Raw genomic sequence first — 117,794 nt, 5'->3', positions numbered from 1 at the left:
AATAATAAGCTGAGAGGATATTTTTTCCATTTACAAATCTACTTTCATTTAAGTTGCAGTTATTTCCATTGTGTAGATTTCTTTAAAATATTGAATGCTTGGATCTCATCTTTTCTAAAGTTTCTTATTTGTTTTTCCACATGTCACCTTCATGACTGAAAAACTCATATAGAGCTGCTTAATGGAAAACACACTTCTGAGCAGCAACTAGACCAGCCCATTTGAAGAGGCTGCCTCAGGACCAGTATTATGGTATGGTCAGGGCCCCAGGACAGGTAACTGAGACCCTTTTTCTTGATCCCATTGTATGTCTCAGCCCACAGCACTCAGGCAGAGGATGTCAGGGCTTATTCAAAGATAGTCTCTGTCTCTTCTTTAGGTGCCTGTACACAAAACATCTCACTGCTGTGACTTTGGCACTTACAGCCCCCTCGGGGCTCTGAAGATATGTGTGGAGAGACCAGGCATGAGGGAAAGGGGCCAAAATCCAGTTGAAGGCCAAAAGCAGATTCCTTTTAGGCTGCTCACAGAGGAGATGAGAACACTCCACCCCTGCAGACGTGAGCCCCAGCTTTCCTTGTTCCTGTAGTGTGGAGTTGCCCAGGTGTTTCTGTGTTCCCAACATATTTCATTTTGCAGGCTGGTGGGCAGCAGCAGAGGATTTCATGGCTGCAGAGGCTCCCACACCATTCCATATCCGAGTTTGTTGTGATGAGTCTCCAGGAAAGGGGCAGATGATACCAAATGGAGACTGATAAAGACACCTCCTGTGTTTAATGTAATTATATCATAAACCTAAGAACTGAAATTTAAGTTTCTCCAGAGATGATCATTCCTGATCTGAAAAACATCCCTCTGATTTCTTAAAGGCTTCAGTAACACACACCTGCTAGATAACTGTGCCAGGCAGTGGGTGAGCAGTAGGTGACTGCAGCTGGGAATTCCTCAAGAAGGGGACTGCAGTACCAGTGTTAGCTCACCAGTTGCCAGGGAGGTATCTTGCCTACATTTCACTGTCTTAAGAAGCAGCTACTGAATCCTTCAGTTAAAGGCAGCAGTTGACACTCTTAAGGATTTCTCTGTTTGCTGCTGCCGTTTTTGTGGGGAATGATGCCCCTTGGCCTATTTAGACGTTTACTTGAAAACGTATGTTTCATCATCATTCCAGCTCCGTTTGTTTCCTGTAGCCAGATTTCTCTCTTTGGATATTCATCCAGCTCACTTGGCTTTTCTTCCTGTTAACCTTATGTTTGCAGTATGTCACAGAATGAAAACGTTCCCCAGGATGTGTGCATCTTCTGTTTCTGAACACATTTCTCAAAATGTCACAATATTTGTCTTTGCTCCCACTGGAATTCTTCTTTTCTAGAACTAGCCCTGTTTATTCTTCTGAATGAAAACGAAACCATGCTAGTATCACATTTACTAATCCTGTTACTACTCAGGTTTTCATGGAGTTAAGAGGACCTGAGAGAAGCAGTTCTTATTTTGAAGGATGGAGTAAAAATAAGGGCAGCAGTCTTTATACAGTGCAGATATAAGTAACTCATAAGTGTGAAGTGACTGAAGATGGGTATTAAAGTAATACGTATAACCTACTGGGAAAACTCCAGCCAAGTCTACAGACTCCTTTCACACAGGCCATAGAACAACAGTCACTTTGAACTGCTGCTGCCCCTACACTGAGTCTGACTTAGTCACAGATCTGGATCCTGTTATTAATCCACTGTCACGTCTATATCCCTAGTTTCACATCAAAACATAGATGGAAAACTTCTCAAAGACTATAATAGATGGATTCCTGGCATAAAAGGCCAAAAAAAGCCAGTATATCAAATACACACATAGATACATATACATATTATAACATATAAAACATTTTTTAAGCAAAAGGCTGGAGAGGTAATTAAAATAGAAACACAAGCTTAAAAATAGAAGATTAAATGGAGTTCAGCATTCATACTGATGGTGACTTTCCCTTTAGGAAAAAACACCCTGTAGAATAGCCAGCTGAGGAACATGCAGGGCTAGGGGATACCAGTATACAGTGGTCCACCCTGGTGGCTGTGCCTCATTAATATGTATATACTGCAGGACTGTGTAACAAAGCAATCTTCTACAGATTCTTGTTATTGTTTCAAAACCAGTAAAGAGTCATTGAGCCATTGTATACCACAGCAAGATGAAATCTTTAACATCTTCATCAATTAAAGTGGAGCTTATCTAATTTTATCAGTTTACTCACTGACAAATTTGGCAACAGCCTTACAATGTAAGCTGCAAAAAGCCCAAAGGACAATACAGTCTGTGAGTTACAGAACACAAGTTAAGGTTACGATGATATAAAACTGCAGAATAAGCCTGTATACACACAGTCCTTATACACACAGATACACAACTTAATTTCAAGAACTCCGCTTGTAAAAACAACACATGGGGCTCACTTATTTGGGTTCTAGGTAGCAATTTTAAGACTGATCCTATACCAGGGTGAAAGAAAATTGACTCACACTGAGGCAGGGATTGCACACAGGCTGTGGGCAGCACTACCGGTGATTTTCTTCCCACACAGCTGGCATATGACAGCTGCAGTCTGGCCCCCTTATTATGGCTCTGTTTATTCTCCTTAATTTCCCATCACACAACTGGGAAGTTGAATATGAAATAAATGCAAACACATTTACTTCAAGTTTTTTTTTTGCACAGGATTATAATTAGAAGCTGAAGACAACTCTCCCTGTTTGTCCTTCAATACCAAGGCATTGTTCTTCCTCTTGGCTTTTCTTTTCCGAAGTGCTGTCTCTTCATAGCCATTCTTCTGCAGACCGAAAGTTTTGGGTTTCTTTTTCATGTTTGGCACATTTAATGGGCAGGTATGTTAAGCTCATACATATATTGTGCTGTTCTAGATAACTGGTTTAGTTTGCCTCGAGAGCAGGAACAGCTGCAGGCTGTCTGCAGATGCTGGATGGATGGACGGCTGCTCATGAGTGATTGTTATGCTCCTCAGATCCCTCTTCAAGTCATGTTGAGCAACTGCTCCTAACCTCTAATGGCTTCCTTATGTTCTCTCACCATCTTGTGTTCAAACTGTGCAGCCCACTGCTACAGAGGACAGCACAGTGACAATGGCTGGTGCAACACAGGTTGCAGGCAGATGATGCGTGACAGTGTATAGACAATACTGTGGTTCTGTTTCCTCTGTAATTAGTGTCTGCTGAGTGCTGGGTAATTCATCTCATCCCATCTCCAGGCCTAAAGTACATGTAGAAAAGGCAATGCCAGCTGCTTTGGCTTGAGCAGTGGGTTAAAGCAAGTTAGAATTCTTTCTAGATCTTTGTAACTGTAGTTCCCCTGTTGGTATTGAGAAAGCCCCTTTTCTTGTGTTTTGGAGGTGTTTGATCACTTTCCTCTGGCCTTCCTCCAGTGGCATTACACATGATTCTACAATAATTCAGTGTAGCATTTGTAGCACGTTTTGCTCGAGGCTCTGCCCAGACATTTTGGTTGGTAGCTCCTAGTTCAGATGGAGTATGGGAGAAGTGGAGAAAGACTAGAAAATTTATGAAAGCTTTCTTACTAAAGCCTCATGCTGACCTTACATCCAAGTGTGAAGAAATTGATTCTGACATCATAGCTCTTTCTGAGCTCAAAATGTGCCTTTGTGCACAGCTTGTGATGCTGTCACGCGCTCACCCTTCTCTAGGAGGTACAGCTTAACAAAGCCACTCCTTATATGTTGCACATAGTAGCTGCTAAGTTTGTCTTCAGAATTAAACAACAGCAAAAGATGTCATTAAAAAATAACTAAAAAAAAAAAAATTGAAATAATCTGACCAGATCTTTGAGGTAGGCCTGTCCAGACCTTTTCCCTCAAAGAGCTTTTAAACTCAAACCTCAGTTTTTGTTTGAACAAAGCCTACATCAGACAAACATCTTACAACACAGATGAGAGAGAAAAGACAGACTAGACATGGGGAAGGGTTTATAAACAAATCTCCTGCTGCTTACTTTGTCCCTGCTTCCAGTCTTGGTTTCAGAAAGCTCTGTGGCTTTCAGGGTTGAAGCAGACTGTGAGTTCACTATAGTCCCTAGTGAGTTTTTTCCATTGTCATTGGAGCTTGTTTCTAGCTTCTCCTGTTGCTTTTGGCTATCTCCTGAGCCCCAACTGCATGCTCATATCTCCTTGCTGTTTGCTTCTCCCAGCCTTAAGCATACCCAGTAGCTCTCAAATGAAGCTACTGCATCCTTTTCCCTGCAGAGAGGCCCACTTGACTCCTCACTCTCTTGGAAGAGAGATAATATACTAAGAGAAACAAATAAATGGATCCTAGCCCCTAACAGAGATATTTTTCTGGGAAGAGTATGTTGTGATAAATGTGAAATGTACAGTGTGAATATTTAGCTGTTGTTAACTTGGCTGTTCATGTTTTTTTTACTATCACTTCAAAGTTGTTTGTGTGCTGCTTTGTATGACTTTTCTAATACTCTTCTCCATCTCAAAATACAAAACCATTTTTTGAGTTCTCACATAATGGAGAAAATGTACAATTATCTTACAGTTATGTAATGGTGAACTGGGAGATCTGTGATTGCCTTGTACCTCAGCTGGAATTTGTGCTTTTGAGTCCTTAATAGTCTTTCTGTCTTTTTCTGTCTTTTTTTTTCTTTTAATGTTCTCTAGGCTGCTTATTTCTGTTTGTTCAGCTGATGTGCCCTCAATGAAGAGTGGAGGTTCAGTATTTGTTGTATTTTCTCCATGGGATGAATAACTTTGCTCAGTTCTGGTACTGCTGTAGTAGACCTTTAGAGTGAATGCAAGTGTAGGTCTGCTCAGTGTAGGTGATTAGATCAGATGAAGAAGAAATATCTGATGGGTAGCTATCTGAGGAGTTCCTGAGAGGCATAACAAGTCTTTGTCTGCTCAAGTAATGCAGCTCCCACATGGCTCTGCAAAATGAGTATGGTAGCTTTTATCCTACTCCAGTCTAAAACTTCCTAATGAGCTCAGAGAAGTTATGATGGGAACATACCCATCTGTAAATAAACCACTAGTGTAATGAAAACTTGCGCAAGTCTATAACTGGCAACTAGAAGAACAGCAAGATACTTCACAATAGGATGACAAACAATGATATTGAGGAGGAGGAATGTACATGAAAGAAACAGTCAAACAACTACAATAATAGAGGCACATTTTCATTAAATGAAAACGTCTTAAACAATGACCTTTATGACAAACCACAGAAATAGCAAACATGCAGCCTTTTTACTAACTGCTTCATACTGCAATTTGGCACAAATATGCCCTGGAACTTTAATACAGTCCAAATGCCTATTGCTTGGGCAAGACCTGTGGGTTTATGCTCTTTGATGGCTGAAAGAGCAAGTGAAAGCTTGGAGTTTACTCAAACCTGCAGAAAATCCATGTTCCTGATGATCCTTCTCTCCATTAGAATGTGAATTTTTCTCATTTAATGTTTTCTGAATCCTTGCCATTGTTTTTATGGGATGGATGTGAGGGGGAGAGGGAAAATAAAAATGTTAGTAAGTGATCTGTCATAAAAGGTATGCGTAGTCTCTACTAAAACTTAGTTGTCTTTGAATTTAGTCCAAACCAGCGCTAATTCCTACTGGTGTTGGGCTACTGTAGCACTTGTCAGTGTCATACTGTATTTAAAATGGAAAAATGTCTTAATTTATATGACAACAGAATTTTGGGTTGCTTTGTGCTCTTAGGCAGATACCGTAAGCCAGAAAGGCAGACCCAGTACCATGTAGGATGACATTAAAGTCACTAGCTGTTCCTTCCTAGATTTCTCAAACCAGTAGATTTTTTTTAATAAAATATTTCAGATTTATTTCTTAGTTGATTAAAACCTTTTCAATTCTTACCTCTTGCTAACAGCTTTCATTGATGGGATCTGTCAGGTCAAATAATCACCTGGTTCTTAAATCAGGGACTTATTTGGTGGCTTGAATCTGTTGTAACAATATCAATTTTCAAAAGCCACCTCAAGAGCATTAGATGAGTTGTGTTCAACTAAGTGTAGACTATTAACAGTTAAGATAGAATCATAGAAGAGTTAGGGTTGGAAAGGAGCTTAAGATCATCAAGCTCCAACCCCCCTGCCTCACACTAAACCATGTCACCCAAGGCTCTGTCCAACCTGGCCTTGAACATTGCCAGAGGGGAAGCATTCACAACTTCCTTGGCCAACCCATTCCAGTGCTTTACCACCCTCACAGTAGAGAATTTCCTCCTTATATCTAACCTGAACTTCTCCTGTTTAAGTTTGAACCCATTACCCCTTGTCCTATCACTACAGTCCCTAAAGACGAGTGCCTCCCCAGCATCCTTACAGGCCCTCTTCAGATACTGGAAGGTTGCTATGAGGTCTCCATGCAGCCTTCTCCAGGCTGAACAGCCCCAGCTTTCTCAGTCTGTCTTCATACAAGAGATGATCCAGTCGTGGTCCTCCTCTGGACTTGTTCCAACACTTCCATGTCCTTTTTATGTTGAGGGCACCAGAACTGTACACAATACTCCAAGTGAAGTCTCACAAGAGCAGAGTAGAGGGGCAGGATCACCTCCTGGTCATGCTCCTCTTGATGCAGCCCAGGATACGGTTGGCTTTCTGGGCTGCGAGTGCACACTGGAGCTGGCTCATGTTTGTTTTCTCATCAACCAACACCCTCAAGTCCTTTTCTGCAGGGCTGCTCTGAATCTCTTCTCTGCTCAACCTGTAGCTGTGCCTGGGATTGCTCCAACCCAGGTGTAGAACCTTGCACTTGGCATGGTTAAACTTCATAAGGTTGACATCAGCCCACCTCACAAGCATGTCAAGGTCCCTCTGGATGGCATTCCTTCCCTCCAGCATACCAACCAAACCACACAGCTTGGTGCCATCAGCAAACTTGCTGAGGGTGTGCTCAATCCCACTGTTCATGTCACCGACAAAGATGTTGAACAAGACCGGTCCCAATACCAATCCCTGAGGGACACCACTCATTACTTACTGATCTCCAACTGGACATAGAGGCATTGACCATAACTCTTTGCCTGCAGCCATCCAGCCAGTTCTTTATCCTCCGAGTGTCCATCTATCAAATTGATGTCTCTCCAATTTAGAGACAAGGATGTTGGGCGGGACAGTGTTGAATGCTTTGCACAAGCCCAGGTAGATGACATCAACTGCTCTGCCCCTGTCCATCAGTTCCATAGCCCCATCATAGAAGGCCGCCAAATTGATCAAACAGGATTTACCCTTAGATTGCTGCAATGGACAAAATGCTTCACCTATCCCTATGTAATGTTTTACTCCCAACTTTTTGGATTGTTCTAGGGTTTTCCCCATGTCTTTTATCAGAGTTCAACGCAAGTAATTATAAACATTTTCCAGTCTTCAAAGCTTCATTGGAAATAATGCTAATGCCTACTGCCTGCATTCTGTAAAGATGCAAAACACATAAGATGAAAATAAGCTACTGTTGTTCTTGCTTGATGGTGTTGTATCAGGATTAAAATGTATGGTCTATAACGCAGTAACTTAATGCAGTTTGTAACCTAAACAGAATTAATGTAGTGTCAAGGGCTATTGCAGAAATGACAAAATTCATCAACTCCAAATACACGTTTTCTTTCTAAGAAAGTGTGAGAAGGAAAATGGAGACTCTGCTTCTGTTGTTCTTTGCTGGGGGGCTTTGTATGCACATCTGTGTGCCTGTGTCAGGAAGAGGTTGGGTGAGTTAAAAAATCCACTGGTCATACAGGCAGGACTGTAGCAGCAGCTGCATATTGAGTGCTCTGCATCCCCTGTGCTTCCTTCTTTCTCACTTCTCTCTTAGGCTCACTTGTTGCTGTAAGAATAACCTTGCTTGGGCACAGATCAGGCAAAAATATGTTAGTTGTGTGGCTTCCTGTGACTTTGCACACGTTAATGACTTTCATCCACATCAACACAACAATGAGGTGTGCTCAGCATGCAGGCCACAGCCATGTTGTACAACCAGAGCTATCTATGGCTACTTCTTGAGAGTAGACAGGGCATTATTCAACCTTTATGTGATGAATTATAGCTTGGGCAGACTTTCATATCGTTTCAGAAAGGTTATGTTAACGTCTTGTACCTCTTGAAAGGCACACTATTAAAGAAGCTGCAGCTGTATTGTATTTTCAATGTATATTCCATTCACTTGCTGCTTAAAAAAAAATAACCAACTCATTCATGGCAATAGTGAGCAGTAATAACTTTAAATTTATGGGGCACCCAGGGTCTACATGCCTTAGGGGGCTGATAGGCTATAATTTAAAATGTAATTTTAAGAAAAGCAGTGGGATTTACACAATGGAACTGATGGAGAAATGGAAACCCTATTGTGTGATAAATAGAACAGTGTCCCACAAACAATATCAAATCCAAACTCTCCACAGCCTGTCCCAGAGGGGTGCCATTGTTTTCTCTGAAATGTCAGAAAGGAAGATGCATTAGAGCAAAGAAAAAGCATTTGTATAGGCAGGCTTTGCACATGGTAAAATGGACCAGCTACAGCTTTAGGCTGAGTGGTAGGGTTTGTTAGTCTTGTTAACCAAGGATGAATACTTCAGAAAGGAAGCAACACTGTGGCAGACATCTTTAAAATACTTTTCTATAGCTGTTACTTTTCTCTGAAAAGCATGCTTTTCACAGTACATTTGTCCTTTATTCTGTACATGTATACACATTTTTTTCCATCGGTTCTTCTCTACTAACTTCAGGTAGTTACAAAACTTCTTGCTGACTTAATCTGCTCTCAAAATCAACTTTTGCCCAAAGTGTATATGTAACAGGCTTGCATAAAGCTTTTTTTATCAGCTTCTGTTCTTGGTAAACAGTGAAGTAGCTCCTGGGAGGATGCCATGCAAGTTCCGGTTTCCTCCAGTTAGTTATTTCTCCCAGTGTCTCCAGACATCTGCTTTGTGAGGCTAACTAAACCTCTAAAGTTTAAATAGAAGGCTTTGTCTGAAAGAGTGAACTTGTTTGAATTATTTTACCACAGCTTGTAAGGAAGAATGTGTTTCTTATTTCTGTCTCAATTTTGAAAACAAAAATAATGAAGCAAATAAAAAGGAAAAAAGTTTCGTTTTCAGTCCTTCGGGTGCTTTCAAAACTAAGTGACTTCATCAAGCAATGTCAAGCTGTGCAAAATACCTGTAGTAACACAACTTCATCTTTGAAACAGCTACTGATTTTCTTATTTTTCTTTTATCGTTTGCTCATTTTTCTAATGTACACAAGTCATCTTACAGCTGATCCTTATACGCATTGGCATCAATATTTGGAAATCATTTGAGCCCTAGTTGTATACTTGATGTTTGATTCTTCCTATATTGTTTTAGAGTCTAGTCTGACATTTTGCATAATACAGACCTGGAAAGAAGACTCCCACAGTTAAATACACCATCCTATGAAGTACTGTGAAAGACTATCCTGTGTAACCTTTCTAATAACAGAAATACTATGTTTGTAGTTTTCTTATTGTGACTGTATCTAGGGGGTGGGTGAGTAGCATCAGGCAGTGTCTACAGCCTAGCACACAATTTCCAAAACAGTGCATTTCACAATCTTGTCTCTACCTCACGGCACCTCAGTTGAATAATATTAACAAGAAATAGTGCACCATGAAATTCAGTAGCCATAATCTTGTCCATTGTGGCATCAAAAATATTTCTGTCTGTATGATGGATAGCAGAATTTTAGATAGCCACATGCTAAAAATAAGTGTTACTTACAAAAATTAACAGAGGCTTTAAGAAGACAAAATTTTACAGAAATTGATGCTATTCAGTGGGTGGTCATAAACTGGAACACTTGTTATTGAAATCAGTTCAGAATCTGTTTTTAAAATAACTCCAATCCACAATCTCAATATTTAAGATTACTCTCCTCTGTTTATTTGGTGTTCCACAAAATTATAGCCTATAGGGCTGGATATGTTTCTTGAGGAACAAAACAAATCCTGCAAGCATATACAGCACATACCAACAGACAGCTTGCAGCTCTCTTTGTCTATGATCCTATATTTCCAGCTGACTTGTCTTTGAATTCTGAATGTTTGGGACAGAGTTGCTCAGTACCTGTGGTGTCAGACGGAATATAATGAGAATTAGAATTTTTAAATAGAAGCATTCAATAGAAATGCTATTTTCAAATATTAATCCTGCATGGTTTAATGAAAAGCTAATTCCTAATAAATGGTGGTCATTTGGTTGGTTTTTCTTAGGCTCATTTATTCTAAACATAGATATACATCGTACCCCTGATGATGCAGGACCTTAAAGCTATATAAAGCAGCTTATGACCATGAGTGTTGGTGGAGCTGGGTCTGTTGAGGCTCTGGTAGGAACTCTCAGATTTATTCTAAATTTTTAAATCCAGAACTGCCTTCTGGCTTCTCTTTCAGAATACAACATGATTTAGATGGAGTGAAGCAAAGATCCACAAAAGAATTCAAGTCTCTGTACCTCTAGGCCTATGTAAAAGCAGTAAAAATTTCCCATTCTTCCAGAGGAATTTGTTACAGCAATGAGAAGTAAGTATTTCCTGAGGGAATATGTTGTTAACTGAGAAAGTGACTTTAGTAGAGGTCAGGCAGGTAGAAGACTGAAAAACAAGGAAAGCACTAAGGTGTGTTTAGGATAGTTCTTCCCCATTCATAAGCTTTCATTGTGGTGTGTGTTCTAAGGGAATGTTCTTTGAAGAGTTCACATAATAGAATCATAGAATCATAGAACAGTTAGGATTGGAAAGGACCTTAAGATCATCTAGTTCCAACCCCCCTGCCATGGCAGGGACACCTCACACTAAACCATATCACCCAAGGCTTCATCTAACCTGGCCTTGAACACTGCCAGGGATGGATCATTCACTACCTCCCTGGGCAACCCATTCCAGTACCTCACTACCCTAACAGGAAAGCATTTCTTCCTTAGATCCAGTCTAAACCTCTGCTGTTTAAGTTTCAACCCGTTACCCCTTGTCCTGTCACTACAGTCCCTAATGAATAGTCCCTCCCCAGCATCACTGTAGGCCCCCTTCAGATACTGGAAGGCTGCTATGAGGTCTCCACGCAGCCTTCTCTTCTCCAGGCTGAACAGCCCCAACTTTTTCAGCCTGTCTTCATACGGGAGGTGCTCCAGTCCCCTGATCATCCTCGTGGCCCTCCCCTGGACTTGTTCTAACAGTTCCATGTCCTTTTTATGTTGAGGGCACCAGAACTGCACACAATACTCCAAGTGAGGTCGCACAAGAGCAGAGTAGAGGGGCAGGATCACCTCCTTCGACCTGCTGGTCACGCTCCTTTCTGGGCTGTAAGCACACACTGAAGCCGGCTCATGTTCATTTTCTCATCGACCAAATAATAGTGCTAAAATGGTTTAGAATAATATTTTTTATATTTGAATTTCAAATAACCCCACAGTTTCTGTTTGTCAAGAAAAAAATCTGTGTTCTTAAAACTGACTAGAAGATTCTTTGCCATGTTAATGCAACTTTCCCAAATATTATAACCTTGTAATTTATAGATGGTACACAATTACCAGGAATCTAACATAATTTAAAATAAAAATTACAGGATAACTTAAGGAACAGTATTCCAAGGTGTTTCAGCTTAGAATAAAAGCAGAGCTCAATACTAATCAATTCCTTTTCACAGAAGTAGTCTCAGGACCCAGTCCTCCTTTTAACATTGTATTGTGCTCAAAATTGTTTCAAACCCCAAAAGAAACAACGTTCTATTTATGGAGCTGGATGTCATGTTGCCTCTCATCAGACACCTCAACTTATGTGGTATGCTGATTTCAATAATATTCCCACATATTTGACTCCTGAAGTCAAAGAGAATTCTCCCTGCATTTCACATCTACTGCCTCCATCCCTAATGGTGTGGCCACCTTGTTTTTTGTCTAATATCTTAGGTCAAATACCATTGATAGATGTAAATTCAACACTTCATAAAACAGGAAAAAAAATCAGTGTCCGTAAATACTGGAGGCATGTCATGGTCATTGAAACAAAGGGAAGTATTTGGTGGCTAAAAGTTGAGGGCCTTTTCCAGCAGAAAGTACTACTAGAATGAAACAGGAATCAAAACATGATTCCTGTCCTTGAAGCAGGAATCAAGACACATGAGTAAAGAGGATGGCAAGGGGTCAGAAGGGAAAGTAGGAGGCATGCAGGCTGCAATGCAAGAAGGTAATAATTGCTCATGGGATCTGGTACATGATGATTAAAGCTATAGAAGTATTGCTTTTAAGGGACCTGGGAATAAGGCTTAGCTCCCCAACAAAGTGATGTAGATGTATACATGTTAGGCCTTAGAGCAAACTGTTCTCTTCTGTGACTAGGGGAATTGAATTGCTCCAGCTCACAGTTCAGGAAGAAACTAACAAGTATGTACTGTGGATAATCAGGGAGTTCAAGCCCTTCACTGGTGGTTCAGACACAGCTAAACAGGGTACCAAAAGGTGAAAAGTAGTGGACATTCATGAAGTTGAAAAGAGGGTAACTCAAATTTTCTGAGAATTGGAAGAAAACAGTGAGGCCAAAAAGTATAATGAATTGCGAAAGACCTGAAACAAGTCTCTGAGCAAAGGATAGGACAGATTTTGAAAAGGTACTTAGAGTTGTCCTCTGTCTGCTATAATAATATTAAATCACTGTAAGTTCATAGTACAATAGTTAGCTGTCTTCCTGCCACAAGAAAACTCAATGTGGTGTGTCAGCTTCTGTGTTCTGCTCAGGAATGGTGGGGAAACATTTCACAGCATTAAAGCTCTTTCACAGTTTTGTGAGAATTTATCATGTGTTTAGACTAACAAATATGGTGAGTTAAATGATAGGCAAAGAGCAGGTATTGAAAGGAAGCTTAATTTCTATGTTTCTTTCAACAAATAAAATAGTTGCAGAGAATAGTAATCAGCTTGGTGACAAAGCTCATGTTACATGAATATCCCTCTCAAGATTAGGTTGCAAGTAGAGGAGTAAGTAGGTAAATTTGAGACTTACTGCTCCCAGAAGGAGCTTATGATCAACTCAATGCAAGGCCTAATGGGAAATGGGGCCTGAGAAGGTATGACATTTAGGCAGTGGGACATGTGTGTTTGAATGGTTAGGATTGGAAACAACTAGCTCACCAGGGAGAAGCTGATCTGGAAAGTCCCTTTCCATTAATGAAGGGGGGGACTCGTTGCGGGGGGGGGGGGGGGGAAGGGTGAGGGGAGTGACTTGATCCTGAAAGGCCTGATAGGAAAAGCAGGGTGAATGAGATTAGTTGAGGAAGGCACTCCTGAGCTGAAATTTATCACTGAGCTAAGGAAGACACTTTTACAATGTGTAAGGATGTGGCCTGGGAGTTCATTTGCCACTGCACAAAGTTATTCTGTCAGTTCTGTCACTGAAGAAAATGGAGATGGCTTACAATAGATGTTTTAAAACAAGCAAATATTTTTGTGTGCTGAGGCTGAACCAATACTGAAAATTATTATTATCTTGCAGTCTTTCATGCTGGGGTGTATAAGTAAGAGTAAATATACATATATAATATCTATATAATATATATGTAAATACATAAAACGATTTCATATATCTTATATATAATATATATAAAAATACATAAAATATATATCTGTTTTTCACACCAGTGTAACAACTTTGGCTCAAATTCAGCTCAAGACTCACTGTTGCTAGAGTTGCTATTTTTCTAAAGAGGTGCTACCTGAGCAATTGTATGCTCTATGCCTTTTGCTTACGTTTTGTAGCCATGAGATCTCTCCACTACTGAACAGCAACCTGGTTTGTCAGATCACACCTTGAATTTGTCAAGATAAAAATGTAAACACTACAGGGGCTCTGGGTAGAGCCTGCAATTCTAACAGCAAGTTATTGGTACTCCGTATTTTTAACCATTTTCTACTAGCTCTTTAGACATATATTGCTTATGTGAAGTTGTCATGTGAGATAGCAGCAAAAATCTACTACAGTCAAGTTGTATTGGGCTCCTTTTAGGTCCATATAGCATGATGTGGATCAAGTGGTTATTCCTTAATATATTACTATGAAACCTGCATTACTAGCTTAATATACTATTCACTTAACATTTTGTCTTAAGATTTTAATTTATAAACTCTAGTTTTAAAAACTCAAGAGTAAACATTTGATTTGCAGTCAGCTTGGGAATGGAAAAAAGACGTATATGTATTTTTTATATTTTCAAAGGGGAAGGAGAAAAATCTTAATTCTGAAATCTGGGAGCTAATTTCCAGGACTTCAAATATTTGAGAAAGAAACTTTGACAGTAAGAACTCTGTACATGTAAGCAAGGAAAGAGACAAGTTAAAAACGAATCTTACCTTTTACTGCTTTGTGTGACCTTGAGTATCACAACACAAGAAGTCTGTATTGGTTTACAGAGAAAAACAAAAGGCCAACTGTGCATTGATTAGAAGAGGGATTTGGTGAGGAAATAATTCTTTAGGTTCAAATGTTTACTGAATTCAAAATGCTCTGAAAGAATCAGTGTAGAAAAAACAGGCAGCCACAAAACAAGAAAGCAGTCCTTAAAAATAACTCTGAAAGGAATTTTCCTCAGAAAATCAAAGTGTGTTAAGGCTAGAATAACAGAAGTTTTTCACATGACCAGAAAATACAGACAAAACAAACATGGTTAGAAGTGGCAATAAAAAAAACAACCCAACCCTAAGACATAGAGTAGATGGGGCTTAGTGTCATATTTACAAAAGCTAGACTTAGACTTACTTGGTTTGGAAAGTAGATCGTCTTACATATAAGAGATCGAGTTTTTAGTTAGTAGTATAGCACATGGTTTAAGTTGGCTCCATGTCAACACAATTTGTTCCAGGTACTTAGAGTCACAGTGCTGGTAATTATGAGTAGCAAGGGTTCAATTTGTCACAAAGCAGGGTAGATTCTAAAGGCATACACAGCTGTTACTAAGCTATGTTACTTCATTTCCTGCTTGTTTCTAAATATTTAATTTAAGAGTATTACACTTGGATTTATCTTCAGAAACAATGAAAGACTCCTGTCTGTATGCACTGGCATGTTGTGGGGATTAAAGCAATACGGTTTTGTATTCAGCTTGTCAGCATTGTATACCATAGTTGCTTTAAAGAAGGAGAGATTTTTTTTCCCCATGTATATCAGTTGGTTTCTTTTGGGAATGGAGTAGAAAAAAAAAAAGATAATTTTAGACTGATTTCTGTATAGCAAAAAAAAAAAAAAACAAAAAACTCTGAGAGATCTCTATGGTATTCCTCTTCCTATCTTCTCCTCAGATTCTATCATTAGTCAAGCTGAAACCTTTGCTTCCTGAAAACTTCAGTGCAAAATGAAAGTGCAAAGCGCTTTTTCCATCCTGGTCCAGATGCAGGTCTCCTGGTCTCCTACTGCAGTGTAGGAGATCTGGGAAGCACAACAATCCTATATGTACCTAGTAAGAAAAATGGGTTTGGCAAATTTCAGGGAAATATCTGACTGAAACCATATCTGGTCAAAGCTAAATGTTATTTGCACACTGGAAATGTGCAGATACACAAGAACAAAGAGAAAATAGTTTGACGTGATACGGTATATGTCCTGCAAATGAGGTACAATCCAGATAAACCAAAGATTGTTTTTCAAGTACTGCTCCTGATCTTACCAGGTTAAGAGGAAGTAGATATGGTTGTGAATGAGATACATAGATCCAGGAGGGAAGTTCTCAAAACAGCAGCAGCAAACTTTATTAATTTGCATTGCAGAAATGTTCTGTGGACAAGTGAATGTACAAACTAGGAGAGCCATTACCGTCAACACCCTTTCTGAGATCAGTCAGGTGCCAGAATCAAATTCTGATGTTACTATGGATGCTGCAAAAGCTAATATTCTAATACTTAGGAAGAAAGGAACTCTCAGAAGGTTAAAAAAACCCACATTTGCCTCTCTAATTTCAGTCCAGCTGCCTGAGTGGCAGGAGGAGTGCGGAAAGAAATGTTAAGTCCCTGAAAACTTTTAAGGATTATATTACACCATAGAATCATAGAATAGTTAGGATTGGAAAGGACCTCAAGATCATCTAGTTCCAAACCCCCTGCCATGGGCAGGGACACCTCACACTAAACCATATCACCCAAGGCTTCATCCAAGCTGGTCTTGAACACTGCCAGGGATGGAGCATTCACTACCTCCCTGGGCAACCCATTCCAGTACCTCACCACCCTAACAGTAAAGCATTTCTTCCTAAGATCCAGTCTAAACCCCTGCTGTTTAAGTTTCAACCCGTTACCCCTTGTCCTGTCACTACAGTCCCTAATGAAGAGTCCCTCCCCAGCATCACTGTAGGCCCCCTACAGATACTGGAAGTCTGCTATGAGGTCTCCACGCAGCCTTCTCTTCTCCAGGTTGAACAGCCCCAACTTTCTCAGCCTGTCTTCATACGGGAGGTGCTCCAGTCCCCTGATCATCCTCGTGGCCCTCCCCTGGACTTGTTCTAACAGTTCCATGTCCTTTTTATGTTGAGGGCACCAGAACTGCACACAATACTCCAAGTGAGGTCTCACGAGAGCAGAGTAGAGGGGCAGGATCACCTCCTTTGACCTGCTGGTCACGCTCCTCTTGATGCAGCCCAGGATATGGTTGGCTTTCTGGGCTGTGAGTGCACACTAGAGCCAGCTCATGTTCATTTTCTCATTGACTAACACCCCCAAGTCCTTCTCCACAGGGCTGCTCTTAATCTCTTCTCTGCTCAACCTGTAGCTGTGCCTGGGATTGCTCCAACCCAGATGTAGGGCCTTGCACTTGGCATGGTTAAACTTCATGAGGTTGGCATCAGCCCACCTCACAAGTGTGTCAAGGTCCCTCTGAATGGCATTCCTTCCCTCTAGCGTATCAACCGAACCACACAGCTTGGTGTCATCGGCAAACTTGCTGAGGGCACACTCAATTCCATTGCCCATGTCAGCGACAAAGATATTAAACAAGACCGATCCCAACACCGATCCCTGAGGGACACCAGTCGTTACTGGTCTCCAGCCAGACATTGAACCATTGACCACAACTCTTTGAGTGCGACCATCCAGCCAGTTCTTTATCCACCGAGTGGTCCACCTATCAAATTGATGACACTCCAATTTAGAGACAAGGATATCATGTGGGACAGTGTCGAACGCTTTGCACAAGTCCAGGTAGATGACGTCAACTGCTCCACCCCTGTCCGTCAGTTCCGTAGCCCCGTCATAGAAGGCCACCAAATTGGTCAGGCAGGATTTTCCCCTAGTAAAGCCATGCTGGCTGTCACCAAGCACATTTCTCTTTTTCATGTGCCCTAGCATGCCTTCCAGGAGAATCTGTTCCCAGATTTTGCCAGGCACAGAGGTAAGACTGACTGGTCTGTAATTCCCCGGGTCATCCATTTTCCCCTTCTTGAAAATGGGGGTTATATTTCCCTTTTTCCAGTCATCAGGAACTTCACCTATCTGCCATGATTTTTCAAATATGATGGCCAGTGGATTTGCAACTTCATTTGCCAGCTCCTTCAGGACCCGTGGATGGATTTCATCAGGTCCCATGGACTTGTGTACATTCAGGTTCTTAAGATGGTCTCGAACCAGATCCTCATGTACAGTGGGCCCTAGGTTTTCACAGTCCCTGCGTCTGCCTTCCAAGTCTCAGGTGCTGCGGTCAGAGCCTTTGCCAGTGAAGACCGTGGCAAAGAAGCCATTCAGAACCTCAGCCTTCTCCAAGTCCTGTGTAGCCCGTTCTCCTGAAAGTTTCCAGAGGGGGCCTACATTGTCCTTAGTCTGTTTTTTAGCTACTACATACCTATAAAATCCCTTCCTATTATCATTAACATCCCTTGCCAAGTTTAGCTCCAATTGGGCCTTAGCTTTCCTAACTTGGTCCCTAACTACCCGGACAACATCCCTGTATTCATCCCAGGCCACCTGTCCTCGTTTCCACCTTTTATAAGCCTCTTTTTTCTTGTGAATTTTTCTCAGCAGCTCCTTATCCATCCAAGGAGGTCTCCTGGCCCTCCTGCTGTACTTCCTTCTAGTCGGGATGCAACACTCCTGAGCTTGTAGCAGGTGATCCTTGAATGTTAACCAAGAGTCTTGGGCCCCCTTGCCCTCTAGGGCTATATCCCATGGAACCTTGCTAAGCAGGTTCCTGAAGAGGCCAAAGTCTGCTCTCCTGAAGTCCAGGGCAGTGAGCTTACTGCACGCTCTTCTCACTGTCTTGAGGACCTCAAATTCCACCATCTCGTGATCACTGCATCCAAGACTTCCCTGGAGAGTCACATTTCCAACCAGCCCTTCCCTGTTGGTGAGCACGAGGTCAAGCAGGGCACCTCTCCTCGTCGGCTCCTTTATTGCTTGCAGAAGGAAGTTGTCTTCTACACAATCGAGAAACCGCCTGGATTGCTTGTGCCGGGCTGTACTGTCGCCCCAACAGATGTCAGGGTGGTTGAAGTCCCCCATGAGAACAAGGGCCTGCGAGCGTGAGGCTTTTCCTATTTGTCTGTAGAGTTCTTCATCCACAGGTTCCTCTTGATCAGGCGGTCTGTAACATATCCCCACAGTAATGTGTCCCATAACCGATTTCCCCTTAACCCTGACCCACAAACTTTCTGTTAACTGATCACCTGTCCCCAGAGAGAGTTTCATACTCTCCAGCCTATCCCTAACATAAAGGGCAACTCCCCCTCCCCTCCTACCGGGCCTGTCTTTTCTAAAAAGTCTATAACCTTCCATTAAACAAGGGATTAGCTATGAAAGGGCAGCCTTTCTTCTGGAGAACATATTTTCCTTCTAAGCTGCTGGATACTTCAGTGGCTGGTATGATTACTTTCAGAATCTTCAAGACCATTTTTGTCTCAAATCTTTCTGTTCCTTAGAATGTGACATGTAACTCAATTATAACCCTCAGTTAACTGGTTCTCTGGTGGAGGGAGTATTGCACCCTGCTTCTGGTATAGTGTTGCAACTAGTATTGTAACTTCAGACAAGTAAGTCTTGTAATTATTTTGTTTGTCACCACACAGGGATTCCTGCCATGAATTTCATTTTGGGCACAGCAGCTTCCATAACTACGTAAGAGCCTTCTTCTGAAAATACCTCTTCCTGTCTCCAAGGAAGTTATGTAAATAGTTCGACACCATTAGGCTTCAAACCTGAAGGCTGCTGGATGCCTTTGTATTTCTCCTTAGCATTCCATGTAGTTCTAAACAAGCAACTATGGAGCAAAACAGAAACAGTGCTGAGCGTGTTCAGTTTCTCTGTGCTAGACTGCACATGAGTTACAGCTCAATGTTTGCTCTTTGAGGAGGGAAGAGATTTCTCAGCTGCTATGCCAGCAAACCGTGGTGCATCTGCAGCAACTGCAACAAAAGTTTGTATGCAGTGGTTCAATTGGACACTTTAGAGCTATGCCAGCAAGAACATTCCTTTCACTTGTGTATGCTGTGTCCTCAGCTGAAGGCAATGCTGGCATAGGTAGGTTCTGCAATCAGTTCTGTTCATGACAGAGAACTAAGGAAGGCTATACGCACCTAAGCTGTGCATGTACCAAACACAAAAGAGTTATTTTGAAACTTACCAGGCTCTGGTCTTACCACTGGCTAACGATCAGTGTACATTCAGCACCCCGTGATGTCTTTCATCTCTGTTCTGCCTGATTTGCTTCATTTGGACTTCACCCTCCTTCCCACTGCAGCTAGGACAAAACAAGACAGAACTGTAACATACATGTCTACCTGAGTAGCAGTTCTCAGCTCAACAAGGCTGACTTTATACCCCCACTGACCTTTGTATAAACCAGAAAGGACAAATGCTGACACCAACAGCATATGAAACCAGTTATAAGGCATTATGGTCAATGGCTGATTAATTTAAATTAAAAAAAGAAAATGCTGGTACAAGTGGTGAGACAGTTGTAAATATGTTTAATGTCATAACATCCATTATGCTACGAAAGGAGAGTGATCTAAATTTCCCCTCTCTCAGCTTAAAGCTATTTCCCCTTGTCCTATCACTACATGTTCTTGTCAAAAGCACCTCTCCATGTTTCTTGTAGAACTGTTTTAGGCACTGAAAGCTGCTCTAAGGTCTTTTGGAGCCTCTTCTTATCTAGGCTGAACAACTCGAGCTCTCTCAGTCTTCTAGAAAATGTTCAATGTTGGATATTGCAATTTTATGAAAAAGAGTGGTGGTGTGTTGTCATCAATCTGCTAAAATGTAACTTCTTTCTCCCTGTTCAAACTAGATTGTGCGCAGTATTAGTTGGAATACAATGCCCCTGCTAGGTATACAGTGAAAACATGTTAATCTTTAGACAGAGATAAACACAATTAGACAGAATGTTGGGGTTCCTTTAGAAGTGCTAGATTTCTGTCATCCCTCCTTTTTCCACCAGAAAATGTCTCCAAAAGTTAAGGATTATGTGGTTTCAAAAGTAAATCTAAGTCTGGATTTGCCCATTCCTGCAATACAAAAATAATGATAAATGGGTGCTGTTTTGAGACAATACAGTGTTTGTGGAAAGTGTTACTATGTAACTGTGGATTGAAGTGTGGGTATTGTTTCTGGTGAGAATACCCCTTCTCTCTAGCACTCATATCTGTTAAGTGCCAGCAGCTATTATTTAAGCATGTATGTGAGAGGTCCCAGTTCTTAAATATACACAAACCTCTGGGATTTTGTGACAGGGCACAGATTGCCTGCCTCTGCTGGCCTTCACAATGAACTCCACCTCTTGGACCCGAGACCCCGTGCTGCGTGCCCACCTTTCTGCTCTCCCAGCTGCCTCTGGGCACGACTACAGCAACCCGAGGGATGAGCTTGCCGATACTGGACCATAAGGCCACGACTGTATGATGAACAGCCATTTGCTCTGGACATGAAAACCAGCCCGCGGGTGAGGAGCAGGCCTTCATGCCTCTGAAGAGCACACTGCTTATGCATGAGCACACATGAGGAGGCCGCTGGTGCCGTGACCCTCGCTGGGGCCAGGCCTCAGCTGTGGGAGCGCTGGAAGCCCGAAGGCCTACTATTCCTAGTATTTCTTGTCCCGACATTGACGCGCCACTATCCGATGGGCCCGCGCGCGGTCTCTGCCCCGCCGTGCGCGCGCGCCCCCTGCCGCCGCCCCGCCCAGTTCCCCCTCGCTGGCGGCTTCGCTCCTCCCCTCGGCCTGAGCAGCCGGGGAAGCCCCGCAGCCAGACCCTCTTCCTATTTCCTCCCCCGGCCTGGCGGCCCCGCTCGCTGTGCTGGTGGGTTGGAAGTCCCCGGTGATCCTTCTTCCCGGTAGCAGGCGGCGGCCCGAGTCAGTGCAAAATGCTGGGCATGTATGTGCCGGATAGGTTTACCCTGAAATCGTCAAAAGTGCAGGACGGGATGGGGCTCTACGCGGCCCGCGGAGTTAAGAAGGTGGGTGATTGGCCGGGCAAGCGGGGTAGCGGCCTGGGTTGTCCCGAGCGGGCGGGGAGCGGCTGCCATGTATCACAGGAGAGTGGGGCGAGTCTTCCCTTCCTTGTCGCCGTCGGCCGGGCTGTCGCGATCTAACTTTACTTTAAGAGCCACTTTGTGGGCGCTGCTTCCACTTACCGTTGTCCTGAGCGCTCTCCCCTCGGGGGAGGCACGGCCCGCTCTCCCCATTTCCCCCAAAGGTTCGTCCCGGGGAGCTGCCGCCCGGCGGGCAGAGGCGCGGGGCCCTACCCTGTGCGGTCGGCGGAAGTTTTTTTTTGTGGATGGCTGTGCCACCTATTTTGTTTAAACTACGTTGGTGTTTCTGGCGCTTGGGTGAGGGCAGGGCTGGATCCCCAGTCACCGCTCGCCTTCGGGCCGCGGCGCCCCTCTGCGGCCCCCTGCGGCTGCAGGCTCCCACCGCCTTCCTCACCTGAGCGCTCGGCGGGAGCAGTGTTTAAGTACGTCGTTTCGAGATAATAAAGCCGGGCCTGTGAAAAATACCGTTCAGTTGGGGTGCAGTACTCTCATACCCTAATCAGCTATTGTCTCTAACATAATTGAATTGAAAGTCGCTTGATGACCTGAAATTCCAATTATAACTGCCCAGGTGGCTTGTTAGCACAGATAAAGGCATACCTACAGTTACAAACCCTCATTAGTGTGCACTTACATGTATTTCCTGTGTTTTCATCTTAGTCCTGGTTTTGGTTCTGAGTGGGTTGGGAGGGCTGCCTAATTTTCCGGTGGTTTCATCAGCAAAGCTTAGACACTATCGGTAGGAGGTCTCTCATTTTTAAGGTGCCCCTCAGTAATAATAGGGGGTGGAAGTGAAAAATTTTATATCACTGGGCATATTTTTATTTGTTTATTTGTTTGTTTTTTTTTTTTTTCCACAGAGGTTCTGATCTTTCCTTTGAAAACTGGGACTTCACATAGCAGGGAAGTCTCTATGCTACTAGCACTTATTAATCCTTGGACTCAGAAATAGAGTGAGCTTTAGACTGAAGCTCAAGGAAATTGTCATCTACGTATGGTTCTGAATTTCAGTTTAGGGCCTGAGCCCTCTTCCTTTACACTGTTGACAATTGGACCATTTCCTTACCTGAATTGCTCCACGTGGCTTTTGAACTCTTACACTGGCCACGTGTATGCTATCAGAGCTCTACCAGTGTGAGCACATCATACAGGGCATCCTGCAAACCTGAAGTGATGCCCGTGTGACACGTATAGCATGTGGAATGCAGAAAGTAAAGGCAGAGGCAGTTGTAGTAAGATCTGTTTGTATTAGGGGTGTCTGTTACAGGTTTGTCCTTTATTTGACAATGAATCCCCTGCTGATAGCACAGAGGATTGTGGTATGCAAATCCCTGAGAAGACGTCTGTGTCTTGACAGGTGGACTTTGGTCTTTGATAGGCTGAGGAACCAGCTCTTGAGTTGCTGTGTGGGCAGTGGTTGAAACGGGTATTCCTAAAATGACTGGAGACTGAAGTGCTGTGTGTCACCACAGCTGCTGAGAGAAGAGTGGATATGTAAGTGACATAGATGACATGTTGGATATAACCAGCCTGTTACTCTTTTCCACAAAAAGAAAATCACATCTGAAGTGCTCTCAATATGTTTTATTCTCTGGTAATGAGGCAGCAATACTACACTTCATGGCTATGATAAAGTAGCTAATAGCAGGTAAATCAGTTCTTTCAAGCTTTGGGATTGGGAGGAGGTGTTGAATATGACTTGACTGAAGTAAAACACTTTTCAAATTATTTTATAATCAGAAATTGCAGTGGTAATTCTCCAAGTGCTGAATAATCATGAATTAGGCCTCTGAAAATTCTCCTATTAGCAAAATGTTGGTGATAATACATTTTGAATAGCTGTTGTCTGCCACCTACTTTTGTGCCTTTAGGTATTACGCTGTGCTTTGAAGTTTTCATCTGTAATCATAAAATGTGGAAACTTTCTGTTTCGTAACTTTTACCCAAGCTGTGATTCTCTTGTAACTTTTTTCTTCAGCAGCTCTCCTTTGGTTACAGCATCAATATTATAAGGACCTTGGTATAATCATCAGAGAACCACTACATTTCTCAGTGTTTATTCAACAGGGAGGAATTTGAAGTCTTACTATGGTTTTGATTAATATATGACGTAAGACTATATGTTTATTAACTAGGACTAATGCATATATATATATACATATGAAGAAAATGCTCTGAAAGGCTAAATTAATAATTACACTTATCCCCATGGACCTTCATGATCCAAGACATGAAATTTTGCTGTCTCTAAATTCTTTCCAAATTTGAGAAGCTAGAAAGCTTCTGAATCACCTATTATTTATGTTACACTTATTTTACATCTAGAGCTGGACATCTTGCCTTTTGCTTTTCCTATTATTTTGAGCTTCTAGAAGGTCTTAAACATACTACAGTAGAGGTTTCTGTGTCTAGAGTAGCTGAGATAGGAATGCTGTATGGTATTCCTTGTTTTGAGTCAGTATGCAGTATTAAGCTATTGCTGTGCTTCATCCCAGAGGTGATGCGTGCTTTGGTGATGGGTAAAATTAACACTGCAGATGCTTTACAAAGTACCTAGGGATCCTTTGGATTGCAAGTATGAAAGTATTTCTGAGATGAGGGTTGTGGAAACCTCCAAACTACTTAAGGAAGTAATTAATCTCTTCAGGTTGTCTTAAAAGGTGTTATTCTACCACTGAAGTGCATGTGGGAGACTAGCTTTTTAGGTTCCTCATTTATTATGTCTTTAAATAATTTCCAGAGTAAACTTATGTTACTGTTTTTCTTTTTTTTTCTTTCTATAGAACTAATCTAGATTGTAGTCCAATAGGATTCTTTCCATCTTGATAATTGCTATGAGTAATGAAAGATTCTGCAGATAAAATTATGCCCTTTTAGACCTCAGCAGTTGTCGTGAACTGCTTTCCCTGTTGCACCAAGCCTGTTACTTTCTGAGTGAATGGGGAAAGCCAGCTCAGCTTGGCAGGAGGCGTCTGCTCCAGAAAGCGCCTACCTTATCTTTCCTGAGCTAGACATGACCTTACTGTTTCTAGAGAAGCTTTCCTCTGCCATCACCTTGACTATTTTCCCTCCTTAATCTGAGAAAAATGCAATTTAAGCAAATTGCCTTTCATGTAACACTTGCATGGCACATATTAGTATGTTTACTGGGGTGTCACTCAGCTTCAGCTGAGAATGTTTGTAGATGTACACATGCAAGTGTATTGACATATTTTACCTTCACTACTGATAAGATTGAGGGGGTCTTCATCAGGGACTGTAGTGATAGGACAGGGGGTAATGGGTTTAAATGTAAACAGGGGAAGTTCAGGTTATACAAGCAAGAAGTTCTTTACTGTGAGGGTGGTGAGGCACTGGAACAGGTTGCCCAAAGAAGTGGTAAGTACTCCATCCTTGGCAATGTTCAAGGCCAGGTTGGACAGAGCCTTGGGCAACATGATTGAGTGTGAGGCATCCCTGCCCAAGGTAGAGGGGTTGGTACTAGGTGATCTTAAGATCCTTTCCAACCCAAACCATTCTATGATTAAGAAGAAAATTTCAGTTTGAATATTAGATCCCAGGCCAGCAGAAATGGAACTGAGAAATGCCTGGCAGGCCAGGAGCTCTTACCTCATTTGATTAGCAAAACAGTGAAAGGCGATATGGGGATCTGTGAGAGGGGAAGGACGTGAAGACCCATAGTGCCAGTTTTTGCTGTCACTGCCCCTTTCTGTGTCTTCAGAAGGGCTCCAGTTGTTGTCTTTTTACATTCTGCTTTGTTGTTCTTTCCAATGAAATCTTCTTTATGCACATTTATAAATATTGGCCCTCAATTCTGTTACCTTGTCCTGCAATGCTAATTTATTTTTCCTGTGGTTATTGGCTTTCAGGTTCGATTTTAAATACAAGGTTGTTTTTTTTGTGGTTTTTTTTTTAGGGTTTTTTGGTTGGTTTTTTTCTCTGAGCAATAATGCATTATTCTTCCCCTCCACTCTACCTGTAGGCAGTCTATAAAAACTAAGCATGAGACAAAACATGTAGCAGGCTGTTACTGGGATCATGGAATGTGCCCGGGGGAAGGGACAAGTAGGCAAGATCAATACTTTTATTAGCCATAATAGCATTACTTCTAAAGAAACACCTAAGTTGATTTCATTATATATTTATAATCTGTAATGCTTAAAAGTATATAGAGCTTTTAGACTTGAGTACTGCTTAAAGGAACATTGTGCATTCCAGTTTGTAGGGCTTGTCACTGTAAATAAGGACAAAGTTGGGGGAATAGGGAGGAGCTAGGCCTGTATTAGAAGAAAATCCTATTTAAATAATTTACCCTTCTGGTAGTGTGACATCTGAGAAGGAAGAACATATCAATAGATGCTTCCACAGCATGTGTTATGACTAGTAGGTGATATAACATTTTAATTTTATTTATGAAAGCTTGAATTAATTCATAGACATGTGCATACTCCTTTTGTTTTTAAATGAATCTCTCTGTATGATCAAACTCTCAGTTATTCAGTGTTTTCAGTTTTGGCACTTGAAAAAGTAGTACTGCAAATAATCTTTCAAATAAATCTAATGTAAACTTTGTGCTTGCCAAATACTTCATGCCTTAGTTGGCTGTCTATTGCAAGGTACTTCTTGAAAATTTTGTGAGAAATGTCAGAAGTTTCACCCGTAAATTTCAGCCTTGTTTAAAATTAAGAGAATGCGGTTTCCCGAAGGGGAAATACGCTTGTGGAGAAAAAGTACCGTTTTAAAAGATTCTCCAAGCTACCAAAAGAATGGGAATGAGCTTGAAGTTGAAGCCTGAAGGGTGCGCACCCTTGTGGCATGTAGTTGGATGACAAAGGAAAACTGTCCTTTTGCCATTTGAAGCTGAAAGTGATTCCTCTGCTGGAGTTTGGTAATTCACTTGCCTTTATTAATTTTTTTTTTCCCACTAATGCTTTCTCTTTTATAATTGTTCCTTTAGGGTGAAAAATTTGGCCCTTTTGCAGGGGAGAAGCGAATGCCTGAAGAGCTGGATGAGAGCACAGACTGCAGGCTCATGTGGGAAGTGAGTAGTCTAAAATGACATTAGCACACCTAGCCAAAAGTGGTTTTGGAATTAAGATTTACCATATGTCGTGGTTTAAAACCCAACCACAGTCTCTCTCTTAGCCCCCCCCCCCCATGTTTTTCCTTCCCCCCCACCCCCCATCCTTGCTCCCAGAGGGATGGGGAGGAGAATCGAAAGAATGTAACTCCCACAGGTTGAGATAAGAGCAGTCCAGTAACTAAGGTAAAACACAAATCACTGCTGCTACCCCAAATAATAATAATGATAGAGGAAATAAACAAGGGAAGAGAATATGATACCCCCTGCCAAAACGAGCCCAGCCTGGAAGAGAGAGAGCCCTTCTGGGGAACTCCCAGTTACCTCCCCACATGACATGCTGTGGTATGGAATACCTCTTTGGCTAGTTTGGATGAGGTGTCCTGTCTCTGCTTCCTCCCAGCCTCCTCTCCTCCCTGGCAGAGCATGAGACTCACGAAGTCCTTGGTCAGAGTAAACATTACTTAGCAAAAACTAAAAATATTTGTGTTACCAGCTCTGTTCCCAGGCCGAAAGTCAAAACACAGCACTGCACTAGCTACTAAGAAGGAGAAAAAATGACTGCCACTGCTGAACCTAGGACACTATAACAAGTCCTTTTTTTTTTCCTAGGTTAAAGATACTGTAATGAGATTTTGTACTTACTGATGCTTTTAAAATACACTTTTTGGGTGGAGGAGGATTGACTTACGTAAAACTATAAAGAAACAACAAATTATAGTTTCTCATAATAGAAACAGAATTATTTGGATTGCAAAGGACCTTAAAGATTATCTTGTTCCAGCTTCCTGTCGTGGACAGGGACACCTTCCACTAGACCAAGTTGCTCAAAGCCTATCAATGAAGTGTGAAAAATACCAAGTCAGGCAAACCAGAAAAATGCAACAACATTGAGAAAATTATTGAGAAATGTTAAAAAAAAGGCTAAAATAGTTTAAATATGGGAAGATGGTCATAAGTTACTGAAATACTGATATATGCTGATTAACATGTGTCAGTTCATGGCTTACTCCAGGTGTAATGTAAAACGTCTTCTGCTGTGACACTTCTTCTAGGGTTTGGCAATTGTGTAAAGGAAGTTTTCAAATGTTAGCAACTTTGTAATGCAATGTGTAGTTGTGAGATCTTGAGCAAAACAAAAACCTGTTGTTGTGGGCAGTGGAAGGCATAGTGAGTTTTGGAACTCTTTGTAAGTATTTTGTACATGTTAGGCAGCAACAGTAGTTTATATACTAGATCTTGTAATTAGGTCCCTAACCCACCCTATTTCCTGTCACAGCTGTGTTTGCCTGTAGTAAAAATCTGTCCAGTTGAGCAATTGAAAAAATTTCAACAAGGGCAAGTGTAGAGTCTTGCATCTGGGGAAGAACAACCCCATGTACCAGTACAGGTTGGGGGTTGACCTGCTGGAAAGTAGTGAAGGGGAAAGGGACCTGGGGGTCCTGGTGGATAGGAGGATGACCATGAGCCAGCAATGTGCCCTTGTGGCCAAGAAGGCCAATGGCATCCTAGGGTGCATTAGAAAGGGTGTGGTTAGTAGGGGAAGAGAGGTTCTCCTCCCCCTCTACTCTCCTTGGTGAGGTCGCATCTGGAATATTGCGTCCAGTGCTGGGCCCCTCAGTTCAAGAAGGACAGGGAATTGCTTGAAAGAGTCCAGCACAGAGCCAGAAAGATGATGAAGGGAGTGGAACATCTCCGTTATGAGGAGAGGCTGAGGGAACTGGGTCTCTTTAGCTTGGAGGAGACTGAGGGGTGACCTCATCAGTGTTTACAAATATATAAAGGGTGGGTGTCAGGATGATGGAGCTAGTTTTTTTTCCAGTGATATCCAGTGACAGGTCAAGGGGCAATGGGTGTAAATTGGAGCATAGGAGGTTCCATGTTAACATCAGAAGAACTTTACTGTAAGAGTGACAGAGCACTGGAACAGGTTGCCCAGGGGTGTTGTGGAGTCTCCTACGTTGGAGATATTCAAGGCCCGCCTGGAGAAGTTCCTGTGTGATGTACTCTAGGTTTCCCTGCTCTTGCAGGGGGGTTGGACTAGATGATCTTTTGAGGTCCCTTCCAACCCTTGGGATTTTGTGATTCTGTAACTGAAAAATACTTGTAATAACATTTCCAACTTGTTAGAAGCACCTGTTCTTCAGTGCTTCTGTCTTTATTATCTTTCTTTTATGTTGTAGTTCTTTGAGCAGAATTCCTTTTCCTCCCCTCATCCCCCAGCAGTTTCTATTGAATGATATTTAGTCCTGGTGTACGCCGAGAAGGGGACTTGCTTCCTGTTTTTGAATCTTTCTATGGTTAGAGGTGTAAGGATGACTTATTTTTCTGTTGTGTGGCACTGTACAAAAGTTGCTTATGTTTGACATGTGGCTTGAAGCACTGTTTATGTGTTTATTACACAATAAATGTTTATTTGGAAAAAAAATCCCTTCTAGCATTAACATCGCTGAGCAGCTTACAAAGAGCATAGTATTGATACAGTCTTAATAGATGCTATGCTCTGGAAGAATGAATGAGAGAATGCTAAAAGCCTGTCACATTAAACCCAAACTCAATAGAAATATAATGAGTGGCAAAATATTCCTAGATGGATGTTAGGTCTTTGAATCCCTGTGCTTTTTTTCCCCCTCCTTTTCTCATCTTGTCTCCTTCCTTTCCTTTCCAAAAAAATAAAAAATCTTAGGGTGTGTCCAAAATACCCTTTCCCAGAGAGGAGGTGTGGACAGTTTGTTCCCCTCTGGTTATGTACATAGAGGAACTTGCTTCATCTCATTTTTTCTCAGTTGATAACAAAACAATGTAGTGTGCTTTTATTAGATATATTTGCTGTACATGTTAATGTGCCCTGACTCACTTGCCTTTTCATGGTTTCTGCAGGTTATTTGAAATCAATAAAATACTTGTGCTAGAACAAGGTTTTCAGAAGGGATGGTGGGTGGGTTATAGAAACGACAAGGTCTTTAAGTTTGTTTGAAACCCATATGACTTTCCAGATTCCTCATTGCTAATGATTAAATGAGATTTACGTGTTCATGTAAGACAGAAAATAAAAAGCAAATACATGGATTTACTGATGACACTAATATGACCCCATCAACAGCAAACCAGGGAATGAGTTTTTTATGAGCTGTTTGAAAACAATTTCATAATATCTTACTGTAACGTAGTTTTGAGAGCCTTGAAAAGATTCCTGCATACCAAATTTTATGACTTCCTGAATGTTTGAACCCAAGTTGTTCATGTTTACTGAAGTTGATCTGAGCATGAGCTTTATAGTACAATGTAAATCATGCTGAGAGTAGTCTTAACTTGAAAATCAAGCCCAGGAATGCAGAAGGTAGAAAGCTGAACATTGCAAGCAGATGATTATTGCAGAGACTGTGGGAGGCAGTCACAGCAACTGGCCAAGTTTCTGGGTAGTCAGCTGTACTGAAGATACAAAAAATAATTAATTTGGACACTGTTGGGTGAAGGCATCTAAAGCCTGGCTTGTAGTCTGATGGCAGTCAAAAGAATGCATTTTCAGAGAGGACACCTTTAGGAAGAAAGCTGAGTGGTAGTCTTTTTCTAAGTCAAGTAAAAGTGAACATTAGTGGAACATTTAATTTTTTGGCATGTGATGCCTGGGATCTGAGATTCAATTTTGTGGAATAGTTTTCTGTGAGGAAGTTTACCACATGCATTTCTCATTGTGTAGAGTAATGGTCTGTGATGTGGTCTGTTTTGATCAAGCTATTCCTTTTTCTCCGAGACCAGCATTTTGTGTTGGCATCTTTAAGATGTCATGTTGAGACAAAATTGTACACATTATGTTTTCTTTTGGTCTTCAGGAAAACATGGAACCCAACAAATTTATTGTGTCCAATGATTTTGTTACATAAAGTTCTGAGGATATTAGAGATTCTGTTTGAATTAAACCTAGCAGAATGTCATTAGCTTGGCTGTAACTTGCAGTGTTGAAGAAATCAAAGGCTTACACTTGCTCGTTTAACAGATGCCAGAGGACTGATGGTGTGTATGGGTGTGTATCTTTGAACTTGATGTTATCTTTGTAAAGAGCTACATGCTGAAATGTTTTACTTACAAGTGATGTGAAAGGGGAAAACCCCCACAAACCTGTGGTACACGTAAAGTTAGGAGTAGTAATAAAAAGCCAAGAAAATGCCCAAATGTCTTCATGCCTTTTCTATCTCCCTCTGTCCTCCCTCTGTCCTCCCTCTGTCCTCCCTCTGTCCTCCCTCTGTCCTCCCTCTGTCCTCCCTCTGTCCTCCCTCTCTCTCCCCTCTCTCCCCTCTCTCCCCTCTCTCCCCTCTCTCCCCTCTCTCCCCTCTCTCCCTTCTCTCCCCTCTCTCCCCTCTCTCCCCTCTCTCCCCTCTCTCCCCTCTCTCCCCTCTCTCCCCTCTCTCCCCTCTCTTCTTTCTCCCTCTCTTTTCTTTCTGTCAGAATCCCACTTTCTCATTATCCTCCAACCCCCATGTCATTATCTCAGCCTGAATTGCATGTTAATGCTACTTAATCAGGCAGCTAGTTGCTAGTGATGAGTTTTGTTCTTATTCTTAGTATCCCACTAGCACTTTGATTAAATACTGCTTTGTTGGTCTGTGTTAGTATACTTGATATAGAAACTTTAAATTAATGCATTTGCTGGAAGAGCAAGTGCTTGAAGGCAAAACCAAAATAATCTGTAGGTGTTGAAGTTCACGGAAGTTTTTGCCTCTGAATGCTCAGATGTTTCTTTGCAAGGTAAGATATCTGTTCAGTTTATTTTCTTTATAGTTGCTCACCAAGAAAGTGGCATTCATTGGACTGTGGCAAGCATATCCTTTTGGGGATGACTTTGGCAACTGTTAAAACAGGGAGGGCTGGAAAGACTTAGTCCTTCTTCAAATACTCCGATATACCATGAAGAAAAGTTGGTCAGGATTGGATGGCATATAATATACTGTGTAATGCTGAATGCTACATATTTCAGGTTTGGTTTCTATCTCTCTGCCAACATGATGTTTTCTTCATTGTTACATTAAAACCAAGAAGAACATGCTGAAAATGTATGCGTTACTGAGACCAGTAACGAGTGGTGTTCCTCAGGGATAGGTGTTGGGACCGGTCTTGTTCAACATCTTTGTTGGTGACATGGACAGTGGGATTGAGTATGCCCTCAGCAAGTTTGCTGATGACACTAAGCTGTGTGGTTCGGTTGGTATGTTGGAGGGAAGGAATGCCATCCAGAGGGACCTTGACACAATTGTGAGGTGGGCTGATGTTTAACCATGCCAAGTTGCAAGATCCGGCACCTGGGTTGGAGCAATCCCAGGCACAGCTACAGGCTGGGCAGGGAAGAGATTCAGAGCAGCCCTGAAGAAAAGGACCTGGGGGTGCTGGTCGATGAGAAACTTAACATGAGCTGGCTCCAGTGTATGCTTGCAGCCCAGAAAGCCAACAGTATCCTGGGCAGCATCAAAAAGAGTGTGACCAGCAGGTCAAAGGAGGTGATCCTGCCCCTCTATTCTGCTCTTGTGAGACTTCACTTGGAGTTTTGTGTACAGTTCTGGTGCCCTCAACATAAAAAGGACATGGAACTGTTAGAACAAGTCCAGAGGAGGGCCACGAGGATGATCAGGGGCTGGATCACCTCTTGTATGAAGACAAACTGAAAAAGTTGGGGCTGTTCAGCTTGGAGAAGAGAATCTGCATGGAGACCTCATAGCAACCTTCCTGGTATGTGAAGAGGGCCTGTAAGGATGCTGGGGAGGCACTCTTCATTAGGGAGTGTAGTGATAGGACAAGGGGTAACGGGTTAAAACTTAAAGAGGGGAAGTTTAGATTGGATATAAAGAAGAAATTATTTACTGTAAGGGTGCTGAGGCACTGGGATGGGTTGGCCAAGGAAGTGAATGCTCTGCCTCTGGCAGTGTTCAAGGCCAGGTTGGACAGAGCCTTGATGTGGTTTAGTGTGAGGTGTCCCTGCCTGTGGCAGGGGGTTGGAACTGGATGGTCTTAAAGTCCTTTCCAACCCTAACTATTCTATGATTCTAAATAAGTCTTTTAGTGGAAGCTAATGTTCATCTTTGTTTATATCAGAAAATGAGATGCACGTATGTTTCTACTACTTAACTCTCATTGCTTTGGCAGTGACAGTTCTTCAGTTGTTTTCAGTTAAATCAGCCTGCCTGAAAACTAGTGAAGGCAAAATAAAATCTGCTGTTGGGTACAATTGACTTTAGATCAGACCTTTAATGTTTAAGATTGAGGTATGAGAAGTCAAATGGTTTTAGCTAATGGTGATTTGTTCTTATTGTTTTTGTTTGTTTTGGGTTTTTTTGTTGGTTTTTTAATTTTTCTTTGATATCTTACCTGTAAAATATGGTTCTTGCATAGGAAGGCATTTTTATATGATGTGTAAAGTTAAATTGTGTCCTTAGTTTCATGATAAAATATATGTTAGTCTGAATAATTCTGTGTTTGCTCTCAAGATGAATATAATGCTAGAAATCTAGTTCTTAGCAATGTAATCTCTTACCTTTTCTGTATGAAGACAACCTTCCCAGTTATTACTCCTCAGATGGTATTTACATTTACATAATGTTTTTGTGGGAATATTTGTTTACTTTTCAATAATTTTTTCTTCTCGTTTCTCAGATAAATGCATCTGGATGCATTTTTATGCAAGTTGCATTTAAAATAACTTGCCACACATAAGTCAGACATTGGTGCCCTGTCTCATTTGCCAGTTTGCATCCTAGTTGTCCATTTTTGTTAAATTAATAGATAGATAGGTATCAAAAGTAGTTGTTAATATTTCTACCAGTTTGTTTATTTAGCTAAGTTTCATTAATGAACTCCTTCAAAGTTTGATTTAGTAATTTTTGTTAAGTGTATAACTTCGTATTCATTTTAGTGACTTTTGGAACAAGCACCTTAATGATCTTCTGGTTTTGGTGATGAAAACAATCTACTCCTGAAAGTGGCTTGAGATTGTTAGCTTCACATCTTCAATTATGTGATTTATTTAAGGTGTTAGTATGTGATTTACTTGAGTTAGAAAGCATGTGTTGATAGGTTAAGGTGCTGAATTATAGAAGATCACACACAGTTTGCTTAAGTAGAGTTGGGTATCCTTCCAGTAAACATGAAGTTCAACCCTTCTTATGAAAGCTTTGGATAATGTTTGCAGAAGTCTAGGAGTGAACCTTCTGTGCAGGTCTGTCTCTGTCAAGGTCAGATAACCTCATGCACCAGAAGGAGTTTCATTAGCATAAGAAGCTGTTGCTGTGTGTTTTGTCTGAAAAAAATCATCACACACTGCTGTGTCTCAACATTTCCTAATGAGTAAGCAAAGCAACAGTAGCAGCCTCAGGTTTCCTTTCCAAGTGTTTAATACTTTCTACAGCAGTGCTAAAATGTGAGTTTCTACTCTGCAGTGAGCTCTGTGATGGAAGTCTGAAACTGAGGATGCAGAAGCATTGCAGCTAGCTGTTTTGTGCCATTAACAATAAAATTTGTGTTTTCAGCTAATAAAAAAAGGTTGCAATAAACAGTACTTTTCTTTATGTGATTGTTTGAATGAGCATAGATTTTTAGATTTGGAAATGTTTAGAAAATGGTTTCTAGAAAGCAGGCAGTGTGTTTATTGCCTTCAGCAAAGATAACCTTCAGCAAAGATAACCGTCTGCTTGTTTTCTGTGAAGTTTTTTCTCTTTTGCCAGGTGTCTGCCGCAGAGCATTTGCAATTGCACTCGTGAGCATTTTGAAGTAGCATACATGACAACTTTGCATGTATTTTGAAAATATGGAGATAATTTCATTACAATATAAAAGGCTAGCAGATGGAATAGCGCATGTTGTTGGTGGACATTACAAGCAGCTTAGACATTATTTAGGCCTTTCTAGGGTTTCATATGGTAGCTTATGCAATGACTAAGGACACGTCTTTTTTTCTGAATATTTGCATAGTCACATTGTGCTTGTTAATGTGGCGTAGTTCAGTGGTGTCCTGACTGATCTTAGAAGTAAAACCCCCTGTGTGGTAACAGTGTCAGGTATTTCATCTTACTCTGAAGACATTTGACTAAATTAGTTAAATGCCACCTTTTTTGCTGATTCTGCAGAAGATAATTATTAGGCACTTCAGTTCAGGTGCTCTTGTGACTGGTGTGTGCTTTGGATATGTGCATGCATTCTAGGCATTTGATTATGGTGAATGACCAAATATTGAAGGCATTGTAGAAAAACTGAAAGATATCTTCCAGGGGTTATCAGGTGTGAATTTGAATCTTTGTGTTCTAGGTTCATGGCAAAGTCTGCTTATACTTAAGCATAGAACTAATTGCTACTAATTACTTAGCCTGGGAAGTCAAAGGTGACTGCATGTCTGGTCACATCAATCACTAGCTGTAGAAACACCAAGTTACCTCTATTGCTTACAGAAACTACAGAAATAACTTGGTCTGAGTGATCAAAGGGTCTCAGCAGTAAATGGGTCCTAGACCCAGATAATCGACTGAACTACAGCGGGCAGTAGTCTCGACTTTTTGGTTTTACTCACTTATTCGGAGGAAATTTGGATAAGATCTTGTTGTTTTTAAACAAAACTTTACAGAATGACATCACCTGCTAGTGGCTAGGCTTTTGAAGTCTCTTTCTAGCTCTTTCACTGATTCTTCATTTTGACCATAGGCATATCATACAGTTTTTCTAGTCTCTGTTGACTTATATAAAGGCGACTGAATCCTTTATTATTCAGCAGTGCTCTCATGACTTACAGCATTTTTAGTTTGTTGGTCTTAGAACATCAATCAGAAATACTTTTGTACTTGTGTTCAGGTCCTGTTAAAACAATTTTTAAATTCCTTTCTGGATTAGCCGCTGTAGCTTGAGGATCTTAAGGACCACACCTCAAGCTAACTGAATGGTTTTGTTTAGTTCAGGTAATACCGACTGTATAGAAACTGGGGAAAATAACATTCAATCATGGTCTTATTCATGTAGGTGTCAGGTTAAATTACGTGACAGGTTCAAATGTCACAATTTTTAAATATGTTCACTAACATTGTGAAATTCATACTCCTTCATAAAATTACCAAGGAACCTTAGTGCTGTAAAAATCTTTTGCCTCTACTGACAGCCATAAAAGATGTGGTTTAGTTCAGGTGTGTGTGGGAAATGCAGCAATTTGCTTTGCAGAAACATTAAGAAAAATTTCCTTAAAGAATTTTCTACTTTAGTTTGTCATACGCAAAAGCATTTTTCTTTTCCTCTTCCTGAAATACATGCTCAGTTTTCCAGCAATTTCCAGACAGCAGTAGTTGAGGTAGGTAGGTTGTCCCGAAGATTCCTGGAGAGGCTGGGTGACTGGAAAAGAATCCCCTGGGTGCAGACTGGAAGCTTTGTTGCAGAATAAATCCTGTTCAGTTCTCCAGGTCTCGTATGGAGTAACTGGTAAAGTTTTGTGGAAATATTTATGAAAGAGTGTTCTCAGAGATAAAGAAAGCCCAGAATTCTTATCCAATATGGGGAGTTGTTTTGTTGTGCTCCAGAAATGTACATGCTGAGTTCTAGTTCTGTATGTGCACAGATACCTTGGTCTTTTAAGAAACTCGCCTATCCATGCAATTGGTGAGGAAAGGACTGGTGAATATCACCTGTCTAGTCTATATTAAGTAGAGTGTTTTGACTGTTTTTCTTGACTTCTCTTCCTCACATGTGTGTATTTGATGCAACATTATTTATGAGATGAAAAAATCTGTAGAAAATATAGGATGACTTTAAGGGATTTATTGTATTCTTTTAGCAATCGTTTCCTTAGGTGTTAAGTCTTTGCTTTGTGTTTGATATCTCTTTATGGACTGACAGAGACTGAGAAAGCACAACTGAGATAATCATGTATCACTGAAGTAAATATAAGTTTTTCTTGTAGAACTTAAGAATCAAGCAAATGAAGAAGAAGGGATGAAAAAGTAGGTAGCGTATGGTTTTGTAATAGGATCTTGATTGCTTCTCTTTCCAGTTCAAGTCAAGATCTGATGGAAAACTTCACAGGACCTACCTGGTGGGCTTCTAAAACCCAAATTTGGGAGCTGAATTGTAAAGCCATTAGCTTGACTTTATTTACCCAATATACTAATCTGTTAACCATTTTCATAATGCTCAAAGTGAGGTTCTGCTGTGTGGATTACCTATTTGGAACTGGATGATTGTTACAGTATAATTAGTGCAGCATTTTTGCTTTCTATGTGGTTTTCCAGGAGGTGCATACACTGTTAGCATGTGTTTTTTGTGTAAATTTAGAGCTTGCTTTTATGATTTGATTGCACTCATTCTGCCAATGTTCCTAATGAAAACAGTGGTTCCAAAATTGAGCAAGCATTACTTCCAAGGTGACAGTCACAGAATGACAGAATGGCTGAGGTTAGAAGGGGTCTCTGGAGATCACCTTATCCAATGCTACTCCTCAAGTGAGGCTGCCTAGAGCCAGCTGCCCAGAACAGCTTGTAGGTTTCCACATCTTCGAGGACGGAGACTACACACCCTGTCTGGGAAACCCCAGGGAGGGTGTTAGTATGTTAGTAGCAGATAATACTGTCTTCAGGTGTATGTAAATATGTAGGTTTGACGCTTTTCACTGTGGTTAATCTGTGTGAGACAACGTTCCAAGTTAGAAATATTGGCACTTTTTCCATGGTGTGGCCTTAAGAGGTGATGTTTTCCTTTAGAAGAACAGTAACAAATTTTAAAGATTTTTTTTACTGTAGTTTGCAGAATTACAGTGGGTTTTTTTTGTTTAATCTGAGAACAACATGCTGTCAACAGCTATTATTATAGTGGCATACAGTTTTTTATTTCTGATATCTTAAATGTTTAGGTAATTTAAGCACTCCTACTGAAGAAATATGATATTGCATCTATTAGAAACAAATACAGCAAGAATGTGAGCAATTTAGATACAAACCCATGAATACAATCTCATTTTGATCTTACATAGCTGAAATCCCTAGCTCTTAGGGAATACCTGCTCTGGATGCTTCTTGTTGACAGATGAAAAAGAAAATATGTTCATTATCTAAATAAATCACATGGAATAATAGTGTGGCTGTATGACTTTTATGCATGACTTTTTATCTTCTGCATCAGTGAAGATTCAACTGATCTATTATTTAAAATAAGCAATTTTTTTATATGCCAGTGACAGCTGTATTTTTTCCAGCAGTATGTCTGTTTGTTTTGAGGAGGAAGAATGACTTGGTAAATACTAAGTTTCTATCACTGTAATTTTTTTTCAGTGTAAGATAATAATTTTTGCCATAGAAATTCTGTGGCTCTGTAATGACGGCTAAAATTGTGTGCGCAATTCTTTTTTTTTAAAGTGGCTTCTTTGCTTTGTGGACAAAACCTAAACATATTTGTTCCCTCTACTATGTAATTTATGTCCCTTTACTTACATAGTATGCTAATTTGTTTACTGAAATAATCTGTTCTGGTAGAATTTCAGCCAGGTAGAGTTAAGGCTGCTTGCTATTCACTGCTACATATTTAAATTTCTTTTAGAAAGGCATATATGAAAGATGTTCAAGTGAACTGTAAAATGGGATCTGTGGGATGAATAAATGTGGTTATATTGGTCCTTGGTCTGAAGATTGTTCTCCATCCACGAGAAGATATATTTTGTCCTTCCAAAAGGGAAAAAAGCCCAACCCAAAACCAAAACAACCAACCAAAAGCAAGAAACCCACATGAGAGAAATGAGGACTATGATTTTCAATAGTAAACTTTCAGTTTTACAAGTTTCTGGGATATTTAGGGTTGGTGTGGGCCAGTAAGAATTGATAGTAATGAAAGCATATCTGCTGGATTTGGAATTTGAAGAAGAAAAGTTATATTTGGTGATAAAGAAGCAAAAAGAGAACTTAGTGATGGAGTGGGAACAGAACTGATAATTCATATTGGGAGTTTGTTGAGTAACTGGTAAGATTACAGAAGAGGGAAGCAGTAAAGATAGTGGAGAAGTTGAATTCATATATGGACATACTCTGTTTGCAATGAGTGTCAATTAAGTTGAGATGCTTCTAGAAATACAAGTGTAGACAGAAATAGATGGATTTAGGAATTGCTGCAGGGGATTAACAAGATCTGTTAGAACATAATGAGCAAAGGACAAGTGAGTCTAGAAGAATATCAAGTATGAAAAAAGTGAATGGTGAAGAACTATTATTGAACAGATGTGGGTGATTGTAGGAATACAGAAGCTCTTGAAAAAAAAAATTAACTCCTTGATATTGGAACTAAAATGGCAGTTGGAACAATTGCAGGATTAGAGAATGTCCTGTCTCTTTTGTCCAAAAGAAAGTTACTGATGACCTTGTCTATAGTGTCAGCAAAAGAGAAATGCTGCAAAGTGAGGTGAGGAGTGAGTTACAGGACATGTGTAAGTTACAGAAGAAAATGATCCACTCTTGGGCAGTGTGTGGGAGAAGGAAAGTAAGATAATAATACTAAGTTGTGAGGGACTGGAGACAGGAGAACTTAAAACTGTAATTTGGAGGAAGTGAAGACAGACTGAATGATAAAAGACAGGAAAGTATAAGAAGAATTAGGTAGACTAAGATTAAAATGCTGGCATCAGAACACATGAAGGAGTAGAACTTAGGAGAAATAGAAAAGAGATCATAGGGATGGAATGGAAAGGACCTCTCCAGTTGTATTTGTTTCTGGCAAGATCATAGAGAAAAAGGAGTCGAAAGAACAAGAAGAGAGGAAAGAACATGAACACCAGTGACCATATGACCAGATTAGGGAGACCCAGAAGTCAGTTATAATACTTGTTCACTAAAAGAATAGCTAAGTAAAAGAGAGTGGAGCTCAACAAAGGAAGCTGATGTGAGTTGCCAGATTTGAGTTGTCCCCCTGATTCTGAGGTGAAGGAATATGCTTAGAGGAGAATGTGACTGCACCACAGTTGTGAGTGCACCTGTTGAGTGCAAGATTCACTTACTGAACACAAGCATGCCTTTAGCATTTTGGATGTTTGTGTTTGGTTAAACAATTTAAATTTTGCTTGGTTTTAATTTTGTTTGATTTTATGTTTCAGGTTCGTGGGAGTAAAGGTGAGGTCCTTTATATCCTGGATGCAAGCAATCCACGCCATTCTAATTGGCTGCGGTTTGTCCATGAGGCTCCATCACAGGAACAGAAGAACCTGGCAGCCATCCAGGTAGGTTTGGTGAATTCCTACTATTTGCTTTGTGTAATTGATTTACTAATTTGATGTCCTCTTTGGTCTTCATCTCCTGCAGTAAAATTGCAAGATTTAAGAAAAGTAGCAAACTGCTTTCCTTTTGCTACCTTTCTTTTAAGAAGTGAACTCTTGTGCTTAAACATAATACCATAAATAAGATTGATGGAATAAAGCACCAAAGAGGTCCTTAGATAAAGTGCTAGTGAAGCCCTAACATGTAGTTCTGTAAAAGTTGCATTACTGCTGTTCTTTGCCCTGCCCCTTTCCTCTCTATTTGTACTCAGTGGGACTTACCACTGGTAATTTCAGTTTCTGTGTTGATGCCTGTCCAACTCCTTAAACCTGCTGCTCACCAGAGGGACTGGTTTGCTTATTTGAATTTTAAGCAAGCACTGCCCAGTGAGGTGGGTGCTGCTAATTACCCTGCAGACCTAGTATCAGCTTCTGTTCCTGTCCCAGCTATGAGCTTCCTGTGATTTCCATTCCACTGTTGTATTTCCTGCTATGCCTCTTCTGCCTGACTTTTCTTCCATTATCACAGTTGAATGTTACTGTTAGCAGCATACTGCATTGGGAAACCTATGTGCTTATCTGCAAACTGTTGCTTGATTTGTGCCTCCTACTTTCCAGAGCTCTAGTATTACTGAATGTCAATCTGTGACATTCCAGCACAGATTGACGGCTGAGCATGACCACAGTTTTGCTGCCTACACTGTTTTCTTGGACCTTGTTGCTGTTCCTTTTTTAGATTACTGTTGAACAGCTTTGTCATCTGCTTTTTCTCTGAGCCTGTACTTTGTGTTGATTTTGGGTCGGGCCTCATTAGGTCTTAACATCTAGGCTACAGTTGAATTTTGAGTAACAGATAAGAAAAAGTGTTCCCCATTCATTCAGCAAAAACTCATCAGCAATGACTGACTGCTTTATTATGCTTTTTCTGATGTCTGTGACAAATCAGTGGTTAATAACTGAAGTACAACCACTGCTTATGCAGTTATTTCTGTATGTTTTCCTTCTGTTTTGGTCACTCAGGTATACCATGATCTATCAAAATATTTGTTGTCCTGCTTATAGTACCAGATAATGAGAGGTCCTCAGACATGAGAAGTCCCAGGCATTAGCCAGTGATTAGCATGGCATCAGCACACAGGCAGTATGATAGCAAATTACAGTCAATGTTTGCAAATGCAAAGTAAGGTTCACAAGATGTTGCCTAAATTTTTAAACAGTGTGAACAATTAATGTTCATTATTATATTTTAAATAAATCAGTCAGTAAAATCATAGAATCATAGAATAGTTAGGGTTGGAAAGTACCTTAAGATCATCCGGTTCCACGCCCCCTGCCATGGGCAGGGACACCTCACAGCAAACAGTGTCACCCAAGGCTTCATCCAACCTGGCCTTGAACACTGCCAGGGATGGAGCATTCACAACCTCCCTGGGCAATCCATTCCAGTGCCTCACCACTCTAACAGGAAAGAATTTCTGAATAGAAGCCATAATGGAATATCCAGTGCAAACCAGTGGTATTTTTGTTAATAAAAACAGTTATTTAAATAAAGAAATGGAAAGAGACTGTTAATGCTGTATCACGTAACATTGTACCTTGCTAAGAGTGTGCTTAGTGCTTTTTGCATGCCTTGTAAAAGGATGATACTAGAGTAAAAGGAAAGTTGAGAAAGGAAAAAGAGTGGCAGGAATATTAGTCCTGTGAAAGCTTCCACAGAAAAATATTTAGAAAAATTACAGAGGAAAATAGAATAAACATAATCAGCATGTACAAAATTATGGAAAGGGTGGGGAAGACAAACTTAGGAGAACGAACAAAAAATTTATCTCATAGAGTGTTTTTTAACATTGCCAGTTGTCAGCTGCCAAAGTAACTTGTGTATTCCATGAGACTGACATTGAAGCTGTAGAAATAGTATATACTTGTAAATATTTAATTGCGTATAACAAGAACAGGCACTACTTGTGTTGGAAAAAGCTGAGTATGGGTGTATTTCTTTGCAGGGTTTGATCTCTTTCAGTAGATGGTAATGCAAATCCTAGGGCTTATTCCTTTAGGAGAAAAAAAAAAACCAAACCCAACCCACAAATCCTTCGTTATTTGAATTCCACAATCTTTTCCATTAAAGATAAGCAGATTCAAGGCCTCTTGGTGCAACAGCACTTTGTTTTATGAAAAAAAAAAGCGGGCAAAACATTGGTGGAATGTTTCCATTAATGATACCTTTTAATTTGAATTGAGAGTTGCGTGCTTGCCACCAAGATGATAAAATTATAATTTGCAAAGAGCAGGAAGTTATGAATTACATCAGTAAAGTTGTTCTAGTTTTATTAGCATTAGTCAGTTTAATGTGGCTGTGAAAAATAGTTTGTATCAAACATAAAAATTCCTAATCTTAAACTAACTGAATCAAGTAAAATATGTCTGCATATTTATAAAAAGGGCTAATTAACTAAGAGGAGAAAATAGAATAGTTAGAGATGGGTGGAAGCTTTGTGTCTTAACTAGCACATTACAATTTCCTTTGTGAAATGCAAATTTTCTCCAGACATTTGTATTTTAAAGACTGTTGGGATGTAGCCTAAATTTTTAAACAAGTATTTGAATTTTCTGTCTCAGTTCTGCTGCTTACTCTTTAAAGTGAATCTTGATCAGGGAATCTCACAAGTTAAAAATTGTTTCCTTGAGAATATTTGACTGAGAGTAATGATATGATAGCCTATAAGATGTGAAAATAAAGCACAGTGGTAGAACGGGGGCTTCTCTTGCTTGTCCTGAGTCTGTTCGATGAATCCTTAAGAACTTCATGCTGGTTGTGTGCTTCAGAGCTGGCTCTCTGCAATTTTCTAAAAGACTTCTTATGAACTAACAAAAACATGAAGAGAAAATAATAATTTTTTTGCTTATACCCACTAACGCTAATGCAAATTAATTATCTTTCCCACTAGTTTTCTTTCCAGTCTCCAAATACTCCAAGGATCTTCTTGGTCTGCTCTGAGAACATTTCCAATCACTCTAACAGTAGTGGGTTTCTGCCCTCACAGACATTGTCGAGGTCGGTTTTACTCTGGGCAGCCTGACACCCTGGAGCTGCAGGCAAAGATCAGGAAAAACTTGGTAAGGATGAGGAAGGCTGAGTTGGAGCAAGCTGATCAAGCTCTGAAGGATGGACAAGTCCTACTCTTTCTAAAGTAACACAAGACTATCTGCTTCCCCCTTTTCCTGTGTTTTCAGCTTTCAGGAATGACGACATATGTCTTACACTTTTGGATGAAAGTGTGACAGTCTGTGAATGCTTCTTGGCCCATGTTCCCTTTCAGTCTCCCCTTTTACAAAGCACATGTGAAGGTGTGTAACTATGGAAAAGCCAAGAACCTGAGTGAGATATGCCCATAGTGGAGCAAAAATGGGGTAGGGGAGCTGTTGGAACAAGATAACTATTTGCTGAGCAGGTCAGTGTGGCTCAGAGCTTAGAAGATGACAGTCAAGGCAGAGGGTGAGAGAACCAAAGTAGAACAATAAACCAAGGAAGGCATGAAGGGAGATTGTGATGCCATCATGACTAGCACTTGAAGTTTTCTCCTAAGGACCATTGTGGCTTTGCTGCAGGTGAACATGGTTAGCAAAACAGCTAGTGAAACAACCAGCCTAAGCAGATAGGCAGGGGGAACAACTGCAGATGAGTTCTTAGAAATGGGAGGATTATTAAAGTTATTTAAAAGATTTCTTGCTACATTCACTGTCTCTGCATGCATGTAGGTAAATGTGCTTCATTCAGGAGTTGCTGGTGGGAGGAGAGACTTAAATTCCTTTGTGGTTTCTGGAGATACTCCTTTGATTTCACTGAAAATGCTGCCCTGGGGACCTACTACAGTGGGGGTGTATTTGGATTAATTAGTGCTCTGAATACCTGACTATTAGCATTTGTTTGGCTGGAACACCCAAACAAATTAGCCTTGGAGGAGAAATGAGTTTGAGCTGTGTTTTAGTGTGGGCTGGCACCAAAGCTAATTTCTTTTCAATGTGAATGCAACCAAGAGCACTCAAGCACTGAGAGTCCTTGGCCCTTCTTCCATTACTGTTGTGGTTTAAACCAAGTCTGCACAGCTCGTTCACTCACTCCCCCCTCTTGCTCCCCCAACTCCTGGAGAGTTAGGAAGGAGAATCCAAAGAATGTAGCCCCCACGGGTTGAGATAAGCACAGTTTAGTAGCTAAGGTATAACACAAATCACTACTGCTACTACTACTACAAATAATAATGATGAAGCAAATAACAAGCGAAGAGAATACAACACCTCACCAGCCACTGACCCATAACTCATCCCACCCTGCCCGACCGAGCACTGACCAATACCTCCTCCACCTCCTCCATCCCCCCAGAGCTCCAGCCCTTCCGGGTCTCTCCCGGTTACATCCTGGGTATGACGTGCTATGGTATGGAATACCTCTTTGGCTAGCCAGGGTCAGGTGTCCTGTCTCTCCTACCTCCCGGCCTCCCCTCCTCCCTGGCAGAGCATGAGCTCAGAAAAAGGCCTTGGACAAACCAAATATTTGAGCAGTAACTCAAAACATACTTGCTATCAGCAACTGTTCCCAGCCCGAAAGTCAAAACACAGCACTGCACCAGCTACCAAGAAGGAGAAAAATGACTGCTACTACTCAAACCAAGACAATTACTCTCCTTACTATTACTCTCTTTACTAACCAAAAGTATGCAAATGGGAAAGAACAAGTCTGTTCTTAGGCATGAGCTATAAAATAAGCCCTGGATGCACATAAGGGAAGTGCAGAGATGGTGAGAATGTAATAGTATTGATAACATCTTGGTTGTTAGGGTTCTTATACTTGGCCTAGGTTAACCTGAATAATTCTGGTTGCTGTTTTTCCATGTATGACTTAATTGAAAGGTGTACTATTTGGTTCTTTAAAAGAGTAAGTTTGGAGTTTAATTTTTGCCTGGGATATGTGGCTTTTTCGTCTAATTTCAGGGTTTTTTTTCCTCCCTTTGGCAAGCCATTAGTAGGTGCATGCTTCCATTTATAAGGTTGCCTTGCTTTTAGCATAAGGTTGTCCTAAACAGTGACGTACTGGAGGTTTATCCCAATAGTTTTATCCTGTCTAAGCAGAGACTGAGTGTAGGAAGATCTTTTAATTTTCCTCATGTCAAGAGTTTCACTACGTGGTTTGAGTTTAGATTGTATCAAATTAAGGGGTCTGTGCAACTTGACAGAGGCATATGAAAACCAGTAACTCTTGGACGTATGCAGAAGTTAGTGTGGCATGCTGATAGATATCTGGACTGCAGAATATATGTTGAAAAAAAATGCATAATTTGTTGGGTTTTTTTTTCAAAAGCTGCTGTTGCGATAAGGACAGAGAAGTGGCGAGTCCTTCAAAGCAGCAGCTGTATCAAGTCTATTGAATTAAATAGGTTTCACTCTTGTGTGACAATAGCTTGTGTAATATACAACAAATCTTCTAAAGCTTGAGGAATACTACATCCCTGTTAACAGTTTAAATTAATCTTAGGATATTGCAAAAATTAAAAATCATTATTGTGTCCTTGTTCTAGGAAGCTTGTTGCAAAATATATGGCTAGATGTAATGTAAAGAAGCTTCAGATAACTTTTCTGGATGATAATCAGATAAGCTTTAGGATTTATGATAGAACTTTTAAACCTTAATTGCATGAAAATGAGTCTCCCTTGGTACTTTGTAGTACCTAGAGGAGCTGGCTTGCATATGGGAAGGAAAAAAAGCAGCAATGTGTATCAATTCAGGAGGGAGACAGTTTTGTTGTAGAAGCCCCTCTCATGTCCCCCACTCAGCCCTGTTCCAACCTTGGTAACTTTAATTAAATAGTCAAAGACCAAAGTTGTTACCTTATGTATCTATTTGGAAGCTTGTTTATTCATTGAGGTGAAGGTTTTGGAGTTTATCAGTACACAGCTTGTCCTCTTGTACAGAATCTGGGCTGGATCTTTGGTGTCCTGTGCATCTGTGAATCTACACTGATTTAAACCAGCAGAGAGTTTTTGATCTAGTGGTTTAAGGTGCATTTTACAGATGTTCCTGCTAACTTGATAGTGAAGATAACTGACCAGGAGTGAAAGCCTCTTCATTAAAAAAGCTTGAGAGACAAAGTAAATAAAAGCATGTGAACATGCTAGTGAAAGCTGGGTTATATAATTTATGCAGACAGCCACAAGCGGAGCTAAAGCTGTGTTGATTATTTAAATTTGGTTATTTTCTAATACTCCAATGTTTCATTTTCAAACTTCTAAGTTCTTGTCAAGCAGGAGAGGAGGACTTTAATACCACCTTCACCTTGATGTAGGCTACGGTACCTATTGGAAAAGCCTCACAGGTGAGGCAGGGGGATATTTCCAGAATACAAGGGTGCTTTATCCATGCAGCCACCCTGGGAAAGAAGTCTTAGAAAGGCAGTTCTAGCATTGTGCTCCCTGAGGAATTGAGCCATCCCTTCCATAGTTGAAGGCTAATATTAGTTCAGGGTCCCATATTTGTCTCTAGAATTTACTTTTTCTGACATAATTATATATTGCTTCTACTTACTATTTGCCACAGGAAGGGGAAAATATTTTCTATCTGGCTGTGGAAGATATTGAAACAGACACAGAACTTCTGATTGGATACTTGGACAGTGACATGGAAGAAGAGGAGGAGGAGGAAGAAGAGGTAACCATTACTCAGGAAGATGAAGGCAGTGGCAACAACAAAGAAGTGCAACCAGCTGGTGAAAAAGTTGCAAGTGAGCAATATTTTAAAAAAAGGGTAACGGGAGCTTAAAAGAAGAAAGAGAAAGCTAATTGCGTAGGATTGGGAAACTGGGAGGCTTACAGGTTTGGTCTGAGCTCTTGTATTACTTTCATCTGTCTATTTTTGATTTGAGTTAAGGTTCTTTTCTTTGCCTAATAGGAAGCAGCCAGTCCTGTGAATTAGTGAGTGAGCCTAGATTTCATGAGAAGCTACCATTAATTTTGGAACTAAAGACGGAATTAGTTTCATCTGACTTAAAAGTGTATGGAAGTTAAGCTTTTGCTCTAAGAGGGGTAGTTTCCTTTTTGTTAGATGGGAGAGCAATGAAACTTCTCATAAAACTCTTCAGCCAGTCCTAAGGTAATGTCTAAGAAAAGGTGAGCTGTCTGGCGAGTTCTCCGCATCTTTACCAAAGTAGAGACAATCTGGATGATTAGCTTAGGCTAGCAGCCTAAGTCACACCCAATTTAATACTTTGCATCCATTTGCAATTATGTTGGTGGTAATCCACTCAAGATATATTATGATCTATTCAGAGACAAATGTCTTTTGTGAATTTTGCGATTCCATTTTGCATGTAATGTAACCAAAATATTCCCTGAAAACTATACCTTTACTGGTTTTACTTCCAATCATGCAGATCCCCTCACCTGTAAAGAAGAGCATGCATGCCCAAACTGTGAATCCAGTTTTGCTAGCCAGGAGATTCTAGCTGAACATCTTCAGACTTTGCACCAAAAACCCAGTGAAGAAAAGGAATTTAAGTGCCGAAACTGTGGAAAGAAATTCCCTGTGAAACAAGCTTTACAAAGACAGTAAGTAAAATCAGGAGTGGTTTTTTTTTTCAGGGATTACTTAAATCAATTTCATTCAGTAATTTATTTCTCTTGGCTTAATCACTAGTTAGTAGTTTAGGAGATGTAATTTTTAAGCTGTGGGTGTCATTACAGAACTAAAGAACAAGGTAGAAGAAAGTAGATGGTCTAGAAGGACAAAAAAAGGGGAAAATAGTGCTTCATATTTGCTTAATTATTTGGGTGATTGAAAAAAAAACCAAATTGAAACATGAAAGACATGAGATTTAAAAGCACATCTTTACTGTCCTTGATAGTGTAAATGTGCAGTTTCGTCACTAATGTAATATGTATTGCAGTTACACTTTTGTACACACCCATAACTGTTTGTCTTTAGTATATGTATTTTTCTGCTTGCATTTAAATAGATCTATTACTTATACATTTAATAACAGATAGTACATTAAATGCTTAAGTGATTATGGGTAGTACATTTAATTTATCTTACATTGGAACAACCAGACTCATATTACATAGAATGTACCTAAGGCTGCTCTTGTAATAAATTGGTCTTCCTTTCATCTGAATAATGTGGACATTCCCAGAACTGGCAGCTCTGCTTGAGCTCTGTGTTCTTTCATGGAAATAAAAAAAATCGTGTAGCAGAGAAGTATTTGATGGAGGCAGTTAAACAGTTTCTCTTGAACTTAGAGTTGTTGCTTCTCATCTATAGTGGAAGTTGGATTTGTGCTGTATAGCTAGTTAAGTAAATATTTGCAACATGTGAAGTAAGAATGGTCTGCATGAGTTCAGCAGTATGATCCTGGCTCTTGCTGTTTATGTATTTGATTAGTCCCACTAAGTTCCAGGAGACTTCACATATGAAAGAGATGGTTCACCTACTTGAGTACTTGTAGAGCTGTATATTTTTTTTTAGTTACTGCAAGCCTGTGTAAGATATAGAATGTTCCCCTTACTTCGCTGTTTTTATTTTTCCTTAGTGTACTTCAGTGCACAGAGAGTATCAGCCCAGGAGACATTTCAAGAAGTTTCCAGTGCTCTGTTTGCAATACTTCCTTCAGCTCAGAATCAAGGTTTTGTGTCTGAGTTATTGGACTGCTGTCATATCATTGCTGGCCTCCCTTTGCATGTTAGCTTTCAAGCTGGTTAGTTTCTGTGAATCCTAACAGTGAAAGAAGTCAAATGCTTTCCTTTCTATTTGCTGTAAGTAATGCATGAGGTGGCCTCATAACTCTGCAGTGCAGCATGTGTTAAGCTCAGAGTACTTGCTGTGTGTCTGTTTTTTGTAGATACTGCTTGATGTGTTGCCTTTTTGTTTTGCTTTGTTTTTTCTTCTGGTTATCCCATATAGCTATGAACAGCACAAGGAGGCATGCAGAGGGGATGCCAGGTTCATATGCAAGGCAGATAGCTGTGGGAAGAGGTTCAAAAGTAAGGATGCCCTGAAAAAACATAAAGAAAACGTTCACAGTGGTAAGACTTCTAACATTTCTTTGGAAAAAACTCTCTTAACATGTAACTAGCTTTAAATTTGAAAATCAGAGTAAACATTGTCTTTGGTTTCTTTATTAATGGATTCATTTGTTTCAAAAAGAAAATTGAAAGGTAACTAAATTACAAGAGTTCCTTCCCAGGGAGAAATTATTCTATACCGGATGAATCACTAATCTACTGCAGAAAATGTAATAGGAATCTGGGGAAATTTAAACAAGGCAAATAATAGATAAAGCAAAACATTTCAGTAGTGAGGAAAATAAACCACTGGCACAAACTGCTACAGGAAGTGGTGAGTTCTTGATCTCTTGGTATTTTAGGGACACAATCAGATGCTTTTCTGGAAGACATGCTTCACAAATGATTAGGCTCGATGAGGGTATGGCATAAAATTCTGTAGCCTCTGTTGTGCAGGAAGCCAGACCAGACAATCCAATAGTCCCTTTAGGCCCTAGCATTTTTGTATCTGTACGCTATGAATCAATACTTTTCAATCAAACTTCACTCTGTTTCCATGAAAGAGCAAAATACTGCTCTCAGGTCTACAATGCAGATCTCAGTTCTGGCATTCTGCTCTCTCTGTATGTCCCCTCTCAATATCAGTGGAAGATCAGTATCTGTGGGGGCGGCAAATTACCAGAGTGCAAAGAAAACAGTCTTTAGTTGACAATGACAGCACTGAGATGCTGTGTAAGATTTTCCTTACTTGAAAACTCTTTTTTCTGCCAAACTTCCAGTGTAAAAAACCTCTTCCATTACCTTCTTTACAAAAAATTATCTGCTTTTTTCAGTATCAGTCAGGTATTTTTTAATCCGTGAGCATTATTATATTTAGGCTTAGCTTTGGCCAGTTATGTGGTTGTATGTGAATTCCACAATTCTTTTGAATGATCACTTCAGACACGACTGAGAGCAGACGCCTGAAGGATATTTTTGCTCTGCCTGCACAATGAGCAGAGCTTTTATTTTACTACTGGGGAGTCATAGAAATCACATCTGGTGTCAGTGGAGGAAGGAAAATAACCTACTGCTGTTGAGGGACCCTTACAGAACCCCTTCTTGCCGTGTGTCACCAGGAGGCAAGGGAAAGTAGAAAGGATTGTTATGTGTGTTGCCTGTTAGACAAAACTATGATCAGATATTATCACCTTCCTCTCCTTTGGAAAGGTCTTATAAATGTTCTTGTAAATTGAAGTGTATTCCCTTATCTATGGGTATATCAGTATATGTAAATACTTGTCATAAGTTTTAGAACAGCAAAAGCATATGTGAGATTAAGTTGGGTTTTTTTTATACTACAAATTTAAGTATTGAACCAATTGATTGTAGTAAGAAGAAACAACATATGAATTCTTAGGACAGCAGGAGGAGGAAAGATGTAGGATGCTGAGAGTCTTGAAAATTGAGCTGGCAGTCATCTAATGAGTTAATTTCTGATCTGTACTTCCTTTGTGCTTGACTCCCATTCTATGCCCATTCTTTTTACCTTTGTTTATATAAGTTAGGAAATATCTTGCATGGGCATGTAATTCTAAACAAAGAATTAGTTTTGTGGTGGCTTTGTCTTGTAATAAAACAGCTTTGTGGTTACTAAAATGAATTTCAAAGTGTAAGTAATAGATAAGCCCCATTAAATGCTCTGTCACTTTTTGAAACAACTGTGGAAAGGGAAGGAAAATACATCCAGTAGCTGACCTGTAGCTTGTTTAGTAATTTACATTTTAGATGAGGTTTTAGAGGTTTCAATTCATGATACAATTTCCTTGTCTTGTTCAGTTAAAGTCCATTAAAGGTATATTATTTTATATAGTAGAATGCGTAATGCTGGTTGAATAAAGAAAAAATAAGAAATGGTGGTTTTGACTTCAGTTTGGGAACTTTTTTTGTCACTGCTGCAGTAACTCCTGAATTGGCTTCTGGAAGAAATAACTTGTTCAGTTGTAAAGTGAGTTGTTCTTAGTTGTGAATTATGCTCTTCATATTTGATTGGTGATGTGTGATAACATCTATTTGAAGGGGTTTTTTATTTATTGTTCTAGTTTTCTTGATTTACATTCTGCCAGTAACTGGTTTGTTGAACACCCACAGAGAAGTCCTGATTTGAAACACTTTGAAGATGGTATACAAACATAAAAATCTTATGTCAGTCAGATTACCTGTGAAAAGTCACAGACTCAGTAGAAATATTCAGGTTTGTTCTTAGCACTTCTTTTTTTAGATGGTGGTGGTAGTTTGTTTCTGTTTCAGGAAATTCTAGGAAGAAGCTGATGTGTTCAGTGTGCAATAAGAAATGTTCCTCAGCAGCAAATCTCCAGGAGCATCGAAAGGTCAGTAAGATGAAGGCTAACTCCCAGCAGGCTTTAACTTCACTAATATTTGAGACTGTGGTGCTTAGGTCACTTGACAGCTGCTGTAATGCAGACCTTTGTGTAATCTTTCATAGTTGCAGAACCAATGTATTTTATTGCAGGTATTTATTTTTGTAATCACAATCAGTTGAACCAAAATCTCCCTAAAGTTTTAATGTATCTTTTACCAAAACCAAAGGTGTTTGTGCTTGGAGCATTTATGCATTCCATCATTAAGTCAAAGTTGCCTGCTGTTCTTAAGCGTTCTTAAGACACTAAGCTAAATGTACAAGTATGTTATATAATGACAGGATTCATACAGACCGTAAAATAAGTTCATGAGCCTTCAGGTTTTGTACAAAATACAGTCAATCTTTCATCTTAATTTGTGACATACCATTAAAAGGGTTACTTCTAATGTAGTTATACAGTAGTAATTTTTTTTTCTCCTCAAAACCAAATTGTTACTGTCTTCTTGTTTATAGCCCTAATCTTTTAGAACCAGAACAGGAGGGGTTAACAGTTTGAAAAGCATGTGTTGCAGATAAATACAGATGGACTATGACTATGAGATTCTGAATCAGTTGTACCCAAAGGAAGTTCCTGCAAGATTAATTTGATAAATGACTAAAACCCGGGAAATTCTGTTTTTACAAAAAGCTACATTATACTGTTTATCAGATTAACTGTAAGTCTTTAATAACGCCCTTGTTATAACCGGAATCCATTGAGGATATATGTGATATCAATTAAAATATGTTGTTGCAAAGGAAATGGTGGCCCCCTCCTTTTCAGTTTGTCTTTCTTCTTGCTTGTATTACTATAACTGCATTTCTTGTGTTACAGAGCTATGTTTTATTACTCCTCAGGCCAAATCTTGGTATGCCTTGCCATATGTAATTGCAATTCTTACATATCCAGCACCTTATGTTGGCCCTGAAAATAAAAGATACTATTGTTAGGGTGTGCATTTTACTAAAATGTTTGGTTTGTTTTTGTGCAGATTCTGTGACGCACACTAACAAGCTTTTCAAGTAGCATTGATGGTTGCTCAGGTGAGCACTTGCTCAGCTTACGAATCACCATGAAGATTTTATGCATAAAACTTTTTTGCCTCTTCTTTATTGGCTCCTCTTTTATAACATCCAAATAGATATTCTGGATTCACACACCTACATCAGATAGTGATGGAGATGGCATGTAGGACTTATGACTTCTGTTTACTTGATTTACTTTGCATTTCTACCTATTGGGGCTAGATCCATCACAAATATTGCCATAAATATTTCGACAGACAAAAAAAATTCAGAAAATAATGGGTGAAACAGATAGGAAAAGAGATTTTTTTTCAGCCATTTCCTGTCAATGTAAAGAAATAAAAGTGGAAAATATAAAGGTAAAGTATCGGAGATAACAAAATAAGCCCAAGCAGCAGAGAGAGAAATCTGACAGAGAAAGAAGGTGAAGAGGGTGGCTATAGGAAAAATAAAGAAGTCTGTTTACTTTCTGAAGAGATGATAATTCAGATCTCTATCTTTCATATCATCTTTTATTTAAACCCATTTTTACCTATGTGTGTTCTGTGAATTGCTTGCACCTTAAATGTCTAAAGATAAGCCCCTTCTCAGCCATGCACAATTAAACTCTGCTGTCATCATTGCCTGTCATTTAGTCTTACCTTGTTTTCTAGGCTGTTGCTTGTACCATGCTAATTTTTGGTAACATGGCCTTGTTTTGTTTTGTTAACCTCAATAAATTCAAGGTGGTATAGGGCTGGAAGAGATCTCTGGAGGTTGTCTAGCCCTCTGGTTTACAGAGGGGAGTAACTATATAGCTAAATCATTCCAGATACATGCTGTCTCATCTCCTGAAAGGTTCCACTAAAGAAAATTCTACCACCCCCATAGATGTCTCTTTCTATTCTCTCTTTCTGCTTTATTGCCATCAACTTTTTTGCAATATATTTAGTAGTCCAGTGTTTGTTTTTTCTGGTGTTTACTAAGATCTTCTTTATTGCACATTAATTGCTTTTTGTCTTACCTGAGAGAATGCCGAGAAAAATTCACCATAGTCTTCTCCATAACAGCATATTGCAAAATTGTTCTGAACTCCATTTGCATCAGCTGCCCAGACAAGAAGAGCACTGATGTTTTGTTGAGCCTTTGGTAATGGCAAGAATAGAAGAATGATTGTCCTAAGTTTATTAACATAGAATATGTTTATTAATACAGAATGACAATGCTTTCTGACAGTAGCCTCAGCCTTGTTATTTGTACTTTGGAATTCATTAATCTTTTCTGTAGTGGTGCTGCTGTAAACTGTTGGTCATCATCTGTGCATGTGATTTCTTTCTAAATAATTAGAGCTTCATTTAGAGTGTAAAAACTGTTTTGAATTCATGTCTTACTGATTACAGTCCTAACCAGAACAGCCTCATCTACATTTTCAATTTTAGGTTTGATTTCCAAAACTGCTTATCATCCTACCCTCCTGCATGATGCCTACAAAACTTTAACAAGAATTATGGTGTGTGATGCCTACAAAACTGTAACAGGATGTTGATCCACTGATCATTGCTTTTTTTGGTGATCAGTATCTTTTTGATTTCCATTCTGTCTATCCACCTATTCTCTTTTGTCTTATCCACCAATTGTAAAGTAACATCCTTCTGTCTGGTATTTATAGTAGTCTGTGCTGAGTGATATGGTAGTGTAAACAAACAAACCCTGAGCAAACACAACTAAGGCAATGCTGTACAGGAGCTTACAGAAGACTGGGTAATAGAGTGAAAAAATTTGTTGTAAAATCTCTTTTTTACAGGTTTGTGACTGCCAGGGAAAATGCAACACCATCTGAATTATATTTTGATACTAAGCTCTGAAATTTAGGTAAAATGCAGAACTTCATCACTGAACAATTATAAAAGTGAATAAGCAAGTGAGGAGAGTGTTTTCTTCATTGATGCAGATTATTGCTAAAGGGTTCCCTTTGTACCTTTGAATATAGCTACCGTATTTTGGATTTGAATTGCACACAGGAACTTAAACTTCATAGTGAGCGTGTACATGTGAATATCACAGGCTACCAGGCCTCTCCACTGAGGCTCTACTGTTCTGTAAGTGCGAATGGAAGAAAAATTCAAACAACTCTCGGTGCTGGTGGTGTCTTTTCCCAGGATGATGCAGTCAGAATTGATACTGCTACACTTTCAGTACTTGTAGGGTGTGTGTGGGGTTATGTCTCTTTCTGGCTGTAGAGCTGTGGGGTGAGTTTCTGACTGTAGTTGTAGGCTGGTGTTTTGAATGGTAAAGTAGTGAATTCTTTTACGAGAAGAAGGCTAAGGACACCTTTGAGTGTAAGGCAGGATTGACTTTGAAGAAGGTCATAAAATGAATGCCTGTATGAAACACAGGATTGTGCTTCAGTGGTAAGACTAGTTTGTGCTGTTGGCCTTCTGGATTTCTTAGCAGTTTTCTTATATTGAATCTGTAAGTTTCCAGTAAGAGGCATGCTGTAGCATGGTCTGCTGCAGAGAAAATGACAGAACAAAGAAGGATTCTACTCATTGTTAGAACAATCAGAGATTGAGAACATTTTATTGCTCATGAAAAATCCTTGATTCTTTCTTTACTTTCTTTATTGTAGAGCTGGATTTAATGTAAAATTACGGTGAAGAGAGTCACTCTTAAACATCATCTGTGATTCCTGCCCTCCCTCTCACCTTTTTTCATCTGCCAGTTCTGAGTATCTCTGTGTTGGGGTTTTTCTGCCCATTTATTTAACACTGGGCAGTGTTTAGTTCTACTCTGCAATTTTCATTTTTCACAATCACTATAAGAGCTATAGAAAGGTAGAAGAAACCAAATTTTGAACACCGCCTTAAAATCATCAGTAATATTTCATCATTTCAGTTGGGTGCAGTATTCTCATATCCTTGCTCTCTTAAAGCCCTGCCTTCCAGCTTATGGAGTTTCATCCAGTTTTTGGAGTGATAGATTGAAATTCATATTAGTTTCTGGAAAAGCTGATCAATTGGTTACTTGCATCTTCAAAGTTTTAGCTCAGTTGCTCCCCCCAAAACTCTTTAAATCACCTTTTGCTTTTCACGAAACCTCATGAAAATTTTAAGATCATCACTCCTGTAAGTGAAGGAGTGTATTTATCTGTGTATATGTTAATCTTGTTCAGATGCTTGCTGTTTTGTATAGCTGGTAGTTATCTGAATGTGTAGCTCTTCAAGTGCCTGTGAAAACTATTCTAAGTATGTTCTCACTTTAATGTAGCAAAGGTTTATGTTGATAGCTCTTACGGCCCTCTAAGGAGACTAATTTTGTTACACAAATAAATCATTGCATGAGCACTTGTCTATGGTATTACACCCTGGATGCTCATAAATCATAGAATCATAGAATAGTTAGGATTGGAAAGGACCTCAAGATCATCTAGTTCCAACCTCCCTGCCATGGGCAGGGACACCTCACACTAAATCATATCACCCAAGGCTTCATCCAACCTGGTCTTGAACACCGCCAGGGATGGAGCATTCACTACCTCCCTGGGCAACCCATTCCAGTACCTCACCACCCTAACAGTAAAGAATTTCTTCCTTATATCCAGTCTAAACCTCTGCTGTTAAAGTTTCAACCCGTTACCCCTTGTCCTATCACTACAGTCCCTAATGAATAGTCCCTCCCCAGCATCCCTATAGGCCCCCTTCAGATACTGGAAGGCTGCTATGCGGTCTCCACGCAGCCTTCTCTTCTCCAGGCTGAACAGCCCCAACTTTCTCAGCCTGTCTTCATATGGGAATCTTATTGGACAGGTTTTCTTACAATGAAAGTCTATTTGAATATAATTGTTAAAATATTTGCTATATTTTATTACTGTTGTTTTACCATGTAATAGTGCACTTTTCTAAAGAACTGATTAAAGAGTGCCAGCTATAGAATGTGATAGCTACAACTATTTAATGAATGTGCACACAAGTCTGTCTGATTCTTTTCTGAAAAACTGATTAAAGAGTAACAGCTATAGAATATATATCTAATAGCTGTAGCTTTTGAATGCACACGTGTGGAAGTCTCTGTTCTGATGCAAATGTGTTCAATGAGACTGTTAAACTATGCTTGTAAGTTGAAATCAGACATTTGTATGGTGTTAAAGCACAGTCTGGGTTCTGATATATTAAATACTGTGTTTAAGAATACCTAAAGAAAGGGAAGAGTGGCTTTGCTGGGAGGCTTGCCAGACTTGTCAAGGATGCTTTAAACTAGTTGTGTTGAGGGAGGGGAGCATCATTCCATCCCAACACACCCAGTCAGTTGCCAGCACCTATAATAAATACTCTGAGCAATGTAGTAATATTCTAGCTGCTCCAGCCACTGAGCTGGCTTCATTTGGAGCTCGGATCAGATGCCTCTATACAGATGCCCGTAGCATGGGGAATAAACAAGAGGAATTAGAGATGTGGGCACATCTACGGGGCTATGATATAATAGGCATCACTGAAACATGGTGGGATGGCTCCTTTGACTGGAGGGTTGGAATGGAAGGTTATAGGCTTTTTAGAAAAGACAGGCCCAGTAGGAGGGGAGGGGGAGTTGCCCTTTATGTTAGGGATTGGCTGGAGAGTATGGAACTCTCTCTGGGGACAGGTGATCAGTTAACAGAAAGTTTGTGGGTCAGGGTTAAGGGGAAATCGGTTATGGGACACATTACTGTGGGGATATGTTACAGACTGCCTGATCAAGAGGAACCTGTGGATGAAGAACTCTACAGACAAATAGGAAAAGCCTCACGCTCGCAGGCCCTTGTTCTCATGGGGGACTTCAACCACCCTGACATCTGTTGGGGCGACGGTACGGCCCGGCACAAGCAATCCAGGCGGTTTCTCGATTGTGTGGAAGACAACTTCCTTCTGCAAGCAATAAAGGAGCCGACAAGGAGAGGTGCCCTGCTTGACCTCGTGCTCACCAACAGGGAAGGGCTGGTTGGAAATGTAACTCTCCAGGGAAGTCTTGGATGCAGTGATCACGAGATGGTGGAATTTGAGGTCCTCAAGACAGTGAGAAGAGTGTGCAGTAAGCTCACTGCCCTGGACTTCAAGAGAGCAAACTTTGGCCTCTTCAGGAACCTGCTTAGCAAGGTTCCATGGGATATAGCCCTAGAGGGCAAGGGGGCCCAAGACTCTTGGTTAACATTCAAGGATCACCTGCTACAAGCTCAGGAGTGTTGCATCCTGACTAGGAGGAAGTACAGCAGGAGGGCCAGGAGACCTCCTTGGATGGATAAGGAGCTGCTGAGAAAAATTCACAAGAAAAAAGAGGCTTATAAAAGGTGGAAACAAGGACAGGTGGCCTGGGATGAATACAGGGATGTTGTCTGGGTAGTTAGGGACCAAGTTAGGAAAGCTACGGCCCAATTGGAGCTAAACTTGGCAAGGGATGTTAATGATAATAGGAAGGGATTTTGTAGGTATGTAGCGGCTAAAAAACAGACTAAGGACAATGTAGGCCCCCTCCGGAAACTTTCAGGAGAACTGGCTACACAGGACTTGGAGAAGGCTGAGGTTCTGAATGGCTTCTTTGCCACGGTCTTCACTGGCAAAGGCTCTGACCGCAGCACCTGAGACTTGGAAGGCAGACGCAGGGACTGTGAAAACCTAGGGCCCACTGTACATGAGGATCTGGTTCGAGACCATCTTAAGAACCTGAATGTACACAAGTCCATGAGACCTGATGAAATCCATCTGCAGGTCCTGAAGGAGCTGGTGAATGAAGTTGCAAAGCCACTGGCCATCATATTTGAAAAATCATGGCAGATAGGTGAAGTTCCCAACGACTGGAAAAAGGGAAATATAACCCCCATTTTCAAGAAGGGGAAAATGGATGACCCGGGGAATTACAGACCAGTCAGTCTTACCTCTCTGCCTGGCAAAATCTGGGAACAGATTCTCCTGGAAGGCATGCTAGGGCACATGAAAAAGAGAAATGTGCTTGGTGACAGCCAGCATGGCTTTACTAGGGGAAAATCCTGCCTGACCAATTTGGTGGCCTTCTATGACGGGGCTACAAAAGTGACGGACAGGGGTGGAGCAGTTGACGTCATCTACCTGGACTTTTGCAAAGCGTTCGACACTGTCCCACATGATATCCTTGTCTCTAAATTGGAGTTTCATCAATTTGATAGGTGGACACTCGGTGGATAAAGAACTGGCTGGATGGTCGCACTCAAAGAGTTGTGGTCAACGGTTCAATGTCTGGCTGGAGACCAGTAACAAGTGGTGTCCCTCAGGGATCGGTGTTGGGATCGGTCTTGTTTAATATCTTTGTCACTGACATGGACAATGGAATTGAGTGTGTCCTCAGCAAGTTTGCCGATGACACCAAGCTGTGTGGTTCTGTTGATACGCTAGAGGGAAGGAATGCCATTCAGAGGGACCTTGACACATTTGTGAGGTGGGCTGATGCCAGCCTCATGAAGTTTAACCATGCCAAGTGCAAGGTCCTACACCTGGGTCGGAGCAATCCCAGGCACAGCTACAGGTTGGGCAAAAAGGAAATTCATGGTAGTCCTGCAGAGAAGGACTTGGGGGTGTTAGTCAATGAGAAAATGAACATGAGCCGGCTTCAGTGTGCACTCACAGCCCAGAAAGCCAACCATATCCTGGGCTGCATCAAGAGGAGTGTGACCAGCAGGTTGAAGGAGGTGATCCTGCCTCTCTACTCTGCTCTCGTGAGACCAATACTCACTTGGAGTGTTGTGTGCAGTTCTGGTGCCCTCAACATAAAAAGGACACAGAACTGTTAGAACAAGTCCAGAGGAGGGCCATGAGGATGATCAGGGGACTGGAGCACCTCCCATATGAAGACAGGCTGAGAAAGTTTGGGCTGTTCAGCCTGGAGAAGAGAAGGCTGCGTGGAGACCGCATAGCAGCCTTCCAGTATCTGAGGGGGGCCTACAGTGATGCTGGGGAGGGACTATTCATTAGGGACTGTAGGGATAGGACAAAGGGTAACGGGTTGAAACTTAAACAGCAGAGGTTTAGACTGGATCTAAGGAAGAAATGCTTTCCTGTTAGGGTAGTGAGGTACTGGAATGGGTTGCCCAGGGAGGTAGTGAATGCTCCATCCCTGGCAGTGTTCAAGACTAGCTTGGATGAAGCCTTGGGTGATATGGTTTAGTGTGAGGTGTCCCTGCCCATGGCAGGGGGGTTGGAACTAGATGATCTTGAGGTCCTTTCCAATCCTAACTATTCTATGATTCTATGATCTCAAGTAATTGTGTCTGGGGGGATTTTAATAGGTAGCACAATTATATAAACTTCAGACAACCATCTAAGTAAAAAAATATTACTTATGTCTTATTGACTAGAATGAAATGTTCTGTAAAGGTATTCTGCATGTGTTTTTTTTCATACTTTCATAATAGTAATATTTTACATGGATCGCAGACTGCAAATTTGCATGACCTATATTTCTGGAGGTGTTTTTAGGGATAATTTTTTGTTTGTAATGATGAATATTTATTTTTTGGGAGATAACTATTGTTTACCAAGGGACTAGGAAAGGGGAAATCACAGAATATTTATAAGTGTGGGTATAGCTGCTGGCTAAAAAATAGTTACAGTCTGTTAGAGAATATCTGTATATGTAAGATGTGTGATCTTGCTGGAGACACATATTTAATTACCATTAAACATTTATTTTGTAGGTCCATGAGATCTTTGAGTGTCAGGAATGTGACAAGAAATTTATTTCAGCTAACCAGCTAAAGCGCCATATGATAACTCATTCAGGTAATGTACAAAGGTAACAGAAACATATGTATATGTGTATGTATATGTATTTAACATACCTTCAATTTTACCTGAATTAGTTAGACTTTCATCTGAATTATTACCTGATAGAAGGTTTGATTAATTCTGTGTTGCCCTGAGCTGCTCAAGAAAATCTCAGGTTCCAAGGAAACCATGTAAGCTATCCTCCTACATCTTTCAAAAACCAAGTGTAATACTATAGTCTTCTTGCTATTGCTGCTTTGTTGAGCTGTTTTTTCATGCTAGCTGGGATAGATGATGTCAGTTAGCTGGATTGGGGCAAAAGGTTGCTATTTGGTTTGTAGAGGTGAAGAACCATTGGGTAAAATCTCGTGTTGAGGAGAACGTGAGTTAGGATATGGTGTCAGTCAGAGATCTGTACAAAAAGGCGAACATTCATTCATATGTATACATGTTAGTGGACTCATGCACACAGGTTTCAGTTGAAGGAAAGTGGCTTGTACTCCACATCATTTCACAGACCACGCACAACTGTTCCATTGTGCCTGTCCTCTTTCGGAACAGGTGACTGTGAGCGGGGAGTGGCCTGTCCATAGGTTTGGCAGTATGATACAAATTTGTCAGGATTTCTGATCACTGCAGTCTAGCATTTCTAGTGATTAGAAACATCAGCTAACACAATGGAAACACAAACATTTTTCTGTCAAATACATTAGCATTTAAAATACACAGGTTTTTACAGCTGCAGAGGCTTAGAATTGTACTATTTTCTTAATATCAGTCCACACCAAAAGCTCATTTTTCATAATCTGTATCTCAGAGGCTTCTCTTTTTCTTTTGACACTTTTGGATGAGCATTAATGTAGCTAAGTTGCAGTCACCAGTTGAAGCATAAAGGCTTTTTGCATAGGAACTTTTGGGTTTGGGAGCTAATATGTATATTGTTAATTAAGTTTTAAAACATTTAAACTGTCATGCCCTCTTTCACATTCATAATCTGGAAACAGAGTTTTCCTCTTTGAAGTCATTCTCTTGATTTAAGCTAATTAATCAGAATTTAGTTTTAGCAATAATTATTGCAAAGAATGTGCCAATTTCTTGAGATACATCGTGGCTCATCTCTTGTGAAGTGACTTAACTGTCTAACATAAAGGGCATTAGATGTCTTTCTAATTGGTTTAATCTTAATTGGGTTGACTTAATTGCAAAAATCTCTCAGAGGAGATGACTGTCTCTGCCTTTCATCTTCTTCCCCTGTGTAAGCAGGAGATTAAATGTCCCCCACTCATTTTCTGCAGAAAAACGCCCCTACACCTGCGAGGTTTGCAATAAGTCCTTCAAACGACTTGATCAAGTGACTGCACACAAAATAATACACAGTGAAGATAAACCTTATAAATGCAAGCTTTGTGGAAAGGGATTTGCCCACAGAAATGTTTACAAGAATCACAAGAAGGTAAAGCACTCTGCTGTTGTTGTTTACAGGTCTGCCAGCCTCAGATTTGCAGATTTTTTTTTCTTTTAAGTGGTTCATCATTAAGCTCTGGAATGCTTATAACATGGGATTGACTTATTGGAGAATGTTTTTTTTAGTTTTGGGGTTTTTTTTTGTTATATCCAAAATCTCAAAATACTGAATGAATTCTAATAAGAAAAAAAAACCACCACCAGCCCCGTGAAAGAGGCAGAGTACCACAGTTGCTTGGTTAAAAACATCAAATAAATCCCCATTTTGACTTTTTTTCCCCCTACTTTTTATCAAGTTACAATGTAAATGAACTAAAATGTCTTCAATTTTGTATTTTTTTTAATACCATATTTGAATAAAACTAAGTATAGTCCTGTTGCAGCAGATGCTTTCAAACTACAGTGTGTTTGCACTGGGTAGTGTTCACACATTAAAACATCAGAAGAAACATTACCTGAAAAATAGTCTCATGAAGGGATGCTCCATTTCTGTTGATTTAAGCTCAAATCTCCTTGGCCTAATTTCTGTAATTCCTATCATTATTTTTAACCTGGAGTTAGATTTTTAATGGCTAGGCTGTACCTATCACTGGTGTTTCAGAAATAAGAGACTGTATAAAAAGGAAGAAAACTCACCCCTGATATACCCACACTTACAAGCCTTTCTCAGTTCAGTTCATGCTCTATGCCATCTGTGAATTTGGCACAGGATCTTTGTACTATCTCTTGCACTTTCAACCATACATCATGTAAGAGTAATAATAATGCCTCTTGCAGGATGAAGTGGTGATGACTGTCTAATACAGAAAGCATGTAGAAGCCTGCTGAAGGACTCCCCATATGCTGTGATTGTATCTCATGTTTTAGACTTTATTAAGAAAATGGGGCGGAATCTTGCCAATTGGGTTGATTTTAAGGAAAATATATAAAATACGATCTGGAAAGATACATCTATATCTTAAATTAATACTTTTTACATGTTTCCCTGTGCTAATTTGCAGTAGTTGACTGGTAGGGAGTTTGGGCTAAAAAAGGACTTCAGGATTAAGTGTGAATGAGTAAACACTGTGACCCAATTCTGTGTTTAAAGCAGCATCACCAGTAGCATAAGGAAGTATTAGAGACTCCACTTAATAGGAATAATATTAAAGTTTAGACAGATTTAGTGAGTATCTAATTTTGACAGAGTTCCTTTATGCATGTTGGAATACCTTTTGAACCTGTTGGCACATAGGACTGGCTGTAAATCAACCTTGTCCTTATAATGAAAGGAACTTACTCCTCTGTTTACATAGAGTTTACCCAAACAGCTGTGAATATTCACCCATCCATATTTAGGTCTCTGATTTCACTTGCTAAATGAAGAGATGAGTGTAAGAGACAGGAGACTGACATAGATGTCTTGATTTGCTTTTTTAGACGTGCCTTTCTCCATTGAGTAAACAGTGTAATCAAAGAGAGGTAGAAGATAATGGAGGGGAGCATGGATGCACAAAACCAGTTTGTAAGGTTTAAGCCAAGGATGTAGTAGTTTGGGATGCCAAAGTAATTTTAAGTGCCATAATTTTAGAAGGGCTGCACTACTGCTAGGGGAAGAGGATAATAGTTCTTCTGCTTATTCATAGGAATAGCAATCCAGTAACAGTGGAAATTTAAACCTTTACCATGTATCATACTGCTGTGTATTTCTTCAGCTTGGGTTTTTAGTGGTTCTTTACATGTGTATTCTGTTAAGATGTTTTCCTAGGTTCCATTTTCTTTCGGAGGAAGAAAAGTTGTACTCTGAATTATTTCACAGTGCTCTTTTGGGTTACAGAATGCAGCTACTGTGCTAGTAGCAGGGAGCTTAGAATCCTGCATTAGGAATGATGGGTATAGTGGTTAAAAATACTTAAATCAACTGCATTTAACAGAAAACATGCTTTTAAATTTGATAGCAGCACACTTGAGAAAGTGTTTTGTGTTTTAGAGTAGAGCCACACAATAATTTATAATAAGAAACAGGATACGTGTTCATTTTGTGCCTTTGAATTTTGTGTTTTAGGTGGAAACTTGTTGCTGTTGTTTCTGGGATTCCTTTATGGGGGTTATTTTATGTTGGGAGTATCAGAGTAAAAATTACTCCCACAGCATGCTTTTAAACATCTTTCAGATACGACGAATGTTGGGTCATTTCATCAGAAGGAGATTAGTTCCTCACATTTCACAGGATTTCACTGGGAGGCAGACAGTGGAATTGCTAAGAGTATATCTACTCTGTTCCATGGAGTGTTATAACAGGAGCCCTAACTTGCCATTCTCTTAAGTCTTCCTGTAGTACCTCTCTAATGTGCTGATTCTGCACACAAATACTGCACTGCTCAGTGCAGGGTACATGTGTGAACTTGCTTTGTCACTTCCTTGAAGATGTCAGCACTGGGAAGTGTTTGGTGAGGTGGAACTAGCTCAGATGTCTTTGCAAAATGCTCAGACTATATGATCGTTTGATCATATGAAGAATATGGTTCCATTTTTGTGACAGAGTAGTATGTGAAATTGAGGCAAATGTAGTACTGGATTATGCTACAGATAAAAGTAGTCTATGTTCCGTGCCATATAATGCAGATTACTTCAATACAGGAGAAAGTGAAGTTTTTGTTCGATCTGCTCCATTGTGCTATGTATAGAAGATGAGTTCAGACAATAAAATATGAGGATATAACAGTGAGCAGATACAGGTCAGCAGACACAGGATTTTAAAGGGTTTATGGTTAATCCAGGGTTATTTGGTCTTGGGAGCATAATGAACTTGAACAACCATATTCCCTCAGTTACTCTGTTGAGAACAATTGGGCTGGATTTAAACTTCTACAAATGCTTTGTTAGGAATGGCACATATGAAATATTCCGTAAGAGCCCCTCCTCAGTTGCTTTGGTTGTACACCTGTCTTCTGCTCTGACTGAATGGAAGCCATCTCTGATCTGGAACTTGTTAGTAGGACAAAAAGCGACAGTATTAAAAGTACTATGGCTGTCTGATGGGGATAACTTGCCTCATTAGGACTTGCATGGCTTTTTGTGATAGACTTGGGTTGGTTTTGGACCACTCACAAGAGAGGCAAATGATCTCTGTATCCTTGCATGAGGGTATGCCTGCGTAGGTGTTTGTAGTGAAGCAAAGATGTACAGGTGAATATTGTATTTTGGTCAAAAGGCTAGGAGAACTGTCAAGGAAATGATAAGGAATTCTGTACATATCTCCGATATTCAGAACTATCACTCGAGTGGTGAGTGTTCTAAACCATTTTTTGAATAAGCAAGAGGAATTTTGCGCTTGTGAAAGGTGCCAGATTGACAGCCCTAGAGACTGAACCCTTCTATTTATCCACAGAACAGGTACAGCACAGACAGCAGCACTGCGAGCTTCCCCACAGTGTCTCATCAATATATCTCAACCCTGTTCTGGAGGAACCACCTGTTGAGGTGAGAAGGTAGTTCAGTCTCTTCATGTACTGTCAATCCTTGGCCTGACTTGTGAGATTGCCAGGCAGGGTGTCATGATGCGAACTGATATAAACCTGTAGAATCTGGACTGAATAATTCAGCAGATTTTATGTGTGATACATTCCACACATTTGGTGATGCTTCCGTTGCCTTTTTGCTTTAAGTGACATAGGCTGAGGTCCAGGGAATGACTTTGAATCCAAAGCCTCTGTATGCCATTGCAAATGCTCTAATGTTTTTATGTAGGAGAACATTTGTGTTAAAATAAATCTAGGTTCAAGGCCCTCCATTTACATCTAAATAATTACACTGACTGCCCACAAATCCCTTTTTTCTCCATAGTTTAAGGGATAGCTATAAATGTTGTATGGTATTATGAACAGCAGAAATAGATTATCTAAATATGTACTATGCTAATATGTACCCTTAACTTATTTACCTAATTTTTGCATATTATAAAACACTTACTGTCCCTTTTGCTCTTGGCACAGCAGCTTCTACTTAAGATCTAATACAAAGTGAGCTAATGCAAAGTTTAAACTTGATTTCCTTTGCAAAAATAGGAAATTTGCTAAGATAATAAATTGTATGGTTTAATTTGCTATCTGCAGTGGGACAGCACTTAATAACACTAGGAAACAGGGAAAGTGCTTTGAAATTTACAGAAGTTGAATGAAGCTGGATGTTTAACAAGCTCCATAAAAGAAAGCTGCTTCAGCAAATTTGCAGTTGGAGAGATTCATCCAAGCTTAGTCCCTTTTATTGTATGTATTTATATGTATGGCCTTGAGGCTGTTTCTCAACTATGATAACTTCTACAACAAACAAAACCCTCAGTACTGATGCTCCTATTTTTTTATTGTTTTTCTTTAGTGCAAGAAGCTGACACAAGGATATGTAAGACTAGGTTAATGATTTGAGAAATTTTCTTGGCCAGATTTTAGATACTGTCTTGAGATAATCAGATCAGATTTACCTTCAGACTTAACAGAGAAAAAGGTTTTTGTGTAAGTTTAATTAAATCATAGAATAGTTAGGGTTGGAAAGTACCTTAAGATCATTGAGTTCCTACCCCTTGCCATGGGCAGGGACACCTCACACTAAACCATGTCACCCAAGGCTCTGTCCAGCCTGGCCTTGAACACTGCCAGGGATGGAGCATTCACCACTTCTTTGGGCAGCCTGTTCTAGTGCCTCACCAACCTCACAGTAAAGAACTTCTTCTGTAGATCTAACCTGAACTCCCTCTGTTTAAGTTTTAACCTGTTACCCCTTGTCCTACCCCTACAGTCCCTAATGAAGAGTCCCTCCCCAGCAGCCTTATAGCCCCCCCCCCTTATAGACTTTCAAGCATTTATTCATATTAGTAAGTACTTAAGGCCAGTGTGAGTACTGATGACACAGTGCAACTGAGCTTTTGTTTTTTTTTTTCTGGTTATTCTATGTTGTTTCTGTTTAAATTCATACCTCAGAAAACACTTCTTGAGGACTGGAAAGGCATATTTATTCAGTAGCTGTTATGCTGATTTTCGCGATTCTCGATAATGGCAGAATGATTGTTAATTCTTCATCCCCTGATGTTTCAAATTGTTGTGATATTCCCTCCTGAATCCAGAATAGTGAATTAGCAATAATCACTGTAATGAGAGCTAAGTGATTTCCTTGAGCATTTCCTCTTACATGTTGTCTTTCATCTGCAGACCCATTCTGAAGAGAGACCATTCCAGTGTGAGGAATGCAAAGCTTTGTTCCGAACCCCGTTCTCTCTACAAAGGCATCTGTTAATCCATAACAGTAAGTGCTAAGAGAGGGAAAAAAACTTCCTCAGTTCTCACATTTGACTGAGTAAAGCAGATATATGGCACCTTGCTGCAGTATGCAATTTGCTATATTAAATTAGTATTGTGATTCAGCTCTAGCCCCAGGGAATTCGATGATTCAAAGCCAAGTTCAAAACTTGTCTTTAAATGCACTTAAATGCAAATCCAAATATGCTGTATAAAATTTAGCAATGACTTGAGGTCTGATGGCAGATTTATTTGTGCATAATGCATTACAGTGTTACCTCCATTTTAAGAAAGAATAAATGGAGGCAGAGATAACTTTGTGGCTTACTCAATTTTTGTAGGTAATCCTGTTTAGAGCTTGAAACTGTGATTCTCTGTCCTGTACCAGATCAGGCTAATGTTTCCTGCCTGTGGCGTAGAACTTGCAGCCGAGAGAATTGCTGTGGCCATTTTCCCTCATGAGTAACTTATTCTTGGCATTCTGTACTATTTTTTAACTGCCTGCATAAAGATTTATTTTTGGTGGAATTTTCTCTGTATTTGGTATTGGCAGAGCCCAAGGCTCTCAACAATGTGAACATCAGCAATTTAGAGATTAGAAAATATTCATGGTCTAAAATCCTTGTAGCTTAGAAGGCAGTACTTTGATTTGGAGAATATTTATGTTGGTATAATAACAACACAAAACTTTCGTTTGTCAGTCCCATAAATAGTGTCTATATTAGATGAAGTGTTAGACTGGTGTGTTTAGTTTATTGTTTTACAATTATCTTTCAGAACTTATGTGATTTCATAAAGCATTGAATTTAAACATTTTCTCTAGTGTTAAATGTTTAAAAATGATGGCAAGGTGTGGGGTAGTTGAAAACCTGTTCAGCAATGTATTTCCTAATGAACCAAGCATTTGCAAAACATCCAAAAGCAGTGCACAGAATAGTCTGCCCTGGTAAAGGTCTCTCTAAAAACATATCATAGAATTATAGAATCTATGACTATTTTTGAAGAGGATGGGAGCTCAGCAAATTTGAGTTCTTTGAGTTAGGGTTATGATTTGTGGCAGGTGTAGTTGTTCCTGAACCACCAGTATTTAAACAAATATAAAACATATCAGACTGTGAACTGCACTGGCCTGGACACTCTCTTGTCAGTCTTCCTTGGTGCAAAAGGAGACATACCTGTTGAAGTACACAGTAGGTGTTTGAAGGTGGTAAATTCTGCCATCATAGGTAAAACTGCTTCCAAAATGAGTCCAAGCCTTAAACTGGAAAGACTTGCATTTTTATTAATCACAGGAAAGATTTTTAAAACTTTTGTTTTTCTTACTTTTGAAAAAAAAGGCTCAAATACTAGGCAACTTAATAAGGAGGACTTAATACAGTAGAATATAAGCGAAGTTTTTACAGTCATGCTGTATCTCTCGTCTGTAGAGTCCAAAAAAAAAAAGTGCTGACAGACCAATAGCGAGGTGAAAGTCGTTACTAGGATGACTGAAGAATAAACAGTTTTTAGTTCAAGGATGTGATTAAAACAAGGGGCTCTGTTGTTGTCTGAAAAGAGCTGGTGTTCCTGGAGAAGAAATGTAGAAGTCTTCTCCTCATGACCTAACTCTGAGACTGAAAAGTTGTGATGACATGATAATGAGCCTTTCATATTTGAAGTAACTCAGAATTACTGGCATTGTCTTTCTACAGCTGGATGGTAGTCCCTCTCATAGCTCTAAAATATATCTGCTCTAATAAAAAACAGGAGGGAAACAAACCAGAATTTCTAGATGTATTTATCTGGCTTTACTGTTGAGTGCTGTAGGAAAGAAAAAAACTGTTTGTGAAGCTTGAAACTTGAAGGGAAAATTGAAGGTCATTCTACATCTTTTTTTTTTTTTTTTTTAATTCCGTATCCCCTTGTTGGTTTAGAGGCAGGCCCTCTGCAGAATAATGTAGAATAACTTAAATTTTATTTTACAAATTAAATATACTGAAAAAATCATATTTTGTAAACTAATTTTTCAGGTGCTCCTGTCTTGAAATTGGAAAAGGCATCATGAATAAAATTTTACAAATTGAGCATCAATTATGTCTAACTAACCAATAATAATAAAAAATCCAAACTCTTCTTTCTACCCTCCCTGTTGTGTTTTCCTAGGAGAAAGCACTATAGAATATATTATGCTAGTGCTGTTTTCATCTTGGAAGACATTTATCAATATTGTTAACAGTTTCATGTCAGGTACTCTGAAAAATTTTCCTGCCTTCAATGGTTTCAAGAGCTGAGTCAATAATAAACTTTCTTGTTACTTCCGTTGTTTAGGGTGCCTAGGCCTGAAGGGAATCTATGTCTACCTTTTGCTGTTTCATTTTGTAAGAAGCCTCTAGATCTATCACAGTGGAAACATGTTGACTGAAAATACAAAATGTAAATTCTTTGTTTTTATACATTAATATTAGGAATATATTTGGAATCTTTAGTGTTACTCTTGTCTGCCAAAGAGTTTGGTTTTGGCAGTGATCATTCTTAAGCGTCAGACATTTTTTTACATTTATGATATAAAATGAGGTTGTTCTTTATCACAGTGAGGTATTATGAAATAAGCTGCATAGCAGGTGATCTTTAAGGTGCATTCCAACCCTAACGTTTTTAATGTTTTTAACGATTCTGTGATTTCCAGAGCTGCTCAGGAACTTTTAATGCATCTTTTTGCAAGCAGTTTTGATTATTGCTTTATGCTGTTGAGAAACCTTCAAAACCTCCTTGCATAGTTGTATACTAGTGGTATTTTAAACTAAGTTTTCATGTATCTTTATGGCTTAAAAAAACCTCAAAACCAGTAAGGTGTAAAGACTGTTCAGTGAGCCAGCTTTGCATGGAGATAGTGCAATGTCAGATGGCTCCTCTGTAATGAGATACAGGGTTTCTGCTAAATAAGGAGGCTGAGGAGAAACGCTGATTATTTTCCTTCATCTTGAAAAACACTTAAAAAATTAGCAAATTCTAGGCTTCCCATTGTTTTGCCATGTTGAAGAATTTTGCTAAACTTTTAGCCAGAAGTTGGCAAAATACATACTTGGTGCAGTAACTATATATGGTTGAAGAGTATCGTAAATTCAGGAAGATGTCTCTTACCATTTAAGTTTCAAATGATTAAGCCTATTGCATCTTTTTGCTTGTTACCATAAAGAGAGTCTGTTAAAGAGGTTCTCATAAAACCTGCGCTCCATCTCACTGGCAGTCGTTTCCACTGGACACCATTTTGCCTTTGGCTTTGGAGTTTAATTTCACATTTCTGGCTACATTGTTGTCAGGACTACTTTATTAATTTCCCAATGACAGTTTTACCTGATCTGGTGTTCTTTCTGTTCTCAGAACCCAGCTTTTAATTTGTCTGCTGCTTTTATTCATTATTCTGAAACAGTAAGTATAGGTGTATTTCCACAAAAATATGATATCTTTAAGCACTCTTTTTCTCTTTATAAGGTGAGAGGACTTTCAGATGTGATCACTGTGACGCTACTTTCAAAAGAAAGGACACATTAAATGTTCATATTCAAGTTGTACATGATGGACATAAGAAATACAAGTGTGATCTCTGTGACAAAGCTTTTGTGACACCCTCAGTCCTAAAGAGTCATAAAAAAGTGAGTAGAATAAGTTCTGTCATATTAATTTGTTCTGTGTCCTTAAGATGGTAATAAACATAAAATCTCCAGATGCTTCTGAATTTCTGGCTTTTCAGTAGGAAGCTGTGATGGTGCTTCACATCCTAAAATGCTTATTGCAGTAGTGGGATTCTTGGTGGCATGCAGAATCTGTAGTGGGTGCATATGTATAAATCCAGTGTGGCTGGACTTGCTGCACTGCTCCTTGCCATACTCCTTCCCACTGATCTCTGTGGTGGAACTGGGGTAAACTTTAGAAGAAAACTTGCTCACTAGTTGTGCGTGAGGTCAGGTTTATGTTGCAGCAAATAAATGAGAAGAAAGTAATTGAATCAAGAACAAATCAGCTGAGGCATTGCCACCAAATGCAGATTGCAAGAGTTTATTGAAAAACATGATGCATACATTGTTTGCCATGTAGTATGCCCTTCACATATGCATGTAAAATTTTAGTAAGAAAACAGAATAACTGAATTACTTAGTTACAATATTTTTTCAGCACATAATTGTGGTGAGTCCTATGCATTACAACACAAATATATATTCAAAATTGAGGAAAAAATGTAAGGGAGTCTTCCAATGTCTCTCCAACCCTATGTATTACAGCTGTGGGAACTAGTACACATCTTTAGAGCCTAAACCGAATTACTGGCAGATAGTAGACTATTGAAATCTCTAAGGTAATAGATGGCGCTGTCTCCTTAATGTGCAAAAAATACTTGCAAAAAGTACTGGAACCAACTATGAATGAGGTCTCTTTAGTTTCTTTGTGGTCTTTTAAAGATCTTGATCTTCCATTAAATGTATGTTAATGCATTTGCTGTCTGTCTGCCTTCAGTCTTTTTAAAGTGCTTCTTGTTCCATATTTAATATGCATTAAGTTACTTAGGAAGTATAGTTGCTGGAAAATAAAGTTTTCTGTGATTGTGTGACATACCTGTGTAAACAAGATGCATTCCTCTCAGATATTTTTAGTGGAAGATTTTTGCCTGTTCTTCAGAAGAGCTTAAATGACGTGGGTTGCCTTGTTTGTAGACTTAAGTACATGTACTGTAAGATAATTGAGATTCAAATAACCAGGTTCATTAGTTGTTCAGCCTGTTACATGAGTTGAGTTTTGCTGTAACAGAGAGAGAACTTTATAAGATATTCTTTTTTTGAGTATTAAAACATATTTGTTTTTCAAGCCTGAATATATTGGTCCAAGGAACTAAAAACCAAATGGTATGCAAAATAAAATTGTGATTTGTTTCTCATTGTGCTCTTGGGGAGGAAGACTTCAGGGGGGAATAGTATCATTCGTTAGACAAACTGATTTATTTGGGAAACAAGACTGCTTTTCAGACACACAATCCTTTCATCCTTATCTACTTGTTCTAATCACTTGAATTAACAGACTTAGTTTATAATACTGATTCACTGAGTTCAGATAAATTTTTTGTGAAGGATGGATTGTAAGATCCAAAAGTCAAAGTATTACCTGGAATCATTGATGTGCTCTGCATAATTTTTAAAAAATTTCCCTAAATTCATTTCTAAAAAATTCAGTATGACTTACTATTTCACATTAAAAATGACTGTGTGTACTTGTATTTTAATGGAAAGTACCTGGTGTTTATTGTTTATCCCTGTTCTCTCTTTGGCATTCCTTCTTAATTGTAGTTGCTATTGCTCTATGCTGCTGTCAGACTAGGACTAGCTATATGTTTGTGAGCCTTTTAGTTGTACTGTATTGCTCCCAGAAATCCTTTCTGGTAGTTTGAAATGTATTAAGTGAATATGATATTGCCTAATATTGCTGTTAGAGAGAGAAGCGATTTCTAAAGAAATCTATCCTAATCAAAAAGGATTTAACATTGCTCCCCCTAATGTTAGGGAATAAAAATTGTGCAAGTGCATCCATTGTTGAAATGACATCTCATTTACTCTTCCTTCAGCTGCAGTATAATATGTACTATATGCGATAAGTTTTTTATGATGTAATGAAGACTTTTATGTCACTTCAGTGTCTTTCATAAAATTAAGAATTAATTTCCCTATCTGAAGAGGGTCATGTGCAAAGCTTGAAGCCCAAATAGTCAGCTGTGCATGTGATTTAATGTGTTATCTTTCCTGTCCCATTTGAATGAGCACTTGTAAATGAAGGGATTCAGAATTCTTCACTAAAGAGGCAATCACATTTATAAGGAAACATTATTCAATAGGCTGGTAAATCTTCAGAGTAGGGCGTAAAAAATATGTCAAAACTGACGAGAAGCTGTGTTTGTAACTTAGTTCAAGGTGGTCTTGCTGTTGACCTCCCAGGTTGGATGGGAGAGTCTGAAATTTATTTTTTTTTTATTTTAAAATAATTCTTAGCAGCAAGGTGCTCTAGCCTGAGCAGCTTGATTTCATAAGACAAGCTCAATGTATGATTTAGTATTAGTGACAATTACAATATTATTCTTGTGATAATTCTCTAAATGCAGTCTAATTCTATAATTTAACACAAGCTAGATAGTGTCCAGTATGCAAGTTGTGTTGACTGAATCATTGAGAACTTGAACTTTGAAGGATTGCTGTCTGTCATACTTCAGATGAACTGATGGCTGTATTTCATGTGTATGAGACAGAAACCATAAGCACAAATCTCCAGAAAGACTTCTTAAAGTTCTTGTTCAAGTCTGCAACAGGAAGAGTAATGTTAGGTTAGATAAACTATTTTCACTACAGTTCATAATGCAATAAAATTCTGTGAAATTATAAGCTGTTAAAAACAGACCTATTTATGAAGATTAATTTTATTAGGTAACCAAATTAACGTTTGTTGGAAACCATTATCACAGATACCAAACTGAAAAATAGGTGTCTCATTCTTGCAATGGTGAAAATAAATAGAGTTGAATAGGACATTTTCAATAGTAACTATTTTTAGGAAATGTTAAACTTAAGAACTGAAAAGGCAGATTGTTTTGCCATTAGTAATGAGAGTCATTTAGAAGTTTTAGAAGAAAAATGAAAGAATCTCTGCCTTGTATGATGTTATAACATGTATAATGGAGATAGGTCAATGTCAATACAGTTAAAATATCCCACTTCTTTTATTGCTCTGCTGAAGCTTTCATTCTTGTCTTTCTCCACCCTATGTAGACTCACACAGGAGAAAAAGAGAAGATTTGCCCATATTGCGGACAAAAGTTTGCAAGCAATGGAACACTGAGAGTTCATATTCGAAGCCATACAGGTATAATGTTTATTATAATGAACAGAGATTACTTTCTCAATATGTAGGAAGGTGTCTATAAGTATGTCCATAATGTGTCTGTCTACAGAGAGAAATGCAAATTTACAGGTAGGCCTAACACAGCATCTTTTTCAGACATTTACCTGCCTAATGTGTAAAAGCAGATTCTGTTCTCAACTACGATTATGTATGAGAGTGTGTATGTATGTGTATGAATGTTTATATGTATATACAATGTGAGTTCATCTTTCTGGTAGCAAAGGTGTTTTGACGCTCTGACTTCATATTAATGTAACTTCTGACTTTATCATAGCTTGCACGCTACCCAAATTAGAATGTTCTACCTTGTGTATGCTTTAACTCAAAATTTATTTTCTTTTGCAACATCTGATGCATTCTGCAGGTCTCCTAATGTTCCTGGTTCTGATACATGCAACTTATTGCCACCTAGCCTGCATTATTGTAATGCTGTTGTGTTATATATGTGCATCTGTACACACACTGAAAATAAATTAGTCATGTTGTCAGGTTTCATTTTGTGAGTTTATAGTTTCATTCAGGTAAGTGGCAGCATCTGAAAGGGGTTTCATTGTGATAATTTGATTCCAATGTAAAATGGTATAGATTTACCTTCGGTAGTCAAAGCATCAGTTAACAAATAGACTTCCTATGACATTCCATTCACTTGGCATAAGCAAATTTCATTTCCAGGGAGATGACAAGAATTTGTGCTTTTAGTCATTTGGCTTTCTACTGTGTTTGGAAAAGTCTGAGTCACTTCAATCTGTCAAGACCACCTCTTAAGATTACAGGTTTACTTGTTTTTGATATATTGGGATTTTTGGATTTGGCTGCTATAGACACTAGCAAATTTTTATCCTGTTACTGCAGGATAGAGGGCTAAAATTTACTTCTATCTTTAGCTCTTATTCTGTACTAAATTCCATTTTTGGAACATTTATCCTTCTTAGCAGCAATATAAAACTATATACATAGAAACCTCTGTATATGCATTCTGCTCATGTTGCTTGCATGCATTGTATAATCACTGATACAAAAAACAGAATGTCAAAGCTGGCAAGACTCAAAATCTGTCTATTGCTCTGCTTTGTTGACATTCTTTCTTCTACGCACCTTATCAGCTCCTTTCAAAGCCCTTCCTGGACAATTTTTTTTTTTTGACTTCCTGATGGTTCATATCAAACATTATTCTAATTCTTCATTAAAATCTCTGGGTTCACATTTCAACATTTTTTTGCAGGCAAGTCTGCTTTATGGCCTTCGCTAGTGTGACACTTGTGTTTTCTTATTTCACAGGCCCTTTCCTTAAACTTCAGGTATGTTTTCTGTGTACTATGAATGTTATACATCAGTTTGCACAGAGTACAAAGGTCCTAGATTTTCAAGTTGATAGTACAGATAGCTCTTGGGGAAAATGCTTTATAGCTGTCTGGGTGAAAATGCTTTTCACACATGTGCTGCTACCAGTTACACTTAATGTTTCAGCTCTCAAAGAGGCTTTCCTAAATTTAGAGGTTAGGCTAAGCTGATGTTCATGAAACCACACACCAGAGACCTCTAACCTTGACTATAGCGCCTCACAAAACTTGTAGCCAGTCTAACATGAGAAATGGTAACTATGACATTTTGAATTTACTTGAAGTAGAAAGGCACTGAAGATTTTCAACTCGTTTGTAAATTAAGTGTGGTGGGACAAACTGTCTTGCCAGGATATGATACTGGTTGGAATTAAGGGGATATGCAGTGGGGAAACAACCCACTGCAGGAGGAGGGAGAGTTCAAGGCCTTTTTCTTTACCTAAAAAGCTAGAAGCACTCATTTTGAAGAAGGTTGCTAATTCGGGAAAATGGTTTAAAAAAGTAATCTGTAAGTTACATGTCAAAATGCCTTATGTGAGGTTAAGTGAGAAGATGCTGTAGTTAGATGCATGTTGGACTTTTGGAGAAGCTGTTTTGACTTCTGCTGTACCTGAAGATTAGCCAAGTTGTTCATGATCATAATAGATGCAGACTCATCACAAAAGGAAATTGTTGTCCAGCGTTAGTGGGCCTGAGGAAGCATAGCTTTCTGAGGAATAGCTTGCGTCATTTCTGAGAAGGCAGGGATAGTTGATGAAGGGAATCGTCTAATCTGCAAACAGTACAAAATACTCATTTGATGGCTTTTAGTAATAAAGTTTACTGCATTGTGAAAATCCTTGACAACTTCTTGAGGATTTTTCTGAGTGCCAAGAAATTTGCAGATCATCAAACAATGGAGCCACAAACTTACTTTATTCAGTGATGGATGTTTTTTTCAAAATGTTGCCATATTGAATACTTCATGCTGTTGATATCTATTAAATTCTGTGGGTTTGAATTGATCAGTTAAAAACTGTGCTCTCTTTTCATTTCTTGTGACTTCAAAGTATCACTTTTCATTCTGACCTAGAAGTGAAACAACCAGCAGCCATGGTCTGCTTTCAAGAGATGGATCATCTTTGTGAATAAGCCTTCAGCTGAGGCTGAACTTTGTTGCATCTAAGGAGTTCGCCATAAATGTAAATATTGCAAAGGCCTTCATGTCTTAGTGATTACACCTGGTTAGTTTGAGGTCTTGGTGCAGAGATATGTGTTACATCGCTGTGCATGTGGTCAGCTAGACTTTGTTTTATTAGCTACTTAGTTCTGTATTTAAAAAATAAAGCCAGCAGAATTCTTTTTAAAGAGAGTTGTGTATCTGTTTTTATTTTTTTTTAAAGCTGTTTTTGATAAAAAGTCAAAGTTGTTGGTTCTGCTTTGGAATTGTATTCTCATATGCTTAATAATCCATATACAAATTGAAGCTCAATGGAATTTTGGCTTATATTTAATACACAGCAGATGTTCTTCAGTATTGTTACTCACAGATGTATGCATGCTTCCTTGATAAGCAGTTTCCTTCCCTCTTTTATCTTAGAGTAAGACTCTGTAAATGAGCCCTAACAGTACTTGGCCTGTTGCAGAAACTGAGCTTGTTTGGGGTGAGTGAACATGTCTGCATGCGCATGTACAGAGGGAAGGGGTTGATGTTTGCATCTGAACCTAGCATATTGCTGTGTAATTCATCATCTGGGTTTCAGCCTTGGCATGACAGAGACAGCATTCTGTAGGTCAGCTGAAACACTATACTACATTCTCCCTCTGCTGTATCCTGTTGGTTTATGACTTCTTAGGGTCAGAGGGAACTGGGGTTAATTCAGCAAAAGAATCCTCTGACTGTGATATAAATTCCTTGGCTTGTTCATAAATTGTAAATGAAATTCTATGGTCTGCTCCTTGGGCTTGAAAACTAGGGGTCAGGAGGTTAATTCCTAAAGTATCCCTAAAGTTTTCCCTAAAGCAGCTTCAGTTACAGTTACTGGCTGTGGCTTGTGCAACTTCTCAGTTTCCTTGTGCATAGCTATTTAGATCTAGTAATTGCTGTCTTGTGTGTTTGTGTGTGCATGTATTTGTGTGTGCCTATGTAATTATTTATGCACATGCATTTTATCTGTCTGATAATTATACTGTTGCTTTCCTGATTAGTTGTGTCCTAACCCCTTCCATCATTGTGATGTAGCACATCAGGTTGTTGTTAGAATAGAAGTTGTTCTAGTAGGAGAACAACTAGTAGTAGTAGTTGAGGTAGTTTATATTTGCAGGTAAATTTTTTTCTGTGTTAAGAAAATTGTCTGACCTGTAATTCCATCCTTTGCATGCTTTTTCTACTACATTACATAGGGACTGGCAAGAGACAACTAATGACCATACATGTCTTCCAGAAAATGCTTATGCATGCAAATATATGTTAAGACATTACCCAGAGAATAAGTAGACCCAGAATCTAGCCACATTTCTACAGTTTGATTAACTAGTCATTTGAGCACGTTTAAGATCATATTTATGGTCCAACTGTTTAAAAATCTAGGCCTAAATTTCGCACTTTTACTCAGGAATTTTTACATAAACAATAAAATATTAGTTGTAGAGTTATAACTATGATCTTTGCTTATTAACAGTAGTTGAATCATCTGCGAGCAAAAGACTTCAAAGTAGTTGAATGAAAAAGTTGAAGAACAGTTTAACTTTGGTTTAGTACTGTGTAAAATATGCACCCAAAGTTTTAATAGCTAAAGAAGCAACTGTTTATTCATGTACGTAAGAAATAATGTACAGCCAGGATCCTAATACTAGAAAATCTTCTGGCAAATTACCTTATAAGTAATACATGTTTTGTTACATTAAAAACAAACAAAAAAAAGGATAAAAGAGAAGTTTAAAGGAGCTTCCTCTCATACCACATTGAAGTATGTGGAAAAATGGATCTGTGTCTAGTCAGTGAACAGGTAGCAGATTGTCTACAGATAAAAAGGTTGTTTCTATTCAGTAACTTATAAATGATCTCTCTATTTTGTCTACTGAATTTAAAAAGGAGCTTGCAAAAGACCTCAAAGGTAAGGATTCTGCTTTTCTAAACTTTTCAGTTTATACATCGTTGTTCTATTTATCTCCAGACAGCAGCTAAATCTTTAAAAATACCTGTAAAGTTTCATACAGCTGTCAGCTTTTTGTTTTCTGCTTTCATGAATGAAGAAATGTTCTTATAAGGGATAGAATGCTAGTGATGTCTTTAGGTCACATGAATTTAGTGATTGATTAAGGCATTTACTTTAAAAGATTTGTTTGACCATTGGGTTCACTGAAGTCATAGATACTAATGTGCCATTCATAGGGAAACCAAATTGTTTATTTCCACTGATAGATGCAGAGAATGAAGCTGCTGTATTCTTTAAAGTAAGTGTGTTGAGTTTTTACTTGTGACTCAAATCTCAGCATCACTGTAGAAGTGATGAAAGGCTAAGTAATAGTGGTAGTTGATGTTTTGTTGTACAGATTCAGACAGCTGACTTATTTCATAGGGTCCTTTACTAGTCTTTATGAATCATTTAGTTACAGATAGCTAAAACTTCAGTTACATCGTGATAATTTTTCTGGGCCAGATAGGACAAACACTTCGAGTATTGGTCTTGACTAGGTAATATAAATTCTCTGAATAAACACAAAAATTAGCAGAAAACAAACCTTCTCAGCTGTCAGAATACTACTTCTGCTCCTCAAAGAATAAGGCATGGGTAAGAACTTGCAAAGACGTATTATATAGAAAAAAAATGGTTAAAGCAATTTGGTTTTTCTCTTACTTTGAAAAGAATAGCACTTGAGTTTTTTGTTATTAAATATATGACAATTTTTAGTGAATGGCAGATGCATTTGGTTTACTCACATAAAAGCAATTCTGGTTTTCCCTGTGCCTGGAAAATACACAAGTATTGGAGCTCTGTTAGAAATCCATATGCTTACTGACACTATAATCACTGGTGAAGGGAAAAAAACCCAGAAATATTTCACTTCCTGTCTGCAGAGCCTGCCAAGTTTGAATGGTTGTTAAAGTGTAGAAAGAAATCTGTAATTGACCCATACATGAGTACTGTATTTCCATTTTTCTCAGGCAACAAGCCTGTTCTAAGATCAGTCAAAAAAACATCCCTTTCTACATTGTAGAATTACATGTATGTATGATGTTTCTGGGTTTTGCCTCAGCTGGCATTCACAAGTATTTTACCTTTCAAATTACCAAGTTGTTGGTTCTTGGCCTGAGAAAGCTACTCCTGTCTGGTACTTCTGTACCTTCTGCAGTGCTAAATTTTAAGTGTTTAATGGTTGAAAATCTGGCAAGCTGGAATTTTGCATAGGTCAGACCACTGTTTTTATTGTCTAGTCCAGATACTGTAAAGAGAGCAGCTAGTTACGGGAATTACCCAAGCTTCTTGGTTGTTCTTCCATTATTTTCACTTGCTAGAATCTCTGGTCAGAATTATAAAAATGCTTAAGGCACCTGTGGTGTTAAATGCTTCTGAAAATGCTAGTTGGTAACTAGAAAACTGCCATGTCTACACAAGAGGAAATGTAATATTTTGAAGAAGTGTTTGTCTCCGCAAGGGCCATTTGACATGCTGTGTACCACAAAGGCTGTGAAATATACTGAATATTTTCTTAAAGTGTGAATATTTAATTTTCATTCAATAATTGGTTTTCTGGCATTTTCTAATTTAAGTTCTTTTGACATCACTTGGTTCCTAGACAGTAGGGTTCCTATTTAACTTAATTTTAATTCCTAATGAAGTTCTTCTCATGTAGGAGAAATTCAGTTCTGTGCATCTTAGGATCCTTGTGTGTGGACATGCATGTATAGTGCCTTAACTGAATTCTGTGAAGTTACGGACACAAACTTCTCTTTTAATTTGATGGAAACACCCTATACAGAGCAACAGCAGCTGAAGATAAATGTGTAAAGCTGTCAAGTGCTCTATATGAACAGATAGTGTACTTAAGCAGATGTTACAGATTATAATTTTTGGATATCCTTTAACCTTTTGCCCATCCTTACTTGCTGTTGAATGCTGTCATGACCCCAGATTATCTCTGACTAAAAAAAACTTCTTGCAGTTCCCATTCTGGGCTGCCCTGTTGATCATCTGATATGGAGTGATCATCTGGCGTGTGTGATCCAGATGGCCCCCTTTCCTCTGAATTCCTCCCCAGGTGAACTGTTGTCTTTCCTCCATAGTTGGTCAATGCTGGAGTCTCTTTTTCCTCTCTACCCTACCCTAATCTGAAATTATGTCTTTAAAAAGGATTCTTTTTTCCTGAAAATTGACATTTTTAAATAATACTCTCATATATGTCTTTATTATTTTAAGAAATAATCTTCTAATTTTTGTAATGTATAATTCAACACATGAAAAGGAGCTAATTCTAGAAGGTGGTAAATGGTCTGTGGAAGATTCTGAGGGATCACATTAAATCAATTTTTTATAGAAAACCATTCCTTTTAAGCTGCGTACACTGCACATGATCTGATGTTCATTGCAGTCTCTCATAAGTCTTTTTCTGATGTTCATGAGTGTTGGCCTGGACCAGTGCTGCTAAATACCCCAATGAACCAAGCATAGACATATTAAAAGTATTACACCTCCACCTTGATAATTTCACAGCATAATTCAAATTCTTCATTCCTTAATACAGTAGTTTAGTTCCAGTGAAGACAGAAAGACAGGGGATTTGTACATGATGACTGACATACATATAATATTGTACACAAGTGAACAAGCAAGCCACATGGGAATGGCAAAAGTAAATATGACCCCAGATTTAATGGAATGAAATAGTAGTAATGTCAGCATATGGTTTGAAAGACCTGTGTGAGGCTGCTGCCAAAAACAAATGCAGTCGTTCATCAAATGTATCCTTTAGCATGCTGTTGAACATCTCTGTGCTTTTTTCAGTTTTCTGATCTCTTCTGACAGTTCTGTTGCAGTCTCTTCGGATTAGGACTATTTCTCCTGTTGCATGTTTTGTTTGTCTCATTTGATAGGATTACATTTGTCACCTCTAACTTCCTTATTTAGTAGAGCTAACTTGAGGTCACTGTATCAAAGTAATTGCTAACATTGGGGTTTATATCCTGTTTCCACCTGATTTTGTAGTTAGCTTTTTTTGTGGCTAAACTGCCTACAGGGATTGCAAAATACAGTGTGAAAGCAGCAACACGTGAATAATTTGAACTACTGTGTCTCGGAGTCTTTATTATGTGTCTGGCTATAGCCACTGAAATCTTGATGAAGAAATGTGTATTTCATTTTATTTCTTAATTGTTTTGCTCACAGGTGTATCTGAGTTTGGAAACCTGGGTGCTGAACTCACTGTAAATGCTACCTTACAGCACCTTTGATTGCAAATGTCTTCTGGGAAGTGTCCATCCCAAGTTGAATAGGGATGGAAGAATCTTGTTAATAGTACATTAAGGTCCAGTAGGAGTTGTGATCTCAAGCTAGAGATTTACACACTTGAGGAAAAAAAAGATATCAGTTCTGTCATGGCATATTTTCAGACCAAATTCCCATATAGTTTTCGGTCATGGAATTGTTTTTTGTAATCCTTGTATTAGGGTTAAAATTTATTTTTATTATTTTAAAAGCTGTTTTTTTGTTCATAGAAAAATCTGGAAGTAGAATGTCTAGACTTTGAATTATATTAAATCCACTGCAGTTTATCCAAGGATTTTTATTTATGGTTATTTATATCAAAGTACCATTAATATGTTGAGCACTTTGTTGTTGGTCAGCAGGGACATGACAGCCGTAACTTGAGGGTGAACTTGGCATTTATTATGTCTGTCTTACTTGAGTGTCCTGGTATTTTAATTTTAGCAGTTGTTCTTAGTAATTGTTGCATTCACAACATTACTTCTGGACATGTTGACTGGACAAGGTGTCAAATTAAGATGTATTTAATATGCCTACTGGATTTTGATACTGTACTAAAGTAGAAAGCCTGATGCAATGTTTTAGTGAAAAGTGCAGATCATAGTCTCTGTTGCGGTTTAATGGCAGAGTTGCAAACAGTAACATAGAAGGCCAGGGCTTTTTTCAGGTATTTTCCTAATGTGGAATGTTAGGATTATGGTTTGGTAGCATATTTAAAAGGTAAAAGATTTTCCCCCCACATTCTCCATATTTTTATGTATAAATCAAATCTGTGAAAAAACAACTCATGACCCTCACTTTGTGAAATAATACCTTTGAAAACTTACTTTACTACTGACTGAAATGAAAAGGCATTATAGTAAAAAAAATGGTGCACTGATTAACTTCAGTTATTATCCCCTGATAAGGATTTATCATTGTCTTCAAACATAAAGATCTTTATGTTATATAGATATATATATTTAAAATATATGTTTATATAAAAAGCAGAGTGCAAATGGCATAAATGTTAATCAACATTAACAACTTTGTCTCTGGCATACCCCCAGTTATTATGATGATATTCCATATTGACACTCTCCTAAGCATGCTTCTAGCAGTAAATCCAAGAAGATATTGTTTGTCATAGGGAAAATAGCTTTCATTCGTTGTGATGCTTAATAACTTTTTTGTAAGGACAAGAGAAACAGAGATACATGATCTGCAACACCATGTTGTTTGCTTATCTTTGCCGTTCCTTTCTTCTCCTAGTAACAGATCCATTCCCTTTCTGATCAGAGAAGTTTTACATCTGTAAGTATTTCTTGTGTGTGAGTTGATCTGAAGTTTAATATTCCAATGCTTATAATTGAGTTTTGGTGGCCTTTGCTTGATTGCAGATGAACGTGGGAAGCACTGATGTATATTGTCACTTTCTCAGGAACTTTTATCACATCACACTTGCTTTCCAAATTTCCGTAGTGACAATTCTAAACTTTGTTGAAGCACAAAACCTTCTCATTTATGGACACTTGCAGTAGTTCTGTATGAAACAGGGCACTTCAGCAAATCTTCCTGTGTGGGAAGAATATATTAACCATTTGTTATTTCAAATCTGTTTTTTCTCTGTTGTCATCTTATGCCATTTGCATTTCACAGTATTAGAGACAGGATCCACTGCTCCCGTTTGTCTCACACGACTTAAAGTGGGATAGAATGTCTAAGACTTCTCTTGGGGAACACCTGCTTCTCAATAGTCTCAGTGGCAAATCTGTTCCTGGGATCATTATTAGAAGCAACTGACTGGTAGCACGAATAATGTTTGCCTAGTCTAGTTCTGAAGCAAGACAAGAAGTTAATTTTTACTAGAGATAAAGTAGTTAATAAGTAGGATTGTGATAATCTTGCCAAAATCTGCTGTCCATAAGTTCAGACACCTAATCTGAATTAATTGCCTAGGTTCCTAGTACAGTAAGTAGTGAAAAAGATGCATTGTTTGAGGGTAGATCTTTCAATTCTCAGCCAAGAGAGGTCACTTTTGGAGAATAACTACTGCTAGCTTTCATTTATCCTTTATTTCACTGGGATTCAGAACAACTAGTTAAAATTACATGTTATATTTTTACATGGCTGATGTAAAATGAGAGGAATCTTGACTCTTTTTCATAGATTAATTTTTAAATTAAAAGTTATTTTTTATTGAAAGCCATTATAAATATCCATATATTTCATACACAGTGGCACAGACTTATCTTTGGACTGTTTACAGGGAGATTAAGAAATTTTTTCTAGAAACTGGGCTATTGCAAGCACAGATTTTTTTTAATAGCCCACAGTTAATTTTGTATAATCTTTAAAACTCTGAGGTAGAAGGTAAGTTACACAGTTAAAAGATGTGTGTGCACAGGGGAAACAGTTGCTTATGCAAATACAGGGGCACTTACATGTATTTTGGGCTACAAAGATTATGTTAAACAACATAACAAAAAAGTAAGAGCAACAGTAAAATCACTGGAAATGATCTCTTAAGTTGTTTTATTGGCAGTTATTAATGTACTAGTGCATAAGAAATCGTTTCTATAGTTTAGAAAAACGGGATGTCACCAGCCATCAATGTCAAGTGGCAGTCTCAGTCTGTGGTACATAGTAAGCTTGTTATTTTGGAAGAGTGAAGACTTTTGAAAACTTACAGTACATCTGCTTAAATCCAGACTTTTTCAGGTGTAGCATGTTGATATGCAGTCATACTGTTGCCCTCCACTGGCATCTGCTAAAAGCTTTTAAGACCTTACTCATTAATACCATGGTCTTCATGGCTAAGTTTTGAAGGATGCAGTTAATCCATTTCAGGCAAACTCAAAATATGCCATCTTTTGAAAGTGAAAGTTTTTCTCTTTAAGAAGACTTGGGGTTGGGGGACAAATGGAGGAGGGGCACAACTCCTGCCTGGCAATGCTCATCTGCTTACAAACTGCTGAAAATTTAGCTTCTGTGCTCAAAAGCCCTAAAACATAAAAATGTCAGCTGAATTAGTTAAATATTTGAGTACTGACAACTGTCGGAGTGTTTGAATTTTGGAAGTATGGATTAAAGACATCAAGGGTCATGACAGAGACTATCATATCTCAAACTGCTTAGTGAAAACACAGGTATAACAGAGTGATTGTTGCCGTTCTAAAAAAAAAAAAGCCAAATTCATGCAACTGTGCTTTCTGAGAGATGGCAGAATACGACAGAGAAAAATATTTGTATTTCACAAGTACTTTTCTACTCAGTGTCTTGCTACTGTCATTAACTGAGTTGTCTAAACAGGAGTAAAAGACACAAAAGAGATAGTTTATCTACTAATTAGGTTTGTTTGGGTGTTTTTTAGATTATTATTTAACTAAGATGCTTAATCTCAGCTGCCCTCAAATCTCTACACAATTTGGGACTATATGGAGATTCTACGTACAACAGTGACTATCAGTATTGTACTGTGTTTGGAGTCAGTCCCTCTGAAGAGCTGTTTGTGTAAGCTGTCTCCATTAAATACTTTTTTGGATCCTTTGACTTCTTGTTTCCAAAATATAGAACATCCAGTATCTTTCCTCTGAGCAGTCATGGAGGAATACCTCATGTGGAGAAAAGATGAGTTGGGATGAGGCTTTCTTCCCTCAAGTCAAGATGTCATTAGGCATTGTGGAGCTTTAAATGCTTATTTCTCTTACTGCCACTGTCTTGTACTCTGGTCTTTGGCATATCAGTGAAATATGTGGGGAAGGGGGCAGGAATTAATTGTAAAATGTGTTTATTCTTACTTACCTATTTACCAGGATTGAATATGAGTGTTGTTAATTGTTTGCCATTTGTACTATGTTTGATCTCTCTATACATACAAATCTTGTTTTGTGAGCGGAAAGCAGTGTGTTAACTTAGTGGAATAGGCTTTGCTTAAGTCATATTTTTAAATAAAGGTTTGTTACACCTTTAGCTTTACGATTGTGTATAACAAATTCCATTTTATTAATAGAAAAATCGTTATTTTGTCCTTAGTTTGTTGAACTGTGATTTTGTACTAGAAACAACCTAATATTTGCTTTTAAAGTGTTGTGTACAAGTAGAGGAGGCAATAGACTCAGATTTCACTCTGTTGCCTAGAGAGCTGAAAATTAAAATGCCCTTAGGGAATGATAAAGCTTTATTACTTCTTCCAAATTACGGAGTTAGTTTAGAAACTTCACTTTTTGATTCTGAACAGCTCAGTATGCAGATTTCATTAATGTGAGTTTGGAAAAATTGATGCTAAATGACACCAGTTTAATGAAGCATTAAAAAAATACCTTTAAGATATGGGATGCTGCAAGGAAGATGCTAAGAACATTCCATTTAAATTTCAGTCATAAATTGTGATACAAAAATTGCAGAGACTTTTGATTAACTAGGTTCTAACACAGTTCAGATACAGCATTAAAAAATAGTAGATTTTTTTATTTCATTTGGATCCTGACACCCAGAGGACTCTAATAAACACCATACGTGACATAGAAGAAATATTTGGGAGCAGTTAATGCCTGAACATAAAAGTGACCACGTGGAAATCACTGTAGAATGTGGTTTGAGCAAGGGCAGTAGGTGTTAGTTTTGTTGGTTTTTGCTGTTTTTCTTTTTACCTCCAAAGGCTCTCTGTGTGTATTCATATATTGCTAGAAAAAAAATCAAGGAGCAAATAGGGATATTTTGACCCAGCCCTGTATCCTGCTTAGGTGGACCTTTATATGTAATTTTCATAATGCTTAGATGTTTTCTTGTTTAAACTGAGTGTGAAGACAAGGCCAGAAAAAAGCACCTCAGTTTGACAAATAACCGTGCTGTAAGGCCTTCATATACTGAGGCCATATTTATGGACTCTGATGTGTTTCTTGTTTTCAGGTGAGCGTCCTTACCAGTGTCCTTACTGTGACAAAGCTTTCAGCAAGAATGATGGATTGAAGATGCATATTCGCACCCACACAAGGGTAAGTGTAGCTTAGTTTTTATGGTTACTTGAGGATTGTCTATGAATCATGTGGCTAAAAGTAAATAATTACTGGGTTTTGTAGAGATTAGGCGTACCAACCAAGATGTTTTATACTTACAAGTGTATAAGAGGCAAAGATTTAAGTAATTAACTGTTTGATTATAATTACAACTCCCTGACTTTCTATTTTTTCTCTTTGATTTCTTGCGTGTTGAAATAATAGCAGTACAAACTTACTCCTTTAACCTGTGGGTTTTATAGATCTAATATAATGTTTGTGATTGTTTACTGAGTGAACAACTCTAAAGTTCTTGAAACTTCAATATCCAATGTTTTGATTCTTGCCATCTCTTTGAAAACTGGTTTGCTGTGAGCTTTTTAGAGCCTGTACTTTTCTAATGGATGACAAATATTAAGCTGCAAATTTACTGTATTTAAACTTTATTTAACTGAAGGCAAAAAAAAGGCAAATTGCAGATGACTCCAGGATTGTTTTTGAACCTTTAGTCTCAGTTAGCACAGAGGTTCCCTGTTTCAGGGAAAAGCCTTGTAATGTATATATACTTACTAGAAGATAAAAGTGAGATCTTGGCCCCACTCAGCCAGCATAGAGATGGATAGCTGTCTTCAGTCAGCCAGATGTAAATTCCCTTAGTAAGGGGAGATGTCCAGGTGAAGTTAAGCTGGTCTAGCATTCCATATGCTACCTGCCTCTGGCCTCCCCATCCAGCATAAGAAAACAAACAAAATGTTGAAAGAAACCTGTAGCTTTTATTAGTAATCCCTTGGGAGCTGTTACTGCTTAAAGGAGTCAAGGCAGTCTTGAGGCCAAACAGTGAAAGTTTATCTGTTAGGGAATAGGAAGGATGATAGTTAATTTACTAGTCTCCATATTCAAATCTGTGCACAGAATAGTTTTCTAAATAAGTGAAGATATGATCAAAACTGTTTGCTTCATTTTCTACCATTCTACATAGGACTTGAGGGTATTAACTGGAGGTGCTAGATAAAGTTTTAGCCCAAACTTTAGCTTAGAAGTAATCAGTAGTTTGCGCAGTGCTTTCTTGTGGTTCATTGTGAGCAGGCTAGTCCCATATTATATGTTGTTTCTTCTTCTTTGCAGCTATTAACTTTAAAAAGTGCTATGATTTCATTACAAGGCTCTGAGTGGGAGGAGTAGTAAACAAGACCTGCTCTGAAATGGTGCAAGTTTATTTCTGTCCTGATTTGTTACAGTGTTGGAATAAAATCAACAAATCCTATTATTTACCAGAGCAGTTGTGTGGTTGGCAGGAATACGAAGATTTATTTAATGTTTGTAGTAGATTGATGCTTGTCAGGAATGTAGGGGTTGACATGCAGGATTTCATTACGAGACATTACAAATTCAGAATTCATCCTTTTGTGTTTGGTGTTGCTTATGCATCATTTTTAACTTGGTAAGAGTGCTGAGAAAAAAAGAAAAATCTACAAAGCTATCGTACAGGATCAGGAAACAAAACCAGCCCTTTCAGTAGAGAAACAGCTACTGAGTAGGTAGGTTCTATAATACTTTTTGTAAGACTGCCAGCCTTGAAGTTTCTTTGAATACAAAGGTGCTAGCTAAAGGTGAAATCTCTGCACTGTGAGGATGTTGGCTATCCCTTTTCTTACTTTTTCCTACGTATAAATTTATTTTTAAATTTATTCTTGCATGCAAAATAATTATTCAAAGAAAATTAACAAGATACATAAACCAAGAAGGCACTTTTGCGTCAGCTGAGCCTAGCAATGTGGAAATAACATCATCATAGCACTCTTCCTCGTGGGCTATTCTTCTGTAATTATCTTGGAAAAAGAGTCTGGTCTTTTAGTCACACAAATTGTGAAGTAGCATAAAAGTAATAATATGACATTCAACAAGGAAAATGTCATTGTAGTGGTTAAATCTAGATGTATTTCACCAGTGGGTTTAAATGCCAAACCTGACCCTGTGGATCGGGGAGGGCTGCTGGAAAAATCATTATAGAAAGTTGATTAAGGTCTGGCAGCTGCTAAACCAAGTACAGCCTGGGTGGCCACAGGTTTCAGCTCACTCTGGAGTAAACAGAGAAGGTAAGCCAAAACCCCTACTGACAATGTAAGGATTAAAAATACCAACCAGCTAATATTAAAATGTTTCCTGAGCACTGATTTGTTTTTGTAAAACTAGATATGTTTGGGGTTTGCTTGATTTTTTTTTCTCCTTAAGAAGAAGTACCAGTATAAGAAAACTATACATAACTGAGGAACTCATTGAAGTTTTTGATGAATCAATTTACAGGCCATATCAGCTTTGAGGAAGTACACGCATACTTCTGACCTTCACAGAGCAGTAAACTTCAGCTCTTTCCTAAGGCTTTATTCAGTGCCTGACATAATACTATACACTTAGAGCTTAAACATGTAGAGAAATTATTGTATGTTACTGCAATATAACTGTTAATGTTTGGAAATATGATCATTGGTAGGTGCCCCGAGTTATTGTCACACAAATTGATGTTTTTATTACTTCTGAAAATGGTACTTTAGTTACAGTTTATTTCAGTTAAATACATGGTGGTGATGGAAAACAGAGTACAAGCCATTTGCAAATGGTTTTTCATCACATGGTTTGAATATTTCATATTTTTTATTTAAAGGTATAACAGATACGTGTAATTTTTATAGCTTGTTTAAAAACCTGATTTCTGGTGGTTGAAAGGCTGCTGGCTGTAATGCTCAAATTTTGTGTTGCCAAGATAATATTTTAAACATAGAGGAATTAGAGAAATTGTAGGGATAGGACAAGGGGTAACAGGTTAAAACTTAAAACAGGGGAAGTTCAGGTTGGATATAAGGAAGAAGTTATTTACTGTGAGGGTGGTGAGGCACTGGCATAGATTGCCCAAGGGAGTGGCAAACACTCCATCCCTGTCAGTTTTCAAGGCCAGGTTGGACAGAGCCTTGGGGACGTGATCTAGTGTGAGGCACCTGTGCCCATGGCAGGGGGGTTTGAACTGGATGATCTTAAGGTCCTTTCCAACTCTAACTCTTCTATGATTCTATGGTCTGCTGTCATGGAAATGACTTCAATATAAGGATACCCTTAGAAGCTAAGGACCTAAGGCCTGATGCAGTATATGAAAGAATTAATGTCCTGATTTTGGCTGGGATAGAAGTTGTTTTCCTCCTAGTAGCTTTTTTATATTTTCTTCCCTTTTTATTTCCCTTATCATTATTATCAATATCAGTATTAGTTTTGTATTATACTTTGTATTATACTTCAGTTCTTATCCCATGGGGTTTACAGTTCTTTTGATTCTCCTCCCATTCTGCCTGGGGCAGGGGGAAGTGGTGAATGAGCTAGCGGCTGTGTGGTGCTAAGCTATCAGATGGGTTTAAAACATGACAGCCAACCTTGAGTTAATTCTGAGTTTTATTTATGAATTTCATGGGAATAGTTATAAGTCACAATAGGTATGGAAGGTAGGCAGTCTCCTATAGAGATTCTTGTCTTAAAGTCAGTGTTTCAGCTTGCTGCTGGAACAGTACAAAAACAAAACTGTCCTTATCCGGATCCTGAGTTAAACAGGCTTTCCAAAGCACTCATTTGGAACTTTAAACAACACCCTCTCTTCTTTTTTTAACTCAGAAGAATATTAAAATAAAATATTGGAAAGAAGATGCGAGAACAGTATTGACATTGTGATGTAATATCCCTTGTTGTTTCCCAGGAGATATTTGGGCTTCAGAAAGTTTTAACGAAGGTCATGTGTTCTAGAAACATCATACTATGCTATGCCCTTCCCCCCTCCCAAATTATACTGATTACTAAACATAGTCCTCTATGCACATGACAGTGTGTAATGAACTAAGATGAGGTGTTGATTGAATTTTGGATTTTTTTCAATATTTCCCTATTGGTGAGGCATGAGTGAGTTCCAAAACATCTGTCTGAGGATGATGACTTTGCCAGTGCTCTGGTTTCCTTGCCTGTGGAATCTGTGTTTGTGTACAGAATACAGAAAGTTTTAATCCCACTGCAGCTATATTGTAACACTTTTTTTATGTAATGTTGACTGATGATCATTTTTTACTCATAGACTGAAAATGTTTAGGTTTTTTTTTTATATAGATACTGTTCTTTTTCCAAGAGCAGATCAGCATCTGTTGAATATTCATCATGGCTGATTTAAATAAAACCTCCATCACTAAATCTCAGGAAGAGTAGTTATTTGAGTGGTGTAAAACAATCTTTAAAGACTGTAGGTAGTAAGTACGTGCTGTGAAAAATAGTAAGTTAATGGGTTTATAAGGTCCAACTAATTGCATATGCTACAACTTTTAAACAAATAATCCTTTTTTGTTTTTCTTCTGGCAGCATTTCAGTTAAGATGTGTGGTTTTATTTTCATTACAAGTTTTATTGCAAGAATTTCAGATAGTATTTTTTCAAAACTCCCAAAACTGAATTGAGAACTTTTCAAACAAAACCAGTCATTTCTAATAAAAGTGACTTTTTATGTACATTTGCCAAATCCTGTCTGAATTCTTTCAGCAGGAATGTTTCTGTGCCTGCTCTAGTTATTGGAAATACTTTTTAAAAGGCTTTTACTTCTCAAGTGAGGAAAAATACTTGTAAAGTGATTGTTTATTGAGTTTTAATCATTGTAAGATTCAAGTTGCTACTACTTGTGTAGAGTTGTAAATTCTCATCAGCCTTTGTCTTCCTGTGTCAACATTATTTTAGTAATTTAATGCAAACTTAGTAGGCAAGTCTTTAATGCAAGTTTAAGTAGGCCTCTGTGGGTGAGCCACTTGCTGTAACTTCCAAACCCCTCCCAGTTACTAAGGGAGCATCTTGTTAGTTCTTGCATATTTTTCACACTGAAGTACGAAACTGGACTCTTAACTCACACCATCTGTGATCTGAAGTGCCTTAGCCTCCCTTCTCATCGGGGGATGTGTTGCTAGTGGTGATGACCTAGCAGAAAGTATCACTGATGTTATTTTTCTGACGTTAATCAGATTAGTCATTTTTTTAGGGCTGAAATGGAGGAAAGAAGGAGGCTGTTAACCCAGGAAGCTGGGAAATAATAACAAAAAAAAAACAATATAAAAAGGAGGAAGAGTAAAACTAAAAGCAAGGGGCTTCTTCCTAAATCTGTTGTTCCCACCCAGAACCGCTTTGCAAGGGGTAATGAGAAACACACTCGCACCATGAACAACCTACTGATGCACTGGTAAAGAAGATCACTACTGGTGCTGCCAGGAAAGACTGGTGGGACATAGGAGTAGGGGACTCTACTTCGAAAGTCACAGAGGCACCCATCTGTCAGCCTGACCTAGTTTCAAGGGAGGTGTGTTACCTACCAGGGGCATGTATCAGGGATGTTGTGGAGAGGCTGCCTGTTCTAGTAAGTCCCACGGACTATTACCTGCTTCTAGTGATACATGTGGATGCTAGGGATATAGATAATAGTAGCCTGAGGAGTATAAAGAAGGACTACAGAGCTCTGGGAGAGGTGGTCAGGGGTTCTGGAGCTCAGATAGTATTTTCGACAATTCTCCAGGACACAGAAGAGGACCTTCCAAAGGCAAGGAGGATTGGACAGGTTAATAAATGGTTAGAATAGTGGTGCCATAATCAGGGGTTTGGGTATCTAGAACATGGGACTCAATTTAGTAGGCCAGATCTACTGGAGGCTGGTGGAGCTGATTGGATGACGAAGGGGAAGAACAGTTTTGGTAGGAGGCTTGCCAGACTGGTCAAGGATGCTTTAAACTAGATGTGTTGAGGAGGGGCGCATCATTCCATCTGAACACACCCAGTCAGTTGCCAGCACCTATAATAAATGCTCAGAGCAATGTAGAGATATTCCAGCCTCTCCAGCCAATGAGCCGGCTTCATTTGGAGCCCTGCTCAGATGCCTCTATATAAACAGCCATACCATGAGGAACAAACAAGAGGAATTAGAGATGTGTGTATGTCTACAGGGGTATGATATAATAGGCATCACAGAAACATGGTGGGACAAGGGGTAATGGGTTAAAACTTAAACAGGGGAAGTTTAGATTGGATATAAGGAAGAAATTCTTTACTGTGAGGTTGGTGAGTGTCGTGGTTTAAACCAAATCCTCACAGTACTCTCACTCACTCCCCCCCTTGCTCCCCCAACTCCCGGAGAGTTAGGAAGGAGAATCCAAAGAATGTAGCCCCCATGGGTTGAGATAAGAACGGTTTAATTGCTAAGGCATAACACAAATCACTACTGCCATTACTACTACAAATAATAATGATAAAGCCAATAACAAGCGAAAAGAATACAACACCCCACCAGCCACCGACCCATAACTCACTCCACCCTGCCCGGCCGAGCACCGCGTCCTCCCTCCTCCATTTCCCTCCAGAGCTCCACCCTTCCAGCTCTCTCCCCATTGCATCCTGGGCATGACGTGCTATGGTATGGAATACCTCATTGGCTAGCCTGGGTCAGGTGTCCTGTCTCTCCTTCCTCCCGGCCTCCTCTCCTCCCCGGCAGAGCACGTGCTCAGAAAAGGCCCTGAACAAAAACACCCTCAAAACATGCTCACTATCAAGCAACTGTTCCCAGCCCAGAAGTCAAAACACAGCACTGCACCAGCTACCAGGAAGGAGAAAAATGACTGCTACGGCTGAACCCATGACAGTGAGGCACCAGAACAGGCTGCCCAAAGAAGTGGTGAGTGCTCCATCCCTGGCAGTGTTCAAGGCCAGGTTGGACAGAGCCTTGGGTGACATGGTCTAGTGTGAGGTGTCCCTGCCCACTGCACGGGGGTTGGAACTGGATGATCTTAAGATTCTTTCCAGCCCTAACTATTCTATGATTCTATGGTTCTAAATGTAATTAAACATCAGCTATATAAGCCACCCTTGTTTCAGTAGGCGCTTTACTGTCTTTCTTACTGCATTATACCTTAATTTCCAGCCCTTCAATTAAGATGAAATCTTGTTCTTTTTAAAAGAATTGAGTGATATATTGCATGTCACCACTTCATTGATAGTGATGCTACCCATCACTCTTAAATGTAGAAGAAACCTGTGCATTAACAGTGGAATTTGCTGAGGCTCAGAGGTTTTACCACAGCCGCTATCTAACAGGTTTTCTTCTAAAGAATTATTCACTTGGTCTGGCCCTCAGCATTTTCTGACGCTGTCTGTGCAGGGTTTCTAGACCAAGCAGAAAGATCCATCCAGTTCTGCAGGACTTGTTACTCATTTGTCACTGTTCTGTTTAATTTTTGATAGAACTTTGCTGTTAGTGACTACAAGTTAGGTTGAAGGTTGCATATGGGGTGTGCATCGTGAGCCCTGTTTTAGGCTGCTTTTGATTGGACTCTTTTCCAGGCTCCTGAGGCCATGCTTTTCAGGCTGTTGGAGCCTTGAACCTTCTTTCAGTTCACATTCAGGTGGAGTTTTGGAGAGGATGATACCTGCCTATTGCGACTGGTTAGAGAGCTCCTGAGTGTGGTTTGAGGGACACAACAACATTAATAATTAGTAATAATTGAAACCAATTTTTACTGATATTAGGAAAAGGTTTAAAAGACACAAAGCAAAGGGTTTATATGAAATACACGTGAACGCAGCATCATTGCCTCAGTGCCTAAGGTGCCCTTTATATAATGCTTCCTGAAGTGTGTATTTGTCACTGTCATCCTGGACTGTAAGTGGGGAGCATCCCTGTCTTTTCTGCATTTTCAGTTGGCAAAGCTATAGGATTTCCAGGACTCTATTGGAGTAGTTAGCTCTTGGTAGCAGCAAGCCTGACTAGTGCATTTTAGTGTTGTTTGGTTTGTCATGCTTGTTCGTTCTGGGCCACATTTTTCCATTCTTGCTGATATTTTTTGAAAGGATTTTTTTTCTAATCCTGTGCTCAAGCTATAATGCAAATACATGTAGCAGCAAATGATATTCATTAAGAGTAATACAAATATTTTCAAATTCCCAGCATAAGGTTTGAAAGCAGATATTATTGTACCTGCATCCTCATGTGCATGGCATTGTAAGACTTTCTCTTTGGGAGCAAAGAAAAGCTCTTTGTTTTAGAATAATGAAAGAAATTAAAAACAAGAAGAAAGAAAATTAAGTAAGCTAAAGGATGAGCTGTGTATTTTAAAATATTTTGCTGTCAAAAATACAGGCTGGTATTTTTATTGAGCTCTGTGTTTCCTGTTGTGAGAATAAATCTCACCCAAGAAAAGTTCCATACCTACTGTTTTCCGAGTTTAGGTTGAGACCTTTTCAGGTTTATTCAGGTTTTACCAGGAATCTTCATGTATGTACTGGGCCTGACTATTTTTTTTCCCCAAATATATCATGTTTGTCTCCAGCTTTGTCTTGTTACACAGATCTCTGTCTGCAGAGGAAAAAAAAATTAGATATCTTTTCTGTCCTGTATCATCACCTTATGCCTGGCAGTTTTCACACTTCTGTCACAAGTGTAAATGTTTACAAGTAATATACGATTCAATGTACTTTTTCTTGTTTTTCTGAATTTCTTTGAATGTTCTGTTTTCAGCATATAGAAAATGCAGATACAGCAAGTTTATGGTCATGTGAAAGTTAACATGATCAGTATGTCTTACCCCAAGATGCTAGCGGTTCTAATTAGATGTGTGCTTAGATGTATGAACATAATCTAAAAGTACAAACATGCAATATGTGAAATTCTCAAGTATATCAGAATTAAACCTGCTGAATTGAGTAGGATAAAAAAATGAGCTTAAGAGAGATTAGATCCTAGACAGCTGTGTGATTTTAAGTGTATGTACTCTTATGTCAGTTAAAACCTAAGTGTTAAAAAGGTTTATTGATTAACATTTGTGCAGTCAACAAATTGACTTTCTGAGTAGTTTAAGTCTGCAGTCACTGTAGGAAATCAATAATTAATCTAACAACAAAAAGTAAAGAATAAGTTCTCTTGAGTGTAGGTTCAGCCCAGTTTCAACTTGCTCCTGCCACCTTGGAAAGAGTTACTACAACTGTTATTAACTCGCAGTTATTTGAATCTTGAGCTATGATTTATTGGATTATAGTAGCAGCTAATGTTTGTTTTGCTCTTGCCATTGAGCTCACATAATAGTTCTAAATTCAGTTTTAAAAGTTTATTTGGGGATACTACTACTAAAGTAATTCATGTTTTATCTGTGTAATGAATTTTACCAGGTATGCAGAAAAAAACACATGCAGTAGTGCTAAGCTAATATACCTAATGCATTTATATTTTCTTAGGTGAGATATGGTCAACTACAGCAACAGTTAGCAGTTCAGATATTCTGGATTTAAGTGTTTCCATCTGCTGTGATTGCAGGATACTCTGTATGCCTTCTATCAGTCTGTTAAAGATGCTGTCAAATGGCCTTGAGAATATGTTGTGTTCTGATGTCTTTCTAATGCAAAGCACAATATGCATAGAATCCAAGGTAGTCATATATGATTCAGCCATCCACAGACAGATGAAGTGTGTATTGCAGGCACTGTTTTATTTGTCATAGTTGTTAAAATGTTGAATTCCTCTCAGTTTTAACACAGTGAAGTGAAAATCGTCAGAAATGGGAGCTTCCAAGTTAGTGTACCAACCTTATGGCGAAGCACCTTCCAGAATACCAAGTCCCATTTGGGTTCTCCTTGGCTTTTCTTATTTTTAGAAGCAAGAATGTTAAAAATCACTACTACATATTTCCTATTTATATCAGATACACTTTAAAATGTAATATTAAATCACTGCAGTATCAGCTACATCCTGTCTTCCTCACTCTCCCTGCTCCCTTTCTCATTTATGTCATCAGTAAAAGAAAACATGTAATCCTTTGGCTTTGCTGCCACAATAGTCACAGCCTTGCAGATGCTTTTTGAACAGAAGGTAGATTTATACTACTAGCAGTTGCTAACTCCTTTGATGTCCTACTTAAATGGTCTTCCCAATGACCTAATTGTTAACAATTAGCAGGTTCTTCCCTTTGCTTGATTTTTTTAATTTGTCCAGCTTTCTTCTAATCTTATCCCTGGTCCCTATTGTCCTTCTGTGGTGGCATTAACTTTCTTTCAGACTTACTGCTGTGGGTTTTATCTGTTTGGGGTTTATTTTCTGTTTGCATTTAGAGCAGTGGTGCTTATGCCAAGCCAACATCATCTTTCCCATTTACAAATATTGCCTTCTCCAAGTATTGTGCAACAGAAATGTGTTATGAGGGGAAGAAGTGGGAGAGGGGAAAATAAAAGCACAGAATGTTTTGTTTTGGAGAAGTTAGTCTCTGCAAAACTGACAAGTAAGTCTTTTTCTCTGGAGAGAGAGGTAAGGCCAGGTTTTGCTCTGGACAACACTACTGATTTTACTGAAATGGACACAGATGTGAATGAAGGGCAGCTTAGCTTAGGGGAGAGGCAGCTAATGTGAATTAGAATTGTCTGCTGAAGCCACTGGAATATACAGATGTAAGGAATATAAAATTAGATCAAAGACAGCTTTGGATGTGTTTCTGGCACGACATGTGAATTTGAATACAAATGCCAAGGAGATGGTTAAATATACCCTTTTTGGCCTTAGGGAATAATAAAAATAGTCCAACATAACTCTGGGGAAGATATTACAGCCCAGGTTTGTGATTTCAGCTTTCCAAAGTTTAGAATGGCTGTTCTTCCAAAATGGAATCCTGAAGTCCATTTCACTCTGAAATCAATAACATAATCATAATCAATCATAATAATATCTGAAGAACAAGATGGTAAAAAGGAGAAAGTACATCTGGTACAGTTTGCAATAATTAATGTTTTCATAGGTGTTGAAGATGTACACATCATGTAGTTAACTTTGCGTTTTCTGTGGAGCAACGTACACAGAGAAAGGCTGTTTTCAGAGAGCTCACAGAAAATGCAGTTTGTTAACCACAATGCAAAATCAATTAAGGGGGGTGTTGCAGAAACCCACTTTACATATGTGCATATCATTATTGCATATTCATATGTTTCCTTAAAAATTACAAACCTGCTCCATGATGTCTTTAGTCAGTCTAGCAGAATTCCCTGAGGTACAAATTTTTTGGTCTAGGTGATGATTTTTTAAGATCAGCTTTATCCTTTAGGTAATTTGTTATGTTTTATTCCATACTGAAGAATCATGGAAATTACAAAAAGATAATGATGAAAAAACCACAAAGATGATAAAGATGTGTAGGGAGAATCTTGCACAGAAAAGCTCATTAGCAGCTTCCCTTTAGGCCAATTTGATTATATGCAGCTGAGCACTGTATACTCAGCCTCTGTCCGTATAAAGATTTGTCTTGCATCTTGCTGAAATGTACTTAATTTGTCTCATGATTTACTCATGTCTGAAATTGAAACTGCTGGAGAAATGTTTTTTCCTGTGTACACTACTTAGGACGTGGTTTCAGTGAGCTTGAGGACTCCTGCTACTACAAGATGAGAAGTTTATATCTGTGACACTGCCTTTTCTAGGAAAACTCATGGGAGGGTACTCCATAATGAAAAACCCACTGTTCACCTGCACTGCGATTTCTGGATCTGCAAAAACCTACCCTACTAAAGAGATAGCCTGGGACATACCCAGAACAACAGTGGTTTGTAGTCCACTGTATTACGTGTGTGGTTTATGCTGAGTAGCTGGCAGGATTCAGCAAGATATGGAGACCCGATTTTCCCCTACAAGCTGAAAACAATAATTAATAACCAGAGAATTTTTTCACTTCGTAGCTTCAACACCTAAGTTGAGTTGTTCTTCCTCACTTATCCTTGGATCCCACGTTATCTCCCAAAGGACCATTAAGATTGCTGCCTCTTATTTGTTAATTCATAGACTTGGCATTTTTGTTGCTTATTGATTTTCAGTCTTGGTTTCAGTTGAATTTAGTAAAATTTTACTAAACAGTTCCATCATTGCCTAAAATACCCATAATAATAACTTTTACATTGATTTATTTAAATGTTGTTTTCGATACAGTTCTTTTATCACTTTAGTGGAATAAAGGAGGAATTATGCCTTATGTAATTTTCTATATTAAGGAAGAACTTTACAGAAGAAAAGCTTTATAGAAGTGATTTTTCGATCATATATCTATTTGAGGCTAGTGAGCTTGCAACTTTTATAACATCATATATTACAGTAGCTGCTAACCAGTAGTGCTAATAAAAATACAGATGGCTTGGTTGCCATCTGCTCTTCTTTTGAGCGTCTGCAATGAATATGTGATCAACCATCTGTCACTACTTTTCAAATTAGTTTTTTCTCTACTACATGGTTTCCTTGTATCCCTTCTTCCTCTTCACCTCTTTCCCTGTTTGGAAACATGGTAACAAACCTGAGGTTTTTATAGTTATCTTACTTGTCTTTATGCTTTAAGCTTTTGTGGATGATAAAGGAAAGTACCTTGGGATTTTATGTGTCTGTACCTTTCACATTACAAAAACCAGATTCCCAAAATGGCTGGTTTTGAAAGACTGGAACAGATAATTAATTCATAAGTGGGTGTTAAAGTGGAAACTGTCAGGCCACAGCTTTCCCAGCTTTACCTTAATCATTTGAAAGTAGTTTTCTGTTGTTTTCACTGACTATAATCCCTTAGAGAGAACATAAAACTTGCACCATCCAGGATGGAATTTCATTCCTTTAATGACTTAGGCTCTGCATTTACTCACTTTCACTCACTTTCACTCACTGTTGTCATTTCATACAGGAAAAGCCGTACCAGTGTTCAGAGTGTAACAAGGCTTTCAGTCAGAAGCGTGGCCTAGATGAGCACATGAGAACCCACACCGGAGAGAAGCCATTTCAGTGTGATGTGAGTCTGTCCCTTTGTCTTGACTACAACGCAACACCAGGACTTACTTGCAGTGAGGCTATAGCCTTGCACCTATTAGCTGTGGCATAAAGTTACACTTCGTAGAGTCTTTGATTGCCTGACTAATGAAAGACCATTCAGGAAATTTTATGTACCTTCTCCACTTGCCAGAAGCTTTGTACACCCTGTTATTTTATGGATTTGGATCCCTTAAGAGTTATTTTCACCATTAATGCAATTTGGATGTTGCAAGTTACAAATTCATGCTGGTTACCTTCCTGTACATGTAGTATGACAGATTAATATTTGGAGATTAGTTTATACAGGAAAAGGTATTTAATTCATTACATGTAATCTGAATGCTTCTGATGTTGGATGACACAAATACGAGTTCAGATTTTTTGGTTTCTATTTACTAAAATCTGATCTGGTACTTTCAACATCTGTTCTTTTTTCAATTGTTCATTGAAGAAAGCATGGATGTTGAATATGCTTACTGAAATGCAGCATATTACGTTACAGTTCATAGATCACTGTTAAGTCCCTTTCATTCAGCATATCCCATTGTGTATACAAAGTATCTCACAACTTTTTGGAAGGTAGGTGGGGAGGCTGAGTGTGCAGAGACTTTTGGAAAAAAAATGTTGAGAACTAGCAAAAGCCAGAAGGTAAGTTGTTGCTCAAGGATTTGGAGGGTATCAGGTTAGGATATAGAACTCGTGCTTTGTTTTGTGATACTAGCTCTTAATGAACTAGTCGCAAGTGAACCACCAGCTTTCAGTTATATCTTAGGTCACTCAGTCTGAAGAGCTGTAAATTTGTTCACAAATTGTAATATTAGATGCAAAATTAGAGTTAACTACTTGGCATGAAAGTAACAAGGGTCTGTTAATAGTTCTGTCTTTTAATAAATGATCTGGTGACATTTCATTAAGAATGTATGAAAAATTTTGTCTGCAGTATTTTGCTGATGTCTACAAGTCAGGAGATTTGTGTATTCTTTTGGGATAATCTCAGTCTGGCTCTTGGTTGGACCTTGAGGATTTTTCTAATTCCAAATCATTGTCAATAACTTTTTCAGACTTCTGTACTGTTTATTAGCTGTTGGCTAGTTTGCAGTGTAAATGCAGTTTTTCTCACACTGTGGATCTGAAATTCACTGGTCTTGGATTCACAGTATGCTTTTTCAGACCAGTTTGGTCTGATGGTTCTATTTCATTCTTTTTTCTTTCTTTAATCAAAAATAGGAGCTATATGAAGTCATACTTTCCTCCTTCAACTGTTCCTTCACTTTTCCTCATTATTAGATAGAACTGTATTTTCCTAACCATAGTATGTCTAGAAACAGCTGTAATCTATATCTGGTCCTAGTCCTTCTCTGAGAATTTTATATATATGCCTTCATTTACTAGAGATTATTTTAATACTTAAAATTACTACCATGTTTCACAAAAAATTACGCTTTAGTGTTAGTCTTTTGCTAGCTGCATATTGCAGAGATTGCTGATTTTTGAGAGTTCTGACATAAACAGCAGATGCTTCTACAATTCATTCATCCTTTTTCAGTTGTCCAGGTTCCTATCATGGTGTGCTGCTTACTGCACTCTTGGAGAGTGTTGAAAGTTTTGTTTTCAATAGTTACTCCTTATTTCATGTGTATTCCAATTACACAGGTGCTGGGGATATAGGAAATGTTATGCAGAACAGACCATTCCTCCAGAGCTCTCACATTGCATGTTACCAGATGTTTCAGCAGAAATTACAGGAAAACCAGTAGTGGGCAGTTATAGAAAAATACACCTGTGGGAGACATTTATTGTTGGCTCCCCGATGCTTTTTACACTCAGATATTCTCACCTACAATTTTTTGTCCTGCTACAGATAGCTATCTGTAAGTGTGCTAATTATTTTTGTTATAATGACTTCAGCGGTAATTTATGGCACATCTTCTCCAAATTCTTAACTGGATTTTGGGGAAAAGAGTGTATGTCAGGTTAATGTAATGGAATTTCAATACCTGTCTTTTAGTTCTTTCATTAACAGAATCAGTTAATAGCTATTCCATTCATCGTTCTTTGTACATGTGCCGTGTTCGTTCTTAGTCAATTCCTGTGAAGTTTTTTCTCTTTCCAGCGCTTTCCATGATGCTTTCCCATGTTCATCATAATTTTGTTACTATTTTCTGGATTTTTTTCTGTTCCCATTGGATGTTTAAGGGAGTAGCAACATTACTGGCAAAGCCTTACTCATTAAAATAATTGGCAAAGTCTAAGACAATGCCCAAATCTACTAAGAATCCTTTAAAGGTGAAAAACAGGCTGTGTTTTCATTTATTAGCATATCCGTAACTGTAATAATACATGAAGCCATACTGAAAGACAGAAGTTGTAAGAGAGTTTTTTGCTTTTGTTTCCTACCTGGCATTAGAAGCAGTCGTAGAAGCTATTCAGCTCTCTAAGTATATATTGACATTTAACAAATTACATATTGATAACATATTAAAAAACATTTTCTGTCAGAATTTTCTTTGTTTCTTAGTAACTTTGCATTTACAAACAGGAATTGCTTTCAGTGCCAAAGAACTGAAAAAGGAAATGTTTGGCTATTGAAAAAAAAAACTGTTTGATGAAGGTGCTACAGTTTATTTATGTGTTTTTTTCTGCCATCAAAGGCATTTTCAGAGCTCAAGGACTCAAAGCTCACATATCCACTGATGATGGTAGTAATTGAATATTCCTATTTTAAGGTGAAAACTAATATTTCTCACAAAGGAAAGTGAGAATAACTGAAGTATGGAAATAGAATTTTTTTATTCTTTTTTCCCCTAATAAATTAGATTTCTGTCCTCTGAAGACCAGCCTGTTTTTTACTGGAAGGCCAACTGAACTTCAGTTGCCTCAGAGACCACAGATTATTCTCTGGTGACAGAAAGGTCAGGGTACTGCCTGTCCTGGTTTCTTTCCAGTACAGTGTTTCCCTCCACTCTGCCTCTAGTTGATCCTACACTTACTTTCAAATATCAGTGTCTTCAATCCTCCCTACTTGATCAAAACTTTGATAATTTTGAAGAGATTGATTAGATTTCAGGTGCACATTAGCAGGCATGGTTGTAAATCTCTAAAACATCTGTCTTACTTATAAACTTGAAATCTGAAGCAGACACTTAAAAAAAACCAGAAACTGAAACTTCTGTGCATAAGCACAGCACAAGATGTATTATATCATATGATCCTGTGCTTTCTATGTTCTTTTTGAAGAAGTTAGGTAGTAGAACACGCTAGAGCCCTGAAGGAACATCAGGACACATTATACTAGTTACATGAGCATTATAAATGAAAAAAAATGTAGTTTATGACTCTGTTAGAAGCTGTTTACTTTACAAATTAAGAGAAATGTGTGTAAGATACAGAGATCACATACGTACCTTGTATGTGTGTATATCCTTGATTGGCTTCCTGGCTTCCAAAAACCATGTTTACAAGTATATGATACTTCTAACACATTGAGTCTTGTGAGCAAGCATGTTGTTACAATTAGATAAACATCATGAGTTCACTTTTTGTGCTGTGTGGAAGAGGAACAGAAAATGGTATTTGGCAAAAGCAGTAGTAAGACCTCACCAGTGGATGCTGTAGGTGATATTCATTGTCATGTAACAAAAGGGTGACTGTTGCTTGGGTCTGAAAGACGTTGGAGAGTTACATTTGCTATATAAAAGTACTTGATCATGTGATAAACTCAAAACTAAATAGTTTTTTGCAATCTCACATTCAGTGTTCTTGTTTGGGGAAAAATTATTTTGGGTACAAACTTTGCCTCTGGCTACTGCCCTTTTTATGGTTATTGTATGTTTTTGCCTTAATTGGCATAAAATACATATACTGTAGGTCAACATTATCTACTTAGTCAGCACTGTTTGTCCTGGTTTAAAAAGGAATTAGTAATAATTCAGCATTTTCATTACTAGATTGGTACCAATATGAATTTAAAACTTTATTTTCATAAGGGGGGATTGTGCTGAGTTTCTTCTCTGTGGAAGACATTTTGCCTGGAATGCACCTGGAATTTGAGGATTGAAAGCCTATGGTTGTTCATTCTTATTTAATTATGTGATTATTTCCAATTTCATTTGCCAAATCAGGAATTGGGAGCATGCTTCCTTTCTCCTCCCCATTCCCCAGGAAATACATGCCTACTGTATGTACCTGGGTGGAAGGTGAATGTGACAAAACTGCGCGCTTTCCATTGATTTAGTGTCTTCACTACAGATTCTTAACTGTTCATTCTAACTCTCTTGGCTGAACTTGTTCTTAACCTTTCATTTTGACTTCACCACAAGAATTTTTTTAGAAGTGATGTTTTTTAGCATGGCAGAGTCCTCTATAATAATTATTAACCTTTCTTGCAGTCTTCAGAGCTTTTTTTTTTTTTCTCACTCCTTCCTCCTTATAGCTGAGCAAGTTGAACTGATTTTTTAGGAACATGCAGATGTCGTTCTGGAAGTCACAAAGGAAATACTTAATATGAGGTTGAATTACTGCATCCCAGATAGAATAATAAGTTAAAAAAAAAACCAAAAAAACAAAACTGAGCCAAGCCCACAAACAATACAATATAACTGGGACACCCCAGTGTGTTGATATTTTTAAGACTAGACCTTTTTCCTTTACCAGCCCCATGCCTGTGGTACCACTGTTACTGTATGACATTGAAATATACCAGAGTAAGGTGCTTTCTGAAGCAGTTATTTTTCCAAAGACCAGCTCATTTATTAAGTATCGCAGTTACATGTGGCTGTGGCCTCAATGATAGAACATAAAGGGTTCTTTACATGCTTAAAATTTTAAGGCTTCTTTTTTCTTTGTCTTATCTTCACTGCTTTAGGTTTGTGATCTGTCCTTCAGCCTGAAGAAGATGCTGATCCGACACAAGCTGACTCACAACCCCAATCGACCTATGGCAGAATGCCAGCTTTGCCACAAGAAATTTACTAGAAATGACTATCTCAAAGTGCACATGGAAAATGTCCATGGTGAAACGGACAGCTAATTGTGGCATATGTGAGGGGAAAGGATCTCATGCTCTGAAATGCTCCATTTGCATGCGTACAAACTGCAGACTTATCACCTGACTTGTAAGCATAAGTCAAGAGAAACCATGGTTATGTGTTCGCAAATTATTTTTCCTACTTTTTTTTTAATATACTAGTAGGATAATAAACAAAGAAAGACATTTACCGAAAGTAAAACATAGCTTGAAAATAAAAAGAAGATAAAAGAACTTTGGGAAAATTTTATCCTCATAAAAATGAAACTAAAAAAAAAAGCTGTAAGCAAACTTTACCTTCTCAGTTACAGGCTTACAAACCTAGGTATTAGTACTGTTACCTGGAAATAGTGGACAGTTGGAACTGAACCCTTGGCTGTCTGCAACTGTATTTCTGTATCTAAGTTTCAAGAGTCCATTAAAATTCTTTAATTTGAAACCATGCAGAATTTGTCATTCTGATTGACTGCTGATTCCATCCAGGCGTATTTTATCCAGATCTTACTTCTTCACTTTGTTGTAACATGATTGTGTCTTGCTTTATTTCCAGCTTTCTCATTACTACATGAAGCTCGTTAACTTGAGTTGGTTCTTGAGATGCCAAATGTACAGGTACAGAAACAATGGAAATCTATCACATTAAGTATTTTTGCATGAGCATTAAGGATTTATTTTTGGTTACATGAGACAAGACTGAAGTGAAAACTTTGAGCAATTTATTTTAAGTACTGTATTCATATTCCTCATTGTGACTGGTAAGGGAACTGGAAAGACATCTGAATAGAGTGGCTTGAGCAGTTACAGTTACCTAGTTAACATGTATTTGATTTCTTGGTGAACAGCTGTTTCCCAGTCTTCCTTCCTGCTGAATCAGATGCCTCGAATTTTTACATCCCATTTAACTACTTTTCTTTTAATTCTGTTAGTGAACACTGGGGAAAATACTACTTTACAACAAAGTAACAGTCAAATTCTTCATGTTATCAGATTGAGCTGTTTGCTGCAGTAAAACTCTTGAAGAGTTCCCACAGGCCCTCTTGTACTACAGCTAGATTACCAAGAAATTTTTATCTACAAGGAGAGTAAAACTGTAATTTCTGATTGCATGTGAAATTCCTGAGTTATGAGCAGTTAATATTAAGATTCTGTCATAAGTAAACTGTTCATATACGTTCTGGACCTGTCAAGGTTTTGTAAAATGAGCTTGAACTGGGATATCTTACTTCAAGTTTTCATGAGAAAAGAATTCAACTTCCTTATCAACTGCAGTAGGGAGAATTATGCTGAAGTGAACACCGTAATTCTTTTTCTCATGGTAGACTCTACTCAAATCTGTTTATCACATGGTTGTTTTTCTACTCAAGAGCAAAAAAAAAAAATAGCAGTAGCAGTATTGCTGGCAGTGGAAATCACTAGCAACAGAAAATGTTAGTATATTTAGTGATTGCCAGTTCCTTCCTTCTCTACTGATAGTTTGGATTCTGTTCTTCTGCAGAGACATCTCTACTTTACATGTTCAATTTTGAGACCCAGCACTGCATCCCAATAGTAATCTTTGCCAAAGTCATTGCTTTTCTCCAGAAATAAGCAGAAGACACTTTTTGTTTTTCTTACAAGCTGAAGAAGGCATGCCACTTAACAGGGGTAATTATATTTATAGGGTCTATATCAGAAGGTCTTATTTTTCGCTATGTTTTCTTATGAGACTTTTTGTCTTCAACCTCTTTTCTTTTCTTTTGTAAGCCTATAATGTTCCATGACAACAACCTAACAAGTTTATAGGTTTCTTCACATTTACAAGGAAGTTGTACACTCAGCTTTCCAGGTTCCCTTCCTTAATGAAGCCATGTGACTTCCTGCTAGCAAATAGAGTTGATCAGGGACAAACAGCTTTCAGCAACAGAAAACTTCGAAGTGGTATCTTCCTGTTTATTTCAAAGCTCCTTGGTTCAGTTTATGTAGGACTAGTTAGGCTTGAATGAGCCACTTGCAAGGTTTCTGCAGGCAAAGGGATAAGCTTCAGCTGTATCCGCAGATTTGAAATTGGAATCCAGTGTCTCCTAAGTTGATCTGAGTTGAAAAAAAAAAGTATAGTAAAGCAACAGACATAGGTCTGGACAATAATGTAATTGTACTTTTGTAGGCCACAGCAGTTACACGTGTGTAAATCCATATGAGGAGGATCCTGGAGAAGACTGTATATAGAGAACCCACCTTCATATAATTTTGTTCTGAAATGTGTTGGTTCGGCATGGATGAAGTGCCTTAGTTGTTACACTGTCATGTGACAGCAAAGTTTATCACTACCTGTATGTGTTATGTAATCTTGTATTATGTTGTAGCTGCTATGGTGTTACATAATAACATTTATGTTCTTGTTAAGTTTAATTAAATATAAAACTTATTTTTCTATAATTTCAGTAGTTATTGGCAGTATTAGTTTTGAAGGGAAACTGCATGGTTGATGTTTCATGATTTATAATTATTCAGTAACACTTGAATATTTTACTGCGTTCAGTTTGCATGTGGATATGCATATACTTTTCTAAATTGCTTAGGATTCGTGCAGATTTCGAAGAAGAAGTGTAATTAGGAGTCTTTCACTTCTTTGTGACAACCACCTATGTGTAAAAGCATACTAAGTTGTCTTCATGCCCTTTTTGTTTCCTGAGAGGTATGTAAAACTTGGAGTCTTTGCCAGATCATTTGTTCATATAAATAAAATATATTGTATGTGTGCAAGACAAATATAGTAGAAATAGGTATTATAAAGCTGAGTAAAGCATACTTCCTCTCCTTATTAGGAGAGCTTTTGTTACAGAGTTTGTCAGACTAGTGTATTTCTAACTCCAGAGAACTGTAACTTATTGCTACAGTTGTTATAAAAACCAAATTAATATAATTTAAGTGTTCAGGTAGCAAAATCAATCCGTACCAATGCATGTGTTTTAGTTGTAGTATTCTTAATTACCTGCAAGGAGAAATAGTTCAGTGACTTTTTTTACATGTCTGGGGTGGGACAGCATTGCAAAGGTGATTTTTTGTTTGTTTGTCTGCCATTTTGACCTCAGTAAAAGCCAAGAGTTTGGTGTTAGAAAAACCGAGATCATATTTTTTTATATTTTTCTTCCTTTATATTTCTTTATATTTTTCATTCTTTCATTTGGTCAGTGAAGGCACAGAAAAAAAAAACCCTGCAAACAAAAAAGTGAAGGTTTTTTTTCTGAGCATTTTGAGAGATTATGCTGTTAAAAAACAAAGAAAAAATCCTTGGGGGGGAGATGGAGGGGTGGGGGTAATTGAACCCAGGGTTTAGAGACCTTTGTTGCAAAATTGTGTTACATGTTTAGGACTAATAACTGTCTTTGAGGAAAAATAGCTAGTTGTTGAAAGTGAGTACATGAAGAGGAGAATGTACTTTCCTTTATTTACTTAGTTCTTGATAAATTACAATATACCTATTAAGATTAATCATGCTGTGTATAATCAATGGCAGTAGTTAACTAACTGAAGCATTGATCTTGATAATGGCTTCAATAGAACAAGGAATAGACAGGATCGACGTGCGAGTGAAACACCTTCATGGGAAACACAGGAAGTAGGTGCAGGAGGTTGAAGGCCAGCTGCAGGTGATGCAGGCCAGCTTCAGGAGCTTTCCATTCGGGTTAAAGTGGCTGCAGACCTGCATGAGCTTCTGCAGGTTCAGCTCAGCAGCTACAGGTGTTTCCATGGAAAGAAATGCCTAATTCTTTACATGAGGTGCTTGAACTTATTGCAGCTGGAGTTAATATGATTTAGATTCACATGAATTCATGTTGCTGAACTCTATAATTCATTTTATATGTAATGCAATATATTTCTATTTGGTTATAGATTTTTTGTTTGTGTTTTTTTAAACAAAAATGAACAAACTAAACCAACAACAAACACAAAAACAAGAAAAAAAAACCAAACCAACAAACTTTCTTCTTTAAGTGGGAATTTCTATTGACAGTCTCCCAGTTGGTATAACATTTGGAAAAGAGAGAGTATTCCCTTCACGTGATTTTGAGCAATGAGAATTTGAAACCCATTGGTTTAAAGGTAATGTTAATATTTTAGTGTGTGTGTTTGTGTGTATGTGTGTGTTTGTTTTGCTTTACTGTCTACCATGCTAAATGGACAAAATTGATCATTAATGAAAATACTGAGTTTTACATGGTAAATTGTGCCATGCAGAATAACATGAAAAGCTAGAGATAATCCTGAAATAACATGCAATCACTACAACTTTAGAGGGCTGTGGTTATTTTTTACCCCTTCCACATTGTAGGATTTTCTGCAGATCATAACATTCAATTTGTTCTATTTTTTCAGCACAGTTGACCCCTCTTGGAGAGAGCTCCATCTCTGATGTTAAGAACAACAGAAGTCTTGCTAATTCCTTTTGCTTTCTACTCTTATCAGATATCTGGTCAAAAGCTGATACATATCATTAATTTGATAAATATCCTTTGCACTTGCTAATGTTATAGTTCTGTTTTGTCTGTATGATTGTGAGGGATTTGATGCATCTTTTTGTTTCCACCAGCAAGTCCTAATTAGAAATCAACAAAGAAGGAAATAGTGTAAGTTAACATTGTGCTGGGCATTTTATGTTGTTATATTTGAATGTACAGACATAGTGAGAGCAATTTGTATATTCTGTGAGTCAGTTTATGATGTTGATTATGCTTTTGATCTGTGCTTCAAATTACAACATTTCATTCTCTGCATTTGTATTTATATGTACCAATACCATTATTCTTCAAAGACCTCTGACTATGGTTTATTTTAATTTTTCAGTTTAAAAGTCATAGCATAATAGTAACTCTAAAGCATCACTCTTGGAAGTGGAGGAGCTCAGTGTGCTGTTGTCAGTTTATGATCAGGCAATAATAAAATGTTTTAAGTTCAGTTACATACGTGTTGCACACAACTATAGGGATTCCCTTCACACTGAGATTTGAAATCTGCCCATTAAGTTTTTTAGGCCCAGAATATGATAGCACTTCCAACTGTAAAGCTGTAATCTTGGACATGTTTGAATTCTGACAGCTTAGTTTTGTGTCACATCAAGAAGATAGAGTAATTTAGGATGTGCAGTAATGGCTGAAAAGTTGTTACTGATAAACAGTTTCCTTGACCTGAGAAATGTTTTGTTGAGTAGTTCAACCTGGGACTGCCAGTTTTGATTTTATTTAATAGTCATTATCTATTTTTTTTGTCTGTTTTTTCTTCCATTCCCTTGTAACCTGATGCTGAATATGTAACACCCCGTGAACAAGGGCAGAGTATACTGGCAAATTTGGTGTTTGCAAACTTTTACTGGTCTGCTGTGTTACTTTCACCGAGACCTATTTGGTATGTTCAAGTAGCATGCCTCTGAGTTTACTAACCTCAGCTATCTCTCATGTTGCAACAGGAGTGCGAACAGAGGCTGTACATGACATAAGCTGTCATCACCTTCCAGTGACGAAACCTGGGAGAAACTCTCACCTGTGTCACAAGCAGAAGAGAGACTTGATCTGTTTGTTTCTGTGGACTCCAGCTGAGGTAGGCAATAAAATATTCTTGAATCTCCATCACTGGGTATGTCCTGGGCCTGATCACCTCAGAAAAACTGAGATAGTAGGATGGAGGAACTAAACTAATTTTTACCAATTGGTAGAAATGTATGCATGTATGTCTCAGTTTTAGTTTGATATTTCTTTTGTTAAAAAAACCCAACAAAAAAACCCCAGCAATCAGACAAAACTATAACCTTTCATTAATGCGTGATGTCAATTCTGTGTAAGATGAATTTCCCATGAGACATACACATCACAAGCAAATGCATGGTTAGCTATGGTATTTCAGCTTTTGAACAATACAGTTAATGTACTTCAACTGTCATTGATCATTTGTTCATGCCCTTTGACTATAAGATCCCTGAAATAATAAATGTGTTTCTCAGCATGTTTATACAGCAGCTAGCATCAGGTAGATCTAGCAAGTAGTAAATTGTGAATAAGTGGTTCACAGTTTTCTCCTTCCATTTGTTGTATGGCAAAGCAACGTGGTGTTTGCTGAGCAGTAATTGAGGAGAGGTTGTTTTAATTTTTGTTTTAATTTGAGAAGAGCATTCAGCAAAATGGAACCATTAGTAGAAGTTGCTATGGGTTTGTGGGTTTGGTTTGGGGATTTTTTTTTTTTTTTGACCTTTGCTGTCGTTTAAGCCCAGACAGTAATTCAGTACCACGCAGCTGTTATCTCACTCCCCACCCCCTTCCACCCCCTGCTCCTGGAGGGATGGGGAGGGGAATCGAAAGAATCTAACTCCCACGGGTTGAGATAAGAACTGCGTAGTGACTGAGGTATAGCACAAACCACTAATGCTACCACCAATAATAATAAGGGAAATAATGACAGAAGAGAATACAACCACTCACCATCCACCGACTGTTACCCAGCCTGACCTTGGCAGTGGTCTAACCCGTCCAGGTAACTGCCCCAGATTATATACTGGGCATGGCGTGCTGTGGTATGGAATACCCCTTTGGCTAGCTTGGGTCAGGTGTCCTGTATGCTTCCTCCTGGTCTCCCCTCCTCCCTGGCAGAGCATGAGACTCAGAAACTCCTTGGTTAGAGAAAACATTACTGAGCAGTAGCTCAGTGTTATCAGCTCTGTTCCCAGGCTGAAAGTCAAAAACACAGCGCTGCACCAGCTACTAAGAAGGAGAAAAATGACTGCTACTGCTGAACCCAGGACAACCTTTTACAAGGAAAAGACTGTAAGCCCTTAAATCCACAAGTTCATTTCCAGTTGAACAGCTGTTCATGTTAGAGAAAGGGTGAAGTGTAATGTTAGAAATAATTATATTTGAAAGTTTGTAAATCAATAGAAGGCCTTTATATATTAACAAGTTGTAATTTTGCTGTTCTGTACCTTAGTTAATCGCTTTGTACCTTAGTTATAACTTTGCTCTTCTGTACCTTAGTTATAACTTCCCTGTTCTGTACCTTAGTTGTAATTTAGGCATGGGTGGATTTAAGAAAGTATTGTAAAACCTTATCCAAGCAGAACATGCAGACTGACCAGAGGCAGCCAAGTGAAAACAAGAGAATGCTGGCATCCACATAATGGTTGGGGCCTGTCCAAAGAACAGACAGGTGACAAGGACAAAGCGAGGAAGACTTCTTACTTCACCTGATGAAGACTCCTTACTTCATCAGGATGACCACCAGCGGGGGGCTGCGCAAGCGCAGAAGAGGCTGATGTCATAATGGACTGATGAGGCAATCCCTGATGTATATGTATTCGTCAAGGTAGCAATTTAGGTTGAATATGCATTAATTGCGAAACTTTTGATGTATAAATTATGAACGCGATATGACAAGGTTGAAGCCAGATTTGGGCGCGTGCCCCTGGTTTCCAAGCGCTGCAATAAAGCACCTCATTGTCATGGGTTCAGCAGTAGCTCATGCTCTGCCAGGGAGGAGGGAGAGATAGGGCACCTGGTCTGGGCTAGTCGGGGAGGTATTCCATACCACAGCACGTCCTGCTCGGGGAGGGGACTGGAAGCTGGCCGGAAGGGAAGGGGTTAACACTCCGGGCTGGGCTCAGGGAGGCAACTGGAAGCTGGCCAGGAGGGGAGGGGGGAGCGCTCTCTCTTCCGGGCTGGCCTCGTGGCTGCGGGTGGTATCGTATTTTCTCTCCCTGTTTGTCTCCTCTAACATTGGTTTATTATTGGTACCATTAGTGATTTCTGTTATACCTTGATTGCTGGACTGATTTCACCTCAATCCGTGGGAGTTGTATTCCTCTGGCTCTCCTTCCCATCCCTCTGGGAGTGGGAAGGTGAGGGGGGGGGGAGGGGGGAAAACAAAGGGGGAACTGTGCAGATTTAGTTTAAACCACGACAGTTTTTGGCGCCCAACGTGGGGCACAAACCCACGAAATAACAACAAATCTGACAGGATTTATAGTCATTTGTCACAATGCTGTTTTATTGGCTCTCACAGTTTTTTCTCTTGATCTCACGGTTTCAGGATTTTACCAATTACTTGTCATATATATTAGCTGTGTTAGTGTTTATCAAGTATGGGGTTTGGGCTAAGGTTCTGGTCTCATTGTACTTTATGTTAATGACTTGTAATACAATAGAAGCATTGATCATGAAACTGATCTGGTTTATGCTCCCGGTATGGTCACCAACTTTATATTTTGGGAGGTATATAATAGAAGTGCTTAGGAATTTCACATCTTTTTTCTCCTTCTCGGGTGGTCAGCCTGTGAAGGAGACATTCTTCTATCCTCCCAGTGTTCTCTCCAGATGGTCTACAACATCATTTGAGGGTTTTGAAGTTTTTGAATGGCCTTTTAATACTGTTGAGACTTGTATGCTGATTGTGATGGGGATCACCATAGTAGCACGCATACAGAGTGTGTTTTGCTCACAGCTATTTCATCTGATTTCAAGAGTTAAGCGGAGTCAGGTCTGGTCCTGTATTGGGGTTAAACGACGACATAGGAGGACCAGGAGATCTTCCCAGAGGCTGGACAGTCATGAGTGGCAGGGTGTGTGGGATAGTATGGGCAAGCATCTAGGTCAGTGGGCCCCTCCAGTACTTTGGAATTTTACTCCCGAACAGGTGAAGAATACAGAATAATTAGTAAAACAGCTAAATGAGGTGTGTTGTCGTCCTGGCCATACCAGAGATGGAGAAATTACGGCAACATGCTGGGGCTTGGCCTATGCCTATAGGGCCTTGATCGACACTATCCAACACCTTCAAAAGGAAAAAAATGTCCCTGGATCTGAGAGCAACACAGAAGTCAGCGCAGCTGTTCCAACTCCAAGTACAGCAGCTACACCATCCCCAGCGGCAAGTACACTTGCTACCCAAACTTCAGCTGTGACAGACAGTGCAGCTACCCCAGTAACGAGTACAGCGGCTATTCAACCCTCGACTGTGACAGACAGTGCAGCTACCCCCGCAACAAGTACAGTTGCTACTCAAACTACAGTGATAATCACTGCAGCTGAACTAGAGGACCAATTCATACCAATATCGGTTGCTCCTGTACACAAGAGAAAAACCAGAAAGGAGGCAAGAAGGAAGAGGCAGGATGAAGAAACTATGCATCCACTACCTGGTCTAGTATCTGATCAGGGGTCATCATCACACGACGAAGAAGAAGAGGTGACTTCTCGATCTCAGACCTCAGCTGAGCTGCGGAATATGCGAAAAGATTTCACCCGTCAATCAGGGGAGCACATCATCACCTGGCTGCTCTGATGTTGGGATAATGGGGCCGATGGTCACGAACTAGCAGGTACAGAAGCCAAGCAGCTGGGATCACTTGCTAGAGAAGGGGGAATTAACAAAGCAATTGCAAGAGAGAAAAAGACCCTCAGTCTTTGGAGGTGGCCTTTGGCAGCTGTGAAAGAGAGGTTCCCATACAAGGATGATGTTATGAGTCGTTCGGCCAAGTGGACTACTATAGACAAAGCCATCCAGTCCCTGAGGGAATCAGCTAATGTAGAGATGATCTACCACACCAAGCCGAATAATGGGAATGTACCCATAGACCCAGATGAAGTCGAATGCACATGACCCATGTGGCGAAAACTTACACGAAACGCACCGTCGTCATATGCCCATCCATTGGCAACGGTAACCTGGAATGACATAGCACCACTAACAGTGGATGAAACGGTTCATAAACTCTGAGAATTCGAAGACTATTACAAACTTAACATCATGGACCAAATGGACTCAATTGCATTATAGGGATTGGTCCATGTATTAAGAAATGATTTCTTTCTATCTCTCTGGGTGTATGCAGATATGTATATATATATATATATGTATATATATATAATGGTATACTGAAAATGTGGGATCTGAGCATGACGTGAATGGTATGGAATAAGGGGTGGATAATGTCATGTGTTCAGCAGTAGCTCGTGCTCTGCCAGGGAGGAGGGAGAGATAGGGCACCTGGTCTGGGCTAGTCGGGGAGGTATTCCATACCACAGCACGTCCTGCTCGGGGAGGGGACTGGAAGCTGGCCGGAAGGGAAGGGGTTAACACTCCGGGCTGGGCTCGGGGAGGCAACTGGAAGCTGGCCAGGAGGGGAGGGGGGAGCTCTCTCTCTCTCTCTTCCGGGCTGGCCTTGGGGCTGCGGGTGGTATCGTATTCTCTCTCCCTGTTTGTCTCCTCTAACATTGATTTGTTATTGGTACCGTTAGTAATTTCTGTTATACCTTGATTGCTGGACTGATTTTACCTCAATCCGTGGGAGTTGTATTCCTCTGGCTCTCCTTCCCATCCCTCTGGGAGTGGGAAGGTGGGGGGGGGGGGGAGAAACAAAGGGGGAACTGTGCAGATTTAGTTTAAACCACGACACTCATATAACCATTCTAGTGGTTATGTGTGCATTCTTACACTAACATTCAGACAAAACTGGGAGGAAGTACTGCAACAGGTAGTGTTGCTGCTGGATTGGAGACCTTCACTGCACCATTATCTAGGTTAACTCTTTGGTACTAATACTGTGGTCATTTTCTGATCCATTCCTCAGACTTTAAAATATTCTCTAACAAATTTTATCTGCCAAATTCAAATTAGATCATAAATCTGCTTTGCAAGTGAAGACACATCAAAGTTGTTTCACAAAATGTCATCTTTTTTCTAAGTGTTTGGAAACATGGAATTCCATTTGTCTGACTTGTACTAACTTTTTAAAATAGGTCATTTATACTGTGATAAAACTCAGAAGGATTTGTCTCCGCATTTTCTTGTACATCTCTATGCAATTTATCCAGTCTCATAGTAGATAGGCTGGGGATTGAATCTGCGGAGATGAAATAGTAAAAGCCCTTTGGGCATGGAAGAAAACATTTGTGATTACAGATCTCACTTTAGCTTCGTTTTCTTCCTTTATCTCTGTAATTTAGAACTAAATTATTAAAAACTCTGAATAATGAAACTAAGATTGAAAGTATCTGTTTAATCAAATGCAATCTAGAAAATGCAAGAGGGAATGAATGATTACATTAAAATTACACCAATCTTTGCAAAAGAACAAGATGCATGTTTTTTGTGTTTCTTTATTGGAGCTTGCTGTTTCTAACCAGGGCCACTTACTGCTTTTCCTTATTGTTTTAAGCAGAGTTCAGCTTATAATTAAATCTTATCAGATGACACTGACAGCTTGTGCAGAGGACTTTTTCTACTGTTTTGCTTTTACAGAAAGAAAAGGCTGTTGAACTACTCAGTTGTGGGTAAGGAGTGCTAAGGCTTGAGCTTTCAAACCCTTTCTTGTGATTTGAGCAGCCTTGAGTCACATAAGAAAATGTGTTAAATCTCTTCCTATACTGTTTTTTCTAAACTCACTCTGTCTGAGAGAAAATCCAGCAGTTGTTTTTAGTGACCTGGCCTAAGGGTATTTCTCAGATGCATCCAATGGAAAGTTTCTTCTGTCTTGAGGGCAGTTGTCAAGTCAGCCAAGATTATCCCTTGACATCCCCAAGTCAGGTGATTATCCCTTTCTAAACTGTCTCCTCAGGTTGCTTGTGTATGTATTGGATGACAGGGCTAGGCTTAGGCCATAAGATCAGCAAGCTCTCTGTTAGAGCTACGAATGAGGCCAGCTGTATTGACCTGCAAACCAGAGCTTCTCTAAATTCTTCTGCCCACTCCTTTACACCACAGCAAGGATGGCTAGAAGCAGTGATTTCTTTTCCTTGCTTTGATACTATTCATCAGCTTAGCAATTGTATAAGATAAGTAAGGTTTGAATGTGGCCTCAGAATTCAAATGGGGATCAAAGTGGAAAAAGCTATGAAATGATGGCTTGGACTTCGTTTTTGTTTTCCTAGTTCTAAAAATCAATATGTAGAAAGCTGGCCTTCTGTACCACCACAAAACTAAACATCACTCAGCTAATCACTGGAGAGATGTCAAATGGCTGCCTGTTGGTTAGAAATTAGCCTTTCTCAGTCAGATGGAAAACCTACTGTGATTTATATACAGGTTTAATGGTTTCTTTTTAAATGTAAAGATTTTATAGCCCTTCAGAAGGAAAATAAAAACAATTTTGGCCTTCCCTCATATATAACTTAGTGCATTTGTACCAGAATTGTACTTTTCTGTTGTATAATTCAGTGATAATATAAATTATCCATCCTTTCAGGCACAGTTATCATTATTATTTTATTTTTATTTTATTTTATTTTTTAATTGGCAAGTTGTACAAAGAATCATCCTACTTAGGTTTCAGTCTGCTAGCTACCAGCTATATGATTGTTCAGTAGCATCCCTGTGAATGAATAGAGTCCTCTGAAGTGTGAGTTGCACATCTGATTTGTATTGACACATTGGCTTGGATTCCCTATATAGCTACATTGGAGTTCTTACTCTAATGGAAAAGGTGAAAACCAAAACCAGATTTTTCATCTTCTGGGCAATGATAACATTTGTAGAGAGGCTGCAGTTTCTCTCATGTTTAGTTGTATCCTTACTTGGACATCTCAGAGAACAGGATTTTAGAACAGAGAGTCCCTAATCAGGCAGGACTTACCTGCTTTGAAATGAAGCATCTAGTCTTTCTTCTTTTATACTGAGTATGCAAGCCAACTTCTGTCTTGCACTTTGTTTTTATATACATCCATGTGTTTTACAAAATGGATCTTGGTATCTAATTCAGAACAGTAAGTTCTGCAAACTGATCGTATCACTGCCAAGCTGAGGGTGCAGGCTTCATCTGTGTGTTTTTAAAAGCCATTATATCACTGGCAGCAATTAATGACTTTCCAGCTGAAATCACTGAGCAAATATGAATGACTGAATTGTGATCGTTTTGATTATTTGTGGAACTAAAGCAGGCCAGTTTCGGAACAAATGAAGGATTGGCTGGACCTTGGTAATAGGAATGATATTTTCACCATATGCAAGGTATATATTTAAGTAAATGGAATCATGAGTCTAAATGCAATTATAAATCTAATTTCCCCTACCAAAATGTCAAATTCTCCTAAAAAAAAAAAAAAACAAAACCAAAAAAAATTAAACCAAAACACAAAACCAAACCACTTGTGTTTCAAAACACTAGGGTTTGGAGCTTCTCTTCGTCTTCTGTTCATGCTTGTGTCTTTTTTGCATTCATCAGTTTACCTGTGTTTCTGCCATCTTGTGGATTTAAAATGTATTAAATACATTTATATATTTATTTATATATATTTATATTATCCAGGCTTTAAGGCTACAGGTCTTTGTAATGATCTTATGACTAATTTGCATTCTCTAGAACAAAAAAAAAAAAAAGGAACATTCTAGAATTTCTTCAGAGTGCATTGCCTAAAAGAACTGTTCTATCTACCTTCTTGTTTGGA

General features: G+C 38.8%; 1 protein-coding gene across 4 annotated transcripts; it reads left to right on the top strand.

Moving 5' to 3' along the window:
* The first annotated feature begins 21,247 nt into the window (after positions 1-21,247).
* On the top strand, positions 21,248-104,833 carry PRDM5 (PR/SET domain 5). Of its 4 annotated transcripts, XM_031044740.2 has the most exons (17): positions 21,401-21,460; positions 22,893-23,029; positions 26,493-26,576; positions 39,703-39,825; positions 46,451-46,634; positions 47,283-47,457; positions 48,438-48,530; positions 48,809-48,930; positions 51,199-51,278; positions 60,012-60,096; positions 61,377-61,534; positions 66,729-66,822; positions 70,287-70,447; positions 73,598-73,691; positions 86,425-86,510; positions 99,244-99,348; positions 104,233-104,833. In XM_031044740.2, exons 3-17 carry the CDS (start codon positions 26,529-26,531, stop codon positions 104,395-104,397), a joined length of 1,773 nt encoding a protein of 590 aa, XP_030900600.1. In that variant the 5' UTR covers positions 21,401-21,460; positions 22,893-23,029; positions 26,493-26,528; the 3' UTR covers positions 104,398-104,833. The 4 variants fall into 4 exon arrangements, with proteins under 4 accessions (XP_030900599.1, XP_005144184.1, XP_030900600.1 ...); XM_031044739.2 differs by lacking the exons at positions 22,893-23,029; positions 61,377-61,534 and adding an exon at positions 64,916-65,007 and having other exon boundaries at positions 21,248-21,460; XM_005144127.4 differs by lacking the exon at positions 22,893-23,029 and having other exon boundaries at positions 21,248-21,460.
* The last annotated feature ends 12,961 nt before the right edge of the window (positions 104,834-117,794 follow it).

Source organism: Melopsittacus undulatus, chromosome 5 (genome assembly GCF_012275295.1).
Source record: "Melopsittacus undulatus isolate bMelUnd1 chromosome 5, bMelUnd1.mat.Z, whole genome shotgun sequence".
Taxonomy (NCBI): Eukaryota; Metazoa; Chordata; class Aves; order Psittaciformes; family Psittaculidae; genus Melopsittacus; species Melopsittacus undulatus.
Note: the sequence above shows the minus strand (reverse complement) of the source record. Positions and strands in the feature narration are given on the sequence as shown.

What these genes read in the sequence shown, in the direction of transcription:
- PRDM5 (XM_005144127.4), top strand. Translation starts at nt 21,368, where the DNA reads ATGCTGGGCATGTATGTGCCGGATAGGTTTACCCTGAAATCGTCAAAA. An exon ending in ACTGCAGGCTCATGTGGGAA is followed by an intron (nt 26,577 to 39,702) that starts GTGAGTAGTCTA and finishes TTTATGTTTCAG; the next exon opens with GTTCGTGGGAGTAAAGGTGA. An exon ending in AGCTGGTGAAAAAGTTGCAA is followed by an intron (nt 46,635 to 47,282) that starts GTGAGCAATATT and finishes CCAATCATGCAG; the next exon opens with ATCCCCTCACCTGTAAAGAA.